General features: G+C 41.7%; 3 protein-coding genes across 3 annotated transcripts; 1 reads left to right on the plus strand and 2 right to left on the minus strand.

The window, feature by feature from the left end:
* Window positions 1-2,028: 2,028 nt before the first annotated feature.
* tub (TUB bipartite transcription factor) lies at window positions 2,029-55,237 on the plus strand (the record flags this gene model as incomplete). Its single annotated transcript, XM_080729985.1, has 12 exons — window positions 2,029-2,066; window positions 9,542-9,593; window positions 17,592-17,754; window positions 21,030-21,167; window positions 26,707-26,865; window positions 29,595-29,716; window positions 42,446-42,637; window positions 44,961-45,073; window positions 49,941-50,055; window positions 50,245-50,343; window positions 54,157-54,328; window positions 55,104-55,237. The coding sequence occupies 12 exons, from the start codon at window positions 2,029-2,031 to the stop codon at window positions 55,235-55,237; spliced, it is 1,497 nt and encodes a 498-aa protein (XP_080586111.1).
* A 3,792-nt stretch (window positions 55,238-59,029) lies between these two features.
* Window positions 59,030-65,426, minus strand: ric3a (RIC3 acetylcholine receptor chaperone a; the record flags this gene model as incomplete). The annotated part of the gene is made up of 7 exons (XM_080730204.1): window positions 59,030-59,698; window positions 59,741-59,937; window positions 60,662-60,819; window positions 61,962-62,049; window positions 63,562-63,640; window positions 64,670-64,884; window positions 65,309-65,426. 7 exons carry the CDS (start codon window positions 65,424-65,426, stop codon window positions 59,030-59,032), a joined length of 1,524 nt encoding a protein of 507 aa, XP_080586330.1.
* Window positions 65,427-105,969: 40,543 nt separating this feature from the next.
* lmo1 (LIM domain only 1) lies at window positions 105,970-126,187 on the minus strand (the record flags this gene model as incomplete). Its single annotated transcript, XM_080730761.1, has 3 exons — window positions 125,898-126,187; window positions 110,418-110,543; window positions 105,970-106,075 (listed from the first exon to the last, which is right to left on the minus strand). The coding sequence occupies exons 1-3, from the start codon at window positions 126,101-126,103 to the stop codon at window positions 105,970-105,972; spliced, it is 438 nt and encodes a 145-aa protein (XP_080586887.1). The 5' UTR covers window positions 126,104-126,187.
* Between the last annotated feature and the right edge of the window lie 17,992 nt (window positions 126,188-144,179).

Here is a 144,179-nt window from a genome sequence, read left to right on the forward strand (position 1 = left end):
ATTCCTGATCTCCATAAATGTCTATTGCTGACCCATGACATCACATTGTTGTGACATCACATCGTGACATCACATTCAGTCCTTGTCCCTTGTACCTGTATGCCCATATGGAGAATTGGAGATCCCTGTTGTCATCAATATTAAGCCCATAGCTTGGAATGCCCAATGCCCATATATGGACATATTGTGTGAGTCTCATGTGGTCTATAACATAATGAGACATCGAGGTGTGAGGGCCACGTAGACCTGCTGGAAACAGATCTCATCTCCCTCATGACCATATTTCACCATTATTGTACTATTTTCTACTATTCCATATAGTCATGATCTGATAACCCCATGTGAATCACGCTGCTACACAATCTGAAGTGGACATCTAATCCATGCTTCACACAGTGGCTTTAACCACGTAAACCCTAGACTTTGACCAATTTTCCAAGGGCTCTAAACTCGACGCGATACGAGATTGTAGATTTTTTTTGCCGAATGTTTAGGCCCAGAATAGGGAAACTATAGGGTTCAAGTGGCTCAGATCAATAACGTATTCAGTGTGGGTTTAACCGTCGGTAGATGGACTCTTAAATAACCCTGGGAACACACAGAGAGGTGTGTGTGCTTATGTGGCGGTAGCGTGGGGTGGGGGTGGGGGTGGGCTGGGGGCAGTTGGGTTTGGAAGAGGGCGGAAGCAGATGCGTGTGAGAGAGGGGGGGCTCAGAGAGCCGTGGCACTGTCACAGTGTGCCTTTGTCTGTGTGGTCTGCGTGTTTTAATGAAAGGCTCATATGCTGATGGGCGATTGCTTTGAAGGAATACATAAATTGTGGTTGAGAAAACACATCCGATTCCCTGCTTTACATGCATCTGAGTGTGAGGAGGACTGAGAGGGAGAGGGAAGAGAGAGAGAGGGAGGTGGGGTAGGGGGGAGAGAGAGAGAGATGGGGGGATGTTTAAAGCGTTTGCACCGTAGATTAGCAACGTAGCTGAAACATGAAAGAAGCAAGACAAAGGGGATTCTCCATTACCTGTTTCCTCCTCTTGAAGCCTGTGGTCTTCACTGTGTGATGATGAGAGATGGAGAGAGTGAGACTGGGCGAGGAGGAAGAGAGGGAAATTTAGATGTAGAAGGAAGGGGACGGGAGGGGGGATTTAAAGCAGGCACGTGCACACGTAGCCATCAAAGGGGGCTTGAGCCCCTGCCCTTTTATCCATCTGTAAAAAGTGCCCTCTCAAGACCATGAATGCAGTTTTTACTACAGTATGGTGAATGCCATACCCGAAGGCAGCATTCAAGAGAATTGCCTTGTCCAAATTCTCCCGAACTTGAATGCAGCATCTTATGTTGAAAGAATTTCCCTCTCTGTGTAGAAATCAAGTATCGAAAATAGCTGACCTCCAAGATCACAACGTTGTGAGCTTGGAGGTCGGCTATTTTCGATATTTTCATGAAAAGGCCCTTTTAGAAATGTCAGCCCCTGCCTCTCTAACATTCTCTGCACGTCCCTGATTTAAAGAGACACACGGAGTGGCAGAGCGTGCAGAGAGAGAGAGAGATAGAGACTAGGGAGCAAACGAGAGAGAGAGAGAGGGAGGGAGGGCAAGAGAGAAAGAGCGGGGGAAGATAACGCAGAAGAGGTGCCGAGAAAGAGGCAGGCGTGAGGAGAGAGGAATTGATGGGGCCGCGCACACGGGCGAGAGGACACAGACACACACGGGGGTTTATTCTGTGAGCTCGCTGCTGTGCATGGCTGGAGAGCGTGGCTTCTGCATCTGGACCATCGGTTATCTCCTCCAGACTGAGATCTGCCTTGAGACGTGCCGCTCAGCATCATCAGCGGGCATCGGAAAGGTACACAGAGAGAGAAGCTGGGGAATACGAGGGGCTGTGTGCAGAGGATGAACAGGCGATGTGGGCTCTGTTGCTGTGATCACTGTCACCAGACCCCACGGACACTCTCGTGCTGTCACCGTCGCAGGCCGTTGGCCTCACTCTGGGAAGGGACCAGCTGTCAGTCAGGGCGATAGATACATTATGAGCTCCAAGCACTCCTCCGATTGGATCCCTTACAGGTACTGTAGCTCTTTCAAGAGAAGGGACAAGACTGTGTTTTATGGTTCTCTCTCTCTCTCTCTTTCTCTCTGTGTGTGTGTGTGTGTGTGTGTGTGTGTGTGTGTGTGTGTGTGTGTGTGTGTGTGTGTGTGTGTGTGTGTGTGTGTGTGTGTGTGTGTGTGTGTGTGTGTGTGTGTGTGTGTGTGTGTGTGTGTGTGTGTGTGGATATATACACATATATATGTATTTATAATAGGTGTTTTATATAATATACAGTATAATATATATAGTTAGTGGGGCCTACATACACTATGCAATAGATCGACAGGTACTGTATTTATGATTAGTAGCTCATTATGTCAGCCTGTTTGTTTTGATTCAATTAGAAGGATTTCTTACTATCTTGTTGCCATTGCTATTCCCAAGGTATAGGAACACTGTACATAGCTCATTATGTATTATTTTAATTTTTTTAGAGAAACAGTGCAACAAATGAGATATGCTAAAATAGAGCAAACGCTCCTCAACTTCACAGTTAGATACTGTTGTTTGCATATAATTTAACTGAGCAGTCCATATTCACATTGGGAAGTTTGTGTGTGCACCTGTCTGTCCGTGAGTGTGTGCATGTGTTTATGCATGTGCATTTGTGCACATACACGTGTGAATATATAACATTTATCTCTTATTGGCAATTAGTCTGTTGCTGAGCCGTTTCCTCTGACTGAAACCTCATTGACTCCACAAGCTCTTGGTTGCTAATTGCTATAAGTGAACAAAATTGTTTTTACAATGGGGAGAAAAGTGGGACTGAGTTACTAGGGCCCAAGGTGGAGGACCCTTAATTATTTTATACTTTAGTTATTGAAAAGCTCACAGCACGGCACCGAGTAGTGCGCTGCAAGCTTGTAGATCTGCTATTTTTGAAAAGAGGAATGTGTGCAAATCTTTGAATATTATTTAAATGAACATTTGTAACTCAAATTTTCCACCTGCTGGGTGGTCCATGGAACTAAATATTTTGAGATGGGGGTCCGTGGCCAAATACATATCATTTTGGGGGTCCTTCACATGAAAAGGTTTGAGCACCACTGACACAAAAATAGCAAGTCTACAAGCTCGCAGCGCTGCACTCGGTGCCACACTGTGAGCTTGTATATCTTCTATTTTTCAATAGTTAAAGCACAAAATAATGCGTTCCCAGTCTAAATGGGTTAAACCCCCTCCCCCTATAAAGAACATTCATGGGGGGCCCGCAGTGAATCCTTGTACTCAGGGCCCAGAATTTGGTGCGACACCCCTAAGGATGGATCTCTCACTGAATGGAATTGCTTTATAGGACCATGTAATGCTGACATCACCTCATGTATTTATCTCAGGATCTTGTTTTCGTGTACCGATACATTTTTACTGTATCAGTACTTTTTCATATCCATGCCCTTGATCTTTCTTTACTTGTCTGTAGTGCATATTCATGTTTTTAATTTCTCCGCGTGGGAGTAAGCTAAGCAGCAAGCAGCAGCATAATTTATGACCTGATCATGCTACACTTTTTGAACCTGCTTCTTTGGGATTTTTTTTCTTTCTCATTTTTCATTCTAGACCCACAGCAAGGATAGTCTCCTAGAGCATTAAGCAGCTCTTCCCGTCCCATGGAAGCTGTAATGAAAAATGTATGGCCCTCTGTGCAAGGCTGTGAGTTAGAGACACAGCTGCACTGTGTAGCGGTAGCCCATCTCATTAAACACCCCCACCCCTGTTTCTCAGTCCCCCAACCTTATTGAGCCAGACCAGTCTATCATAATGACTGAGGTCACAGCCCTGTAAACACTGCAGTTAGTTACACATGGTGCATCCATTCTCCCTGATGATCCATTACATACACCTGCACACAGTAGAAGAGAGTACCTGGGAAAATGTCACTGAAGAGAGACCTACAGTATAGCACTGATGCACACAAAACAACACATGCTGGTGTATCAACCCAATGATCCCTCTCTCTCTCTCTCTCTCTCTCTCTCTCTCTCTCTCTCTCGCTCTCTCTCTCTCGCTCTCTCTCTCTTACAAACACATTTGATATGCACAACTTCATATTTTATGCAAACACATCTTAAAGGAGCAGTTCACAACCAAAATTCTTTTTTGTTATTTGTCGTGACAAATAACTTTAAAGAATTTTGATTACAACAAACTGACAGAGTTACACCTATTAAAACACTTCGGCAGCCGAAATAGAATGGCTTGTTGGTAGATTAGCCTTGAAATTTCTATTATTATATTATGATCTGAACAGCATTCATTTTACAAGACCAGCGCAATATCATGTAATCTCCATCCCCCCATCCCCATCACGGTCCCCCGTTGAAATCTCACCACAGTCACCAGCGAAATGGCTCAATCTGCATTGGCATAGCGTGGCGGTTTTAGCCGAGGCATCTTCTCCCTGTGCGTTTCGCGTGCGCGATCCGTTCACGTAAATGTGGGCGCATATAATCCAAGTATTACTGTACAGTCGATGTGAACATTTTCGCTAGCTTAGCCCCTAGCACTCCAGCTATGCTAATGCTAACGTCTAAACAGAAAATGGATGGGAGCTGGGAAGCTTTAGCAGGGAAAGGACTCAACGTCGCTTCCGGTTCATGTCAGAGGAGCCATGCGCTATCAATGGACGAGCGGTGACTATAGGGAAGGTTAGACGATCGACGATTTTCGGATAAAAATCATTTATTTCGTTTTTAATGACCCAGTACGGTAAATTACGGTCTGGCTGAGACTCCTTGGTCAGATGTCCGGTATATTACGGTTTTAATATGGGCATCTCCATACGGCTGTCAAAGTGTTAACTCTTTTAGTGCTAAAACCGAACAATTTCGGTTCTTTTTTTCAATCCAATCCAATATTTTTTTTGCTATTTTACTTACCCTGAGCTGCTTGTAGAGACGTGGGTGGTCCTGGCTCGTCCATCGCTTTCCAACAAGCCATTCTACGTGTAGCGACGATTTATTCCATTGAAAATGGTTTAGAATAAAGTTTAGAGCCCCCCCCAAAAAAAACTATTTTTGCGCGACGTATCCGAGGTACCAAAACCGAACAATTCCGGTTTCTTTAATAAAATGAATTAAATAATCGGAGGCCTCGACGAAGCCCCCGTCTAATATAAATTTTGATCCAGGCTGAAAACCGCGAGCTCTTTCCACCGGCCCGTAATCGGGTAACGCCGCCGAATCGCGCCGCCTAATCCAATACATTCTCACATCTTTAGAGACCGTTTTCTCTGAACTGTGTTCCTATGGCAGCGAAAAGGTTTTTTTTGCGGCTAAATAGCCTCAAATCGGGCTTCAAAAAAAAAAAAGCCGGTAGCTAACTGTTAGCTCTCTTCACCCGGTTCACGTTCATAACACTGTTCACAGTGAAATCCCAATGCACTTCTGCCTGGGTACCCGGATGTTATAGCGAAGGCCTATGGAGAAATGTCTGGCACTTAAGCGGCCTCTTGTGGCCCCTGGCAGTCATCATGTTAAGAGCGAGTTAAGAGCTACTATCTATTTAGGTTTGTTTCACTGGGGTTGCGTGACGTAACTTTCCTTAACCGCAGCACTTCCGCCACTTCAGTTATGCAGCCCACAGTGCATATTGTGGCCAGAGTGCATTCCAAGTGAGCGGGCACAGCCAGGTAGACCAGTGCACCATCAAGTGCATATACGAACACAATTGGCCCGTGTTCGGGAGGGTGTGTCTGCATGTTTCCTACGGGCTGTGGCGGGCTTCTGTCAGCAGGGAGTGTTGGGCCGGAAGAGTGGAAGGCTTTACGTCCTCCCGGTGGGGGCTCCTCACCGTCAGGTGAGTCAATAGGATACAACAGCAGTGACCACAAAAGTGTGTGGCGGGAGGAATTAATTGGGAATAATTGGAGAGAAAAAGGGGTGAAAAGCACAAAACTAAAAAATACGAATAGGCCTACGGTATGAGGAGGCTTAATAAATCAGTTCATAAGAATGCTGTGTTTTTTCCCACCCAGAATCACATTTACAGTATAATAACAAGTGTAAGGTAAACCCTCTTATCAGTATCGGTCGTTTTGATCGCCACGCAATTAATCGGTAACCCGATATCGGCCAATACTGTATTTCAATAACGGGAATTCCTACTGGGAGTTGTACCGTACCGAATATGAAGATATACAGTCATGGATTCATGCAAATATGGATTTTTACTATCACCAAACAATATACTGTATTTTTTAAGTTAATCAAATAATGATTCCTTGCAGCATTATTAAAAAGTAAAATAAAACAGATCACTTTGAATTAAATAGGACCGTGGCAATTGTATTACAAGATAAAGACAAAAAAAAAATCATATCATATTGTACATTTAGCTGTTATACCATCAATAGTCAGAAAAATATTGTGATATGATATGTTGGGCATATCGCCTGGTCCTAAAATGAGTCTCTTGACAATAATGAGGTGGTTGACCTCCAAGGCAACAGTTCTGTGTCACTACATTCCAGTCTGATGCTTATTCTCACCCTTGATTACACTGATTGAGGATGTCGAGTGCTTTGTTTTGCTGTGCGCTTTTGACTAAGAGTGGGAGGTAAAATGTGTTTTTTATTATGCCTATTAATCAGTTACAGTATGTCAAACTATTCTAAAATAGGCTCTGCAGAGATTCCAAGGTGGAGGCATCTAAGGATAGATACTTAGTGTAAATAGATTAGAGAAGCCATTCACCGATCTTCCATAATAACTGCAAATCTGAGTCACATCACCTGTGACACAGTTCCAAGAGGTGTGAAAGGATTGACGTCACGACGTGCCATGCATGTCAATCTCTTTTCATCAGTGGCGGACAAAGTACTCAACCCCAGTTGGTTTAATGTACAGCACCTTTATTCAAGGCGCTTTACAAAGATTCACGCAAGGGCCTTTCACACACAACATCACACACCGAAGGTGGAGGAAACCATGCAAGGCACCAACCTGCTCATCGGGAGCAATTAGGGGTTCAGTGTCTCGCTCAAGGATACTTCGGAGTGAACTCTGCCTAGGTTGCTCAGTCAAATTTATACTTGAGTTGCAGTCCTGGTGAGCAGTAGTATGTACTGTATAAATACTTAACTATTCAAAAGTACAAATTACAAGGTACTTTTTTCTTCTTAATATCAATGCTTTGCGGTATTGAAAATCATAACCTTTCCCCCCAAATGTCAAAGATTATATCCAGAAATGATCAACAAATATCAATGATAGTGAAAAAAGCAAATCTCGAATAGCTGACAATGTGCCATGACGCGGCATGTTGTGAGCTTTACATCTGCTATTTTCACCTCTGTAGAGTTACTACAGGCTGGCTGCCAAATCTTTGTGTGATAAGATCATTCTTTTAGATTAACAACTTGAACCCTTGCATTCCCTATTCTGAGGAGACCTTTGGCCTAAAATAGCAGATCTACAAGAGCTTGAAGATCGTCTATTTTCGGCAAATAGGTTGGGTGTAGAGTTAAAAAGAAAAAAGAGCAGACCAAGTACAGAGTGTTTACAATTTACAAAGTATCAACAATTTAAGTAAATGTCTTAAAAAACACATTAACACAAATCCAACATTGACTGAATCTCAATCTACCTATGAAATCTGTGAAAATCAGCAACACAGTTTTATACAACATGTAGAGGGGGTCCTTGCTTCATCTGTCTCGCAGCTAAGGGGTCCTTGGCCTGAAAACGTTGAAGACCCCTGGGCTAAAGTACAGATGAAAAAAGAATTATGTAGGTACAGCACTCAAGTAAATGTACTGTGTTGCTGTCCACAGGTTCCAAGAGGTATGAAAGGAACATTACCATGCATGTCAATCTCTCCACAGCAGCCTAATGAATCTGAAACCATTCATTAACCTTCTCTTACTGTGTGGATGCTTTATTACATCCAACTCATCTGGAGCAAACCTCTCTCTGCCTTTTAACTGGGAGATAATCTTAAGTGATGCCAATCCGTGGATGATAAATTGAAGAATCTTTGCCATTGTCGATGAAAAAGTGACATGATAAATTGATGCAATATTCCAACTCTCATAATGTTCTTTCAGCTTTCGTCTGCATCTCTCTGTCAATTGTTTTAAATGAGCTGAGCACAAGGCCTCCTAATTGTGTTCCATTGTATGCCAAAATCATTATTATTATTTTTCAGGATAGATTATGAAATAAAAAGGGTATTAGTATAAGACAAGGGGAGAATTTGATTTCTCCCACATTTCCATAACTTGATTAGAGCAGTCCAGTTTTCTGTGACATGATTATGTTCAAAGATTTTATCTCTTTGTTCTTACACTATAATGTTTCTCTGCTAAATGCTATAACAGTGTAAAGAAAGGACAATGGTAGTTCTACATATTATCATTATTATGGCTGAAAAGTACTTTTACTTTTTACTTTTACTACTGACCTGAAATTAGGAAACACTTTATTATTATTACAGTACCACTTAAACAGACATTTCAAAATAATTTCATAATGGCACCAAAGTATTACAGTATTTTCTGGACTATAAGGCGCACCTGACTATAAGGCGCACTGTCAATGAATGGTCTAGGCACTAACTGTTTTCATATATAAGGCGCACCTGACTATAAGGCGCACATAATAGACGCTACCGTTGCGTTATGCATCAAACAGATGGAGCTGTGCTAAAGGGAATGTCAATGTCAATGAATGATCCATATATAAGGCGCACTGGACTATAAGGCGCACTGTAGTTTTTTGAGAAAATTAAAGGCTTTTAAGTGCGCCTTATAGTCCGGAAAATACGGGTACTCAAAAAAGAGGCATAACATTGTGACACCTGATAAAGTGGAGCAATGCATCCCTAGGGAGCAGTCTTTTGTCTTAAAAACAAACAGAATAACCTGTTAGGTCAATAATTGAAATGAAGCAGACTGCTCATACCAAAGCCTTCCATATGAAAAGCTTTCCTCTGACATTGAACAATCAGTGAGCAAAGCTTAGTACGTTCATCAAGTCGTACGAAAGTAAGCATTTGCCGTTTCCCCCTAATAAAAAATAATAGTGATGAAGGAATATGTTATAAACAACACAAGCATGGCATCTCTTCTAAACAAGTGATCATCATAAATTGTCATTATAACCTGGTTGCACAGTGCATGCAGACTGAAGCTAGGTATGGAGGTGGTGGATCCTGCTAAAATGATTAATTGCAAGTCCAATCGTTGGAATTGGAGCCAAGACTATTTGCCATCAACTCAGTCTGCTAATGGATCTTGTTTGTGTCGACATGATTCTTCATTAACCACACCAGCAATAGGGAAGGGTATTGGTGATGTATATCGGACCAGTTACCCAATCTCAACAGTGCCTGTTGAGATTGGCATATGGGCATGAGGGCATTCCCAGATATGCCCTTAATAGGGTTAGGGTTAGATAGGGCTTAAAAGTGGTTATTTAACATGCTTCTTTGTTTTGTTTCCTTCTCTGTGTAGCACTTTAGACGATGAAGGCAGTAACCTCCGGCAGCAGAAACTGGACAGACAGGTGGGTGTCTCTGTCTCTGTCAACACTCTATCGCTCATTTCAGCAGCCAGCCAGCATATCTGATTGGATCGGTACAAGCACTGTTGTAAACGAGAGAGATGCTTATTTTAAAGACGAGAGAGTGAGAGTGCTGCTGCCGTGCCCAAGCCAAGCAGCATACACACGATAACAAATAAATTATATATACACACACGTCACGCAGAAATGGATACATGCACGGATGCACATATGCAAGCACGTGAGCACGCACACTCACAGAAGCACGTGAGCACACACGCACACGCGCGCACACACACACACACACACACACCTAACCAATCCACAACCTTATGTTGTGCAGTGTATAGTTGATATTCTAATTTTAATACTGTAGATCAGGGTTCCCCATTTAGTTTTCCCCAAGGGGCGAATTATGTCTAGCGTACCAAGCCGAGGGCCACAACATTGTATGTCCAAAACAGTTCGTTTTGCATTTATCATTTTAAAAATTATTTTAACTTGTGAAAACAGCCGATCTACAAGCACACAACGCCTTGTGGTGCGAGGCGTTGTGTGCTTGTAGATCGGCTGTTGTATGATTTGCGAAAGAACGTACAAATTTGGAGATACTGTACAAGATTTCCACCCGACAACGATGATATACTAGTGTTGTTGCTGCTCTTATACCACCATTATTACTGGGGTTGGTGTGGGCCAGACAGTAGCCCCCCGCGGGCCGCAAATGGCCCGCGGGCCACCTATTGGGGAACCCTGCTGTTAGTAGATGATTGCTTGAACCCATTGAACCCAAATCCTCTGTCTTGTGCTTAACGATAAAGAAGCTTCAATGACTTAAACAGCCTTGAACAAATGTGCAAAATCCATATCTATATTGGGCCTTTGAAAACCACTGCTTTTACAGTACAGTAAATATTGTACTGTATACAGTACAGTAGGGTACAGTACTCTATGTACAGTATCTGCAAAGAAATCATCAACAGATGGGTTTTCACCCCATCGCCCTAATGAACATGACTCAGGATTTGGCAGTGTATCATGTTACTCATTATATTCATAATGTACCATCACCATGTGTTCAATGAAATGTTCTCCAGCTCATCACATTACCTGCAATTTATAGAATGGGGAACGATTACCAAATAAAAGAGATTTAACCACTTTTAAGCCATCCTACAGCATAAAATGTGAAACAGATCACAAGCTTGCAATGCGTTGTAATGTGACAAGATCAAGCTTGTACTGTAGTTCTGCTTTTTAAGCTATTTTTGAAAAAGAGAAATATTTAAATATATATATATTTTTTTTTACTTTTTAAAAAAAACAAAAGATAGTCTACGGTAAGTTTCAGTCTATGATGCAGGAAACAAACTCAGATTTGAAATAAATAAATAATTATTATTCACACTGTACCAATTAAACACTATAAATGAGAGAATAATTACTGAGGATTTCTAAAGTGTATCCCATTTCCTAATTCATCCCATATCCACTTTCCTTCTTCAGTTTGATTAAAAATGTGGATGTCAGGATCAACATAGGAACAGCGTGTAGTGATGAACTGTCCTGATCACTTCAGGACAAAAAAATAAAATATATTTATTGAGAACAGAAAGTTTCTGTTCCCAATAAAAATATATGTTAACTGCAACTGAACACTGTCCCCTTCACTTGCAATTAAAACAATATTTATTGGGAACAGAAGGTGTCTCTTCCCAATAAATATATTTTAATTGCAAGCAAAGAGAACAGGAGTTCGTTCTTCTAGCTTCTTTCACGAGGCACGGCTTGACATCTATTATTATGATTTCTTATCTTATCACTGATGAATGCACAAAAGAAAACCAAGATGGAGAATTAATACATGCAGGCTTACTATTTATGAATAATTTCCAATTTGATTGATCGTTTTCGGAGCAGTTTAAAGGCAAGAGACAGGAGGAAGTGCTGCCTAGAGTGCATTGTCCTAGGAGGACACACCAGCAGTAATTCAAAACAATAAACACTTAGGGAACATTCCATATTTACAGTAGAATGAGGATGGAGGATTTTAAAGTGCTCTTACTGTAAATGAAAAGGTGTGACCCTCCCAGGACCATAAATATGTTTTTTCTTGAACCTCCCCGGCCAGTAATGTTTGATACATTATATGATTTGATACGTTGGATACATCCCACAGGATAAAGTTAACATTGCGACTGGACAAAGCAGGTTGTTTCAGCTGTCACTGTAGTGGGCACTTACGGTTATTATACAATGTCAAACTTGTGTTATTATGATTTGTCAACGCTGGTTTTATTTTTTCTGCCTAATAGAAGTCCAAGCCTCTCTTTCTTACTGTGGTTTAGGTGCGTTTAGGATCGGACTGAAACAGTGCCCAAATTTGGAGATGACTAGATAAACGTGTAAATCCCCATATAGGACGCCATAGACTGCCAAGACTCCTTATTTTGGCATGCCTGACACAGAACTCCATAAAATGGACACAGGCAGACAGATACAGCAATCTCCATATATGGGTGTGAAAGGGACACAGACAGATGGTTACAACGGGTATTGCTAATGCTAGGGCTCCACCAAAATGACGGCGTCGTGCCGGCGTTGGCCGGCGTAAAAAAATGAACCGGGGCGAATTTGAGCGTCCGATGCTGACGTTGACGTCGGCAGTGGAGCACCCTTCATTAATTAAAACGGGAGTGTTCCCAGCGTTGACACGACGCTCGACGCGCCCGATGGAGCCGGGGGGATAACTGGGTGCGGCATTCATTTCCCATTTGCATCGTTCCAGAGTAGGCCTGTGCTCAACGGGCACCGCTCTAGTATTTGTAATTGATTGATTAAAATGTGTATGACCCTCCCTTTGACTAAAATGTAAAAAGCTTGACCCTCCCTTGTTTTTCTCCTGTGGCACCCTCTCATAAATATTAAACAGTCCCTTATAGGGGAATAGAAGGCTTCTTAACTTTGTCTCTGTAGAGACAATTCTCAATGGCATTCATGCACTCAATTCTCATGTCTCTCTCATACACACAGCTTCCATTTAACATGATTTCCATGTTTCTCTGAAACATCCCGAGCAGAAACAGTTTCCTCCTTTTAAAGGTTCCCTGCTCATTCACTTATTGACATGAGTTACACAATGTATCAAAAGCGTCTGTCCTTCCGTCCGTCTATCAGCCCGTCAGTCAGTCTGTCCGTCACACCTCACACTTTTGCCCTACTCATATCTCTGCCACCGTTGCCCCTATCCATGCCAAACTTTGCACACACACACTCCTTGACTGCCAAACCTCCACCCCCAATTTCTCACATGGCCCTCTTCTAGCGCCACCTGAGGCCGATTCTTGCAAAACACATTTATGGACACTGCTCCTACAGATTTTGACCTAAAATCACGCAAAGCGGTACACAGTATGTCTAGAGTCATGTCATCAACATGGATCTGTCCCATTTCCCATATTCCCTCCTGATAGGCTACCATTGCCTTATAAAGTTTGCTGGATTGCTCCGTTTTCCGCAAATCATGAACACCACATGCCTTTTCTTTGCAATTAGCCACGCAAATTCCCTCAACACATACATGCCATTTAAAATCTTCACATCTACCTGCACATGGGCCTCTTCTAGTGCCACCATGAGGTGGCACACTCTTATCTCCGGCACTGTTGGCCCTATCCATGCCAAACTTTGCACACACACTCCTTGGCTGGCAAACCACAACCTCCGCCCCTGATTTCTCACATGCCCCATAGCGCCACCATGAGGTTACTTTTGGCAGACAACATTATGCGACCTGACGGTCGCTTATCTCCCAATTAGGGAGTCTTACTGGTTTATTCAATTATGAACACTAGACCTTACCCGTTCGAAGATATGTGCTCCAAAATATGTCAAACGCACCCGGTGAAAGTGTGTGTGTGTGAGAGAGAGAGAGAGAGAGAGAGAGAGAGAGAGAGAGAGAGAGAGAGAGAGAGAGAAACATTCCTAACTGTGAGAGAAAGGGGTGTGTGTGTGGGGCTACAGATCCCATGGCCTGGAGGAACGGACCGTAACCCTGGCAACAGACAGCAGAATTCAACAGAAGTGGTTAAGAAAACGCTAATTTAAACTGCTTTAATTTGGGAGAAATGAAATTCGGGCTCCGTCAGTGTTGATATAATGCTAATGGCCAATACCATGTGAACTTTGGGATCAGTTGCTGAAGCGAGTGAATAGATAAACGTAGATAAGCGTGAGCGTTAGAGCGTTAGAGCGTGAGTGTTAGAGCGTTAGAGCGTGAGTTTGCTCCTTTATTAGTAGGATAACGCTATATTAGTAACACTGAATAATGGTAATCAATTGAATATTTATATCATCATGATTTGTAATTAGACCTACTGTAGATCAAATGCTTATCCAGCTGTCTTTGCCTTATTTCTTGGAATAAACACCCAGGCGGCCTGTTCTAATTGAGCTGAGTGAAGGTCTGTTGTGCCCACGTTTTGGCTTAGATATGAGTTTGCTGGCAATGCGGAGGGATTAATGCACTGCACTTAGTAGAATTCTCTGCTGGCAGGAATTACATTTTTCATGAGCAGAATTCTATATTGGGAGATTTGTGTTGTTGTGTTTCAATCACAGGTGGTCCGGTGATAGTGCTAAGTATATCCAGCTTTTACCATTGGTAGTGATTTTAGCAAACCCTAAAACCAGGGGCGTCACAAGGGGTGGAAAGGTGGGACTGAGTTACTAGGGCCCAAGGTGGAGGGGGCCTTAATTATTTTATACTTTAGCTATTGAATAATAGCAGATATACAAGCTCACAGCGTGGCACCGAGTGCCGCGCTGCGAGCTTGTAGATCTGCTATTTGTTTTTTAAGTTGTGAAAATGTGCGCAAATCTTTGAATATATGTATTTTTTAAGCAAACATTTGTACCTCGAATTTTGCTTCTGGGGGGTCCCTCCCTGGAACTAAATATTTTGAGATGGGGGTCCGTGTCCAAATACATATAATTTTGGGGGTCCTTCACATGAACAAGTTTGAGCACCACTGACATAGAAAAAAACATAGGTTTTTAGCAGATAAACAAGATAAACAAGCTCGTGCGGCACTCGGTGCCGCACTGTGAGCTTGTATATCTGCTGTTTTTCAATAGTTAAAGATCAAAATAATGCGTAATAATGCGTTCCCAGTCTAAATGGGTTAAACCCCCTCCCCCTATGAAGAACATTCATGGAGGGCCCGCAGTGAATCCTTGTACCCAGGGCCCAGAATGTGGTGTGACACCCCTGCCTAAAACTGTACTGTATCACACAAGGCTGATTTTCAGGCATTGAGAAGTTGTAGTACCGGCTGTTGCCACCAGTCCTTTCTGTAATGTGAAAGCCACGCTCTGAGCTCTGTCTTAGTTCTTTGTCTGTCAAGGTAAAGGACAGGCTTAATAAAACGTCAAGCTAATTATCTTTTGGGAAATAGGATAATGAGTTTGCTCATTGTGGCCTAGATACAGAGCTGCTAGCAGTAGGGCTGTCACGATATGACATTTTACATGACGATTACTTGTCACTCAAATAATTGCGATTAACAATTTCATTGTGTTTTTGTCGTTGACAATTACATTTCTGTTTGGCTTGTAGGCTTTTAAGTTGCACATAGCAGATATGACACATAACCTAAATATACAAAGAAATTACTGACATATTTGAAAACTTGTGATAATTGTGACAGGCCTAGCTAGCAGCTATAACTTCCGTACAAGAAGAGGCACATTAAACAGAATTCAGCATCTGCGAAGATGGTTTAGTATTATGTGAATTAGATGATCTTAATCAGTCAACTCTCACACTTACATAATGGCTCTGTAAAGCAGTCTCTGACATGGGGGATCGTTATTGTGTCACCCAATAGTAGGCATTGTTCACAGGCCAGGAACTCAAAGTAAAATATGTCCCAGCATAATGGCAAGCATCCATGTATGGTCATGAATCAATCTTCACATGCACCACATGCACCTGATACTTAACATATTGAGATTGCACACACAAACATAGTGCATAGACTCCACAGAAGTGGCCCGGGCCGTAACGCGCTCCTCAGATCTCTACATTTGGTGCCAGAAACTGAGCTGGGATTGAACTACAACATGCACAGACAAATCTGCATATTATATACTGTGTGTGTGTGTGTGTGTGTGTGTGTGTGTGTGTGTGTGTGTGTGTGTGTGTGTGTGTGTGTGTGTGTGTGTGTGTGTGTGTGTGCGCGTGCGCTGCGTGCGTGCGCGCTGCGTGCGTGCGCGCTGCGTGCGTGCGCGCTGCGTGTATGTCTGTGTGTATACGCTGTAAACACATGCATACCGGTACATACGGTCCATGTGTATATAGACACACACACACACACACACACACACACACACACACACACACACACACACACACACACACACACACACACACACACACACACACACACACACACACACACACACTCACGTGTACTGTAGATACTGTAGACACTAGACAGATAAATGTGAAAAGTTGATTTTGGTACCTCTAGGCATGCTCAATTACTATTCAACCTATAAGCGGCTGGAGTTTCTGAGGAGGCGTGTGCAACAAGATGCTTCAGATGTTCTATCAATCTGTAGTGGCTAGCTCTCTCTTCTTTGTAATTGCTTTCTCAGGGTGTTACATTAATGCTGGGGACACAAGTAACCTGAATAGGTTGGTCAGGATAGCCGTCTCCCTCGAGGGGGGATTACTGTATCCTTATACAGTAAGATACAGACAAATTGATTATCCTGCAGGTTCCACACCCAGTTCATGGTATACATACTGTAGCCTCCAGACCATGATCTGGTACAGTAGTTTGCTGTTGGACAGTGAAGTTTTGTAGCAGATTCAGTTGGGGAGAGACGTTCAGGCTTTACAAGTGATCAAACTGAGAAAACCTTCTTGCTTGAAGTGTTATATTGCTTTGTTGTGAGGGAATCTGTGCACTTCCACTAAAGGTTATCAATCGCCTCTGTGCTCTGGTTTGGGACAGTGAAAGCTTTGGCAGAAGACCAAAGGACACGGTCTCCTTCTGGAAGCTTGTAAACAACACCGAAAATCTGAGATCAAAGTCATAACCATTCACAGCCATGGATGAATATCAACTGAGAACACATGTCATGTCCAAGGATTTCTTTTGACTGCCATTAGCTTTGGGCTTGTCTAATCTGACATAAAGGCCCTTACTATCTCCCTGTGCATAGTAATATAAGACAGTATCTTTTCCAATCATCATAGTGCTGCTGAGAAGAGATGCCGCCACTACAGCCTTTATTATGTTTAATTTCGTTTTGGCGTCCATCCCATCACCTTGGGACGGACGCCATCTTGAATTTGACAATAAATAATGAACAGATGGTGATTTCACTGCTTCAGTCACATTCCCTGACTCAGTGATTAGTTTGGCAAAACCACATCAACTGATGGTCAACCTTAAGGACCTTAAGGCCTCATCTCCGTCTCATCAAGTAAAGAATGTGCATTACGTTTTACTTCTGCGTAGGGCATTAACCAAAAGGTCGACAAGTCGACTCAGTCGACTTCATTACACAAGTTGACTCCCACCAGGGAAAGCCAAAAGTTTAAAAGAAAAATCCTTTGCACCAACTTTATCCTGTTGGATCCAACATTAAATCAGGAATCAGGATTATTATTATTCAATGTTGCGGCTTTGCAGTGGAATCTATAATATTAACATCAAAACAAAAGCCTTATTAAGAGAGAAAGGATCGCTTTAGGATATTCTATTAAGTCCAGGGGTAAGTCATTTTTCCCCCGTCAATGTGATGACGTCGTAAAACGATAAAGTCGACTACAACTCAACTTTTTGTCGAGTCGACTTGCAAAAATCTCAAGTCGTTAATGCTCTGCTTCTGCGTTGGTCAGTGCATGAAAACCACAATAACCGAGAGAGTGTTTGTGTGTTTGTGTGTGTTTCTCTATGTACGTGTTGGCTTGTGCCCTACGTTTAGCGAGCGCTGTTGGAGCAGAAGCAGAAGAAGAAGAGACAAGAGCCTCTGATGGTTCAGTCTAATGTGGACGCACGGTCTCGTGCACGACGCACCAAGCAGAGTGAGGAGCAGGCTCCACTGGTGGAATCCTACCTCAGTAGCAACAGCAGCACCATCTACCATGGTAAGCATGACCAGTGACATGTTCATGCAGGGGTGTCGCACCAAATTCTGGGCCCTGGGTACAAGGATTCACTGCGGGCCCCCCCATGAATGTTCTTCATAAGTGGAGGGGGTTTAACCCATTTAGACGGGAAACGCATCATTTTGTGCTTTAACTATTGAAAATCAGCAGATCTAGGTGCCACGCTGCGAGCTGTGAGCTTGTAGATCTGCTGTTTTTGAAAAATCCTTTTTCGTGTGAAGGACCCCCAAAATGATATGTATTTGGCCACCATCTCAAAATATGTCGTTCCAGAGAACTCCCAGAAGCAAAATTTGAGTTACAAATGTTCACTTAAAAAATACATATGATTTGCACAGATTTTCACGACTTTTCAAAAATAGCAGATCTACAAGCTCCGAGTGCCACGCTTTGAGCTTGTATATCTGCTATTTTTCAATAGTTACCGTAAAGTATAAAATAATTAAGGCCCCTACACCTTGGGCCCTAGTAACTCAGTCCCACTTTCCCCCCCCTTGTGACGCCCCTTTGTTGAGTGTGCCCCGAGTGTGTAGAATGTTTTTTTTTGTGTAGTCTTGATATTTGTCACAGTGTTGACATGTTTGTATTGGTCAATGCTGCTCAAACAGAAGGGAATATAATCCTTGTGGGGAAATTGGATACCACAGTTGCTCTCGTCAGTAAAATATGAACATGAAAAGGCAATACCAGTAAGCAATAAATATAGAATTAAAGACATTAAAATGAACTCAAATTAAAACCATAAAGGAAAATTGCCTATCTGTAAGCCTATAGTGCACATCAAATCAGTTAATGCCCACTAAGCGTAAAGAAACAGTTAATAGCCGCAAGCAGGAATAATCTCCTGTGCCGCTCAGTGGTGCATTTTGGCAGATGTTGTAAGGACTGTATTTGGTGCCAGGGACCACCAGAAGCTAAGACTTAAAAGAGTTAAAAATCGCTAAATATTGTATAAGTATTGAAAGATTTGCACATATGTACAAAAATAGCACATACACCGTACAAGCTCATGACCTTCTATATCTGTACTTAGAAAAGTGCTTTAAAAATGCGATCCCTTAATGCTTTCCTCTGTGGTAGAAAGCTTGGTGACTCGAGGTTCACATTTACAAATGCTAGCTCTGTTTCCCTATGGATACTGCAAAGACGGCTAAAAAAGACTTAGTGAGTGTATAGCAAACATGTTTTTGGTCATGTTAATAAATAAAATTGTGTGTCATTTTGTAGTTCCCACGGCCATTCTCAATGCATTTCTGTAGGGTTAAGCCAGGGTGAAGCCAGCTAGAATATATCTGTGACGCATTTCTTTTTGGCTCTGTCCTTTCCGAGGCAGTGGGAGGCATTTTCGGAATCGTGGCCAATAGGCAACTCCTTCAAACAGCACTGAACATAGGCTCCGCAAATATTTTCTCCACTATTAAACAATTCAATTATGATGACAAAGAAGAGGCCATCGTGTTGCTTGAACTTTAAAGTGCAGGGGCTGCTGTTGCTGGGGGTGCAGTAGGGGGGTGTCTGACTGCCACATTTTGAGTTCCATGTACTGTGCTGTGTGTAAAGCAGGGGTTTTCAAACCTTTTCATGTCACAGACCCCCAAATACAGTTTCATTCTGTAATAGAGAACCGTCTAAATGTAATAACTGTGCATGAGAGAAATAGGTTGTACTGTAATAATTTGAAGCTAATTGAATTGGTGCAAACAAAGCCCTTGACCCTGTTGCTGCTTGTACTGTGAAGATGCCTCTGTCAGATACAATAGCACATGAGCCGTGTTGTGGAGGAGATTAATTTAGCCTGATTGTAAACTCTGTTTATAATACTGTATAATAAAGAAGAAACTCTGTTTATAATACTGTAGAATAGAGAAGAAACTCTGTTTATAATACTGTAGAATAGAGAAGAAACTCTGTTTATAATACTGTAGAATAAAGAAGAAACTCAGAAAGGCAGGAAAGTTACGTTAACTCTTATACTGCTTTGGACGTTCCCGTTCGCCCCAATTCTCGAGGTCGCGCCGCGCCAATACGGCCGTTCGTTCGTTTACCTTGTTGATGTCCTTAAGCTGATGAGGGGTCGCGCCGCCGTGTACTGTAATCACATCGTCCGCAGTGATGGTCTTAAAAATCCATTATGCGTTAACATCAACAGAGACCAATTCTCTTCTGTGTTGATTTTCTCTGGCCCTGAGGCTCTGTGGCCATAGAGTGCTCTCAATGTATGGCAAGCGAGACCGGCCAAATTCACATTAATGGCATGACGCCGCCCTCTGCTGCCTGGTCTGCGAAAGTGCAGACCAGGCACTTAAAAAAAAAAAAGAATGTCTATCTAGCTACTATAACGTCGCAAAGGTAAGCCGCTTTTTGATGGCACCAGACCCAATAAATAAATAAATAATCTGGCAGGGAAAAAGTTAACATGATTAATACATGATCTATACTATTTCTTCAGCCTTCTTGTCCGGATCGTTAACCTTCTTGCTTTAAGTCAGTCTGGACAGTAAACCAGGAAGGGATCGGCTCGTCTAATACAATATTTCATTGGACTGCAGCCTGACATCAGTCGATGTGCATTCAGCAAGATGCTTCATCGGCTTATTGTGGTAGCAGAGAAACAATAACCCTCTTCCATAAAATCACATTACTTTCTGTTAAATGGTAGAGCACTGCTGTGTACAGTAAGGCTGAACGATTTGGGGAAAATATTGATTGAATTTCTTTTAAGTAAAGTTTAAATTCTATTTACTGTTTACAGTACATTTACCGCAAAATGTGATTCTGTCAGAGCTCCTCATGGGGTTCTGTCAGTATAAATTGATATTTAGAAGCCTATACTGATGTTGTTGCTTATTGTAGCCCACTACACGTCATGAATACTTAAAATTAATACAGTACCCACAATTTTCCAAAACGTATCCTTTTTAATGGGAGCTATGTTTATTGCGACCGTAGGTCGCTGTTAACTATGAACATTCCTAAGCCAATAATTAGTGTGGTTGCCCAACAAGGCAACACACTGTAGACCTGGGGAAACTTTATTTATTCTTCTAGATAAACTTTATTTGCATCTTTCTAATTTTATCACCTTGTGGGAGACTTGTTGAGTCTCCTACCAGAAACATAGCATCTTTCTGCCGTTTATTTTTTGGGTGAACTACTCCTTTAAACCTGCTTGCAGCTGCTTTTGTTCGTACACACACACATCACGCTTTTCTGTCTCATAATGTCTAAGTTCTTGTCTTCCTGTGTGTATGTAGTGCAAGAAGCTGAACAGGAGGAGGTGAAGGCCGTGGCAGACGTACAGGCGCCTCGCTCAGCCAAAAAGGGCAAGGCATCAGCCAGCTCCACTCCACAGACCGGCAGCGGCAGGAAGGAGAGGAAGGGGAGACACAAAGGTCAGCCTGCCGCCACTCAAATCCTTTATGGCAGTGGTTCTCAACCTGTGGGCAGAGGCCCACTTGTGGGCCGGGAGGATATTGCAAGTGCGCCCCCAAATAATTGGTTAAACACTAAGCCCCTTTTCGACTGCAGCTTTAACACCACACTACACACCGCACTGCACCACATAAAAATATCCACATTTTCCATAACACAAAAGTACCCGTATCGGTAAGAAACAAATGTACCCTTTTAACTGTGATTATAATACAATATAAATTTGTATTAAAACTATCCTAATTATAATTCACTATAATGGATTATAACTGTGATTATAATATACTATAAAGTATCAATGTATTACAATGATAACTATAATACACAATAATAGATTATAATAGTGGTTTTAACATCTATTATCATGTATTGCAACTATATCCTGGTGGTCTAAATGAAAAGTCAGTGAGTGATCAGTCATTATGAAGTGTTTGGCCCTGTTTGGCCTTCGTCAGACCTACTCTAGATTGGATACTTTTTAGTACCACGTTTAGTACCACTTTCACACCACTCTACCCAGGTCCTTGTAGTGGAAACCTGGCAGTGTGGAGTGGTGTGGTGTTGGGCCATGTCAGTGGAAAAGGGGCTTAAGATTGTATTGATAATATAACACATAAAAAAAGAACTTTCATTTTGATACTGATAGATAGGAACCTAAAGTATACTACGTTAGTAGAGGGTGGGCCCCATTCCATGTTGTTACCTTATGGAAACAAAACATTTCGCATAAATGCAGGAAAGGAAAACTCTAAATTATAAACATGTAATTTATTTTTTAAATATTCTTATAACATTGTAAAATGTAGTTGCTCACTGCCAATCCATTGGTGCACATTTAACTTACTAGTACTCGGGTATTCTACCACTTTTTCGAGTCACGTGTTCAAATACTGGATTCTGATTGGCTAAATTCCGGAGGTTATGAGAGGACAACTGCCGCAAAGTTGTGTGTCCGAGATCAATGCGCCTCAGTGTACATCCGGGGACTTCAGGAGGTAGTCCCCCAACCAACAAATGAAGGTCGCAGCGGTCCTATGTTTACTAACGTGCGTACTATCGTCGCCGATTTATTTGGATCCAATGCAATCCGCCAACTTTAAAGCCCCTTTTCTCTGAACCTATGCCTTTCTGGAAGCGAACAGCCTCTATTTACGGCCGGAACGGTGCTTTTAACTGACGTTAGCTTAGCTGTAAGCTAGACGCATGGATTAGTATGGAGTTGGCGCCATCTGTTGGTGAGTAGAAGATGTTGTTGGTGGAACTATCTGCTGTCTCGCGGAAGTTTTATAGGCAATAATGATTGTAACTTAAGATCCTTGCAAGTTACAACTATGTGTTTTCTTTCATGTATACGGGAAAAAGTGGTAGAAAAGCTATTTACCACTCGGGGTCGGACATTATGCTCTCATAATGTCCTGAGTGAGTGTGTTATCGGACTCGGCTGCGCCTCGTCCGATAACACCCTCACTGCGGACATTATGAGAGCATAATGTCCTCTCACTCGGGGTAAATTGCTTACTTATAGGTTGATCTGCTATTTTGGTATGGATCAGGTTTTACACTGGATTCAGTGACACAGATTTAGAGATTGTCATGCTGTTTCCACTCTTCAGCATGATGACATGATTAACAAAAAAATTAAATAAACAATCAATTTAGTCAATGATAAAAAAAAATTGTACTGAAAAATATTTAGAAACCAAATGCTTCTCAATCATTCGATTCGTCAAGAAGTAAATGATAGTAATTGCTTACGAAATAATCAATAGTAGCGCTCCTCCACCCTTGCAGCAATCGCACAGAAGCAAAAAGTAAGTAGAATATAATTGGCGTTTACCCCGTTGTCCCATCAGCCAAAAAACTAGGAGATTAAATCAGGTCATGGACTCTTCTCAGCACTGATTGAACTGTCACACCCTCCGTTTCTCTCTCTCTCTCTCTCTCTCTCTCTCTCTCTCTCTCTCTCTCTCTCTCTCTCTCTCTCTCTCTCTTTCTCTCTCTCTCTCTCTCTCTCTCTCTCTCTCTCTCTCTCTCTCTCTCTCTCCCACATACATGCACTGGCAAGCCCCACATGACAGCCTGGTGTCAGCCAACAACATCACCTAAACAAAAAGAGCACCCCTCACAGTGCACTATTGTGCACCAGTGTTTCTGGTAGTCGTCGACGTCAACTGTATAAAGTATAAAGCCTAATTTATAATCTGTTAATTATTGCAAACCTTAATTGCCTCGATTATGATTAATGAAGAATTATATAAAATAATTGGTAAAAATAGCTGATTTACACCTTAATTTCCCCTCTGTGATGAATAAAGTACCTACCTACAGCGTGTCACATTGTAATGCGTTGTAAGCTTGTAGATCCCCTATTTTTGGAAATGTTGTACAACAAAGTAGAATACAGGGTTAAATGGTATCCTACTTATCGATTTAGTCGTTAAAAATGTTTAGCGTGTCGATTCATTGATTTAAGAAAAAAAAATGTTCTTTTAGATTATTCGATTAGGTTATTGGTACTAAATATTGGTTTAAAAAAGAATACGTTAATTGCCCAGCCCTACTCTGTCGCTACTTAAATGACTTCCAGGCATTCAAGCATTCTCTCAGAAATTGTTATATACTGGACAGGTGCCCGTTGGGCTCCGGGCTACTCAGGAACGAGTTGGGAACGATGCAAATAGGGAATGCATGCCCTCTAGCCATTATACCCGTTGTCACTGTACCCATTGTAACCGTGCCCATATATGGAGATCATCTGATCTCTATGTCTGTCTGTCCTTGTCCCGTTTATGCTCATAATGAAGATTCTGATATTATCAGTATATACAGATGTGCCATTTAAAAACTTCACACGTCCTGCCATTAGCAAGACAGTAGATTTTCAGGGGATTTTCAGGACATTGAGCTTGTAGATCAGCTATTTTTGAAGCGGTGAAAGCCGCTTCCAAGGAGTGGCTTTGTGTGTCCCATGTCCATATATGGTCATTTCAGTCCAGAATGAACAGGTTTTATCAAAAACAAAATGTGTGTCCCATGTCCATATGGTCATTTCAGTCCAGAATGAACAGGTTTTATCAAAAACAAAATGTCTGTCACCTCATGTCCATATATGGTCATTTCAGTCCAGAATTAACAGGGTTTATCTGTCCCGTACGTCCAGAATATGTGTGTAGTGTCCGTCCCGGTCTGATGATTGGATACTTTGAGGATTGGTCAAGCTTCACATGACAATTCGGCCCTCCAGATAAAATCATTCATTCATTCAGAATATAAAGAAAGTATAGATCACAGAGTTCATAACTCTAGAACACATAGAATAAAAGTTCACCTCTTCACTTCGAACCGAGGTTTGATTTTTGCTATTTTTATGACCTTCTCTGACTTCAAAGTTCAAATCTACTAAGAAGGTGGATTCTGCTTTTCGATGGGAATGGAGTGGTTTCTTGCCATTTGCGAGTTTCTGTAAAAAAATACGCTTCATTCTCCATAAAAATTGTAAAGGCAAAACAGGTAAAGAAACCGGTGGTAAAAATGCAATTGCAGGATATTTTCAGGAAAAGAGCAGTAAATATTGAAGATTTGAAACGGCACATCTGTAGCAGCCATATATGGCCATATCACTGGGATCGATGGTTCTTGAAAATGTCAGCAGAGAAAACGTACATACGTACGTACGTTCAGAGATTACCTGCATTAAATTGTAAGATACGTTTGTGCTGGGCATGCACAAACAAGCACATCTGATTTAATACCATGTGTTTCTATTAGGAGAAGGTCTGCAGGGTGGCTTTGAAGTCGTAATGGCTTGACCACTTCAGTCCTATAGTAACGCTGTGCTTGAGTGCTTGATGCAGCGGCGGGGACATTATGTTCTTCCTTGTTACAACAGCTAATTGAATGACAAAGGAACAGAGGGTGCCAGAAGAACTATGAAAAAAATCCCAGAGCATAAATAACAGACATGAAACTGATGCTGTAACGCCGCAAATACACAGTGGACTACTGTGTATTATACAGTATATCACCTTGTGAGCATGTAATTCTATTTTTGAATAGCGAAGTATAAAATAGGGCAGGGGTCTTCAACGTTTTCAGGCCGAGGACCCCTTAGTTGAGTGAGAGATGAACCAACCTTCTCATAGATTCATTATTTGACAGCACGATCATCAATGTTTTTTGGATTCATGTCAATTTGTGTTTTCAGATATTTAACCACTTGAACCATCAATTAATAAACTTAATAAACTTGACCTTTCACTCTGTACTTAGTGTGTTCTTTTTCCCTATACACCAAACCTCTTTTCCAAAAATAGCCGATCTACAAGCTCAGAACGTTGTGAGCTTGTAGATCTGCTATTTTTGGAAAAGGTTCTCTGAATATGCTAGGGTTCGTGTGATTAATATAAAAAAGGAGAAAAAAGTTTCTATCGCACAAAGATTTGGAGGACCCCCTGTAGTAACTCTGAGGACCCCCCTGTTGAAGACCCTTGAAATAGGGCTTAAACATAGGTGGATTATGAGGCAATGGGCCCCTGGGCACAGACTTGTAAAAGGGCCCCCACTCCACCGGCAGATACACTGACTGGCTGGCAGACAGCATAGGCTACACGCAAAGGGCATACTCACCTGGCTTCATCTCAACCCATTTTCAGTGCATATACACACAACAATTGACATGAATGACTAAGCCCAGATAGCTCTTGGAACCATGGGCCTGGGCCTGGAGCCACCCTCTGAGATTTAATGTATGTTTTGTAATAATTATCTAAAGCGGTTAATGACTAAATCGAACTAGTTGGTGTCAAACAAGTAAAACAACTGTAGTGGAGTGAACAGTTACAATATTTGTCTTTGAGTTCTTGTGGAGTAGAAGTTCTAAAGAACGAAAAGTTTAAATACTCCTCTTTGTAAAATAAAAGTATGTATTAAATTCAAACATGTACTTAAAGGGGCCCCACCATGCTTTTCAAAATATATATTTTATATAAATATTGGTCCATAATGCGTTTTTATACCGGTTTTAGCCTAAACAACCACTCGGATATTGAAATGTCATGTTCTGTCTGTCTCTAATTCCAAGCCGTTTCAGATGCAATACCTAAATGCCCTTTGTTGGCAACGGGCGCTGTCTTTGGGCTAAAATTGGAACGATACAGAGAATAATAGAGAACCACGATGAGAACCATGTCAATCGTAATCTTCTCTGTATCGTTCCAATTTTAGTACCACTTAACCTCATGGTTCCACCTCACATATATATGTATATATATATATAGTCTCAATAGAATATAGCCTTCCAAAAAGTACCGCCCCTTTCCCGAGGGGGGCCAAAAGGTAATGAGCCCCCTGTGACATAGCATGGGGGGGGGGGAGAGACACCATGGGAAGACCAAAAAACAAGACAAAAATGAAAAATGTGAAATTCATGGTGGGGCCTCTTTAAGTACAGTAGTTGAGTAAATGTCCTTACTCTAGTTGCCTTCCACCCCTGTGTGTCAGCAGGGATGGATGGCTCCACGTCCCATCTGGAGGACAGTCACATCCAGATCCTCACCGTGGGCCATTCAACCACGTCGGACAGCGAGGGAGACTCTGTGGTGATGAGCTGCACTCAATCCCAGAGCAAACAGGACCTGCGAGTCACCATGCTGAAGAAAGGTAGCACGATCGTATAGCGTTGTTGTCGGGTGGAAACATTGTATGTCCAAAACCGTTCGTTTTGTATTTACCATTTTAAAAATGAACGAAACTAGTGAAAACAGCCGATCTACAAGCACACAACGCCTCGCATCGCTGTTTTCACTAGTTTTGTATCTCTTGTATGATGAGGCAGGGCTTTACTTTACGAAAAAACACACACATTTGAAACTTGGAGATACAAGGTTTCTGCCCGACAGTGACCATATAAATGTACATGTATCATCACTGTCAGGTGGAAACCTTGTACGTCCGAAAATGTTTCCTAAGAAACCCTAAGAAAATGCAAAAAGAACTAGTGTTCCGTTGATCCAATAGTTATTATTTAGTCACAAGCTCTTGTTTATTACTTTTTCAATATTTATAAAACCCACAGACTTTCACTTTCACTTAAAATAATAGCAGATCTACATGCTCACAACGTTGTGAGCTTGCATTAGATCAGCTATTTTTGGTATTTCTGACACTGAAGTATGACTAAGTATGGCATTTATGAAAGTTTTCTGCCCTGACGGCAACGATACGATGTAAAAGCAGGATATTCCAATTACACATCAGCATTAAAGGTGATACACCATGAAATTTCACTTTTCCTATTTTAAAACCTTTTTTTGGGGTCCCACTAGCACCTTCTATCCTCACAAAGTCCCATTTCTGACCGTTGTGTCTTTCTCTGGTTTTGAGAAGGCGAAGGTTAGAAGCATCCCACGGGTTCTCAAAACAGGCTATCCAGATTTGCTGCCGATGATGACGTCATCATCGGCCGTTTTTAAATGATTTTTTTTTTTCAAAAAAATATTTAAAAAAAAAAAAAAAAAATCAAAAAAAAAAAAAAAATGTTTTTCAAAAGGATTTTGGGGGGAGTGGCGCAGTTCAGGCCAAAGGTGGTACTGCAGCTGAAAATGCTCTGAGAGCCATTCAAAAATGAGAGAGGCTCTCTATTCAGGAGTGGTAATTTAGCCTCAAACCTTTTTGAAAAACGTTTTTGGGACATAAACAATATGACATAAATACTTTTTAAATGCATGGTGTATCACCTTTAAAGGTGTATTCAGTGATAATGAAAGTGGCCGGGGGTCATCTTGTCCCTTACTGGCCTTACAGCGTGGAAATGTTTCGTTTTTTATAGATTTTTACACCATTATAATGTTCTCGGTTTGATCATTAGACCCAAAGGCCTACGTCTCCAGCTTCAGGATATGTATGATACTGATTTACTACGAGACTGTGGCATTTTATGAGTTCAGTTTACAATCTAGACATTTAGCAGACGTTCTTAATTCAGAGTGACTGTGGTTCTCAAAACTTTTATTTTGACCATCATAACTAAACATCATATAACATAACTACTGCCATACTCTACCCTGATTGGTCGAGGACTGGCTGTCCACCTCTGAAAACCGAATCTTGCTATGCTCGTAAACACGGGCCATGGTGGTAGTCCTTATATGGTCAGCACACATTCTAGTGAGGAGAATGAATGAAAAATTTACCAATTATATTTTTATTTGAATGAAATACAATCACTGAATATACCTTTAACCAGACGGTCTGCAAAAAATATTTTAAATAGCCTAATATCCTACAAGCTAACAATAATAGCTTGGAGATCGCCTATTTTATAGCTGTTTTTGAACATTTTGGAAAATGTTTTTGAAAGTCTTCCTTTATAATAGCATGTCTAAAAGAGGGAAGCTAGGTTGAAAGTCCATAGTGCCTTGCACATTATTAGTCTCCTGAGCCAGACTGTTGGCTCACACAAATTTCTTCCTTCCGCCTTAACAGTTTAAACAGCTCTGAAAATTATACGGGGGTAAAGCACACTTCCGTTCCGTTTCTTCTTTGCAGTCACTTACATTTATTATGAATTAATATTTTTGTCCAAATGTAAATCATTTAGTTGAAACATATAGCTAGCTGAAATGGAAATTCAAAGATATATTTTAACAATTATGTATTTTTTTATTTTGTAATGGAAATGACGAACCGCTTCTGTGCTCTGCTTTTGGGAGGCGTAATTCCAGACTATGTACTGTAGCATTCAGAGATTGTGGAATAGTTTGCTAATTGCTCTCACATCAGAGAGTTTCCTATTCTGCAAGAATAATACATGACAAATTCAATCTGACAAGGAAGACAGTCATTACTAGAAAATAAATCGACAATATGTCAGATCCATAATATACGTAACATGCAACCTAGAAACATTCGTGTACACACTAACAACTAGCATACAGCAAACCTGATCATTGCTGTAGGCCTAATCTCTATTAGATTCTTACCATTATGTACAGTATGCCATAATTTGTGTCATAGTTCCAAATAGTAAGCTGTTATAACCAATTTATGAGGCACTATTAGATCATCTACTTACTATTCTAAAATGTACGTTATATATTATATATACATACACACACACACACACACACACACACACACGCACACGCACACACACACACACACACACACACACACACACACACATACACACACACACACAGTATATATAAGTACCGGTAGTATGTGAAGAGCGCAAGGTCCATAATATAGCAACTGGGGAATCAATAGAGTAAAGAAAAGTAAAAGTAATAAAAAAAATGCATTGACAATATATTTCAGGATGTATGCATGTACGTTTACAGTGTAATATTGATATTCCAATGGCAACTCTGTCCCTTTTGTTTCTGAAGGTATCTCTAGCAGTATGAATTTTGACGAGGAAGAGGATGATGAAGATGAAATGAGTTCCAGTTCCTCCCAGCTCAACAGCAACACCAGACCAGGCTCTGCCACCAGCAGGAAGTCCTGCAAGGTACTAGCTACACTACACACAGTCAGGGGCGTCACAAGGGGGGGGGAAAGTGGGGCTGAGTTACTAGGGCCCAAGGTGGAGGGGCCTTAATTATTTTATACTTTGGCTATTGAAACATAGCAGATATACAAGCTCACAGCGTGGCATCGAGTGCCGTGCTGTGAGCTTGTAGATCTGCTATTTTTGAAAAGTTGTGAAAATGTGTGCAAATCTTTGAATATATGTATTTTTTTTAGCGAACATTTGTAACTCAATTTTTGCTTCTGGGGGGTCCCTGGAACTGAATATTTTAGATGGGGGTCCGTGGCCAAATACATATAATTTTGGGGGTCCTTTACATGAAAAATTTTGAGCACCACTGACATAGAAACATAGCTTTTTCAAAAAACCTTAGAAGGATTTGAAATATTGTAAGACTTGCACACATTTTCACGATTTTTCAAAAATAGCAGATCTCCAAGCTTGCAGCATGGCACTCGGTGCTTTCAAGTCCAGGCTTGTCATGGTGAAGAAGTGGGCAGAGCTTACTGTACACCAGGGGTGTTCAACTAGATTAGGCAGGGGGCCACAATTGTACAATGACTTTAATTCGGGGGCCACACAACCGTGTTTGTGGTTAACTGTATGGATGTTTGTTGTGTATGCTATAAATCAAATCAAATCAAATGTATTTGTATAGCACATAAAAAAAAAAAAAACATTGTACCAACGTGCTTCACAGGTCAAAAATACATAATTACAAGCAATCATTAATAAAAAATAGACAACGTACAAACAGTACTTCACATTAAAACATTAAAAGTAGCAGGGTAAAAGGCCTCTTATCAATAAAGTGCACAGTTAAGGGGGATTCAAAGGCTTGTGAAAATAAAAGTGTTTTAAGTCTGGTTTTAAAGGATTCGAACCAGACTTGGGGTCCCCAAGATGATTAACTTAATGTGCAACATTGTTTTCTCACTCAACAGTAAACAAACCAACATAACCTTTTAGTGTATAGACAATTTAAGGACTTTTTAATGCCTTTTTAACGCCAAATTGTCAAATATTAGAGTCAGAAATTGTGAAAATAGCAGATCTACATGCTCACAACACCTCGCAACGTGAGGCGTTGTGAGCATGTAGATCGGCTATTTTCACATAGGCGGTATTGCGTTATAAGGAAAAGTCCTTTAAAAATGAATTTCGTTCCCACGTCTGGGCACTACTCATTCAATGCATTTTTGCATAGACAATACCCTTGTGGACTTTGGGTTAAAAGTTCTCCGCACGAAACCTGCACGACTTTTGTCACCAGCCAGAATTGTATATAAAAGTGAATAACAAAAAAAATGAAAATCTTGTGCTGCTGTTTTTGCTTGTAAAATGTACTATATTAATTTTGGCAACACAAAATCTTTCTCAAATGTCATAAATACATCTACTTAACATCTGAAACAAGTATTGGTGCCTTTGTATTCTCATATGTGAATTTAGATCGCGAAATATAGCAAATTTGTTGAAGAAAACGCCTCAATGTACAGTATGTGATTGGCACCCAGCAAAATTAAACATACACATAGTAAATTTAGCTAAAAGCTTATGTCTCATACATAACACATCTCACAGCCAACTGTGTAATGAAAGGTACCTTGGCCAGAAATGGATGAAAATCAATCAAACTGCTATCACACCCCCCTAAATTGGAAAAAATCCCAAAATGGACAAGACTATAATAAATGCACAAAAGGTCATGTCAGGTATAAAATGTGTATTTAAGTACCACAGAGTGTCCCAACATCTGTCATTTGCAGGCTACATCAAGACACCCCCCAACTAGTCTCGCGAGGCCAGACTGTTGCCTCCGCGATTTGGGCAAATGCTCCCGGCATACAGTCTGGCAAACGGAAATAGAAACGATGAGTGCGAGATAAAGCGGATGTGACGCAACCGCTCCCTTGGTGCAGCAGCAATAACATGTCCTACTCTGGAAGCGTTATGTCTCCTTTCAATATTACTGGGGGCGTTATTTCGTCTTTCTCTGGTGTTGTTGGTGTTACCTCCATGATGTTTTCAAACGTTTTCTTAAACTATACACCCATAACAAGAATAGGCCGCTCAAATGACTTTGTCTGAGCTAATGTGTTTCTGTTATGTTTCCAATGGGACTACAGTTCATTGCAGCACTGGCTACTTCTGATACTCGCCGTTCGGGAGCTGCCGTTCCAGACTCTATATAGCATTCGGAGATTGTGGAATAGTTGTCTGGCTACGCGAGACTACCCCCCAACCAAAACAAAAAACGCATACAAATGTTGGCAGCATAAGTAAACGTAAGGCTGTGCTGTGACAAAATACAGCAAATGTTAAGCTTTTTCCTCCCACATGTATGTATTGCATAAGCAAATCTTGAAATAAAACAAGTATTTAGCTAATTTCACGTGCTGACACGGTGCGTATATTACTCATCCCTATCACGTTCATCCAGGGGTCATCAATATGTCTGTACTAAGGACAAAATGTGTCAGTGGCTGATCTTATATCTTATAATGTCTTGTTTTTGATCATAAGACCCAATTAATGAATTCGAAGTCGACAGGTTTTCTTCAGAATATCTATGACATTGTGACATTTTGGCATTATTAGGAGTCCAACCAGTACTAGTACGCCCTTAACTCTGAGATTGTACAAATGGAACCAAATGGTTCTCAGAGTTACACACATGTTATGGTAATTCAGGGCTTGCTCTTCTATGTGTTTCTGATAGATATTATTGTCCACTCATTTAGTATGTCCGTGGCAAAAAATATATTTCGACATAAATCTCCACCAAAAGCCAGCATGGTGATGAATGGCCCTTGTTTAATCAGAGTCATCATCCCATAAAGCTTGTTTCTTTTGAAACATTCTCACAGTTCTGGCACTCCGTTTCCGACCTGTTCTGGCACTGAAATAAATCAGTACAAGACAGTCTTGCAGACATACTGTACAGGTTTGCTTGTCTTCAACTATAGTGAACAACATGCAAAACACTTGACTGTGGAATCAGCACACTGTCCTGTAGATATGTTGAGCAAGGATGATGTGGTGGGGTGGAGGTGGAGCATAGACTTGAGCTCTGCAGAGACAGGGCTGAGTGTAATGCCATCCAGAACGCTTGCTTCCTTGGCATCAGCATTATATGTCTGTTCCAGTAGCATGTCAAAAGAAACACTTCTGTTGTGGCTGCCATCTGCTCGTCAGCCAACAAATACACCTGCCATCAGTGCTTCATGTACCTCTGAAGCTGTTTCTGGTAATTTCTTCATCTAAGGCAAATACAAAGGTAAAGATTGCTGCCCGTACTTGTAGTGGCCTACTAAAGTGAGGTAGGGTAACATTCTTGCTGATTCACAGAGATGTCCTGTCCAGTCACCTTCCCGCTTGTAGTAGATAAACCTTTGGAGAATATCTGACACTCCAGGAAGTTTGCCCAGAGGACTGCAGTTGATTGCCCATTGAATGATTCCTGAAAAGTAGCAGCTGATCTCCTAGGACTGCCATCTCTGGATGCCTCGTCATTTTTAACTTCTGACAGTTATCTCTTTTTCAAACAGGACTTTGAGGGCATGTACAGTTTGGTAGTATTATGTCTTTTCAACAAACATCTTCTTGACAGTTCCTTCTCGACAAAGACTTGCTGCAACAAGCAGATCATCTGCCCCTGCATCCCTGATAATCTTGCAAATAGCCTTCATGTTCAGTAGTTGTGAGCTTGGTGGAAGGACTACATTGCCAAACTCATTTTGGTGATAATGGTGTACTTATGTAGTTAAGAGTCGTTTCATCTCTTTTCTGAGGACAGAAGGATCAGTTGGCGATGCTGGGATGAGTGGAAGGTAGCCAATAATGCTAGCATGTGGGTGAAAGTTTACACAGAATGCTGAAAAGCCAGGTAAACCAGCTTCTGCATCTGGAGGAGAATTCGGCAACTGTGATGTTGGAAGCTATTCTACCTACAGTAGGTGCCACACAAGTAAAAGGTCTTCAGCCAGGCCATCTGATGACGTCTCTAGAATCTCCAACTTCCCAGTGATCAGGAGACCTGGACTTCTGTCTGTCTTTGCTTGCTGACAAGAAACACTTGGGAATAGGTGGTTCAGCAATGTGATGAATTAAAAATGTCATCTTTAAGATACATTTAGCTGTATGTACGTTTTCTCTGATTTTTCTCCGCAATCATCCCCACAACTCTTGATAGAATCTGACCAAAATGTGTTCATATTGCTTTTGTCATAACAGCCAGCTGTCATTGTAAAAGTCATAGTAAAGCTCATTTTCGGGTGGCGTCCATCTTGGAAATATGTAAATTAAAGATCCAGACACACCCAATCATGATGATAAGTATTCCATTGAGTTTCTCTTGATGTGAAACCATGAAATAGACACCAAGTTTACTTACTTTACCAAGTCACTGACAATCACTTACATTGAAGCGTTTCCTTCAACAAATTTGCTACATTACATGATCTAAATTTGCATATGAGTATACTAAGGCACCAATACTTGTTTCAGATGTTAGGTAGATGTATTTATGACATTTGAGAAATATTTTGTGTTTCCAAAATCAATATAGCAAATTTTACAAGCAAAAACAGCAGCACAAGATTTTCGTTTTTTGTGTTATTCCCATTAAACACATTTCTGGCTGGTGACAAAGATTGTGCAAGTGACACGCGGAGAACTTTTTGTTTCTTACTTACTATCAATAGATCTTTCTAATGAAGCAAAGTTTATGTAGTGCCCATGGGGCGGGAACGAAACCGAACGATACCAGCCACGCAATACAGCCTAACAATAGAAGCGTGTAATACAAAATGTAATGCCTCAACTCTTGGCTGGGGGTCCCCAGTTAAAATATGATTATTTGGGGGGTCGCGGCCTGAAAAGGTTGAGCATTAGATGACAGGACGGCAAGTGTCCCCCTATCTGCTGACCTGGGATAAGACAGGAGTTCAGTGATGTAGGGAGGGGTCAGTCCGTTTAGGGCTTTGTAAACGAAGAGGAGGATCTTGAAATGTATTCTGTACCGCACAGGTAGCCAGTGGAGAGATGCCAGAATGGGAGTAATGTGGTCTCTCCTCCTGGTGCCAGTCAGGAGGCTGGCCACAGCATTTTGGACCAGTTGGAGACGGGACAGGGATGATTGGCTGATTCCAGTATGGAGGCAGTTGCAATAATCAAATCGGGATGATATAAGTGCATGAATGACTATTTCTAGGTGATGTGGAGAGAGAAATGGTTTGATTTTGGAGATGAAAGCGGAGTTGAAAGAAACTGGTTTTGACTATGGCATTTACTTGTTTGTCTAATTTAAAGGCGGAGGCGGAAAACACCCTGAGATTTTTGGCATGGGGCTTGACAAATGCAGAGAGCTTGCCCAGGTCATTCTTGATCTGTGTAATGGACTGGAGTGGACCGAAGCACTACCGAATTGGTGCCTGTTGAGATTGGCACATTTTCTAGGGCAACCTGCCAAGATCACACACGTCACAAGTGTCTTCTTCTTTTTGAGTTTTTGACTCTCAAAAAAGCACCTGCAATGTAGTGCATTTGAAACTACATTGCAGTGCACATCATGGGGTGATCACTGCTTGCCTCCTGTGAATTGTTTTCTTTTTGTTTTTTGTTTTTATTTCGTTGCTGAGTGAGGTCAGCAGACAAAGTGACGTGAGTGAGATGAAAAAACCTGGGTGAAATCTGCCAATCTCAACAGGCACCAACGGTAGCTAAATTTTCAGGTTGTTAGCTCACCGTGATTATCTGGATCTCCATTGGGATAGAGTGGCAGTTTTGGCCGAGGCATCGTCTCCCTGTGCGTTTCGCGTGCGCGATCCGTGCGCATATAATCCAAGAATGACTGAACAGTCGATGTGACCATTTTGGCTAGCTTAGCCCTTAGCACTCCAGCTATGCTAATGTTATCATCTAAACAGTAAACGGACGGCTGCTGGGAGCCTCTAGAAGGAATGGACCTGACGTCACTTCTGCTTCATGTCAGACGAGCCATGCGCTATCGATGGACGAGTGGTGACTAGGGAAGGTTAGACGATCGCCGATTTTCGGATAAAAATCATTTATTTCGTTTTTTAATGACCCAGTACGGTAAAAGACGGCGCGGCTGAGACTCCTTGCTCAGATGTCCGGTATATTCCGGTTTTAATATTAAGGGGCTCCCCGTGGCTTGCAAAGTGTTAATTGGAGAACATTTTGTGCCTTCCAACATCTGATGTCAGCAAGGCAGTTATTTAGGTTGGCTAATGTGAAATGGTCATTGGGTTTCAGGGGAGGTATAATTGTGTATAGGACACAACAATGGACATACTCTTCGTTAAGGTAACTTATTAGGGCCTGCGTCATACTGCATTCATGCCTTTTGATGTTTGATAGAATCATTTCTGTGCCAGTCCTTCATAATGCACAGGCTTTGATTTGGATATTGAGGAAAATATAGTGGAGAGCTAGACCATCATTAAGCCCAGGGTTGAGGTCTTGAGGATGAATGAATCTTGATGGGGATGTAAAAGTTGTAACAAGGGAACAATTGATTGATCTGAAAGCCACTCAAATCTAAGAAATAGTGGGCCCTGAGTACCACAATCTTATTGGTTGGTTAACCATTAAAGGAGAATTTCTGGGAAAAGCGTCTTTCCTACTTTTTAAAAGTATCTTTTCGGACATCAAAATGATGGTCCAGCAGTTGATTTCTCAAAAGAAGCAATATAACCGGTTATTTATCTTGCTCGAAAGTGCATTCTTCACTACACGCTTGTGGCATATAATGCCTAGAGCCTGTATCCATTGTTTGCTTACATCCAGCTCCGCCATTATTTCCGTAAAGCTGTGAACTCCCGTTGAAATCTCGTCTCTGGTGGGACTTACGGAGCCCTTTCGCTTGCATTACAACGGAAGTCCCGCGAGAGGCGAGATTTCAACGGGAGTTCAAAGTTCAAGGCCTTACGGCAATAATGGCGGAGCTGGATGTAAACAAACAATGGCTACAGGCTCTAGGCATTGACAAACGCTGACGAAGACTAAGGTCGAAACCCGTATGTTTGCTCCTGTCCATAGAGGTAAATAAAACATTTGAAAAGGAAATTCCTTGAGTGCTTGCAACTTCTTCTGTGTCTCTAGGCATTGTATGCCACAGGCATGTAGTGAAAAATGTACTTTCAAGCGAGATAAATAACTGGATTAACAATTCAACGCAGCGGTCCTGTATGGAGACCTGGTCAGGTAGAACATGCGATCCAAAATGGAATATACCGTAAATCCTCTTATAGAAACCTGGGCTTTTATTTGTCTCAAGAGTAGCGGGCACCAGGCTTTTATTGAAAGGAGGCTTGTATAAGAAGGAATAAGGCCTATATTCCTATTTTTCAAAAATATCAGAATGAATAAATCAACATTTTGTCAGTTTGAATCCAGTAAAATGTACTGGGTGCATTTATTGAAATCAAGTAGCCTACTGTATGAAATTAACTGTGCAGTTACAGGTGAACACTGGTTATTTTCCAGCTGCAAATAACAAAAAGATGTAGGCCTATTGGTATTTCCCACAATAACATTATTGCAGCTTGGGCTTACATGAAAACAAATGAACAGTGCAAATTAAGCAGATATGACTTAATGCTGCCCTCAGAACACATTCTAATGACTACAAGTCACAACTGTGCAATTGCAAAGCATAACGACAGACAGACACGAAAATGTATCGTCCTATTGCCTCAATCACAGGGTTGTGTTCCCGTCACGCATTAAATGCGGGGATCCACAGGGGTCCACGACGGTCCACAGGGGGTCCGCGGGGTTCCTGGACCCCTGTAATCTATCTGAACATTGTGGCTACATCTCCTAGCAGCTAAGCGTCTATTCTCTGTGATGTTGCTGTCATACAGTGCACACAGAAGTACTTTGAGGTCACTTGCAGGTCAGGAGTCAGGACCGCTATCATAGTGAACATCGCCCTCTAGAGGCTAATATTTGAACCCCAGCTTTTAATGGCTTTTTCATTGACAAACCCAGAAATTAAACGGGGCTAGGTTTTTAATTGAGTACAGGATATTATTTGAGGATTTACGGTATTGCTTCTTTTGAAAAAAGAACATCATTTTGATGACCAAAAACATACTTTTTAGGTCGTTTTCCCCCGAAATTCTCCTTTAACAAGCTTTGGTTAACGGTTATGAAAAATATTCACACGTCATTCTGTTCAACCAACCATGTAATCATAATTTTTGTTAATTTATGTTCACATTGTACTATGGAATGTGTTCCAGGGGCCACAAGAAAGCTCAGCTGGGGCCGGATCTGGCCCGCTGGCCGCCAGTTGAATATCACTGCTGTACACAAACAGTTTTGATTGACGCATACAATATTATTAGTGTTCTGGACAAAAGTCAAGCTTGACAATTTGTTCGCAATGAACACAGTCAATACCAGTCCAAAGACAGAAACAAGACGTTGTTTGTACAGTATGATGAAAAGGTACAGGCTGACAGAATTGGATTAGATACATGCTGCTAAATCTGGTACAGAAGATGTAACTGTCACTTATGGGGATTCTGTTGTCATGGTTCTCTGTTTGGTGTTCCAAAAAGATATCCCTTGTCCTATTATCTATCAAAAGTGTGGTACACAAAGCAGCATGCGATTCAAGGACACACATGCTTTGGGATTAAAGGAGTAGTTCACCCCCAAAATGACTTTTTTTTCTCCTAATGATTACTCACCCCATGGAAAAAATTTGTGTTGCATTCCTAAGCCAATAATTTGATTATAATAAATACCCCCATTGATTCCAGATGGAAGTCTCCATGGGATAAGTAATCAATAGAAAAGTATCACACCAGTGTGAACTGAGCGGTCAATTTCAAGGCTGTGTGTGTGTGTGTGTGTGTGTGTGTGTGTGTGTTCGTGTGTGTGTGTGTGTGTGTGTGTGTGTGTGTGTGTGTGTGTGTGTGTGTGTGTGTGTGTGTGTGTGTGTGTGTGCGTGCGTGCGTGCGTGCGTGCGTGCGTGCGTGCGTGCGTGCGTGCGTGCGTGCGTGCGTGCGTGTGTGCGTGTGTGTGTGCATGCACAATTCAAGGCTGCTCAACAGCACCTCTCTGGTCACCCAGCGGTTCTCAGGCTACTATACAGACACACACGCATACACAGAGTCACGGACGGATACACGCAATGGAGACGGTGTGACTGACCACCTCTCTAGTGTGGGCAATTAGTTTAGTTATGGGTTTTGGTAGGTCATTCCACATTTTGGTGGCAGCATAGTAGAATGCATTTTCCCCCGTGTTTGAGCCGAATTTTGGAGGAACGGAGCGTCAGAAGCGCTCCTTCTGGTGTTATGCCCATGGGCTGCACTCACTCTAGAGAAGTAGTTTGATCTGGCCACTGATCCTCTTGAGTACCTTAAAGATCAGACCCATTGAGAGGTGTTGCAATCTGTCTTCTACCTTGAACCCAGACTAGCAAATTGAGCTGGGAGATTGGGAGAAGGCGCATCCTGGGGGAGAGACCTAGTAGTAGTCGTATCAATTTGTTTTGAGAAGTACTCTGTAGTTTGATTTGAGTGATATTGAGATGTAAGTGAACCATGAGGTGCAAGCATAGTTGAAATGACATTGAATGAGACAACTGGAATTGTCTCAGCAATGGGTTGAGCTGTACAAATCCTATGCATATTCCAGCAAACTGTGCATGATATTATTATGTATTTATTTATTTTTGGCTTATTTGTTGTTTGTTGGCTACAAAATAAGTATTATTGGGGGCAAGGTCAACATCAAATTCATATAGCCAAGAGTATGCCCTTTCTATTGAGTCAACTTCAATTTTACAATACTACCATACAAATTCATAAACTACAGTACATACATGTAGCAGTCTCTCTCTCTATATATATAATGGTACCAATAACAAACAACTGCTGGCCTGGCACAATTTGAGTGTGTAATGTATCGACATTTCCAGTAAACTACCTGTATGGACAGCAAGGAAAGACTGTATTTTACTGTGAGACTTAAATAACTTGAGAGTAAGGGAGTAAATGATTGCACTGCATGAAAAGTCCTGACCTTTAGCATTCTAAATTCATTCTTCATAAGACCAAGGAGTCAAGGACCACAATGGAAATGGACCTGAATAGTATTGTATCTTTATTTCCATGGATGGATGGCAAAGGCAAGTAAATGGCATTTAAAAAGTTATTTAAATGGAGCTCCATAGTTTTGCTTCCAAGTTGGACAGCTGAAAAAGCTCACTCCTTTAGTGAGCCGTTTGTTATTCCGGTAGTGAAAATGGATATGGCAGTTGATAACACAGCAAGACTGTGCCATTGTTGGGTAACAATAAGATAGAACGTTGTATAAGAAGATAAACACCGCCGCAATGTCCACAGTACGTCCTACCAACTGTGGTTACTCTGCAACTGGAATGTCATAGTGTGAATGCCACTACATGCCGCTGTTGCTGCCATCAGGATGCTCTTTGACAGTATGACTGTGGTTTGAAAATAAGTGTAAAGCCTTGACGGCCGGACTACACCAGAAAACGCGCACGTATGCGTGCGCTGTCTGTGCGTGTGCGAAAAGCCCCTGGCTACACCAAGGAGGGAGTATGTGCGGGAGACCATTGGAGTTTGTGTACAAAAAACGCATACGCGCACGCACAATATAGAACCGATCCTATTTTTAGGGAATGTGTATCCGTGTTTTGCGCTATCCATGTGCCGGTTGAATTTATATATATTGGATCTTTCCAAAATGCGCATACGCGCGCCGCGCATGCCCCGCATACGCACTGACGCGCATGCCCCGCATACGCACTGACGCGCGTAAAAAGGCTTGGTGTAGCCCGGCCGTAAAGGGATATTTCACTTTCAAAAAAACATTTTATTGTCTAATCAGGCTTTTGTGAACACCCTGAATACCGGTAGTTTTTAATAGGCCTATGCTTGATTAAATATTTCGATATTTGATGTAAATGTTACCAGGCCCTCCTCCTGCAGGACGCCTCCCCATACACACCCATTGTAACTTCAAACTCCATTTTAAACATGATAGATTCATTAAAAACACTAATTTCATTCATTTTTAATAATTATTTTTAAATTTTAAATACAATAAAGATGTATTTAAAAAAAAGAAAGAAGTTATAAAAATAAAAAAACACGGCCTGCTCAGGAGGGTATTATGAGTCACCAGAAAAAGATAATGGGTGTTTTTAATCTATCTATCATGGTTAAAATGGAGTCTGAAGTTACAATGAGTGTGTATGGGGCCCCCTTCCTGGAGGAGGAAGACTGATGTCATTTACATCAAATATCTAAATATTGAATCAAGCAAATTAAAAACTGTTCAGGGTATTCATATAAGCCTGATTAGACGATAAAATGACCAAAAGTTTTTTTGAAAGTGAAAAATCCCTTTAAGGCTGATATTAAAATATAGTCACAAAAACCTTTCGACAAGAGTCACTTTTTATTTAAAAAAATCCCCCTTCCCAATTTAGTGGTTCTGCCAGTTCCCGTGCCAAACTGCCTAATGAGGTAGTTCTGTGTGCCCACCGGGATAGTGTTTCATCATCAGCCAGGGGGGAGTGTTTGCTGCTGCAAATCTTCCCTTCACACTTTTTGGCACCGATTTAGCACTACTTTCAGCAGCCCCCGGACAGTAATTCGCTGCTGTTACTTAGTTTTAATTGTCCAGTCGTCTTTTACACAAATCTTCTCTTCTGGGCAGTCCCCGTCCTTGGCACAAAAAAAAACATTTTCGGATGGGGGTCCGTTGCCAAATATCTATCAATTTGGGGGTCCTTGACATGAAAAAGTTTGAGAACCACTGCCCTAAAGCCTGTGAATTAAGCTGGACCTGAGTAGCACCACACATTATATTACATCATAAGTCTTTGTGTCCAAATACACTTCTAGAGGCAACTGTGTATTGCAGATGTTGTGAATGTTTATCAGGCTAACAAACTGCTTATCTGTATGGTAACCTAGTTCACCATCATAACCAAAACACTTTTTGGTTATGATCCTAGGCCAGGCCAGTGAGGCCACATCATAATGCAAACTTGACAACATCCTTGAAAGTGAATCAACTTTTGGTTTCCCAATATGGTCACATTCTTTTCACGAAATCTGACAGTGAAAAAGTGATGACACCTTCACGTGGCGTGTGTTCATTGCGACCATCCGCAAGTTACTATGAAAACCTCCACCGGCTGTCTGTCCCTCCGTCTGTCCGTCACGTCACGCCATGTCACACTTTTGTCTCTACTCTTATCTCCGGAACCATTGCCCCTCACTAGCGCCACCATTTTAGCAAAACACATTTTTGGACACTGCTACTACAGATTTTCCCCTAAAATCACACAAAGCGCTACACAGTATCTCTAAAGTCATGTCATCAACATGGATCTGTCCCATTTCCCATATTCCCTCCTGTTTGGTAAATTAAAGTTTGTGTACGCGACCTGACGGTCGCTTATCTCCCGATTAGGGAGTCTTACTGGTTCCTCCAATCTTCTCTCTTATGGCGTGTCCCCATTTAAGACGGCGTGCTTAGCCTATTTCAGTCCCGGTGGATGCTCCCTACTTCAGCCCATTTCCCATATCTAAAGAAAGTTAGAATCTGACATGTCACACAAAGACAGAGTCTTCCATCTCATGAAGTGAGTCTTGTCTTGTGTGATTGGCTCATCTCGTACCACAGGAGGCGGCTTCCGCGTCCACGCCGCCGGCCGGTGAACCAGCCATTGATGTAGACGACCTGGAAGAATTCTCACTGCGTCCGGCGCCCCAGGGGATTCGAGTGAAGTGCAGAATCACTCGGGACAAGAAGGGCATGGACAGAGGCATCTACCCCACCTACTACCTCCACCTGGAGAGAGAGGATGGAAAGAAGGTGAGAGCAGGGTTAATAATGGTAGCAGTGTCAGAAAGTAACTAAGTACATTTACTTAGAGCGGCACCATGTAACTTTTTTATAATTGTATACCATATTATATCCTCCCACAAAGTTCAATTTGGAAGCAATAACAAACACCGTTTCACAACTTTATAGACTCAGGGGGTTCCCTGCTGGGGTCTTGACTGTATTACTATGTACTGTATAGGGGAGACAATCAGGCTCATGCTGGCAGAGGGCAGCAAGTGCGCCAAAAATAGCACTGCGATGCATTGTGAGCTTGTAGATCTTATACCTGCTTGTTATCCTGACTACTAATTGAAGCCGAGGCCGAATTGGCCCGAATCGTATGAAAGAGGCCTCACAGCACATGGTTGGTTCTACAGACTCCAACTTTCGCACGCAGATAGCTCAGATCTTTGCCTACGTTCTTAGCTAGGCCTCAACCCAACCCGATACGCGGTTTTACGGAACCGATTGCGAAAGGTTTGGAATCTCCATATGCGGAGCCATGAGTCAACCGTAAGCGCTGACTCATTGTGACATCACTTCTGCTGACTCATTCTGACATCACTCCTGTGCAAATAGACGATTCTTCCACACTTTCACTTTGCACTCTAGGTCAAGTATACAGAGCTGATGTCTGACATCAGGGTGTTCCGGAACCGGCACAAAAGGCTCTGACATGAGTCAACGACCTCGACCCGACCCGATATGCAGTTTTCCGGAACCAGCGCGAAAGTTTCGGAATCTGCGTATACGGAGCTGATGTCTCTGACATCAGGGTTTTCCGGAACCGGCACTGTGTCTGCAACACAGTCAGAGGCACAGACTGATACAAAGATCTCCATAATGGGCATAAAGGGACACAGACGAGATCTCCATATACGGGCATAAAAGGGACACAGACAGACAGATACAGAGATCTCCATATATGGGCATAAAATGCATGCAGAGGCACAGATACAGATATCTCCATATATGGGCATAAATGGACACAGGCAAACAGATGGTCAAAACAGGTCCTATGACAACAGGTTTAATGGGACCTTTCGTCCCACCGGCCTCAAATCCGGCACACGCGTTCCCCGACCCGATACGCGGTTATCTGGAACCAGCGCGAAAGGTTCGGAATTTCCGTATGCGGAGCTGATGTCTGACATCAGGGATTTCCGGAACCGGCACATACACAGGCATAAAAGGGACACAAACAGACAGATACAGAGATCTCCATATATGGACATAAAATGGACGCAGACAGATACAGATACATCCATATATGGGCATAAATGGACACTGGCAAACAGACATCATTCCCAAGTAGGCCGGTCCCCGACTAGCTGCTCGGCCGCCCGTCAGGCAGATACATACTGTAGATCTCCATACCGGTATATGGGCATAAAATTGACGCAATGGTCAAAACAGGTCCTATGACAACAGGCATAATGGGTTTAGCATTAAAGGGCGGGCATTCATTCCCTATTTACATCGTTCCCGAGTAGGCTGGTCCCCATTTTGACTATTATGACCCCCAAAATGAACGCAAGGTTGAAGGTGGTTTAGTCTGTCTGTGGGTTTTAAATAACTGCATTGGAACACAGGTTCTTATTCCGTTTCCTGGAAAGCAGCCGTTTTGGACAAGGTTTCTGTCTGACAGTGACAGTCAGTGTACACATTTGTGTGCATGCGTGTGTGTGCGTGTGTGTGTGTGTGTGCGTGTGTGTGTGTGTGTGCGTGTGTGTGTGTGTGTGTGTGTGTGTGTGTGTGTGTGTGTGTGTGTGTGTGTGTGTGTGTGTGTGTGTGTGTGTGTGTGCGCGTGCGCGTGCGTATGTTTGTTTGTTCCTGGCCCTGTAACATGAATGAACTATTATTTAGTAACCCTGTCCCTATAAATAGCCAGGACACAGGTGTGTGGTGCAGTTTGCCAAAATGTTTCTACTTTTGCTTTGTATAGCACCATGCATACACATTTTTCCTAGTAATACCAGTACCAGTTCACAAGCATGTCTCTCTCTTCTATATGTCTTGCTTACACAACTGGCTGGTATTCGTGATCGCTTGGACTTTTTAGAGTGCAAACATTGTATTCTCTAAATAATTCTCAGATTTCTTGATAATGATTATGAATAGTTAACAGAAATCAGATACTTCTGACTGTAGTTAAGTCACATATTTCTGACAAGACATCGTAAGTGGTTTGTCAAGCTGTGTGCAGCTGCCTGAAACAACATTGCTCAGGCTTACATTTGGTGCCTGCCTGGGGCTTATTGGTGATGCTGATTTGTTGTTCTATACTAATTGGATTCCTGGATTGCCATAGGTGTTCCTGTTGGCTGGGAGGAAGAGAAAAAAGAGTAAAACATCTAATTATCTCATCTCCATCGATCCTACGGATCTGTCTCGAGGTGGAGAGAGCTTCATCGGCAAGCTGAGGTAATGCCGCGTGACAGACTTCTGATCTCATTTGATGACATTTGAGGACAAGCTTTGCTGTCTAGCAAGATAAACAGAAAGCAACTGAATTATTTATTATATTATTTATATTTCCTTTGTTTTCCATGTGGTATCCCTGGATGAATGTTGTTTTGCACTAGTAGAAGGCATGCACACGGCAAAATCCTGAGTGTTATGTATGTTATTGTAAAACAATTTACAATTTAGGCATTTAGCCGACGCTCTTAATCCAGAGTGACACTTTACTTCACACTTTACATTTAACTTTACTATACTATGCTTACTTTACTATACTATGCCCATATATGTTATCAATGTGACATCATAGAACTGGTACTGCACTGAGTAGTGAGTACTGAGACAAAACAGTTGCTGACGTCATAGTTTAACAACGTCGAATTGCACAGACATCCCTTCCACCTCTCTCTCTCTCTCTCTCTCTCTCTCTCTCTCTCTCTCTTGCTGCTTCTCTCGCTATTTGAGCTCTCACAACTTGAACTTTATATAACTAATATATTATTATATTTTGTTTCAGACACTGCATATATTGTTCCATTAAGTTCCTGTAATGGACCATTTTTCACTCTCACTCCTCCCACCTCTTCATTTTAGAACATGCTATGAGATCTGGAGAGCTGCTTGTAAAGGTCTTTTCCATTAGACCCCCACCGGTCTCATGTGAATAGAGCTAGAGACAGAAATAACCTCTGTGTCCGCTTAGGAAGAAGAATGGTTTTTGCATTCTCTGTGACTTTTGGTTATCACACCATTTTGGCATTGATTACAAGAGGGTATTTAGTTTAATCACGTCTGACCCATTGTTGAGGAAGGAGCACCTGAAATTACAATTACAACTGTTGAGAGTCTGTGTAACTCACTGAAAATGTGCTACGGTATATTTGTTGAGTGACGTCATTGTCGTTGTGCAGAAAATGAATTAGCTTAGGCTTGGGAGAAGAACAGGGCAAAACAGAAGGGGCAGTGGCAGCAAGATCTGTATCTACACATTTGAATTACATTTGTTAAATGTGTGTCTAAGTAGCGCTGGGAATTAACAGTTCCCAATGCTACTTACGGTGGGTTCTACTTAACATGTCAGTATCCTCTTGTTTCCTAAATGTTAGGCAGCTTGATATAAAAGTACACGTGCATGTGTGCTTGTGCATGTGTGCGTGTGCATGCGTCCGTGCTTGTGTGCAGAACTTTAAGTACCTGATGTACTCAAAGCTTACATAGTGTCAGCGCAGTTGAGTGGTTAATGGAACCTGCCTAATGAATTTAAAACTACATGTCATTGTAAATATGCATTAGTTATTTTGCAGAATCAAAACATTGGTATTAGTGGTCTAGGAATCTTCAAAATTGGAATCGGCATCAGACCCAAAAATCTAGCATAGGTCGGGCTCGAAATAGTGCTTATCAAGGTGAAGGACAAACATTAACCTGGTAAACTGCAGCCATGCTAAATGAAAATCTTGAATGGAAACGAAAAAAGCCACTATTGTGATTATTATTATTAGTAGGGCATTAATTATTTCCAAAAATGTTACTTTTTCACAATTCAAATAAAAAATAGCAAACGTAGCAGATCTACAAGCTCAAAACGAGTTGCTTCGCGACACGTTTCACTCTTGCAGATCTGCTACTTTTGATACTTTTGTGTGACAATGTATTATGATCGAGTATGGCAGGAAAAAGAAATCCCAGAAAAGGTTATAACATGGAGATAAGAGGTTTCTTCCTGACAGCAACGTCATGTACCTACAGTTACATGAAGTTGCTGTCAGGAAGAAACTAGGGCTGTCACAATTATTACATAATCGTCTAATCGTGATTATTTGACATAATCGTGATTATTTTTCATAATCGTCATAATCGTTTCCATGTTGAAAAATCTTCATATATATTTTTAAAAGTAAATAATAGTGGAAATAGCAGATCTACAAGCTCACAACGCGTCGCATCGCGACGCGTTGTGAGCTTGTAGATCGGCTATTTCCACTATCAATGTTCTTTTTAAAGTATAAAGTTGTCAAATATGTCAGTAATTTCTTTGTATATTTAGGTTATGTGTCATATCTGCCATGTGCAACTTCAAAGCATAAAAGCCAAACAGAAATGTAATTGTCAACGACAAAAACACAATTAAATCGATAATCGCCAATTATTTGAATGACAATTAATCGTCATGTAAAATGTCATATCGTGACAGCCCTAGAAGAAACAAAAGTGTGTTCATAATCACAGATGTGAGGTAGGAAGAAAGTGACAACATTGATCTCATTGATGGAATCTAGACTGTCTGAAGCCTTATTCAGATCAGTGGCCTGAATGACCCCTCAGTGGCTCCACGGACGGACGGGCATCTTTGCTTGGGCTTTTAATCAAACGTGACTGTGTGTGCAGTCATCATTCATCTGCTGAGCTGACCATAAGTCCATTGCTCGATTATCTGCTCAGCTCAAGCCTTCCCCATCAACCTCCTGTTTGAGTGATGGAGAGGAAAATTGCAATTAACTATAACCTTTCAGCTGGTGCTTATCAGAACACTGATGAAGGGCTGTCCAAATTGAAGTCCTGTCCAACTGTAAGACCATTATCCAATCAGCTGTATATTGCTGCCATGGGTTTGATTGAAGTAGTAAGTGGAAAAACTAAAGTAAAACCATGAACATTGGCCAGTCTGGCAGTGCATAGTGTCCCATACTGCCTCTGTGCACAGCATTTTAGAGAATATGTCCAATGCTGTTATTTTGCAAGAATGCATTGCTACGCACTTTACAGTTTACAGTTTACAGTTTAGGCCAGGGGTCTTCAACAGGGGGTCCTCCAAATCTTCCAACCCTTTTTATATTAACAACTTGAACCCTAGTGTCCATATTCTGAGAACTGTAGCCAAAAATAGCAGATCTACAAGCTCACGCTGCGAGGCGTTGTGAGCTTGTAGATCAGCTATTTTCGGCAAAGAGGTTTGGTGTAGAGGGGAAAAAGAGCAGAATAAGTACAGAGTAAAAGTTCAAGTTTATTAGGTAATGACGGCTCAAGTGGTTAAATATCTGAAAACACAGGGGGCATGGTGGCACAGTGGTTAGCGCTTCACCTCACAGCTAGAAGGTCCTGGGTTTGATTCCCGCCGGGGGACGCTGTGGACACTGGCGGTGTGTTCCTCCCTCCGCGTCATCAGCGCCCACACCCTAGGTGGGGTTGGCGATAGGGCCTTTCTATGTGGAGTTTGCATGTTCTCCCCGTGCCTCCTAGGGTGGATACCCTCACAAAAACATGCAAGTAATCCTGGTCTCTATAATGCCTCCCCCTGGCCAGCCAGGGCGCCTGATGGAGGGGAAAGGAACTGGTTGGAATAACGTGTTCCTTCCACGCGCTACATCCAAACTAGGGAAATGCCCAGATTGCCCACTGTCAGGTGGAAAGAAGCAACTTGGACTCCTCATGCATAGAAGGAAGCATGAGGTCAATCCGTTGTCTCCCCAGGCGCGGCAGAGGGAAAGCAGAGCCCAGGATTACATAGGCAATTGGCACTGGGTGAAAAAAGGGTTACAAAATCGTGGGATAAAAGTTTAGAAATAAATATCTGAAAACACAAATTGACATGAATCCAAAATACACTGATGATTGTGCTGTCAGCGATAAAACTATATGGAATCTATGAAAAGGTTGTGGGGGTCCCTGCTTCATCTCTCACTCATCTAAGGCCTAAGGGGTCCTTGGCCTGAAAACATTGAAGACCCCTGGTTTAGGCATTTAGCAGACGCTCTTAATCCAGAGCGACTTATAATAAGCAAGGCGATACATACATCAATACAATAAGCAAGGTAACAACAATATATCAACGTAAAAAAATATCAATTGCATAGTAATATCATTCGGGAAAAAAAAAACTTACTGTAGGTAGACCAAGTATCTAATCAGTAAAAAACATTATATATACCTAAAAATGCTATCTAGCTTTCATGTATAGTCGTTTACTTTGAGCTTGTAGATCTGATATTTTTTTGGTTGCCAGTAGCATTCATTTGATTCAATTCTGTTATTTCTGGACCGACTATAGAAAGATGTCGGATTTGAAATAGCTGAAAAATAGGCTTTTTTTTTGGTCTGTAGAAACCAATGATGTGACGCTGTCCATTCATTTTACAGTCTATGGTAGGACTGCAGTTGTTGTAATAAGTGGAGCCATGTTCCCTACTAGACTGATTGAAGTACTGTATGCAATTCACTATTCAAGGTTAGGAGTTGAGGGTCTCTCTCCCTGTGTTTCTCTCTCTCATTAACCACTCAACCCAACCTGGCATCCCTATTTGTGGTCATTATAGGTGAATATTAAAGATAAAATAAAAACAAATTACAGTCCAAATGTTTTAAATGGATTGTTTATTTTCGCTATTCGTATTACAAAGTATTTAAAGATGGGGTGCCCCCCCCCCCCCCCCCCGAGTGTACAGAAAGAGTTAAAATTAGGTTTTTATGTGGCCACACCCACCAATTCATTAAGTATGCCTGGTTGTCATGGTGGGTGGTGACCCAGCTGAATTAGCTACACCCAGTGTTGGGTGAATGGTAAAAGGGAAGGGGATGATTATATGATGTCACTCTATCTGTGTTTTTGGATCGGCACTTTTGACCCACAAGGTGGCAGCCTCGAGGAAGAAACCCAAAATACAAAGGGAATACATAATTGCTCATAACAACCACACTAGGGGGTCTAATGAAGTACTGTCAACCTCCTAGACACATGAAAACCAGAAAAAGTACAAAACTATGGCACCACCTCTTTAAGGCTTAAGCAGTTAATCACTGGTCCTTGTTGGTCCATTATGTTTCACCACAGGTCTAACCTCATGGGGACCAAATTCACCGTCTACGACAGTGGCCTCAATCCTGTGAAGAGCACGACCGGCCTCGAAGCTAGCGACCTACGTCAAGAACTCGCAGCTATTTGCTATGTGAGTGTTGATTTAACCCTGAGATTGTACAAAGGTACACATCTCTCTCTCTTACACTCTTTTGTACACTGCTAAATCTTTTGAAATTCTCCGTTATATTTAGAATCATGATTATACAGTGTACTGCTGCCTGCTGAGTGTGTCATATGGACACCGTTTCCAACATGACTCATTGTCTCTTTACTGTAGGAGACTAATGTCTTAGGCTTCAAGGGACCTCGCAAGATGAGCGTCATCATTCCTGGAATGAACATGGACCATGAGAGAGTGTCCATCCGGCCTCGAAATGTGAGCGTCATTAACTCAATCAATCAATCAACTTTATTGTCACAACACAATTACTGGTAACAGTGAGGTGAAACTCTTGTTTATGCAGGCTTCCATTTGCAGCTCAAGCAAGAAGAAAAATAAAAGATAAACAGTAGGGAATGTAAGGAAAGCCTAGTACAGTATGTTAAAATCAGTATTTTGTACGAAGAGAGGTCAGTTTACAGTTTACAGTTTAGGCATTTAGCAGACGCTTTTAATCCAAAGCGACTTACAATAAGCAGATAAAACATCACAATAATAAACAAGGTTAAATATCAGTACATCAACAGCAATATAACAAATGCAAATGAATATATATATCTAGAAAAACAATATAATCCATAAAGACAAAAAGGTTTCTAAAAAAAAACTAAAAGCAAATGCTAACTAGCTTCATGTATGGTCATTGATTTTTCCAGTAGTGCTAAAGGTTTAGGTGGAGTCTGAAAAGGTGAGTCTTCAGTCCACGGCGAAAGCTAGCGAGTGAGTCCGTTGTTCTAAGTGCGACAGGGAGTTTATTCCACAACTTGGGGGCCAGGAGGGCAAACTGTCTCGGACGAGTGGATTTTTGCCCTGGGGTTTTTAGCGAGGGTTCTGTCAGCATCCCAGTGTTGGTTGATCTAAGTGCACGGGTGGGGTGTAGGGGTTGATCAGGTTTTGGAGGTATGGAGGTCCTAAATAAATAAGTGCAATCAGTATAATGTGAGTCAGTATGTCATTAAAAAGTCAATTAAAGGTGCGTCAGTAAGATGCAATTCAAGTTCTACATAAAAACTCTGCCACAGTCTTTTATTATGGCTCATGATACTCCGGTATCTCTTGCCGGGTCGGGGGCGTGGCATTGGGTCGAACAGTCTGTGGCTGGGATGATGTCTGTCCCTGATGATAGTTTCAGCTTTAGCTGTGCATCGCCTATCGTGGAGATCCTGGAGGGAGGGAAGCTCACCTCCTACAACTCGCTGAGCTGACCGCACCACTCGCTGCAGAGCCATGCGTTCAAGGACAGTACAGTTCCCATACCATGCAGTAAAACCGCTCGTCAGGACACTCTCTATAGTGCTACTATAGAAAAGCCCTTAGAATGCGAGGGCTCACCCAAAAGGCGCCGGAGACAATAGAGCCGCTGCTGTGCTTTCTTCACCACGTGTGTAGCATGCGTGGACCATTTCAGATCCTCTGAAATGTACATTCCAAGGAATTTAAAATCAGTGACCCGCTCTACCTCAACACCACTGATGTGAATAGGGGTGTGCTCTCTCTTTGGCCTTCTAAAGTCCACTATCAGCTCCTTGGTTTTTGAGACGTTGAGAGAGAGGTTATTTTCCCCACACCAGCGTGTGAGAGTACTGACCTCATCTCTGTAAGCTGTCTCATCATCGCCGTCGATCAAGCCCACCACTGTTGTATCATCAGCATACTTGATGACAACGTTTGAGCCGTGTGTGGCCACGCAGTCATGCGTGTACAGGGAGTACAGGAGAGGGCTCATCACACAGCCCTGTGGGGTTCCTGTATTGAGGGTCAGGGGGTCTGACTTAATGTTGCCCATTCTGACCACTTGCTGGCGGTCTGACAGAAAGTTCAATATCCAGCTGCACATAGACGGGTGCAGACCAAGATTCCTGAGCTTCATGTCCAGCTTAGCAGGCACAATGGTGTTGAATTCTGAACTGTAGTCGACAAACAGCATGCGCACACACCTGTTCTTCCTCAGATCTAGTTGCGTGAGGGCAGTGTGTAGGGCCAAGGCAACTGCGTCGTCCGTAGATCGATTTTGCCGGTACGCAAACTGCCACGGGTCCAGAGTTGCAGGCAGAACAGAGCAGATGTAGTCCCTCACAAACCTCTCAAAGCACTTGCTGATGACTGGAGTCAGGGCCACTGGTCTCCAGTCATTTAGACACGTCACTTTGACGGCCCCACAAAACACCCACAAAACTGTGAAAAGTGATGACTCATCACTAAACCATCGTTTTGTGGGGCCATTTGTAGCCCAAGGAATGTGTTTTGTGCAAAACAAATGCTTGCAATGGATTCAGAATCATGACAAACCCCTAGTTAGACCCCTCACATCCTACTTAAAGCAGATTTTTTTTTCTGTCTATTTCCTCCTGTATCCACCTGTTTCCGCAAGACTTTACTGTAGCATTATCTGCGGGACCAGTTAACAGCAGACATACAAGCTCACGTCGCGTCGCAGATGCAACCGTTGTGAGCTTGTAGATCACACTCGGCTGCGACGCCGGAAATGCCGCTCGCCTTCTGCGCAATGCACGATGGGATGTTGGAAAGTTGTGGATAGAAAGTCGATGGGAGCCCAACTTGATTTGGCCGCTGTGGCGACCCCAAAGGTCGCCGACTCGGGCGCCCTAGTTAAATCATTAGAGCAAGCCCTGGGCTACATCTGTGCAAAATTTGGTGCTTTTAGACTGATTTGCACAAAATGAGCATTTTCTCCCCTTAACGCCCCGCACTACTGTATATCTTATATATACATTCCTCCTATTGCCGCATCCCACTTCCAAGCCCATTAACGCCCCCTTTACATCGACTTCAACTCATAGGTAGTCGTTGTCTAGGACGTAAGGAATACAGCCCCTAACCCTATGCCGTCCGCTCATTCGCTAAGCACGAGAGAGAGGAGGCAACAGGGGAGGGGGGGCCGGCAAGCGAGAGAGAGAGAGAGTGAAATTTGACACCACTGTGTTTGCATGTGCAGCTGCTGCTGCTGCCTCCACAAGTGAGTGCAGAGCACGGCAGCAGAGTCCCCGCTACAAGACAAGCATCAATGATCAAATATAGAGCAGTCCTGCCTGAGCGCCCGGAGGGCGTGAAGTCCTAGGAATGGAGCGGCGGCGCAGCCGCCGCGAATTTCTAGTTTACATACATATGTGCATGTCTTTGCATATCGCCGCTGTCTGGCAGAAACCTTGTATCTCCATATTTCAACTTTTAGTTTGTTTGTTTTTTCACAAATTAAAGTTACAGTGTCAAACTAGCAAAAAATATCAGATCTACAAGATCAAAATGAGTAGCAATGCATTCTTGCAAAAATGACAGTATTGGACATATGAGGTTTGCACCCCGACAACAACGACTGGTTTGTCTCCTTGTATGGCCAGCCCTGCATCTGAAGAGCGTGCATTACACCATTTAGAACGGGTACACATTTTGTGTTTCATTATTTTATGCTTTAACCATTGAAAAATAGCAGATATACAAGCTCACAGCGCGGCACCGAGTGCCGCGCTGCGAGCTTGTAGATCTGCCATTTTTGAAAAATCGTGAAAATTAGAATTTTGACCCGATTCTATAAGTGTCTTTTGAATCCTTCCAAGATTTTTTTTAAAAACCCATGTTTCAATGACAGCAATCTGGCCAGCCATCGTCAAAGAAAAGGTCCTTTTCACTTAAATGGAGCTCAGTTAGTCTGTTCTTGAGAGACTACTGTGTCAGTGGTGCTCAAACCTTTTCATGTGAAGGACCCCCAAAATGATATTTATTTGGCCACGGACCCCCATCTCAAAATATCTAGTTCCAGGGACCACCCGGAAGCAAAATCTGAGTTACAAACGTTCGCTTTGAAAATACATATATTCAAAGATTTGCCCACATTTTCACAACGTTTTCAAAAATAGCAGATCTACAAGCTCGCAGCGCGGCACTCGGTGCCGCGCTGTGAGCTTGTATATCTGCTATTTTTCAATAGTTAAAGCATAAAATATTAGCGTCATAATGTGTTCAGGCCTAAATGCGTTAAATGAAATTCTTTCATGTGCCCTTATCACACAGGACCACGAGTCATTGCTGGCGCGGTGGCAGAACAAGAGCACAGAGAGTGTCATCGAACTCCACAATAAGACCCCTGTGTGGAACGACGACACACAGTCTTATGTGCTCAACTTCCATGGCAGGGTCACGCAGGCGTCCGTCAAGAATTTCCAGATCATTCACGACAATGACCGTGAGTTCCATTGTCCACCTTTTCTGTTAAATCTAATTAAGGCCTAACCTAAGTTAGGCCTAAATCAGAAATGAGCCTACAAAAAACAAATATGTTGCTACATACTGTACATGTACTGTAAGCCCCTCCCATACACTAAAATGTGTTCCCGGCCTGAATGGGTTAAATCATTTTTTCCCTTTTTCTTAATAGAGTAACGAAGTCATGACGTCACTCGTTCCTCCCCCGGGTTGCGAAAGTAATTTCTCTATGGAGAATAACATTGAGTCATCTTAAAATCATCTCATATAAGCATTGTGGTCCAAAAATAAACAAGCGGTCTCCGCGATATTGTCAGGGAGGTGGCTCTGTATGGTTTATGATAGTCAGTCACTAATATTTGATACAGTCTGTTTCTGGCGAATATTTAAATAATTCGGCGATAGTAACATTAGTGTTTTCTCACCATCAGTTGATTCTTCATATCCATATGAGTCAAACTGCTGAGATCATTTGTTTATGTTTGGAACACAGTTCTTATATGACACGATATGAAAAAGGTCTATGGGAATTCAGAATTGGCAGGGGGGGGGGGGGGGACCAGGTATGATGTGTAAATTACGTCAAACTTTGGTGCTCTATAGCCATATACTATATACAGTATATTCTGTTCTTTACAATGTTACATAAGAAATAAAAGCTAATTCCCAGAACTCATAGCAATTAGGTTGACTGGTCAGTGATTCAAATGTTCTTTGCTGTTTGTTCCTCATATGGTTCTTGTCTCCCTTTGTAGCTGACTACATTGTGATGCAGTTTGGCCGCGTGGCAGAAGATGTCTTCACCATGGACTATAACTACCCTATGTGTGCCCTGCAAGCCTTTGCCATTGCTCTCTCTAGCTTTGACAGCAAGTTAGCTTGTGAGTAGCATCACCACATCCTCAATCTATCAGATTCAATACTTGATCCCAGCATGATGGCCTCTGGAGTACTTGTCCATTTTGTCCTCTTGACAAGGGCTGCAGACCTCAGACCCACAAACCAAGATACACCTGGAATGAAACTTTGTCACGCGACAGTGTCGCACCACGGTGTCACGTGCCAAGAACGGCAGAGAATAGCCGACCTAAAAGCTCACAACGTGAGCTTTTAGGTCTGCTATTCTCGTGCAACAGAGCATAAATTAGGCTTTAGAATGCTTATGTTTGTGGGTGGATGTGGGTATCTCTAATTATTGTGGGAGATAGGCTTGGTCAGTGTAACACAAGCACAAAAGGTAATCCACTCAAAATGAAGTTAATTTGTTTAGCTATTCTGTTTTGTTTTTACTTGAAAATATAAAAAACACAATTCATCTATAAATTATTTGTTGAACTCTTAACATTTCTTTATCCATCATTTAAAAACACTAACAATTGCCCAACTTGAGGTTTAAAGACTACGTAGTGTTCTCGACAACAACAAAAACAAAAAGCATGGACATTACTCATGCATTTTATGACTGACTTCTGGGGGCGAAATGACATACATGTCACACCATAATATGTATTTATATTTTCTTATTTATGTATTTATGACATGTTGCTTTTCATTTCTGTCCTGTATCACTTGCCCCCATTTTGTATTAGTGTTGGTCCCTTGGAGCCTGAAGCACATAAACAAATCTCACCTAAACAGGTCAAAAGCATGCCACTAGCTGTATGCTGTGTATCTGTAACATATTGTATTAGCGAACATGAGAATGTACAGTAGAGGCTGATTGATTGAAGACTTTATTAGAAGTTTGCATAGAAAAAGGTACAGTTTCATGACGGTACAGTTCACTGGTACAAGGTCTACTAAAAGGAGATCCTAGAAAAGACTACGCTTATTTCCACAGGAAACCATTAAAGTATCTCATATAACATGATGGTGCACTTTACTTTAAAGTCTACGGGATGAGATATAGCTGTACATACTTTATTGTGCCTTTGAAGACTATGCTTCAACTGTCAATTGAACTGAGATTGAATTTTTCTTTGCTCTTCCTGCTGTACTATTAGAGATATTCCCCTACATGTGATATGATTGATTGGTCAATTCAGTTCTCAAATCCTCCTAATATCCTCAATACATATCCATTTGATTTGCTTCCATGAGATTAAAAACTACTGCTACATTATTTGTTATATGATTTGGAAGTATTTAGTTGATAGCACAGATATATTCAAATCGCCCCCATTTCACATGATCTAAGTCAGTGTTTTCTTACAGTGTATACAGTCAGTGTTTAATTTATCTACGTATTTGTAAAGAGTGTGTACAAATGTAACCTAATGATTCCAGTTGGTTACATTTGTGTACTCAAAGGACGACTACACCCATTTTCTAAGAAATCTTTAAGCAAGGTTTGGTCCTTTCAAAACAATTATAAGAACATAAGGTTGAAAATGGGTGACGTGCTCCTATAGGCTGCAACCCTGCTTAATGCAATATAACTGAGACCGCTGCGGTTGGAGGTGGTCTTCCTTATCTTCTATTAATAGATTTTGACCCTGTGGGTGTAGGATCATGCACTACTGGTTAACAAGAGGTATTGCCTGACGCTCAAAGTGCAATATCTCTACTGCCCATGTGGGAGTTCTGTGTTAGATCAGTGGTAAATCTCGGGTAGGACATATACATTTGTATGGATCAGTGTAGTGGTAAGGGACAGCAAAGCACTCACCCACCATTTTTTTTCTTTTTTTTCGTAGAGAATTCTTAGTTTTTTGTCACATTCCTTATCCAATATTCCAATATTTGACGAATTGAAGTAAATAGGGGGCCAAGCTTAAATAGAATACAATGCATACTTAAATATAAATATATAAAAAACCTATGATTTTTTTTTTCTCATGTAGTTTTGTGTTGTTAAGCTTGTCCCCCTATTTATTTACTTTAATTCATCAAATATTGGAATATTACATGTAACAAAAACTAAAAAGGCTCCATGAATTTGAAGGCTTCATGGAGTGAGTAATTGATTTAATTGAATTAACGACTGGATGAACTGGTTCCCACATTCTCTGAATTGCCCAACTGTGTGACAGCATTCAAGCCAGAAGAATCAAGTTTAACACAGCCTGATTATAACCCTCAAAGAATACACAGTAATTGTGTCCATCTGCCACTTCTTTCACTCTATTATACTAACTACTTATTCCACCCATAACTGATTTCATACTTCACTGATCTTTAGTACATTATTATTCATAATACCAGCAGCAGGTTTCTGTACAATGTGGTGTAGGTCTATTGCTGCTCATGTTTTTACTCAACATGTTTTTTTCTCTTCTTACTTGCTTCTTATGGGGCAAAAAAATCCTTTCTCTATGATACTATTTTGTATTTTATGATTATTAAATGTTAAGAATTTGTTAATGAAGGCAAAGAGCAAAGAACAATCTCCGATATTGCTAATTGTTACTGTGGGTAATGAAGAATTCTTTAATCAAATGTGCTATTCTTGTACTTGATTGTCTTCTAACTATTTTACATTTCCAAGCAAGTTGACCCTCTTACAGAGAAAGACTGCTTTTTTCATACACGTGTCTGGGAGCACGATGTCCCTTCATTTCATATGTGTTTATAGTGCTTTCATTGTAATGTAAAATGTGTACAATATGTAGTGTTTGTTTACACACAGTGATTAAATAATTTAAGTGAGTCCAACAAAGCCTCACTTTCATAAAAAAGAATATATCACTATAAATGTATCCATTAACTCTGAACCAATGTTATGACATATTCTATATTCATATTCAAAATCTATTGCAAAAAAAAGTAAAGTTCTGGAGATACAAATGGTGAACAGCATTCTGTTTATTTGTATTGATTTGCTGTATAGTTAAGCTGCATCTGCATTAGAATCATAGATGGTATTCTTCACTGACACTGTATTTTGATTTCAGTAACTCAGCACAAAGGACACCAGCGCCCCTGTGTGGTCAGATATATTATTATCCAAAACATTATATCATTATGGACCATAGATATAAAGCCATTCTTATACACACACACACACACACACACACACACACACACACACACACACACACACACACACATTTCCACAATTGATTATTTTGGAATATTTTGTTTAACAGTATTTTGTTCAACAAATGATGTATGGTTCGACAATTTAGTCAGATATCATTAAGCAACCTGCATTGGTCCAGAACTATCTGATTCAAAATGTCCAATGTTTGGGTTCCTCTGGTATTGGCCACTTCTAAAATGATGACAACAACTCACAGACGGCCTTCTGGAAGGGTCTAAACCTACAGAATTGGGTGCATTTACAAAACAGATGGAATTAAAGTTGTACACTTTGATTCACACTTTTTCCTTCTACGCATTTTCTCATAAAAAGAAAAGGACATGTATATGTATATGGTATTATATATATTACTGTATGAACTCAATTAAAGTATAGATCCTCAGAGAAACTACTTAGGTACTGTAACAAACACTTAGAACAGGATGCCCAAAAGAATGAAAATAGTCATCGGGTCTTTATTATGTGAAAAGTGCAAAAGGAGAGTTGCATCTACAGTACATTATACAGAGATGGTGCTCAAAAATAAAATAAAAATACATAACTCCTCAGCAGAGGAGTTTCCATAATTGTACACATGTGATAAGAGGGGACACATGGGGACTGTAATAAGGTTAATAAGGTTAGTGTGTTGTGACGTCGTCAGGAGTCTCTTAAGTCTCTCCTATTACGCATCCTCAGCCCACTCCTCCCTGGCTCTGTAGTGGGCTCTGAAAGGGCAGTGCTGTCACCTTCCACTGGCAGCGACACTAACAAATACTCCTCGCTTTCCTCCTCCGCTTCAGCTTCTGGATTGAAACCCATGTCCCAGTTGAAAGTCAAGCTCTCGGCCTCCGTCACTGGATCCTCTTCATCGATCCCCTCCTCTCGCGTCACATCATCCACCGTCTGATTACTCTCTTCCTCCTCTACTTCCTCTTCCTCCTCCTCTTCCTCCTCTTCCTCTTCTTCCTCTTCTTCCTCTTCTTCATCTTCCTCCTCCTCCTCTTCTTGCTGCTGCTCCTCCTCATACACATCTTCTTTTGGGTAGTGGAACACATCTTTGTGTTCACTGAAGCTGATATGTTTCTTCCCCACATTGGGACTCTCTCTCTGCAGCTCTTTGCTCACATCCAAACCCAGCCACTCTTCACGCCTTTCTGTAGCATGTCTGGCTGGACTGGGACTGAGCAGCAGCCTCTTCTCTTCCTCCAACTGATCTTCATCTTCCTCCAGCTCCTCATCCTCTTCTTCTTCTTCCTCCTCCTCCTCTTCTTCCTTTTCTTCTTCCGTTTCTTCTCTCTCCTCTTCTTCCGTTTCTTCTCTCTCCTCTTCTTCAGTTTCTTCTCTCTCCCCTTCTCCTCTTTCCCGTTCTAGTTCTTCTTCATCTTCTTCTTGTACTACTTCCAACTTGCGTTCCATGTCCTCCTCCTCCTCTTGCTCCATCCTCTCTGCCAAGAACTCGGCAGTGGCCAGCCGAGGGCTCGGCACCGCCAAGACAACAACGTCGTTGTAACCGCGGCTTTCGTAGGGTTCCTCCTCATAGACAGGGTAGGTCTCCTCGGGGTAGCCTGAATGGACACACAAGAAGAGTCTGAATTTATAACAACAACAACAATAACCATAATGAAATGCGTATGGGCGTGGCTTGAAACCCAACGGTAGGGTAGGTAAGAGTAAGAGACCCTAATGAAGTTCTGAGAGTCGTCACGCATTGGTCATGTTGGTTACCTAGCTCGAAATAATTAAAAAATGTAAAACATTTTTTTTTCACCCTATCCTATCCCATCAAAAACAGGAAAGCATCATGTCATTTTAGATTTTAGCGTTACTCAAAAATAGATGTCACATGCCGTACATCAGCTATTAAGTGTTTAATAATTTTTCAAATTTTAACACAAATGTTCTCTTCTCAGTGTCCCTGGCACAAGATATATTCAGATGCGGGTCCGCCGCCAAATACATTTGATTTTGTGGGTCCTTAATTGCCATGAAAAAGTTTGAGAACTACTAATTCTGAAGGCATTTGTAGAATCGGCCTCAGGTCTCGATGGGTTAAAACGGAGTGCTTTGGTGTGTTTTTCTTTTTCTTTTTTGTACGTGCTCTGTGGATTCAGTAAATATTTTTAAGCACAATTTAAATGTTCTTCCTCTTCTTCTTTCGTGTATCATCGTCCTTGATGATTGGTTGGTGACATTTGTTTCACAAGATTTTCTTGTTACTTGTTACTTGCAGGGGTAAAAATGTGTGCTTAAATGGTGATATTGAGGACAGAGAATTCAGTATTAGTTTACCGTCCCAATCCTCTGCATAAGGCACCTCCTCAGCCTCCATCTCCGGGGAGGCGCCCTCTATGCGGCCTTCTTGCATGAAGTGGGTGATCTGTCTCAGCTGCTTGAGTAGTTTCTCCTCCTTCTTTGATTGTCCCCTTTTACTCTTCTTCCTTTTGGAGCTGGAAAGCACCAAAGATATGGGAATGGAGTCAAGAACCACGGCAGACTCATTGACTAACATTGATTACATTCACTTCTGCAGGGGTGCTGGAAATAGTACTATAATATCTTCTCAAGTAGAAGTCTCTGACCTACTAATAAGGAATTTAGATAAACGTGCGTTACTATTTCATATTTAGAATATGGTTTGCCACAGTATATCAGTAAAATCTTTCACAATGAAACATTGACCTGATAACTGACAACTGAACAAATTATTGTGAAGAAGATTCACATTGTTTGTGAAGATATTGTTGGAACACGAAGAAAATAGAAGATGAAGACAACATGAAATGGTACTTGAGCATGAATGAAAAATGTTTCTGTACAAAGATACAGGGCTTATCCATATTAATTCCATGATAATGTAATTCATCTCATTCTTCTCTGCTGGGGCCAGTCTCTAGGCTCATGTACATGTAATAAGAAATATGAGCAATTGGGGTGTGTTAGGTGGCACAGGGGTAAGGTTTCCCAGTGGAGACTGGGGTTCGAATCTTCCTACAGGCAGGCCTATTCAGCATGGAGCGTGTTCCTCCGCCAGGGGCGTCACAAGGGGGGGAAAAGTGGGACTGAGTTACTAGGGCCCAAGGTGGAGGGGCCTTAATTGTTTTATACTTTAGCTATTGAAGATATTCAATAGAAGATATACAAGCTCACAAGTGCCGCGCTGCAAGCTTGTAGATCTGCTATTTTTGAAAAGTCGTGAAAATGTGTGCAAATCTTTGAATAATGTATTTTTTAAGCGAACATTTGTAACTCAAATTTTGCTTCTGGGGGGTCCCTGGAACTAAATATTTTGAGATGGGGGTCCGTGGCCAAATACATATAATTTTGGGGGTCCTTCACATGAAAAAGTTTGAGCACCACAAACATATTGTAGGTTTTTCAAAAGAAGGATTTGAAATATTCAAAGACATTTTCACGATTTTTCAAAAATAGCAGATCTACAAGCTCGCAGAGCGGTGTGAGCTTGTATATCTGCTATTTTTCAATAGTTAAAGCACAAAAGCGTAATAATGCGTTCCCAATGGGGGGCCCGCAGTGAATCCTTGTACCCAGGGCCCAGAATTTGGTGCGACACCCCTGAGTATAGGCCTACCTGCTAGAACGACGGCCCTTGATGATCCTCTCCATCATGCTCTCTGTCTCCACCAGCTTCTGCTGAACCCTGGCCACTTCATAATCAGCTGAGGGATTCAACAAGAAAAAACTAAAAGTTACATTGCAGTATCTCCAGTGTTATTTGCAGTGGTGGACAGTACTGTGTGTGTGTGTGTGTGTGTGTGTGTGTGTGTGTGTGTGTGTGTGTGTGTGTGTGTGTGTGTGTGTGTGTGTGTGTGTGTGTGTGTGTGTGTGTGTGTGTGTGTGTGTGTGTGTGTGTGTGTGTGTGTGTGTGTGTGTGTGTGTGTGTGGTATTTATTTCCTTTTTATTTTTTTTCACTCCGCAACATTTCAAATAGAAATAGTGTACCAGTACTTTTGACTCCATCTCATTTCTAGGAAAGTTCTCTTGTGACCTAAACGTACAAAAATATATTATGAATGAACCACTTAGTCCTAGTATAGTGAAAATAGACGATCTACAAGCTAACAACACGCCTTACCTCAACGTGTTATGAGCTTGTAGATCTGCTATTTCAACGAGTACTTTTGAATTCTTGACTATCTACTTGAGTATATACCGGTAGGCGTACTGTGTCGATCACTGGCGGTTATTTGGAGTTTTGGAACTTTCATCATGAGGTACTGAATGGATTCCACAAATTGCTTAAAAAGCATTACAATTATTATGATGCAAATAGGTCAGATATTGTGGAACATGCCTCAGTGTTCAGCATGAATGATTTACCATGAGCGATGAGATGAGGGTGACTGATCCATACTGAGTAAGCCATAACGACTTTTCTTCTTATCTCTGACACATTACAACCCTTGCTGACATCTGCAGTTCATGAACCAACTAGACTAGTCCTGTACCCGGGGGTGTGCAGTATATGAGTGCGCTTCTTCCGTTTCTTCAGTCATCTCCAAATTTGGTCACTTGTTTCATCATGTCAGACAGACATTATTTGGGCATTGTTTCAGCATGTGGCTGTTACCATGGTGGCCTCACTGTTTAATATCAGTGATCAGCATGCAGATTGTTTCACCTGTTTATGCCCCTATATGTGTTCCGTGATGTCAGTCAGTGATGTCGGGCATTGTTTCAGCATGCGGCTGTTACCATAGCGGGGACACTGTTTAGTATCAGTGATTTCAGCATGCGGACAGAAGGCAGAAAGACATTCCGTAAATTAATAGTTAGATGAATAGGACACAAGGTGTTATGCTGATGAAAATGATCGTTTAATTGATACGTCCACAAGGGCTCAGGTCTGTCCTTCTGTGAAATCAACTTGTGCATGAGGGCTCTTGCACAGATGATCGCTATGGTTGGAAAGATAGGAAAATGAGATCCAGGTCGAATTTGGAAGGAATTCCTTTTTGCGCTGGAAAAAAAGCTGAAGAGGTTTTATTTCTGTCTTTTGCAGAAACATTACGTGTTTAGCTGTTAAATTGCCCAAATTGGTTTTGCCATCATTTGGAAACTGTCGCCTACATTATTCACACGTAATGTCTAAACATTGAAAGCGCCATGCCATTATATGATGGAAAAGGCTACATGTGTGAAAGCACATTTGATGATCAAACATACTTACTGATATTACTCCCCACATTCTCATTTTGTAGTGTTGTATAGTGGTATTCTGGTTTGGAGGTCTTTCCTTTACATGTCAGCTGTGAAGAAAGAAACCATTATGATGATCAATTCAACCATTAGCATACTAAGAAGACACTACTACTATAAAACATCCCACTGAGCGGAAATTGCTTTACACATGAGGAAAATGCTTGGCGACAGTGTTTGCATTATTTGTGTCTTTTTTGTGTGTGAATTATCCTTCTTATGAATTGTCTGTCCTTTGTGACATTTTTATGGTATTCCCCCAAGAAGTATAAAAGTCAGTACTGTTACTTTGAAATATAACCTTTCCTCTCTGTTTTGTAAGTGCTACCGGATTGGTGGAGTTTGTGGCTGAATTGAGGATCTGTTGAGCTTTTTGCTGGGTTGAGTATTTAAGTTAAAACTTCTAAACCAACCCATGCCACTTCTTTGGGCTAATTTTACTTTGTGTGGCTGCGTCACAAGCCGAAATAACTGGCATTCATTTGTGCATCAAAGCATGAATTAGGGTTCATATAAATGCCTCCATATTCTCTTTCATAGTCTGCTATGCTTGCCCAGGCATTGACACTAAGGGTTGCCCACCTGCCCCCGGCAGGTAAATAAAACCTTCGGGCAGGTGGAGTTTCAGGTTGCACGACCGGGTAAGTGCTCATTTGAGAGGGGACGCAACCGTCTATAAACACAACACAAGATATCTGTCTAAACATCTGAACGTGGGCAGCGCGCTCTGTCTTCTGGCCTGTGGAATGAAAAATAAGAGCATGATTTACCTATAATGTGCTGTTTTTACTTTTGCTACACTTAAAAATATATCATAGCTATGTAGGTATTTGGATTTGGAGGTATGTTTTTTTTTATCCCATAGTATAATAACACACTAAACACAGTATACATAAATACTGTACGTGTTAAGCGGTAATTAAAATCGTACCTATCATTTTATAATTAACGATTTACTTTTCGGGCAAGTGGGCATGACCTTTGGGCAAGTAGAACATGACCTACTTGCCCGGCGGGCAGGTGCCTCTGAGACCTTAGTGTCAAACCCTGTTGCCTAACCATTGGTATACTGTACTTACCTTATAAATGATGTATACGATATAAAGGAGGATTCCAAAGCCATATATAGGGATGACTTGACCAATCAGGCTGTTGGTTCTTCCCTGGCCTTTGATCTTGGTTATGGCCTCAACACTATGTGCCCAGGTGTGAGAGGGGTCCTGGTCCCCCCACTGCTCCTGGTCCCCGGGCAGTGACAGACGATGCATCATAGGGGGATAGAACCCTGGCCCAACTATGAAGACAAGAGGAGAGCCATCAACTGGCTGTGTAGTGATAAAAAAATCATGTACTGTATACATTGTAAGTGAAACATGATAGGTTGAAGATATAGTTTTTAAACTGTATACTTTAACACTTGAAAAGGTGTTTCTCTCTCACACACACACACACACACACACACACACACACACACACACACACACACACACACACACACACACACACACACACACACACACACACACACATAATGCAGGCTTCAGAACAACACGAGGACAATGATTCTAGTTTATTACAAGTTAGTAACTAGCCTATCATACACTGTATTCTTTGAACTGAATAACAGCAGCCTGCAGCAGCAGTGACAAAACAACAACATCATGTGGAGATGGAGGATGATGATGATTGACAGATGATGATCTGTTAAGCTGCCTTACCCTCGGGTTTCCCCATATCCTTTTTCCCTCTGGATAAAAGCATTTTAGGAAGGAACAGAGACACGCAGAGAACGGAGCATGATATCAGAGTAACCTTCTGGCAAGTTGTCAAAGACATTTTGTCTTAAAAAAATTAACAAAACAATACAAAACTAAACTAAAACTAAACGGCCAACACGTATTTATATCCCATATGGTGCCTGCAGCATCATCCATCCATCTGTCTCCCTGGTGACGCTAAGCGGCTTGTGGACCGTTCTGACTGTTCATCCCCTGCTCTAGTGGTGCTTCACGTCCGTGGCCAGAAGATGGCACTATAGACTCAGGTAGGCCTTGCCGCACGTTCATATCATGTTGAATGATTTATTTACACATTTTACTTAGGCCTAGGCTATGTGTTGTTCCTCGGGTTTTGTTTTCAGTCTCTGTAACTTATTATATGGCTAGTAGTAGGCCATAACATGGTTAATCTGAAAGGCAGATTAATGGAAAATAAAGGAGTGGAAAAAATGGGGAAAGAAATAAAGAAAGAAATTACATTTGAACTGGATTTGTAGGGCACAGCTGTTTTTTTCCCCAAACAGCAATCTGGCTAGGCTAGCCATCGTCAAAGAAAAGGGGAAAACAGCGCCCTCTCTGTGCATCAGTGAATCTGTTCTTGAGAGATTACCCAAACAGTGGGTCGGGACCCATTTGTGGGTCACGGACGGTCCAATTTTTATTGGTCACGACTCGAGTAAAATGTCCATTTTCTTTTCTTTTCTTCAAAAGATTCCCCTCCCCAAAAGATCTATAGGCCTATATAGGCCTATATATTTATTTTTAGAAATAACTAAGAATTGTAGGCCTATACTTTTTCAAAATATACAGGTGAAAATAAGAATCTGCAAGCTCACAACAGCGTGAATCAATGTTGTGAGCTTGTAGATCTGCTGTTTTGTTTTCACTAGTTTGGGTCCCGGACGGTTCCCGGACGTCTGATTTCTGTCTGATTTCTTTTTTGGATAACGAGCTGGTTCCTGTGGAAATAAGCCTCGGCTTTCTAGGATCTCCTTTTAGTTGACCTTGTAGGCCTACTAGTGATTTGTACTGTCATGAAACTGTACTTTTTTCTATTGCAAACTTCTAATAAATTCTTCAATCAAAAACAAAAAGCTATAGGCTAATTACGTTTGGGAACCACGTGCACTGCAATCTTTCCCTCAGAAAGCCTGGTGGGCGAGGTTACTGCAATCTGAGTTCCCAGAGGTATTTTTTCCCGCCACTAGGGGGCGAAAAACGTGCACTGTTGTAGTGTGTGTCAAGTAACCTCGCGTCACCAGGCTTTCTCGGAGGAAAATGTGTCAAGTAGGGACACAGCACCTCCCAGGCGGCGAGGCCCAGACCCAAACAAAATAAACATGAGACGAAATGGGATTAGGCCGATTAAGCCACATTTGCTGTTAGTCAATTATTAATTACAGCTAAAACTCCAGGAAAGGCGGCCTACACCAATCTCCCAAACTAGGTGAGTAGGCCCAGACTTTACGCGAGCTACCTCTACTAGCCTCTACCTATATAGGCCTATAGACGAGTTTATTGGCCTTTAAACACTACTAGCTTTGTTTCTAATCCAAGTTAAAGAGTAGGAATAAGAGCACATTTGTGGAAAAAGTAGACTTGGTCAATGGTAGCCCAAGAAACAATTAAGCTATAGCAGCTAAGGCATCAAATGGGCTGCTTTTTTCCATCTAGGCTACATCAAATCTCTTCACCAAAAATATGCCTGACACTTTGTAAGCTAAGGAAGCTTGTAGATCTGCTATCTCTGGCGAATTAAAAAGGACCCTAGTTTAAACATGAAGCCCCAAAAAAGATGTTTATCCTTTTAGTTGACCGTGTACCAGTGAACTATACTGCCCTGTCTGTACCTTTTCCTATGCAAACCTATAATAAAGTCTTCTATAAATCACCCACTAAGCACGCCGTCTAAAAGTGGTCTAATAGTGGTATAGATTTGAAAGTTTTTTAGTTGTCTAAACTTAGACTAGACGACTAATAGACTTCTAATAGTCGTCTAAATGTAGACGGTCTATATTTAGACGACTATTAGAAGTCTATTAGTCGTCTAGTCTAAGTTTAGACAACTAAAAAACTTTCAAATCTATACCACTATTAGACCACTTTTAGACGGCGTGCTCAGTGGGCAATCAATGCCAAAACCCGACACAAAGTAGCTACGTAATGCCAGTGGAAAGGGGGCTTTAGTGCTGGGCCTAGGGCCTTCACAAGCAAGGACAGCATCAATATGCCATCATGGTGTCTATAGACCAGTAAGACGCCATAAGGGCGAGAAGCGGCCAAGGTAATTATAGTCTACTAGAGGGATGCAACACCATTGACACCAAAGAAAAACATCCTCAAAACTCATTCTGCGCAGACGGTCCAACATCTCTCATACTGTAGGTGTTTCAATGGGTGGGGGCATTGTCATCCTGATGAGACTACACCAGAATAGCTTTTGCTGAGCCTGTGACCTAAGGGAAAAAGTGGACCCAAACCATGCAAGGAAAATGCCCCAGCATAACAGACCCCCTCACTGAAGGGGTCAGTCAGACATCAAGAAACGTACTGTTCTCTCATGCACTTGCCCTCTCATGAACTGACCATAGTATCAATTTTTGCACAATCTGTAGACCCATTGCCTATAATTTTTACACCACCGAACTCTCAAATGTACTGTAATGAGGGGTTTCTGCACTGCAAGTAACCCTACTATAACATCCTTCTCTGTGTTGATGGACTGTTCTTGTTTAGTCCGATCACGTCTTGCATTGACATTCTCAGTCACCTGAGGAAGAGTTGGTCTTCTGTTGGTGTTTTCCCTTACATACATATTTCATTAAATGTGCACTTTTGACCACACTCTCCAATCCTACAGTATATTTACTGATGTCTTTCCCATACATTGAAATACAGATGACACATGTTTGCTATTGAAGCCAATTAAGCAGTCATTAGGACTGAACTGAAGCTTCTGTCGTCCATTCCCCACAGCACCCTCTTCCATAGTCACCTATAGAAGACCATAGACCTTTTTTCTCTTGCCATCTTTATCCAAAACTGGGCATCCTCAGAATATTTATACATGACACAGAGCACGATACAGTATACATTCCTTTAACTGTACCATGCAGTTCACCTGTATGGACGCCTCTCCATTTGTTATGTTTCTTCACCCATTTATCCAAGTTTTCCATACATTGTGTCACCTGTCCATAGCTACAGTAGATATATACTCAAACATGGTATAGGCTTAACTGTTGTAAATTGTAATAATGTCTGCGACGTGACCTCAGATGGAGTTAGACTGAATACCACTTCCGATTTCACAATAATATGATTTGTCTTATTCCAAGTAAAGGCCAAAAATTATAAACAATAATTAATCTCTACTGTCTCTGTGATAGGGACAGTTGGGAGGAGGCCAGGCGGTGTCTGGGGCCCCATATATTTCATAAAGGGACAACTACTGACATAATGAGATACAGAGATCTCCATATATGCCCATGAAAGGGACAAGGACTGACATTTAGAGATCTCTATATATGGTCATATCAGTTGGATCACTGGTGCAACATAGCTGAGATCTCTAGATGTGAGCCGCGCAAACCTCTAGTATATGTTTACATCTCTGTTTGTTTATTGCTTGCCTGTGGGTGAATACCTGCCCCATTGGGAAGTTGTCTCACATTAGGCCGAGAGAAAAGTTCTACTTGTCTTTAAGTTCCTAATTCTCATCTTTTTTGCAGTGTTTCTGTACCATCACAAAAGTGGCGAGCAAAGACGAAAGAGAGCACAGGGGTCATCTCTTTACACAGCAGGCTCTAGCAAGGAAACTGAAGCTGAAGGCCAACAGGTGAATCATAAGGAGTGAAATATTTATCAACCAGTTAATACGTATTTTCCCTGGTAACAACTTTTTCCCCAATAAAACGAGTTTTATCGAATGTAAAACGAATGTTATATAAATTATGTGCCACTTTAACATAATCTATCTATAAATGCGAGAAGTCTCTGCGTGTGTGTTTGTAATCCGCGTATCTCGAGAACCGTTCGTCCCACCGGCTTCAGATTCGGCACGCGCGCTCCCCGCCGCGGCACGGAGTGCAGTGCCGGGCCTCGACCCGACCCGACGCGCGGTTTTCCCTATCGGCGCGAAACGTTCGGAATCTCCTTATGCGGAAATCGGCGCAAAATCGGCGCAAGCGCTGACTCATTGTGACATCACTGCAGTGCCGGGCGCAAGCACTGAGTCATTGTGACATCACTGCAGGCAGATACAGGGGCCTAGCCTCGACCCGACAGACTGAGATCTCCATATATGGGCATATGGGCAGATACAGAGATCTCCATATATGGGCAATACAGGGGCCTTGCCTCGACCCGACAGATATCTCCGTATATGGGCATAAAAGGGACACAGACAGATATATCTCCGTATATGGGCATAAAAGGGACACAGACAGATATATGGGCATAAAAGGGACACAGACTGAGATCTCCATGACAGATATCTCCGTATATGGGCATAAAAGGGACACAGACTGATACAGAGAATGGGCATATGGGCAGATACAGAGATCTCCATATATGGGCATATGGGCATAAAAGATGGACACAGATAGAGTATATGGGAATAAAAGGGACACAGACAGATACAGAGATCTCCATATAATGGGGTTTGCATCCGTATATGGGCATAAAAGGGACACAGACAGATATATGGGCATAAAAGGGACACAGACTGAGATCTCCATGACAGATATCTCCGTATATGGGCATAAAAGGGACCCAGACTGATACAGAGAATGGGCATATGGGCAGATACAGAGATCTCCATATATGGGCATATGGGCATAAAATGGACGCAGATATATGGGCATAAAAGGGACACAGACTGAGATCTCCATATATGGGCATATGGGCAGATACAGAGATCTCCATATATGGGCATATGGGCATAAAAGATGGACACAGATAGAGTATATGGGCATAAAAGGGACACAGACAGATAAAGAGATCTCCATATAATGGGGTTTGCATTAAAGGGTGGGGCATTCATTCCCTATTTACATCGTTCCCGAGTTGGCCAGGTCGCAAACTCCATATATGGGCATAAATGGGCACAGGCAAACAGATGGTCAAACCAGGTCCTACAGAGATCTCCATATATGGGCAGAAAATGGACGTAGACAGACATATCTCTCCATATATGGGCATAAATGGACACACGCAAACAGATGGTCAAAACGGATCCTATGACAACAGGTATAATGGGGTTTGCATTAAAGGGCGGGGCATTCATTCCCTATTTACATTGTTCCCGAGTTGGCCAGGTCGCCGACTAGACGCTCGGCCGCCCGAAGGGCGGCCGAGCTTCTAGTATTTTAAATAAGTAATAACTGGACAGTGGTGATGAGTGGACCTTTCTATGTATTATGTTCAATATCACACACCACGACTTATGTCAATAAATCCTTTTATAATGGCATTTTATTCGAAGGAGAAAGGCTCCGGTTCAGAAGTGGAGAATAAGGAAGAGTCTGGAGGTGAAGGAAAGGAGAATTATCCAAGCTGGCCAGCGTCAGACAGCAGCAGGTGAGAGGTTAATGGAGGAGGGTCATGTGATTGAGGGGGGGATTATGCTGAATGTGACAATGAGAACACAGCCCCGTTATTGAAAGGGATGCTCAGCAGAGAGCCTACTGTACCTCTCCGCCAGACTGGCCTGTCTAGGCTCTGTTAGTCATGGCTTGCAGTTGCCAGAAGGTGAGGGAAGCAGCATCTCTACGACATAATGGTGCAACTCTATAGAAGCGCTCTAATAGAGGCTCCTCAACATGCGATTACAATTTGGGGTTGATTGGATGTTCATTATATGGCATTTTTTAAATATGAAATAGGCCCGTCCAACAAACCTTTGTATCCAATTCCAGGCAAACGGTATTGGATATCCAAACCCAGTTTGACAATCATTGTCAAATGACTCGTAAGATGATTTGTATCTGATTAGGTGAAAACATGGTTCTGCAAAAACCTGTAATATTTATAGCCAGGGGTGAGATGACGGTGGAGCTGTGTGGAGCGCCATTCCACTATCTTTCAAGCTGCACGCTGTCAAGATGTGTTGACGGCGTGGTCAACACTTCAATCCCCCTACCTGGCTGTTTTGCTTAACAATACTCAGGCATGCCTCACCTACGTCCTCAGTTACACTAGACGGCCAGCAGGACGTTCGCCTAGTATTCTCTGCTGTGTTTACTGCCTGCCTGCTATCTACAATGCCGACCGCCGTGCCACGGAAAAAGAAGTCCAAGCCAAGCGTTTTTATTGAAACTAAATAAAAACAATAAATTAACAATGTAACTAAATAATAAGAAATATAATTTACATTATCATTTCCATCACGTGTGTTGAATACAGTATTTCAACTAGCAACGAGCGGCAAGATTACAGTAGCTGTGCACACAGACAGACACTATGTCATGTTAGCTTTTCTGGATACACACCACGTAATAGTCAAGAGTCTGATGGAATTTGAGTGTTTGAGTTAAGGGTGGGTACAGGGTTCATACGTCTTTTTGGCAGATCACGTTTTATGAAAGAAATAAGATGACATCTATTATCTTGAAATAAAGTTATACATAAGTTGAATCCATGGCTTATACAGTAGTTTAAAGGAATTTTAAAATTCTCCTGGAAGTCAACTCGGTTTCAACAAATAAAGTGCACTCCTCGGTGCGCATCGCTCCGCCAGGCCTGGTTGCCAACAGAGCCCAGGAACTTTGGAAGGCAGTTACAAACAATTGTAAAGGAATTTTAACAATCTGAGTGATACAGCCTGATCACACATGACTTCATAGATAATGTGTATAGATTTGTGTGAGGTTTGGACAAAAATCTGGAGGTGTTACAGAAAGTAGCCTATGTTTTAATGACAAAATGGCTGGAAATTTAATTATTTGTTTACAAACATTGAGTCTGCACAAGTAGGTGCCGGTTGCATGTAATCAAATCCCAACAGATACTCAAAGCTGTTGTTTTGTGGAGTGCTGGTTTCGTTTCATTCAATGTCCTGTGTGTTGAATGGTGAGGCGCTCCCGAGGGAGACACATTCATGCTTCGGTGCGTGACGGTGTCGCTATAGGCTATTCTGCTGCTACACGCAGCACCACCGCGTGACGAACATAAATTAGGCTTGAGTGTCCGCTGGGTGAGTAGTACCCTGGTCAGGTATTTGAGGACAAATGGTTTGAGAATCCCTACATCACTTACATATTGAATGTTAACCTATATGTGGCCAATATTGTAAATTCCTATTAAAATATACCTTTTATGTGTGGATTTTGCACTGAAATTACAATGCAATGGTACTCAAAAGGCTGCTTTTTAAACAAATAACTCTTACTATATTTAACACGATTTGACTGACATTAAGTGAACTACTGTGACATCAGTCATATTTGGCTAGGTTTCATCTCGATCCAAGCCCCATTGACTTCTGTTCTAAAATTAAAGTTAGTATTTCAAAAGGTATCAACCATTTTGCGGGAAAATTAATAGTGGATGCACTATGAGCTTAATCTGGTAATGTTACCGCCTAGTCCTGCATAATCCTGTAATACAGGAATTTCTATTGGCACCAAAAAATAAAAATGCGAGAGAGGCAGAGATATGGCCACTACAGCACCACGGACAGCGACACAGTGGGCTCGGCTGACTTAACAGTTTGACAGTAGGTTATTAAGTAGATGCATTATGCTGCACATACCTATCGGGAACAACTATTCAAAATGATGCTCTCATCTGCATTTAGCCATAACATGAATTTTTTATTGAAAGTAAAGCATGACCACACATGCTTCAGATACATCAGCTACATTCGGTGTATTGGGAGCGGTGCAGGATTTAACTAGAAGCTGTGCTCTTCCGAGCAAAGGTCTCCGCCAGGTCAGGTATGTTATTGGTTCCTCCTGGTGGCGCTATAATAGACCAATGTGAAAAGGTTGCCATGTCTACTTCTGCCTGTAACGGCTATGGGACACTGCATTCATGAGACATTTTGTTCCACAATGTGTTTTGCTAAAGTCGACTTGCTGGTGGCGCCATAGACATTAGAACGGTAGACGTAGACGCCTCCTTCGGCTCTGGGGCATATGCATCGCGGGACTCTGCGACCGGTCGTTTCCCACTTCCACGTGCGTCACACATACAGAAGTTGGTAGGCCAATCAGAGGCAGGTGGGGGCGGGTCTTTTCGTGCACAACCTCTAAGAACAGCTGAGTCGGGGGCACAAGTGGCGCCTCACAGCTAGAAGGTCCTGGGTTCGATTCCTGCCGGGGACGCTGTGGGCGCTGGGGGTGTGTCATCAGTGCCCATACCCTACAGTAGGTGGGGTTGGCAAAAGGGCCTTTCTGTGTGGAGTTTGCATGTTCTCCCCTAGGGTAGATACCCTCACAAAAAAACATGCAGTAATCCTGGTCTCTATACTGCCTGATGGAGGGGAAAGGAACTGGTTGTAATAACGTGTTCCTTCAACGTGCTCCGTCCAACCGGGGAATCTCCCCCCTGTCAGGTGAAAAGAAGCGACTTGGACACCTCATGCATAGAAGGAAGCATGAGTTCAGTCCGTTTTCTCCCCAGGTTGGCAGAGGATTACATTAGATAATTGACACCGGGTGAAAAATGGGTTACAAAATTGTGAGATAAAAAAGTAGTCACTTTGACTGGCAGGGTGGTCTCCTGCACTCCCGGACATCCGGCCTCCAGTTGTTGCACGCCGCTCCAATGAACTGCAGCGGCGGATGAGGCATTTAGCTTTTTATATCTATGGGTGGCGCTATAACAGGTCAATGTGTTCCTCGGCCTAGTGGGAATGTGCATGCAAAATGCCAAAATTGCATGTGTTCGTGATTTGAGGCAATTTGTTGAAAACGGACCAATCCTGCAAGCTTTGGAAGCCAATCTTAACCAATCAGAATGGAATATGGAAAATTGGAAAGATCCATGTCGATCACATGACTGTGGAGATACTATCTACCGATCCGCCTGATTTTTGGACAAAATCTGTAGGAGTACTGCAGTTTTTGCAACAGTCAGCCTCATGGTGGCCCTAGAACAGGCCCATGTGAAAAGGTTCTGTGCAGATGTTATGAATTGGCATCCATGGAGTGTGTGTGCAAAGTTTGGCAGGCCCAGTGGCCAACGGTGCCAGACATTAGCTGGTAACGGACGGACGGACGGACGGACGGACGGACGGACGGACGGACGGACGGACGGACGGACGGACGGACGGACACATGGACGGACAGGGTGCAAAACATAGTGCCTTTGGCCTGGCCAAGACAAAAAACAACCGCTCCTGCAACATTTGCGCTGGGTCCCGTGGAACCCACTGGCAGTGGTGTAAAGTAACTAAGTACATTTAATTAAGTATTGTACTTAAGTACAATGTAGAGGTATTTGTACTTTATTTGAGTATTTCCAATACTTTTACTTCTACTCCACTACATCTCGGATCCAAATATTGTACTTTTACCCAACTACATTTATTTGAAAACCTACTTGTAGTTACTTTGCAGATATACATTATAATATTATAAAACGTACATAAACCATTTTAGCACTATTTTATACCGTGGCTATTTGAAAATAGACGATCTGCTATTTTCAAACATTTTGTACTTTTACTTTTGGTACTTTGAGTAAATTTTTATACCGATACCTTTGTACTTTTACTCAAGTACATTTTGTGTTCCAATCTTTTACTTGTAAAGGAGTATTTCTATATTGCGGTATTGATACTTTTACTTAGGTAAGGAACACCAGGAGTACTTTTTCCACCACTGCCCACTGGATCCAATGCAGCGCTCTAGTCCAGTGGTTTGCACCATTAGCACCATTAGCACACACAGGTAGCCTCCCTTTAACAGAGCCATGCTGTAAAAACATCACCTCAGAAACATACAGTATACAGTTACAGGTACACACATTTCAATAAGAGTACTATTATAGAAGCAGAATGTTTGCTGTTGACATTTTACAAAATTACTGGGAAATGAAAGTGTATATATGTTTATATTTAAAATGTAAGTGCATGGCCTTGTGAGTGAAGCAACATCAACAGAGTAACCAATTTCTCTGTAATAGTTGGTACAACTGTATATTATTGGCCATGCTATACTCCCACTATAAGCTTTTAATCCTGGGAAACAAATATGCATTTGTGTACCCTCTCTTGGATGAATGGATTATAAATTATCACTGCCAACCAGCATATGATGCCAACAGAGATTATGCCTGCTGTATGTTGAATAAAGCAGATAGCAGTGTTTGTGAATTTTTGGCACAATGAACTACTTCAAGTAGTGTGGCCATGCTACAGTATTTTAGACCTTCAGGGTATTTCATGGAAGAGCTTTCTTTCTCCCAATGCAGTGGTTTTCAACCCTTTTCATATCAAGGTCCATTATTTATTGGGAATTTGAGCCACGGACCACCATTTGATGAGATTTAGCCTCTCAGACCCAATACTAGAATATTTCCTTACACTCTGTTAAGTTAAAGATATATAAGGGTCCATTTGGTTAACAACTCTCCATCATTTAGCTGGGGACCTCCTGGAATCCCTTCAAGGACCACTGGTGGTCTCCGGACCACTGGTTGAAAAGCACTGTCCTAATGGGATGGTATTTGAAGGAAAATAGAGTTTAGAACTTCCACTATCACCCTTCTTCCCTGTTTCCTATTCCCATTATTCCAGTCAACTCAGCTGTGAACTGGCTCAAAATGTATTTCCATATTTCCCCATAATTTCAACATTATTAAAATAAGACCCTTTCATCGTTCTCATGGAAACCCCTAAGTACACATCAAGCTGTGCAATTACTCAAAAAATAAAACCTGCTAATGTCAGAGTGGTGAAAAATATCACAGTGCAGTCCCATTTCCAAAATCCAACTGGGAAGTATTACATTTTGAATCTGACCACAATGCATATTCGCAGACACATGGAAAAGCTGTTTAAAATGGGGAATACAAAGGACTGTTGGGGCCGTTTTGGACAGTGCCTTTGGTCCTTTGCCTAGTTCCAGTGATGCCATGCTGGAGGAATGTAGAAGAGCATGTCCAATTCACACTGCAGTGCAGCATTATATATTGTTAATACCAGCACTTGTCCTTTATCTGTTTACTGCGCCTCTCCCTTATCAAGTCTTTAATTACTTAATTATTCTTCATTAGGCTCAATTAAAATACAATGGACTCTGCTGCTGCAAAAGTCAAACTATTTCTGCTCCTGCACAGCAGTACACAAAGCACTAGAGAGAGATAGGCTTTTGCAGTTGCCCTTCTATTATGTACTTGGAGAAATGAGTTTTTGTTATACTCTGGATGAAAGTCTGGGCTTTCTTATTATTATGCTAACAGCAAAATATAACATTGACTTTTATGAAATGTTCATGCTTCTCTATGTCGAATGAGGAATAGATTCACACACGTGGCAATCAACGCACCTTCACAAACAAAATTACTTTTTAGAAATGGAAATCGTTTTCTTTCTCTAGTCATGCAAGTGATTTGTTGCACAATGTCACCTAACTCAATGCTAGCGGACCTGGTTTACATCACATCATTTGTTTCTCCCTCCCCTCTCTGCTCTCTGTCTAAATCAGTCAATTTATTTCCAAATTGCATGTCGAGTGTGGGTGCAAGGGCTTTTCTATGGTCGCAGTATATTAAATCAATGCACTCCTATATATTTTGAGAAGGTTTAATTTTTTTATATGATATTGATGGGGATGCACCTGGCTTTGAGTGTCATGAAGGACATACTGTTACAAATCCCAAGTCTTTATATTCATAGAACAAAGACAGTTGTGAAAAGTGAATGAGGTGGATTAATGGAGTCGAAACATGCTTTACAATACCGGCTGGTCCTTGAGTGGCTTTTACTGCTGTGGTTGACAGACTCCATGCTTTTATTTATTAGCATCAGAAGGACAGTCACCACAAGGCTCAGAATACACTGGTCACAAATTACCATGGATCAAATCTGAGTTTCTGCCACCTTTGTGATCATCTCTACCAAAAATGTATTGTAAAAGTAATAGAATCAAAGTAGTTATGCAGGTACTGTACTGTGCTGTTCCTTAATCACTTTTATCTAACGCTGGCTTCGCTATTTTGGTCATGTCAATGTCGGTGAAATGTAAAAAAAAAGGTTATACGTCGACAATTTGTTATAATTTTTGAGCGGTGGTTACACCGTCTCCTATACGTGGCGTGTGTGTATGCGTGTCTGTCTGTCTGTATGTAGCCTGTAGTAGCTTTTCTGACCACACATGTTAAGGGAGGGGCGCTGTTGTTCAGGCCAGCCGGCCAGGCACACTCACATTCACACATACACACACATACACACACACACATACATGCATGCACGCACGCACGCACACACACACACGCAGCCTCCACCGCTCAGTTCACACGAGTGTGATTTTTTTAAATTAAAAAGACAGTTCCCAAACTTGACATTTTGAGATCCAAAAGATAAATCTCCCTGGGAGCCAAAATTACAAATATCAATGTATAACTTAATATCAATTTATAACTTATATTTTGTTTAAAAATAGTGAAAATAGCCGATCTACAAGTTTGTGTCGCATCGTGACGTGTCGTGTAGATCTCCTATTTTCGCTATTTCTGAAAAGTTATATGCGGCCCTCACATCTAGAGTTCGGGCCGCTATGCAGCCCTCACACCTACGTTGCACCGCCTATCTGTTCGCCCATATGCACTACTGACCGACCTCAAACTCGGCGTATGCATCTGCATGGATTCAAGGGAGTGCTGTGCCGACCGTCAATTAGTCAGATAGGTGGTTGTCCAGAAGCACCGATCCAACCATAAACAGGCATACTGTATATACTGTAGATATTCAGCTCTTTAAAAACAGAGTATAATGTTCAGGTGTGATACCAATTTCATCCAATCAGGAGAGAGAACATGGTTTCAATTGTATAGTGTTTTTGTCTGCTCACTTTTTTTGTGTCATCATTTCCAATTTCACTTGTTTATCGTTTGAGTTTGCTCTCCTGATTGGATGAAATTGGTACCCCAATCGGGAAATGTATTTTGTGTTTATTAAAGAGTTGGAGAGACAGGGAGATCCCTGTTACTGAACAAACACTCAATTGGAATAATATAGAGCTATTTAAGGCATGCTAATGAGCTATTTAACATTTATTTTAACACCAAATATCAGTTACATCCCCTTTTGATTTTAATATATTTAAATGTAATAAATGTATTAATATATATATATATATATATATATATATATATATATTTTATACTTTTTACTTTATACTCTTAGTCACTCACAATTAGCCATGGTTAATTGTGTTAACCATCAAAATGGTTTGTACTCATTGTGTCCACTGTAAAATATTGAATATTTGTACTTATTAGGGTTAGTTTAGTTTAGTCTAGTTTGAATTAAAAGCACGAAGGAATACAGAGCTGCAGAACTGCCTACTGTTCAGCGGTTTACAAGGTCTACAGTGTCTGCATTTTGCAACTGAAATTAAGAGACAGTCAATTGTTTTCTTGTCTCCATATTCGTATGGATGATGGATACTAAAGTGTTCTCTGTGTGTTTTTCTGGCACCTTGGATGCCCTTTACCACTACACTACTAATAGGAGATAATGATTGGTGCACTGCAAAAAGAGATTCTTTTTGAATTATTAACAAGTTAACTTTGTAGTGGAGGCTCTTTATCCCCGAGGACAAACAACCCAAATGTTTGCGAAATATAATTAAGCCGAGGCATCTTTAAATGTCATTGCTGCCTGTGCCATGTTTCAAATTGTTCTGCATCAACAGAATTTAACGAGATGGCTAAGGAATCCATTTCCTGCAAGCATGTGATAAGCCACACATACAGTGGAGCACTTTCATTGATTGCCAAAATAACGCATTTTGTATGCAAATGGGGGAGTGGAGTGGCTAAGCTGATTCAGCCTCATGGACACCAAATAATGGCCTTTACAATTAATACTTTTACATGCTATCCATTGAAAATTTCATCTTCTATTTAATGGCTCTAAAGCATTTACACATGCCCAGAAAAGAGTGTTCCAATGGATTAATATGAAAGCCAACAAACAAATAAAGCCACGCTTCCCTCCCGCCCTCCCTCCCCCCACTTGTATATTGGTCCCTTTCCCGTTGTCTCATGCTCCTGCACATTTTGGATTAACTGATAATCTTTGAACATGAAGGAAGGTCTACTAACCCCTAGGGGGGGCGGTGGGTTGTTGTGAGGGAAAGAGAGCAGAGGATTGGAGGCAGAGTTGCATTGTTTGAATGAATGAAATGTGCTTGTCTTTTTCTTGTAAACATGCTTTTTTTCTTTCTTCCTGTGGTGAAAAAGACTCACATATGCCTCCTTCCCTCTTGCAGGTTTTTATTGAATGAGTCCTAACAGCTCTGTGGAGATAACAACCGTACAGCAGATCCACAGGACTATTACAAGGGTGAATCAGTGGTAATAATGAGTCAAAAAGAAAAGTCAAATATAAATCCACCAACTGAAGGTTTATGGGTTTGTAGTGGCTCTACCACCACTTGTGCTCCATTAGCATCATTAGTACACATCCATGGAGCCCGCTGTTGACCCGTTGCCCTCATAGCGTTGCCAGTTGCGTTATGTTTGAGGCCTCTCTCTCCATGAAACAGAGCAGTACATCTGTATAGACATGCCAGGCTTTTATAATTGACTTGCTCACATCTGCGTTACTCCTCCACTACCTCTTCTATCTAATTGGGACATCAACGCTATTATGCCTTTGAATAATCATTTGATTCAGTAGCTGTGGTGGTGGGTTGCTCTTGGATAGATGATTTCTGCATTTAAACAATTATGGACCTGTTGATATTAATATATCCTAACCTTCCCTTTTATACAGACTTTTTCAAACTGATAATTACAGTTAACAGTGAACATTCCAAGTCTTCCCACCCTTTTGAACTGTCAATACCCATGTTTTTATCCCCCTGGATACCACATTTTAAGCCATGGTGGTTGGTTGTAGCTACCTAGCTGGTTAGATATATTCTTTATATATACTATATATTTTTTCCCCTCAATGTACAATCTGTCACCAGTGAAACTATGCACAAATATCCATCTATCAACAATTAATATTTGAATAGATTATGTACAGACTATCAACTGTGAATATGACACTGATATATGTACAGTGTCAGCCCTTCAACACTGGGTATCTGGGTAATATATGGGTCTGGGGCTTAATCTCACCCCCACTAGCACATCATAGATCCTCCACTCCGCAGCCACCTCCAGATTTTTCCTCACCACCTTGATTCATCTCTTGTATTGATGTTACACTTCCCCCAACACCAACAAAACCTGGCAAACGAGATGACATACATTGGCTACTGCAGACTGGTAGAATACCTTCTGCAGCAGCCTGAGGTACACATTGAAGGACCTGAGCTTCCTTAGGAAGAACAGCTTATTGTTCATGTGTACTCTCAGGTACTGATCCACAATGAGAGTTGGGGTCTTCTTTGAGCTGGAGGTGATTGTTATCACCATCATCGCCATTCTACATCTGTGCCGTTTCACGTCTGCAGACTTTACTGCTCTTTTCCAGAAAATGCATTTTTTGGTTTCTTTCTCTGTCAGAGAAGGTCATAAAAATAGCAAAAATAGCTGATCTACAAGCTCAATGTTCTGCCAATCCACTGGAAATCTACTGTCTTGCTGGACGTGTGAAGTTTTGAAATGGCACATCTATACGTACTGTAACTCTCCACCTTGTTGTCATGCTAGATGGTTGATAATGGAGAAGTCATCAGAGTCAAGTAGAAGTAGTTGGCACATACCGGATTTGAAGTGGATCTTGTAGAGGGTGAACAGGAATGGCGATCCACCTGCATCAGTGGCATCACTAATAGCTGCTCGGCTCGGCTGGATGGCTGCTTGGCCTCTCCAGGCTCTGTGGAAGGTAGATGATGGCATCTTCAACACTCCTTTGTTCATCTGTTATGCAAACTGCTGGGGGTGCAGGTTATCTCACCAGGAGATCATGAACGCAGCTTGCGCGTACTGTGAAACTTTTGCAAAACCATTTTTTGGAACAAAATCATGCATGCAGCATCAGATTCTTGTGAAGTGTCCGTTTATAACATTGGCCTATTATACCGCCGTCGCCACCAGGAGGACAGAATAACCTTCCTGACCTGTTGGAGAGACTGGAGACCTGTGCTCGGAAGAGCTGTTTCTAGTTCCTAGTGCATTCTGACACTGGACATAACTGTCTTTTTATGTACATAATACAAGCCATCATAAATATACAAGTTTCTTTCTCTCTTTTAACACTTCCCGTTGACCACAAAATGATGAATGAATGAATTAATTAATGAATGTATTAATGTATTTGATGATAAAAGGAAAGAGCACATTTCCATTGCGGTCCGTCATGAAGGCTTTGGCCCCTGTTTTGTGGGTGGTAAAGGTTTTTTTCTGGCTGCACAATTAATGGGTTCACTGGTTTGACACACAGCAGTGGAATATGTACTGTACTTCTGGTGCTAAAGGACTGAAAAGGAGGTCCTAATGAAAAGGAACAACACACCTCAAGTACAGCTAGCTTTTATTGTACCCAAATGTGGGGGTATATTGTATGGTTCTCCAAATAAAGGGGTATACATATTTGTTTGTTAGATATGGCGGTCATTAGGCATTAGTGACATACATTACCCACACCAGGAACACACCACATCCACGCACAGTGACAGTTTTAGCTCACAGTAGTCTACTTCCAGTGATATTTTGTAAACTCTTGCATGAAACTCAGAGCAAATATTGTGCTGCATAGTTATTGCCTTAAATACAGGCCTCAATCTTAAATTAACATTGAATGAAAATAATTAATTAAAGAGTATTGATTAAATGTATACCGCAGGTATTTGAAAGTCATTTTGACAGACTGAATAATAAGTGTGAATAATAAGTGTGAGTATGACGTTCACGTTGACAGGATGGTTTTTCTTCCCCTGTTTGTTGTTTTAAGTTATTCTGAAGGCAAATCCCCACCTCGCCTTCTCATTCATTAACTCTAATACCTTATCCCCTCTTCCCCATAACTTAATTTGCCCTTTGCCCTTCTGTGAACCTTGTGGTGCTTTACAGTCAAGACGGCACCAAAACTGTTGACAGCAGCATTTGAATTAAATGAGAGTTGAGTCCTTCTACTGAAGGCAGGGAGAGCAAAGGCTGGCCAAGAAGCAGGATGAAGATGATGGGACTGACCTTCTGATCAGGGGAGTGGGAAGCCTGGGGGGAGAATCCCCTCTCTGCTGCCCAGGCTGGAATTTTGTGCTTGAAAAGTGTTTAACTTTCTCAAATCCCAATTGCACTCAGCAGGGAGTGTCCTCTCTCCCTTTGCCCGCAGTTTTGTGACTGCCCTTATGCCTGGGCCTGGGCATTTGGAAGAGTGGGGGATCAATAGGATGGCAGCTTTGCTGTCAGACAGAGGTGAAGTTAAGCTCAGAAAGAGAGAGAGAAAGGAGAGAGATGGAGAAGGCCATAGATATGTGAGTAGGAATTATCCATGACACCTGGGCTCTCAAGCTGCAACCTTTAAGCCCATGATGTGGGGATCACCTCTGTTTGTGAAGGAGCCATCGCACATTCAGCAAATTCAATCGTAGCCATTGTGCTCCAGTGGTTTCCACTGTTGAAAGTCATTGTATTACACTATTGGTTATTATTTCAAAGATGATATCATTGTTAAATCTTATTTCCAATATTGATTCATCCAGGGATATTTTATTTCATTCGTACTTTGTTTCATGTAGTTGGGAGGAAGGTGGGGGTAAAAGCCTCTCAGTCCATCCCTGCATCTTTTCTGCACTGATGAATTGAAGCAGAATAGATTTAGCTCGACAGATAAAAATAATATACCATTTGGAGTAATCTTCCCTTGAACGGTGTCAATAAACAGACATGTTAAAAACAAATGCAACAGCTTTTTATCTCGGTAAGAATCCAATGTCTTTTCTTCAAACGGAGACGGAAAAAGTAACTTTTATGTTTTGCTTTATTTTCTGAGGCCAGACCCTGCATGTGATTGAAAATGCTGGCTTTCAAAAGGTTGACATTTAACTATTGAAGATGTATTGACAGATACAGGAGATGGAGTAGGTTAATGGAAAATGACGATGTTGTGGTTCATCTTTCAAATCGAGGCACATTAATCCACAGTGTTGCAGACAATTTTGATAAAATAAATACACTGAATATTTGTAACAAGTGACTTGTGTTTCCCGTTTGATTGTCAGAGAATGAAGATCGCTACGCAGATTGCATTATATATCCAGCCGTGAAAATCACAGGACTGTAAAATCCTCACTGCCATTTTTCTTGGTGTTCTTGCCTAACTCTGAGAAAGACCCCACCAAAGGCTACGTATATATCATTGGTTTAAAATGTCCCCAAAGTGACAACCTCTGTTTTAATCTTCATACCTACATTAATTAAACTTGTCTTTGCCATAGTCTTTGACCCAACCAATTCCTGGCCAATTGTGTATGCATGAATGATTCTGTTTCAATCTGCTCTCTCTGATGAAAAGCGGATGCCTTATGGTACTTGAAATGGCTTGAAGTAATAAGAGCCTTTGAGAAGCTTAATAAGTGGAGTAACGAATCCAAGGTCTCAGTAAGTTCACTAAACCTCTGACACACCAAGTGAGGCTTCATTTCACCCAGTTTTGGGTGAAACGATTTCTTTCAGCATGTGTTTTATTTTGGATATCATTTCTGTCATGACAGTGAGAGAGAGGATAATATGCAGCAAAGAGCCTTTTAAAAATCAAAATCAAAACATCTACAAGCTCACAACGCGAATAATTTAGAATTTGTTTTTGTTAAGTTGTTAAAATACTCCATATGTTGTGCCCCCACCACCAAACAACATGATCTTAGTCAGTATAGTAAATGGCATTATCTTGGATCTGTAAGCTGAAAAATGACCCTGAGAACCTAACAGAGGAGGGATGCAAAAGGCTTTGCTCGGACATCTCCCCATCCCTTGCACTTGTTGAATAAAACATCTGTCTCAAAGCACTAGGTAATGGCAGGCAGAGGGCTTGTGTTTGCGGAGATGAAACTCCCCTATCTTCCAATATGCCCGAGAGAGTTTAGCCTTGATGCATTTTACACTGGTCCAAAAACCTGCGTTGACAAGTTATCTGTGACCTGCGGTGAGAGCAGGGACGGCTGCGGTGAAAATCAATCTTCGCCTCTCCTCTCGCCTTGAATACCAGCAGAGCAAACAAACAGGCCTAAACAATACGATATATACCACATATCAATTACACTAAATGCCTCAGTATCTATACTTCACTGTCCCAGGCACACACCGGTTACAAGGCACACACGCTGCTGTAAGACGATAATGGCCCTGCATTGTTCCTCACCATCTGGAGGACTGATAAGGCTTGCCTGTGCATAGTTGATAATAAGAACAGGCAGAGGAAAAACTGAGTGTTAAACATTTCCTTGGCCCATGAAAAAGGTTCCATTAAGTCCACTGACCCCAATTGAATATTAATGAGCTAATTAACGGATTTATTGTTATACGCAATTTCTGGAGGGGCAATTTTTTCAAGTGCTATTATTTTTTCTAATTATTTTCTGCACTTTTTATAATTGAATCTTTGTAGCTGCCAGCATCCTGTGTGTGCCTTGGCACCAAGAAAAATAATTTGGCATCTGTTTTCTCTTCTTTTACGGTTTGCTGTAAACAACAACAAAAGCAAAGCATTGCTCTCCTCGATAGTAATGTGTTTTTCATCAGGACCTCTCCCCAACACCTTCACCCACACAGCCACACCCAGACCCCAAATATCCTTTCAAATGACAATCTTGCATATGTGTTTTAGAGAAATAGGCAGGGGGTGAGTGATGTTAAGGTGTTGGATTACAAAACCGTAATTAGTTGGGTTTCTGCTGGCTGCGTTACACCGAGGACTTGACAAAGGTTTAAATGGGCAGTGACAGCTGGGGTTGATAGATAGCATAATCAGCTGATGTGGAGGATGAACTGAAGCAGGCCTCTGTGGACAAAGAGAGAGATGGTAACCTTGAGGGGAATGACTATTGATGTTGACTATTCATACAATGAATGCAGGGGGGATAGCATCCACTTCATGTTAATTGTACCAGTAACTTCTGTACTAGTACATCCATACTATTGTAGTCACTAACTTGAGCTTTTATTTATCTAGACACAAACCTCACTACTGTATGTTTACACTACACCGTTAAATAAAGTTTAAACACAAATTAAGCCCTCAATGGTTTTAATGTTAAGTTCAAAATATTGTATATTATCTGGTTATGTTTATTGAGTCACTTAAGACTTTATTGAGAACAGCTGGAAACAAAGCAGGTCTTTCCTCCTGCATTTTTATTACAGTGTAGTGGGCAACTGTCAGTTAGGACATGCAACTGAATTTCAATCAGCTTGCTAAAGCCTCGTAACTGGAATCATCTCAAGGCCGGAAATTGCACCTCTGTTTGAAAGAGGTGATTAAGACGCAGCATGGGGCTTTGTGATAACCTTTTTGATAACTTTGATGTAATTATTATTACATTTTGCTGTCCGTGTGTTTGCCTAATTCTATTTATGCCTGAAATTCAATTATAGACAAATAAAAGCATCAATTTCTTTTGGTTACTTCACCAATATAACTTGGAGTAATGAACTCATTTTGCTGTTGTATGGAAATTTTGTCTCATTACAATAATTTTGCCTGATCCACCAGCCAGCTAATATTAAGAGCAAGGCCCCACAGTCATAGTCTGGGTTATTATGCTATACATCACAAAGTACATTAGGCTCATAAAACCTGTCAACAATGAGGCTGGAAAGTTTCAGTATGTGGCCCACCAGGTTAATACATTTTCTCCAAAGGCTGACTAAAAATGTCCCGGCTATATTGCTGCTGTATGGAAAGCAATTTTCTGGATTCCAGATTCCTTTTCTCTTCCCACATTCATATACACATTACTTATCCTTAATCAACAGATGTGTTTCCTGTCCAATCAGCTATTTTGGTCTGTAATCTCTATACAGAATGTATATAGTCTTTCTATTTGTAAAGTTGAATTCTATATATAGGCAATTAGAGAAACCTCATGAGAGAATGCAGACCCTCTGTTACTGGAGATCTTTTCATAAACATACACAAAAGAGAATGGAATTAAATCAATTGCAGGCACGGCAATGTTCTGTCTTCATAAGCAACATCAGTGGCTCCCTGAAAAGACTATCCTCTCTATTACGGTGGTGACTTTTGACTCTAGCCACTCCTACTGTGCAACTGCATCCTCCCTACATTTTAAGGATTGTGAGAATGATATCAAACAGTATGCCAATTTTTCAATACCATCGTTGTTTACTGCTATTTTCATTGAATCGTTTTTTGTTGTGCAATCTGCTCTCTTTGACAGTTGATCATACATCTTTAGGTAATGTTCTGTACATTTGCTATTTACTGTATGGAAGATCCCTTGATGGAAGTCATAATAGCTGAATGACTCATGGCTTGCCTTGCCAGTGAGTTGTGCTCACGCTTAAAAGACCAAAGTAGAAACTCAGTCAAGCTGTAAGACAAAGCAGCAAAGTGTAATTGTTTTGCAAACTGCGAATGTTTGATGCTGGAAGACACTTCTTATTTGGAGAACTTTTAACCATCAAATGCAATTCTCATATAGCTTGATGCTTCTTGAGGAGGATAATCTTTTGTAACAATCAATTACTATACATTTCCTCTTCTCTGGGGCTTAATAGTCCCTCTCTGATCACAATGTGAGGCCTGTGTGGTAAATATACACTATCCTTTAAAATGCTTAGAATATGCATGGGGAACAGAGAAACACTATGATGGAGGGGTTGAGCATCAAAGACCATGAAGCAATTCAGATGAGTTTCTCAGTCAGAGAAATGAGAATGGAGCAGTTTGTGGCTTGCCTCCCATTATCCAGATTGAATTACTATGTTTTACTTTTAAGACCATCTGTTCTGATTTAAGTCATATTTCTAAGTCTATGGTGTTTAGTTTGTGGAAAGGGCGTCTTTGATGGGTGGAGGGAGGCAGACTTTTGCTGAAAACAATAATGTGTAAAGACTCTTGTGTTTTTCTACAATTTGCCATAGACAAGAGATTAAAATACAGAGGCCTATACCATATTATTATGCCAAGACAGGTACTAGTCTTCATCTGATCCCTCACATGAAATTAATTTTAATTAATCACGTTAAGTATGTTCCTTGCACTACCCTGAAATTGACTAAAAGATTAAATTTGATTGATTAAAAACATCACATTTGAATTCTGATCTATATACCTGTAGTAATTAAATACTTCAGTGGATTTGTCACTGTTGCAATGGGTTGCATACGTGGAGAGAGAGAGAGAGACTGTGGGACACAACACACATGTACTGTAACGTGAATATATTTGATTTTGTATGCTTTTTTAATTGCAGATAGATACAGTGAACAGAGAGACAGGAAATGCGGGAGAAAGGGGGACGACATGCTCTAAAGTGCCTGGGATCAGGTCATCTGCAGGAAGGACAAGCGTTATTTATGTGGTATGCACTTGTAATAATGCCCGGGATTCGAACACAGGTTTCCTGCGGGGAATGCCAACATCTTATCCACTAGCCTAAAGGGGAAATCCCCTTTGGAAGGGGAATTGGTCATCAGGCAGAGGCCTCTTAACCACTACTGCTACACTCTCTTACAGCCACCAGGGCACCACCAACATGAATAACAGTATTTTCAATGTTTTTCTACACTCTTTATTAAATTCCATTATTCTGGGGATCTTGTCCTAAGCCAGGTAAACTATTTTAGGAGTGAAATCTCTTGATGTGGAGATGAAGTGAGAGATGTGGCTTGCTCAGCGGCACTAGCATTGGAAGCAACATATTAGATTGCATTATGACAGTTACAATTATTCAAATGACACAGAGTAGTTATCATGTATTCATGTTGTTGATCTGGCCTGTATGACTCAGATCAATTGAATTGATGTCTGCTTAGTTGGATTAAACACATTCTGAATATTCTGATGGTACCTACTGGAGAGATTGACTAAGGATTTGCAGGGCATGAATAGCAGCTGTCCATATTTGTCACGCCAGAGGTTTGTGCTAGTAAAATGAGAGAAATGCAGCATAGCTAGAAAATGGCCTTCTGATGTTGTAGAGAATGAAAATGCAGACATATTGTCTACTAACGCTGACTTATCAGGCCTGGTGTCCACTCCTGCTTATGCAATTGCTTCTGTAATTTAACATTTGGGTAAGCCAGGTGTTTTGCTGCACTACATGGTATGGATTTCAGGATCCATTATTATTACAGTAAGTACTGAGATGGGTGAACTGTCTCGCTGATGTACCATCATTTATTTTTAATTGTAGTACAGTAGATGCACAGTTGCACCTAACATTTTCTATGTTTTGGAATGCATTCATTAATGAAGTTAGAATTGTTAAGTAAGCAGCTGAAATGAATGGTTACTTTGCAGTTTTTTACCTGAATACTATTGTTCTCCAGTAAGGACCTGTGAAAATCCCATTGCTTTATGAGAGCTCGCGCTCAAAGGCGCTGGAAGGCCACCGCCATCCTACAGTAGGCTATGTAGGTGTAGCAGTATAGTGGCTCAGATCATCTGCCTGATGATCAAAACCCTAATCCCAGACCAAGTGGGAATTCCCCTTAGTGGTCAAATGTTGGCTTTCCATGCGGAAGACTCGGGTTCGAATCCCAGGCTTTACATAGGCCGGCTGAAGATTTACAGTGCCTTTTATCCTCTCTCCATACCGGTATATAGTACTAGAAAAAAACGCCCTTCGGGTGTGTGTACTGTAGCAATGACAAATGTGTATGAATGCATATTGCATAAGGGTAGGTGTAGGTGACTATCAGGGGCGTAACTAGCGTGGCGCAGACATCACAATTGCGTTGGGGCCCAGAGTCATTGCGGAGGGTCGTTACGCCACTGGTGACTATGGAAATGAGGTAGCATTTGGTGTTAGAGTAGAGGGTTTATTCTATTGTATATAAGGTAAGCAACTTATGCTGAAAAAAATGCTTGATTGTAATGTTGTGGTCGCTGGTATATAAGGGACAGTGCTCACACAGTTTTTGGTAGGGTGACCAAATATTCACCCCATAAACGTTCATGCATGCGCACATGTATACACATCATAGGTGTTGCATTCAGGCAACGATGGCCGACACAATCCATAGAATGTGCGTGTGTGCGTACGCAAGCATAGATCCAGTCCTGTTTTAAAGCCTGCGTATGCAGGGCTTGCGTTTCCACCCGCCTGATGTAGCCGGTATCATTGACATTGATATCAATTGGATCGTGGTGTAGTCTGGGCGACACGCTTGTTTGTAATAAACAACAAAACAAGAGAGAGAGACAGAGAGATTCAGCACACTGTATTTGTCGGCATGTAGAAAGTTGCGGTCATGATGTTTTTTTGTGGTTCTCTCTCTCCGTCTCTCTCACACACACATACAGTACACACAGACAGTAGAAAGATGCGGTAAAGAATATGTTTTCCGTGGTCTATTGTTTGCAATATACAACAAGTTGATATCATGCCAGTATGTGTACACAAAACGACGACTGGCTTTCCTTGCATATCTTCTGTACTTAAATTGTGTGAGTGCAATTGTGTATCTCGAAATCTGACCGTCAGATCGACTTCAAACTTGAACTTCCAATGACCCGAAAGAGCTTGGCTTCAAGTCAGTCGAATAGTTTGGTTGTCCAGAGCCGCTGATCCGACTGATATGGGCATATCCAACCCTGATCCAACCCTACAACCTCTCCCGCCCATATATGAGCATACTGAGGACAAATCAGAGTACAAAACAGATACAGAGATCTCCAAATTACAAATTACAAAATATATTTCTGGCAACAATTGATAACTGTTGTGGTTGAGCATGTCATCTATATAATATTGTTTAATAACAGTATGGCTACTTGTACAGTGTACAGAATGTTTGAGTTGAAGCTTGAATTTTAGGCATACTTTTTACCGTGTCTCTTTCCAAGTTGAAATTCCGACACCATTCTGAGCAATTTAGGCCTGGAAGAGCCTCCAAAATGTCAGTGATCTAGAGTGCCGTTGCAGATATGGAGGTGCATGGCTTTAGGGGACAAACCATTTCCCTGCTAGCAGAAAGACTCTCCCGAACAACCTCTCCGCACCCCAGCAGCCTTTGCACTGTCACTGAGTCCCACTATTGAATTGAATGGTCCACAGATTACTCAATTATTTCTATATACCAGCCTTCCATGGCAGACTAAAGGCCCATTATTGGAGGGACTGAGACCATAGGAACTTATTACATGTGTGACCTTTTAAAGCCTTTCACCGTGATGGATCTCAGGTGAGAATTTACTGGAATCAATTTTTATCTGAAAGCTCGATGCTTGCTCACCGGGCCCAGCCCTGTGTGAAACATTCACTTTATAAAAAAAAAGAGAGAGAGAGAGAAAGAGAGAGAGAGAGAGAGAGAGGGGGTGGGGGGGGAAGAAACTCAGACTACTGGAGATGGGCAGGATTTTAAAGCACCCCAAATGCCTTTGTGTCCTTCCCTCACAAATTAAAGAGACTTTGAAATGGAGGGCTTGAGGAAGTGCCGGAGTATTGTGCTTAATCAAGGTAGAAATACAAAGACTGAGCCAGTTCCCTAAAGGTTCACATCAAAAGGTGCATCCCACTTTGTGAGCTATTTAATCAGTTAAAACACAGATGGCAGGCTGCCGCAATTAATTAATCATATATGAGGCATCCTGTACCTGCTAGCAGAAAGTGTGTCAGTGCTGCAGAGATCTCATTTGGTTTTCACTGTACCTGCCACCGGAATAAGCAAGCACTGAATATGAACTTGCTTTAAACAGCTGCTGGACATAATGCCCTAAACTTTGAACTCTGAAGTCAAGGTGTCTAACTATGATTGGCCTGAGTGAGCATATATCCAATATGCTTTAAAGTGAGGTAATTTTGAATGACCACTTAACTTTCACCAAAGGCAAGGATTCAGTACCACCTCCCTTTTGGCACACGTACTGTAGTTTGGCAATACGTTCTTTCACAAGAGCTGTTTACACACAAAGCACTTTCTTTATAGTAATTATCTTCACAAATAAAATCTTGCAATTCAGTGAAGTTTTTCTTTGATCTTTGAGCACACAATTCTCTGTCACACCATTAGTAATTTCAATACCAAAGGAGTAGCTATGCTGAATCCATACAGGCATACAGTATGTCTATAGGGATTTCTTGAACAAGCCTTTAGACTGGAATCTGTATTGCAAGTGTGTGCTGGTGTATGTTCAGTTCACATGATCATAGAACTTAAAGAAAGTTTTGCCACCTTGTAAACATAATGACATTTCCAGAACAATGTGGCACATGTTAAAAGGTTTTTTAATAAAGTAGGGTATCCGTGTTCTGTAGGGAATGGGGGAAGGTGTGTGCAGGGGTGTCGCACCAAATTCTGGGCCCTGGGTACAAGGATTCACTCACGTTTTGTGCTTCAACTATTGAAAAATAGCAGATATACAAGCTCACAGCGCGGCACCGAGTGCCGCGTTGTGAGCTTGTACATCTGCTATTTTTGAAAAATGGTGAAAATTCTTTGAATATTTTATTTTAAGGTTTTTTGAAAAACCTATGTTTCTATGTCAGTGGTCCTCAATCCTTTTCACGTGAAGGACCCCCAAAATTATATCTATTTGGCCACGGACCCCCATCTCAAAATATGTAGTTCCAGGGACCCCCCAGAAGCAAAATTTTAGTTACAAATGTTCGCTTGAAAAATACATATATTCAAAGATGTGCACACATTTTCACGACTATTAAAAAAAAGCAGATCTACAAGCTCGCGCTGTGAGCTTGTATATCTGCTATTTTTCAATAGCTAAAGTATAAAATAACTAAGCCCCCTCCACCCTTGGGCCCTGGTAACTCAGTCCCACTTTTCCCCCGCTTGTGACGCCCCTGTGTGTGAGGCATTGGCTCTTTATGAGGCATTTAACCTCCCAGATCTTCTCTGTCTCTGGCTGGCTTCATGTCATGGCCTTTCCTGGGTGGGCTCAGTATTTCAGCATTGTTCTTCATTATTTCACACATTTCTCACTCAGAGTTCTCTCCACAGTTACTCTAAACGTACTCAATGCATTTCCATAGAGAGGTCAGTTACACTTTCTTTTAACAAGGATGGATACATTAGCTACGGGGATAGAACCGGTGACGTTCCAGTTACGAGACATCGCCTCTAACCATATGGCACTGTGCTGCCTCATTTATCATGCAATTATGCAGCCATTCAAAAACCATAAGTATGCAGGCCAACGTAACACAAACCCACACTTTATCTGCTTTGCACCTTAGTGATATACACACACCAACACACACAAATGATCCAACAAGTAGAATGTTTTGTGGGATTTGGGGGGATTTATAAAATAATATACACAATGTCCATGCTAAAATAATAATCATGTATGTACTGTTCAGCTGGATGATGCTATGTGTGCGTATGTAGATATCTTTGAGTTTAGTCTATACATGTTACTATTTAGAAATGCTCAATATTTAAAATTTGTCAGATACCGATATGTTATATTTATATTGAGCTCATTGCTGTTTTTTTCAGAGTCTTTCTTTTTCAAAGCCATTAACAGTCACATCATTATTGTGTTAATATCCATCATTATTGTGTCAATATCGGTGAAAGAATATTGGTAAATATCGGTGAAAAATAACATTTTTAACTCATTGTTTGCCAAGGCCTGAGTTTGCAGATTTTTTCCCGATGTCTCTGCGTGCCGAGGCCAGAGTTTCCAGAGTTTAGATTAATTAGATTTGATTAAAAACAACCAAAATTGGATTTCCGATCCGCGGGGCCTAAGTGTCCCGGTTTGGGACAGGATTTTTTTTTTTTTTGCTGGGCCAACGCATTTCTCTGTGACCACTTCCTGCTCCGTTTACTTCCTTTGTAAACAACACTGCTCTTGGCTCAGCAATGGTAGTATGGATTAAGATGTCTTTTGTAATCGCGAACGGACCACGGCGTGCACGCGGATTGTGCGTGAAAAACCTGCACGCGCAGAGTTGCGCATGCACGCACCCACGTTTTTTCTTAGCAATCAATGAGTTAATGGTATATCGGCTGATATCGATATCCAACCGATAATATCGTGCATCACTAGTGTATTTACTGTTTGATTTATTTTCGCCTTGCTCCTCCTGCGTCCCCTCCCTTATTTTTCTCTTCCTGAATACGACAGAGCTTGCACAAAAACACATTTCACCCACTTCTTTACAACTAAACCTGTGATGTGAGAGTTACGTTTATTCTGAACTGATTACGTTTATTCTGAACTGATTATTAAGATTATTAATGCAAACGAGCTCTCACGAGCCTTGAGATGTTGATAGTGTGTACACACAGTATGTACTGCATGGGATGGTGGTGTTTCTACGTTATTACTATTCTACTTTATTTATTACTATTCCATAAGGTAAACCTTATCAGGACTGGGATGATTTTGAAGTTTGTGGGTCATTTCTTGAATTTAAAGGGAAATACACCAGAACAGCATGTGGGAGACCGGGGTTTAAGGGGAGACAGAACCCTTTGGGACAGCCGTAGTGCTAGTGAAACATAAAGATGTCAGTTCGCCACCTGGCTATGTGTCAGTGTCCTTGAGCAATACACTTAACCCCTTACTGCTCCCAGGATGCTATGTTAATTGCAGTCACTCCTAATAGTTAGGATGGGTAAATGCAGAGGTCAGATTTCATGTGCAAACGGACAATGGAAAATAGCCCAACACCAACAATATTTATGATACAACTCATATTGAAAGGAAATAATTACCCTCTCCTGTCTATTTCAGCCCTTCTCTGTGTTCCTACGATTCCCATGATGCATTTTGCTTCGACTGTCTATGGCCACCATCAACCTGATTAGAGATACACTCATTTTATTTCAAAATACGGACTAATACATTAAACAAGGCTTCCGCAGAAGTCGCATAAATCTTGCAGAACTTCTGCGGTGTGCTATATTTCGCATTTGTGCATGTGTAGAGCCGCAATTGCAGTTTTGCCGACCATGCCCCCGACCTGTCTGACAAGTCGGTAAGACGCTCCTGCAGCCGTCCCACGTCACAATGCGGAAGTCACTGCAGGAGCGTCTTAATGTAAGGCTAGGAATTAGCTGAAAGAAGATGATTCAAAAGTACAAATTGAAAGTACTTTTTTTTTAACATGTTTATGTCAATGCATTGCTGTAAATTTGGAAATTTCCAACAAATATCAATAATAATGAAGACCTACAAGTTCACGACGCTTCGCATCATGATGCGTTATGAGCTTGTAGATCTGCTATTTGAAATAAATGCAGTATTTGTCTTGTAAATGTAGAGGAGTGAAAGTACAGTTCTCAAGTAAATACTTATTAATTACTGTTACTGTGCTGCAGTTTTGTGTTGCTTCTCAGTTTCTCAGTCTCAGTTAAGCCATGCCGTAAATGAAAAATAACATAATGAAATCAGGAAGCAACCAAGGGAATAATTCGAATATTGCCTCCCTCTGGCTGTTAATGTTAATAGTAATATTACCTTACTGGTGTATTTCTAGGAATGTGGAGCAACGCATTCCACCACAAAACAAGTGGAGTGTTAAGAGGAAAAGTCAGATTTGTTTTCTATGTACTTTATACTGCAATGCCCATTTATTGTTTTAATTTTGAAGGGCATTTCGGGTGTACAACTGCGGCCCTTGGGGTCCCCCTAGTTAAGTGTTAGTTTATTTTATTGTAATATTGATTAGTCAGGGTCAAGATTCAAGGTCACAAAAATAGGAGATCTACAAGCTCACAACGCGTCGCATCATTGCAACCAATTGTGAGCTTGCAGATCTGCTTTTCTGTGGCAAAACTAGTAAAAATTAAGGACATTTCTGTATGATTTTACTTAGTTTTAGTTAGATTGGAAACACACAAAACCACTTCAATTAGTTGACTCATTTTTATTTTTATTTCAGCAAACTAAAATGTTTTTCCAATTCTAGTTTTAGTTAGTTATTTAGTTTTAGTTAACTACAGTATAACCAGTAAGACACCTAAGGGCAAAAAGCGACCTCGCCCTAAAGGGCAAGGTCGCACCATCTGTCTTGGCCATTAATGGATTCTGTTAGTGTGGTTTTCCTAACAGTGCAAATACCTTTTATGCCCATATATGGAGATCCCTAAAAGAATCCCTTTTATGCCCATATATGGAGATCCCTGCTTTGAGTATCTGTCATCACTGTGATGTCACCTGTTTATGCCCATATTTGGAGATCCCTGCTCTGAGTATCAGACATCACTATGATGTCACCTGTGATGTCACAGTGATGTGTCAGGGGAACCACAGTGTCAGGTGTTACCCGTCTGGACGGACGGACGGATACGGTCAAGCTGTGACGGTTCTGATAGTAAACTGCGACCTACGGTCGCAATAACTGTGATGTGGCAGCATGTCCTTGCCACTAGTCCCTAAACTGCATGCATCAAGGTAAGGCCCAGACTATTCAGAATGAACTCGAAATCGAATGAACTGGGTCAATGGAATGCTGGCATCAGTAGACAAAGTATTTGTGGTAAATGGATCTAAGAGTATGCTGTGGGGTTGATCTGCCGCACAACATTTATTTTTGCACTCCTGATCATGGTACTTGGTGGCCAGTCTATGATGTCAGTACAATGCCATCATATTGATGCCATCAGGGATCTCCATATATGGGCATAAAAGGGACACAGACAGACAGATACAGAGATTTGTGGATGTGGATTTTGGTTGTGGACAACCGCTGATCCGACCAACACCCGCGAGTCCTAGGGGATACAGTACATACATCAGGTTTGAAGTTGATCCGTCAGATGCTTCTTGAGTTATGCGAGTCAGGTTGGTAGGACAGAGGCTTTGGACCACTTTGTTGCAGCTGGTGGTCCGTTGATGAACTCTTTCAGCACTAATCGCTAGGGGAAGGGTCTGCTATATGGCGGAGAAGTAGAGCCCCTTGTACCATCCCTGATAGCCCTCCAGGGTCAGTCATGGTTCCCAGCCAGGATATATAGCTCTGCTGATGATGGTGTAGTTAGTGTGCAGTGTCCCCGGCAGGCTGTGTGCCGCTAGCCGGGCTTCCCCCGTTAGCAGAGGGAGGAGGGGTAGGGTCCACTTTTAACATGGCCAAGCGCAGGCCTGCGCTATCCCCTCGAATGTCACCAGGAACACCATTATCTTGAGATCGATACACAGACGACCCAGAGGAGTGACCTGCTTGGTCTCAGATGTTGTAGCTTTTGGCTTTGGCCCCTCCAATTACTGACGCCCCCCTCCCCCCACCTCCTGGTGCTGCATGATCTTCAGCGAAAGCTGCCTGGTTCTCCACTATGGCAGTGTTACTTGTTAATGTCATTCTTCTACTGTAGTTCCCGGTCAATGCATTACATTACTAAAAAGCTGTATGTGTAAATGGATGGCAGTGGCAACCATGCAACATATTAACAGACACAGTCCAGAGAACATACTGTAGTATTTCAGCTGTGTGTCTTTCTCTGCTTACAGTATACGCAGTCACATTTCAGTAGTGCTTTAAAATGTATTGATGATAAGTCCATGTGGCATGACCCCTGTCTCTCTGTAAGACAAAAGACAACAAAGCCTGACAGCTCATGAGCCCAATTACAGGTGTGTCTGCTGCAGACAGTGCACTACCCCATGGCTCACTGCTTGCAGCCAACCACAACACCTCCCTCCACTGCCACAGTAGGATTGATAAGAGGGATTAACTACAACTTGCTAGACATGAGTCAAACCAAGACATGGCAAAAGAAAGATGTTAATTGTGCCCTTTGTGGAGAACATATCGTCACATCCAGATCTGAGACCTCACACAGTGGCTTGTAGAGAGGGAGCACTGTTGCCGAGGCAGACTTCCTATGCCCACTTCCTATGGAACAGGTGAACTATTACAAAATTGTAATGAGGGGAATAATAATATTAATAATAACTAGTAAGATGCCTCAGGGCGACATGCGACCTCGCCCTAAAGAGAGAGGTCATGCCAATTCTTGGCTATCTAGCCAGTGATGTATATCGGACCAGTTACCCATATATGGTGACCCCTGGTACCCATATATATGGAGATCCATGTACTGGATATGGTACATCCCTTTTATGCCCATACATGGAGATCCCTGTCTGAACCAGCCACACAGATATGGGCCTGTCTTCCTCCATATATGGGCATTCCCATATGAAGTCCTGTTAGATATGGGCTTAATATTGATGACATCAGGGATCTCCATATATGGGCATAAAAGGGATTCTGTGGAATACCCATATGTGGACTTTTAAATAGGTGATGTCACCTGTGATATCACCTGTGATGTCACAGTGATGTGTCAGGGGAACCACAGTGTCAGGCGTTATAGACAGACAGACAGACAGACAGACAGACAGACAGACAGAGATACCAAAAGATGTGCCGGTTTTCATAGTTAACTTGCGACCTACGGTTGCAATAATAATAAGGGTAACAATAATAATAATGAACAGCAGCTGCAGAATCAAAGAGCATTATATGATGCATATGCCTTTGGGGTTGGACAGAACTTACACTGATATATAAAGTTCTTATTATCCCTTTAGGGGTTACCATAGTGTCAAATTAACTCAAAATCGTTTTTTTTTAAATAGCCTAAACAAGCTGGCCATATTTTCAGCAATACTCTTATTATGTTTTGCTTTATACTTTCTAATGATTTGGTGCAAACCACACTGTATGATATGATTGATCACATGGTTTGTGCATTAGGTAACTAAATATGGTTGCAGTTAAATGAATGGTGTATGTGAGGCTTGTGAGCAGTGCTGACATTGCTTTGTACACAGTATATGAGACTGATATACTCATATCTTGAGCTTGTGTTGGTTTTCTGTCTAGTCTATAAACTGTACCTTTCATTACTAAGCTCATTTCACTGTTTCTGTAAGAACATAAGTACACTGCATCAAAACAGAGATAATCAACAATAATATATACAACCTGCCTGGATTCATCCTTTTTACGCAATATAGGGTGAGGTGCTCTCTTTTTCTCTTCCCTTTATGAGAAGTGAAAATTGCACATCTAATGAAATCCAATTTTAGATTTCATTCTGAGAACCACAATAAACAGAACAAGCAGTAAATACGCTTTTCAAAAACCTGATTACCAAAGCAATTTATTCCCCAGTCCAGGACTGTGTTAAAGCAGAATAGTGTGGGGAGTTGAGGGGGGGCACATTCCAAATCGTCTCTCTTTTTCTTGCCATGTTATTAGCTGGGTTGCTTGGTGAGGAGCCAATCTGATCAACGCATTTTACTATATAATACTCCATCTCCCACAGAAAACGGTTAAAAAAGGATTGTGATTGAGGTCATCCTTGCATCCATTACTGTGGTAAATGAAGTGGAATTCAAGGCTGCTCTATTACCAAGGACTGTTTTCATTCTTGGGGTCTCCTTTCCATACAGCCGAGGTTTGGACCCCAAGGTTGATTACAGTAATGACTTTTTCCATCAACAAAAGAAGTGATTTAGTGAACTCTAATACATAGGGACTCCAGTGACTATCCATATAATAATACTCACCTGTCCCTTTGTCCCATACCCTACAGAGTTTGGACATATAGCTGAAAAAGGACCACATTATCCACTTACAAGCTAGCATCCCTATTTTGGGCACGCCGAGCAAAAGATTTCCAAAATGTGCGAACATTTTACAGGAATAGCAGATCTACAAGCTCGCGACATGTCGCAATGCAACACATTGTGAGCTTTTAAATCAGCTAATGTAGCTATTTTCGCGCCACCATCATACAATGAAGTATAGAATAGGGCTTTAGTGGTTGATGTGCAATTTCTCTTCCTATTATTTTTGACAGTTTAGTCTATTTGTAAACATGAGCAAGTCTCAATGATGGTTGATGGCAAAATGACTTTGTTGCCGTGTGATAATACCAAGGGACGTGCTGTTTCAGAACTGTTGTAATACTATGACATTAGACTTGAGTAAAAGAAAATAAGTTTTCGTATGTCACGATTATGACATTTTACATGACGATTAATTGTCACTAAAATAATTGCGATTAACGATTTAATTGTGTTTCTGTCGTTGACAATTACATTCCTGTTTGGCTTGTAGGCATTGAAGTTGCACATGGCAGATATGACACACAACCTAAATATACAAAGAAATTACTTACATAGAACAAAGAACATTGATAGTGGAAATAGCCGATCTACAAGCTCACAACGTGTCGCATCGCGACACGTTGTGAGCTTGTAGATCTGCTATTTCCACTATTTTTGAAAATGTTTGAAAATATGAACATCTTTCAACCTGTAAACGATTATGACGATTATGACAAAATAATTGCAATTATGTCAAATAATTGTGACCCTACATGTATAGTTTACAGAAATATGTTTATGTTCATGAATACTGATTGAACAATTTAAAATCACATGAATAATGTGAGTTTCATTTTCAGGATGGGTTTTCCTCTCTTTATTTAGAGTAAGAGGACCGTATTATATTAAATATAAATTAAGTTGGTGATGGCATGGCAGAAAATGCTACGTGGGGATTATTCACAGTTATATAATGTGGAGGAGAAAACCAGGCGCTTCTCATTTTGGTCACTTATCCCTCATTGTAAAGGTCTGTATATTTCATTGCTGGTGCAGCAGCTTAGGGGATACATTTCAAAGCAGCAAATAAAAATTGGCTAAACTTCCAAAATTAGCACTTCAAAGTCAAACATGATTTGCAGCAAGGGAATGGGTGGAAGTAGTGTGACTGAAAGTGTGTGTGTGTGTGTGTGTGTGTGTGTGTGTGTGTGTGTGTGTGTGTGTGTGTGTGTGTGTGTGTGTGTGTGTGTGTGTGTGTGTGTGTGTGTGTGTGTGTGTGTGTGTGCGTGCGTGCGTGTGCGTGCGTGCATGTGCGTGCGTGCTTGTATGCACATGTATATGTGTAGGCGTGTGCACACAGCTGATGTAAAGAGTTATGCATTTAGGCCTTAGAACCAATTTCTAGGCAAATTGGTTTCATTTAAGAGTGAGATCACAGAGTAAGCAAACCTCTTTCAGGGCAAGTATATGCATCTGTAGCCATTTATTCCAGTTTTATATGCATTTCTTGGCACAGGCTGTTTGTTTGTAGAATATGCATAATGTTAGCCATGGGTACTGATATTGTAGTTCACATTTAACTTTATTTATAGCTATAAAAGTAAATAATTTCCTCCATTGTGTTATGATCTGTCAGTAGTAGCTCCTTTATATTAACTTATATTTAGTATTTTGTTTTCTATGATCCTCTGGCCAGGGGTGTCGCACCAGATTCTGGGCCCTGCAGGGTACAAGGATTCACTGCGGGGCCCCCCATGAATGTTCTTCATAGGGGGAAGGGGTTTAACCTATTTAAACTGGCAACGCATTATTGTGTGCTTTAACTATTGAAAAATAGCAGCTCACACACACACACACACACACGCACCGAGAGCCACGCTGCGAGCTTGTAGATCTGCTGAATATTCTTTGAATATTTCAAATTCTTCTACGTTTTCTTTTTTTTTTTTTTTACTGTTTCTATGTCAGTGGTGCTCAGTTCTTTTTCATGTGAAGGACCCCCAAAATGATATGTATTTGGCCACGGACCCCCATCTCAAAATATTTAGTTCCAGGGACCCCCCAGAAGCAAAATTTGAGTTACAAATGTTCGCTTAAATACATATATTCAAAGATTTAGACACATTTTCACAACGTTTAAAAAATACAAGCTCATAGCGCGGCACTCAGTGCCGCGCTATGAGCTTCTATATTTGCTATTTTTCAATAGCTAAAGTATAAAATAATGAAGGCCCCTCCACCTTGGGCCCTGGTAACTCAGTCCCACTTTCCCCCCCTTGTGACGCCCCTGCCTGGCTGGACCAGGTCACCCAGGGAATAATCTCTCAAGATAACAGCAGAATAGACAGCAGCACCACTGCCCTAAACATGTAATGTTGTTGTTAATGTAGGAATAAACACAGAGGAAATGGACTAAGAAAGGGGAGGAGCTAAGGATAGGAAAACAAAATATTCGTTCCATTTTTTTTTTACCGAATGGGTTCCCAAATTTTCCGGCGAATATAGTAAGGCGTGCTTGTCCTTAGCTATTTTCATCACTTTAGTTGGTGGCGGCACACCCAGATAAACCCCTTTTATATGTGGTTCTTTTTCTGTTTCACTTTGGTATGAATCCCTCAAGCTGGAAAAAAATATATGAGCATGCTTTATGCATTCTAACCCACACGTGACAATGGTTAAGTGCTTGTATCCAACAAAACTGTTGTGCGTCACGATGCACAGAGAGCATATTGAAGGCATAATATCCATTTACTGTATGTTTTTCCTTCATAGAAGGTGTACTTATTGAAGAACTAGATAGATTATTAGCCATGCTGCCAGACAGGTTCTGTTTGGCTCATCGCCGGTCATCATTGGACTGTTTCTTAAGGTGTTGTTGTAATATAGTGTTTAAAACAGGGAGCAGACACTTACATGGATTGAGAGTCCAGAGGACTGTGTGCCGTCATTTGCCTCATTAGAGGTTTGGGCCATGTCAGTCACATCTACATCACACCGATCCGACCGATGGAGAATGTCAGACCAATCGACTTCAAACTCGGTGTGCGTATTGCTTAGGATCCAAGGGAGTGAGTGATATGCTGAGTGGAAGTCAGTAGTTTTGGTGGTTGTAGTAAATAAATCTGCAAATGCCCATATCAGCGTTGTTAGGCAACGGTTTCTGTTGTGGCTAACCAGCGGTGTTGCACCAAATTCTGGGCCCTGGGTGCAAGGATTCACTGCGGGCCCCCATGAATGTTCTTCATAGGGAGAGGGGGTTTAAGTACCCATTTAGACTTGGAACGCATTATTACGCATTATTTTGTGCTTTGACTATTGAAAAATAGCAGATACAAGCACACAGCGTGCCACTGAGTGCCGCGCTGCGAGCTTGTAGAGCTGCTATTTTTTAAGAATCGTGAACATTTTGTGCTAGTCTTTGAATATTTGAAATCCTTTTTGAAAAACCTATGTTTCTATGTAAGTGGTTCTCAAACGTTTTCATGTCAAGGACCCCCAAAATGATATGTATTTGGCCACGGACCCCCATCTTAAAATATTTAGTTCCAGGGACCCCCAGAAGCTGAATTTGAGTTACAAATGTTCACTTTAAAAATAGATTATATTCAAAGATTTGCACACATGTTCACGACTTTTCAAAAATAGCATGGAAAAAAATAGGATGGACAGGTCACACCGACAGGTTTGATTGGTCATGGCTGTCACTCACAACAGAAACCATTACCTAACAACAGTGTTGTGGAGTCGTAACTACACAAAGCAAACCTCTACCAAAGTGTCATTGCACTTCCACATACTAGACTGGCTGGACCAGGGGGAGAACTTCTGATTTCCAGATGGCCTCTCTACCCATTCAGCTATGGCCGTAGTTTTGCTGCTAGACTGTCAAGTAGTCTGGTGTGCCTTCTCGTTCGTGCCCTGGATAGTATTGGTTTAACATTTGAGTGTACAAATTCCTTGTATGTAGGTGGTGCGGTTTTCATCCATTTGGTGTGGTGTATAGCATCATATAGCCTGAACATGTACTACATATTGCCAATGATTTATACATTATTAAACCCTGGAATAAGGTGTCATTCATAATTATACACATTTCTAATTAGGTCTATATTGCCTCATAAAATGCTATAGCATGTAATGATTGTGCTCATGGTGCATTACAGACACAGCTTTCACTGATATAGTTCCAAAAAAGTTTTGTCATTCATTCCACTACTTTGTTGTGTTTGTCATTCTGCGTGAAGTCAGTATAAGCGCCCTCCAGACAGATGTCCTATATGTCTATATGAATGTCTGTCAAGAGAGATTATACATCACATGAATCGAGGCAGATAATGAGCACGAGGGAAGGGCACTTTTTAACACCCCCTCGTGTGCAACATATGACACAAGCCAAGCTAATTAAGCAGATGCCATAATGCAGTAATCAGGAACACAGCGGAGGCTAGAGAATTCTGAAACTTGAGTCATAACGGCTCAACATTTGGTGCTTAAGAACTTCTCCACCGACACAGGCAGATGGGAATGCCAAGCTGCCATGTATGTGTATTTATGTCTGTGTGTGCGCGTGTTTACTATATGGTTCTTGGAGGTCTGTGTCGCAGTGTTATAAATGTGTTCATGTGCATGTATGTTGTGCATACACGCCTTGCGCACACACACACACACACACACACACACACACACACACACACACACACACACACACACACACACACACACCCATAAGGGCACATGAAACTCTGTAGCAGTATGTGTTTATGAGTCTGCAGCTGGGGACATGGTGTTGCCTAGTGAGGTCTTTTCCTCATTATTTTTTCTAGAAAATGAGCAATCAGCCATATTGCAGGGAGCCTGATTGTCTCCCTCTGTAAATCAATCCAAGAACTGCAATTAAAAAGTACTCTTATGTGGTGTAATTGATGTCTACCTAATCCTTTATTTGCACACCTGCTGGTGAGTCTGAATTTTTAATGAATTTATAATTAATGCTCTTTCACACTTGATTTATTTGTTAGCGAATTATTACTGTTCTTTTGCCTGCCTGTAAAAAAACCTCAGTTTCACTAAAGATTATGTCAAGATTGTGGTGATTAAAGTTGTCCCTTATAAAACAATGTGAAATTATCAATGGTATAGCAATGTAGTGTTAGGAAAATGTTGAACGTTTATGGTTATTTTGCAGTTGTTCCATTCCCTTGACAGACACATGAAGTACCTTCATGCAACAGCCATCAGCACCAAGTTCTCACTGTGTGCACCTTTGTGAACATGTGACCAGCTCTAGATCATCTATTTTATTACAATTACACTGTCTAACTTTGGTTTTTTGCACTACACATACAAATGTATTTGAGTTTGACGTTAGCATAATGCACTTATATTTGACACACACACACACACACACACACACACACACACACACACACACACACACACACACACACACACACACACACACACACACACACACACAAAAACACGTGTTCTAGCATGTTTCGTATAAACTATATGTGCATGTTGTCATTTGATTTCAGAGACTTCTAGTAAGTCACTATTAGACAAAGATTAGTGTGTAATTTTTGTAGTGTCAACAGCACTTTCTCGCCATAGCACAAGGCTTAAGGGAATAGGTAAAACTTGATCAATGGATGTCTGTCCAATGGCCATATTCAAATACTAAGAAAAATAATGCTCACACCTCCCTTTGAACCCAATCCAGTCTCAATAATGTTGAGACTGGATTCATAAAAGCGCCTTTTTGGGGCTTTTTGCCTATTTTGGTAAACCATTCTCCACTGTTTCCCTCAGACTGGAAATTAAATATTTACTTTCTTAAAGGCTTTTCCTCTCTAATTACTTACTGGTGCTTCAACAAAGTTATACGTTTGACTTTTTATTTTTCTAATTTGTTTTGTTACTTTTGTATGACAAAGCTGAAGGACTTTGCCATAATATGCACTGTTCATAATGAATAGAATTGCAGTCTGTTATTTCTTACCGAGGCTTAATTCACCCTCATGGCAAATCATGAGAGAGCTGCTCTTCTCATCTCAGTCTTTCACGACTCCTCCTTTTTCACAACAACACAGTTTAGAGAAGCATTCTTTTATTCCAAATGAAATCTTATTTTTTAAACAGCATTTCTAATTCCATCAGAACTCTGCGAAATGTAATAAAATGTGATTTGTTCCATCATGTTTTAAAAAGGACTTCAAATATAGTTTCCTTTGCATGGCTTTTTACAGCACTGTGGTTTTAGAGATGATTACATTTCAGCACATGGGCCAGCCTCCTTCAACAACTTTGGTTTTGGTACAAGAGAGGGGGGAAAAAAAACTCACTATGAACATTTAAGAATCTTTAATTCACACTAGTAATAAAATTGCATTACATTTCATAAAATAAATGTTCCAGTTTATATATACAGAGAAAACATACTGTACATACCCTCCAAGGAACCATTTCCAAAAGGAAAGAAATAAAATATAATAAACCCAAAACAAATTTCACAAAAACATACAAGCAATACAGTGCTCAGCTAAGCAGGCACAGCTGTACATCAAAACTTGTAACTGCTCAGTGTTGGGGTGTGGGAGGGGCAAAAAGTAGTACATTTACAATAGAGTCCTTAGGGACTGATAAAGGGGTATTTAAAAAGTATTGCAGACAGATGCTTGTCTCTTTCCAAGTGCAGCAGAACATCCATCTTGTGTGTGTGGAGCCGGGGGGTCGCTGCCACGGGGTCCCACTATTGAACCTGTGTCTCAAAGCTTCCATTCAGCTGCCCTTCCTCATAGTCCATTTGACACAGAATCATGTTGTTTTTTAGGAAAAACTTGTCCCCCACGCAAAACCTGTCAGCAGAAAAATATAAACAGGAAAGAAAATGTGTTACAAAAAGACAAATTAAAATTGGCATCATGACAAGGGTGTTGTGCACTGACTGATTAGAATGGCTCTCTTCTGGCAGTCACAAGACCTGGTCACCATTGCTGCACCCCTTGCTTTCTCAGGGGTTTTTCGCCCAATGCTAAGTGACATCGTCCTTTGTCGGGAGATTCAAAGCCTGTTTTGATGGTCAACGTGTAGGCGTGGCTTCAAATAAAACTAGATTATAACCCCTTCATTTCAAAGCAGGCATGCAAGAGGTCTGGCGCCCGCTGAAAGCAGGGTCCACCTTCCCAGGCCTGGCAAAAAAAATGCACCACCACCACCACCACAACGGTTTCCAAGGAAACCCTGCCACAGGGTAAGCCTGTCACACACACGGTTTCGGTGCCAGTACTCATGAATGTTTTCCCTCTAAAGTCTCAGAGTCAGTTGAAAAGGGAAAATAACACATAGCAGCAGCCTGCCCGACTGATGTTGTCCTCCATGTAGACGGCTGTTTGTTTATGTGACACTGTGTAGATGCAGCTAATGTGCCGGGGTGGCTGAAGGATCGCAGTCATGGTATTACTGTACCGGTTTAAACATTTGGCACCGTTTCTTCCAGCTAAGGAGAGAGAGAGCCTGCAATTTCATTTTCTTACATCCAGCGCTCACTATGGCAACCGAATTTGTTCTGTAGAAGGTTAATGGTCTTTAGGCTGTGTGGAGGAACAGGGTCACAAAAACCTCTCAAGACATGAAGAGTAAGCTCTGCTCTCAGGGCTGTTCTTTATGCACAATGTATTGATGGGAAAATGCAATATTGGGAAGAGTCGTATTATATGAAACCGTTGCTGTTTGGGTGGAAACCTTGCATGTCCAAAACCAGTGGTATAAAGTAACTTACATTTACTCAAGTACTGTACTTAAAGGAGTAGTTCACCCCCAAAATGACATTTTTTTCTATTGATTACTCATGCCATGGAGACTAGAGTTCAATAATATTTTTGGTTATTGTCGCATTCATAAGACAAAAATGTGATAACAATAAATTGACCCCCATTCGTTTCCGGATGGGGACCCGTTTCGAAACGGGTCCCCATCCGGAATCAATGGGGGTAAATTTACTAGAATAAAATTTTTGTCTTTAGTCTCCATGGCATGAGTAATCAATAGAAAAAAGTTCATTTTGGGGGTGAACTACTCCTTTAAGTACACTTTTGAGTTATTTGTACTTTATTTAAGTATTTCCAATTTCCAATAGTTTTACTTTCTCTGAACCAACATTGTACTTTTACTCCACAACATTTATTTGAAAACGTTAGTTACACGTTACTTTGTAGATTGATTATTTATCATTACAAAACATACATTAACCACCCTATACATTTCCGCCATTTGAAAATAGCCGATCTACAAGCTCACAGTGCATCACGATGATTCGCATTGTGAGCTTGTAGATTTGCTATTTTCAAAAGATTTTTATACATTTGAAAACTTGAAATAGGACATTCTGCATAATGAGTACTTTTACTTTTGGTACTTTAAGTACATTTTGATGCCAATACTTTGCCAATATCAATTGCAGTATTGATTCTTTTACTTAAGTAAAACATTTGAGTACTTTTTCCCACCACTGTCCAAAGCCATCCCTTTTTGACTGAGGGGACCGCAGTCTTTACAATCATTTGTTTAAAAATTGGCGTTTCTTTGCGAAATAAGGGCATGCTCTTCAAATCTGGGCATTTAAAAAAAGCAGTTTCTGTACTACTTTTGTATGACACTCTTGTATGATGTAGGGCAGGGGTTCTCAAACCTTTTTAGGCTGTGACCCCTAAAATAAACATATACGTATGAACTTGGAACCCCCACCCTGACAAGCACTTGGAATTGTAGGTATTACATTTAATGTGACTCGTTTCTACAGATAAATATTGTGAAAATAGCCGATCTACGTCTCACAGTTCGCCTCTTGCTTACTTTATATTTTACAGTTTGGCCAGTTTGGTATTAAAACGGTCTTGAAAGTCCATAAATTGTCACTTTATAAATGTAAAGATACCCTGTATACACTTATACTGTGTGTTGGTTTGTTTACTGTTGGGTGAGAAAAAAATTACATTAAGCTAATCCTGTGCACCCCACAAAATAATTTGGGGACCCCACTTGGGGTCCCGACCCCAAGTTTGAGAACCAGTGATTTATAGCATTAATTTACAAAAAGAAATATAAGAAGTTGAAATATGGAGATATACAAGGTTTCTGCCTGACAGCAACGCCTCGCAACGCAATTTTCACGATTTCTGCCTCCAATATTTGACAATTTGGCCAATGTTTCTTTTGTCATTTTAGAGGTATTAAAAGTCCTTAAATTGTCACTTTAGAAATGTGCAGATACCCTCTATAGTCCATACACGTAAACATTATGTTGGGAAAACAATGTTGCACATTAAGTTAATCATCTGGGCACCCCCAAAATAATTGTGGGGTCCCGACCCACAGGTTGAGAACCACTGCTCTATGTGGAGATGCCTCTTTGTATAGTTTATTGTCAACCCTCTAAATAAAGAATTCAGAACAATTCCATGTGGCCTGACACGGCTCTAAGAGCTGTACCACTTCAGATACAGTGCATGGGTTCATCTGGTAAACCTCAAGTTTATAATCACAGTTCCTGTTACAAAGGGACAAATGGCTGGCAGGCCAAAATTCAGATTTATCCAGACTTCTAGAGTCTGGTTGAAAACAATGTCATCACACAGTGGTGCAAGTAGTACTCAGAAGTAAAATTAGCAATACCACAACAATAATAAAAAAATACTCTTACAAGTAAAAAGGCTTGTATTCCTAATCTTACTTTCGTAAAAAAGGATTGGCATCTTAAAAAAAAAATAGCTGATCTACAAGCTAACAGTGTGGTGTGATGTGACGCGTTGTGAGCTTGTAGATTGGTTATTTTCGAATAGCTGAAGTATATAATTGGGTTTAGGTGGTTAATTAATAAGTAACTAGTAACTAAATTGGAGTAAACGGTGACAAAAAAGTACAATATTTGGAGTAGAAGTTTAAAAGTATCAAAAGACAACATATTCTCACTCTCTCTGGAGTAGTAACATCTGACCATACTTCAACATTTGACGTATGACAGGTACCCACGTTTTGTCATTTTACAACATCCCGAGAATCCCACCCACACCGGAATGCCGAAGTGCCGTTTCCCGAACGCAAACCCGTACAGAGGGTGACCACTCCGCAAAAAAACCTGTTAAAACGGAGGTGTGCCGCTCGCCCAGGCCACTCGCCCAGGGGTACCGCTTGTGGTTCAAGTCTGTTCGAGTTGCGTAACGAACGATAGACAAAATTGTAAATCACCCCTCATGTCACATGTTGCAGTATGGTCAAATCCCAGTCGTCAACCGTTTGACAGTCAAATTTTTACTTACAGTACTTTCCACCACTGTCAGACCACCCGTTTCGGATGTTATCATGCAATACAATGGCAGATTAGCACATATTATCAGCCGATTGTAATGGGCCAATATGACCAGGCAGTGCCAACTCAGTCTGTCAGTTGGCTGTCATCAGCCGATTATATCGACATGCTCTGCAGACTGAAGCGCTGCGCTTCATACGTAATGCAATTGCACCTTCTAGTGGTCAAAGAAGAAAAGGGAATCCAGAGTAGGATTTGAAACCAATACCTTGTGTTTCCCAGCCACCCGACGCTACTGCTCACGCCACAGGATCCACGACGGAGGCACGCTGTCTCAGGCGACGATGAGCCCCGCGAGACACCGCCGAGCGAGCGGTAGTGAGCGAGTCGCTGTGTCGAGCGAGTCGCCGTGTCGAGCGGTGCGAACGTCGCATGAGCCGTCTCAGCGCCGTTATCGAGTGATGTGCCCTTATGGACAGAATAGTAAATATTTATCCCCCAGTATCCACGTTGTCAAAGATAACACAAAAAAGGGGGTTTGGCCAGCCGCTCTGTAGCTCAGTGAGTAGAGAAAGGTGGCTACTATCACTATGGTCCGGGTTCGCCTCCCACTCAGGGGAGATAACTATTCGAGTCGCATGCGCACTAACACTCTGACCGACTCAGTCGGCCGGGCATAGCCCTACTAGCTCCATAATATCGGCTGATAAGAAGTGATAATCGCCAAGGATATCTGATGATAACGTCCAAAGCGGGTGGTCAGACAGAGCTAATCTTTTTCATCCTAAATCTTAGGAAGACTGTTGGATTCTACTATCAATAACCATTTCAGCATTCCATTGGACATTTAGAATGCCATTCACACAGCTCAGTTATGATCTCTATAGCCTTACCTCTGGTTGCAAAGCTGACAGGCAAAACAGTCCAAATGGTAAACATTATCTCTGGCTCTCATCACCATTTCAAAGGCTGGGATCAGTTTACTGCAGGCAGCGCAGTTCCCCGTTGTACCGAAGAGCCTGGAAGACAGAGAACACAGGCTGACATTAACCTACCTTCCCTTTGCCTTGATGCAAACCAAGAGCAAACAAAACAACACGAATGTCATAAAGCAGGGGTCTTCAACGTTTTCAGGTCAAGGACCCCTTAACTGAGAGAGAGATGAAGCAGGGACCCCCACAAACAGACCTGCATATAGCTTCATCGTTTGACAGCACAATCATCAGTGTATTTTGAATTTATGTCAATTTGTGTTTTCAGATATTTAACCACTTGAGCTATCATTACCTAAAAGTAAGACTCCCTTGAGCCGACATTACCTATATAAACTTGACCTTTCACTCTGTACTTGGTCTGCTCTTTTTCCCCTCTACACCAAACATCTTTGCCAAAAATAGCCGATCAACAAGCATCTGCTATATTTTTGGCGACAGTTCTCAGAATATGGACGTTAGGGTTCAAGTGGGTAATATAAAAAAGGAAGAAAAAAAACATTCTATTACACAAAGATTTGGAGGACCCCCTGTAGCAACTCTGAGGACCCCCTAGGGGTCCCGGACCCCCTGTTGAAGACCCCTGTCATAAAGATCCAGTGAAGGAATTCTGGAGAAAAAATAAGGAAGAAAAACCTGAATGTATCGGATGTAATACATAAATCTATCTTGGCACACACTGGGTATTTTTTGTTAATGAGGGGTTACAAACATAGATGTTAATTCTTGGCTAATGATCTAATTAAAATGATCACATGGTTTTAATCTCCTTCTTCAAAGGCCTTCTCTTAGCACATTGCGAAAGCAGTGAATGCAGGTCTGAGGCAAACCAATTGAACTGTTGAAAGTTTTCTTTAAAAACTGCAGGGCCTAATAAGTCTAGCTCCAACCAAAGCCAGCTGGATTTTACACAAGAGCCTAAATTCTATAATGTAGTCAAAAGTTGAAAAGAATTTGGTTACAAGTACAGACTTTTTCTTCTCTCTCTCTCTCTCTCTCTCTCTCTCTCCATTTCCCTTGTTCACGGGAGATACTGAGAGAACGAAAGAAGATAACCTGGATGTTCGGCAGCGAACAGAACAACAGACACCGATGAACCATTGCTGCTGTTAGTTTAAGCTTATTAGGTAGAGCCAAACGATGAAGGTCACAAACAGAGCAAAGAGGCGCTGGCATAGAATTCTTTCTCCTAAAAGCACGGGGAGCTCAAATGCTTCCCACAGTCAGATTTACATTTTCATTTTCCAAGCCCCTACCCCTACGTTTAATTTGGAGATTCTGAATCTCAGATAGACTTAAGCATTCTGCAGCAGGAACAGGACCACTGCACAGCTTTGCAAGGCGGGATGAGTTGGCAGCATGGTGTTGACGGTACATGTGCATTTTAAACACAAAGGTTATACTGTAGGTCTCAGACAGAAGAGGCAGAAACCTGATTATTTAGTCCCTTTTAGTCTCCTATTTGGATTCACAGGGTTTAAACGGGAACATTGGTACTTAATGTTTCAGCAAAGGTGTATATACTGTACAAAGGTGTATTTACACCATATACCAACTCGCAAAACCCATGATGGGATGGTACAGAGAGTTCCCTGCATGCAAAGATCCTCACCAGTTCATAGAGTAAACATCAAAAAGACTTTACCATCATCTCCTCTGCTGCTGATCACAAATCAAATCTGTATACTCTACAGTCCAATGAACCAGACATTGTTTGGGTGGAGACTGACCTTTTTCACATGTTTCAAAACACACGAGTTGCTTAGAGCATCTCAGCTTTGCAGAGCCATTTGCATGCAGTACACGCAAGAAGCCCAGACTGGGTGTGGCATACTGATGTTACTCTGTTACAGTGCAAAAGGAACAGTAAGTAGTAGGCATACAGTATAGGTGACCAGCTCAGTGGCCTTGTGGTTAGTGCCCTGATATTGGGAGGTCGGCAGGTCAGGGTTCGATACCCGACCGGGTCACACCAAAGACTATACTGAAGCAGATAAAGGTGTGAATGAGAAACAACTTTCTGCAGCGAAACGGTTCCAAAACTTAAGTGGCATCCCATACCAGATAAAAACATCCCCCATTTCTCCTCTCACTGGTTGTCATTGTCACTAACCTGGGAGTAAAATAGGACCCCCACCTGACATTTGAGGCCCACATCAAACATATGTGCAAAACATCCTTCTTCCACCTCAGAAACATTTCAAAACTCCACCCCACACTCACACTGGCAGATTCCGAAAAACGTGTCCACGCCTTCGTCTCCTCCAGGTTTGACTATTGTAATGCACTTCTCATCGGGATTCCTAGCAAGAGCCTCCAAAGGCTTCAGTATATCCAGAACAGCGCTGCAAGGATCCTGATGAGAGTGCAGACGAGAACACATCACACCCAACCTCCATTCACTCCACTTGCTTCCCGTCTCTTTCCGGACCGAATACAAGATATCCCTGTTTACTCATCAGTGCATCCATGCTGGCAACGCTCCTTCCTACCTCAACCCCACAAACCACCACCCACAACCTCTGCTCTTCAAACACTAACGTAATCAAAACACCCAAGGCCAACCTACGTACAATGGGCGACCGGACCTTCTGCTCTGCTGCCCCCGAACTGTGGAACATCCTCCCTGCCCAACTGAGAGTAACACAGTCGGTTGACTCTTTTAAGGCTGCCTCATGCAACAGAAACAAGAGATATATGCTCTTGCCCTGTGGGCCACATGGCTCTGCTACGCTTACCTAAGTAGGCATACAAGAACCTTCTAAGCAGATCATGAGCATTTATTTTTGAACGGTGCTCCTGGGAGGAGCTAAGCTCCAACATCTGGCTTTGTCCAGGCTCTGAAGCGTGGCCTTCATCTGGCCTACATTTTGTCACAAAGCGCTCACAGTTCGTTGTAGTGTCATCGGAACAGACTAACGTATGCGGAGGGACATACTATCGGAGTCACTACTGCAGCAACATAGATCACCCTCCTCCTCCCAACTTCCCACCCGCAAACACGGTCAATTGTGCTCGTAGGACGCACCGCAGAGGAATCAAACCACAGTCTCCACAGTGGTGGGCAGGAACTTTAATACTGTGCCACCCGGACGCCCACAACACTGTGTGCTTCTATGTCACAACATCTATTCCTAACAGAGGCAATTTGGTCTGAAGCCCACAGGTAGTACGTGGACCCTGAGAGAGATCTATTTGTCCTTGGCTGACCTGATTCTTTTGCACTGCCATCAGACTGGGATGCCACTCCTTTGGAATAGGTTGGCCTTTGTCGGCAGATCTGCTCTGTGATTCACTCTCACAGGCAGGTGGAACGAGAGAGAGAGAGAGACAGAGAGAGAGAGAGAGAGACGGAGAGATAACATGCCATCAGCAAACTGCCTAATTGGCCTCCTTGTGCAAAACACACATAGAGATTTCTCACTCTCCCATTCTTGTTCCTGTGAAGGTGAAAGTCTTGAGAAACGGCCCCAGAGGAACTATAGTTATTAACTAATGTTGGTTAATTTTAGCTTGTGTACTGCAGCTCACTGAAAAGGCAAACAACACTCTGTCTTGGTCTTTAGCTTATCTGAATGGGAACTACGCCTGAATAACAGATATTACAATGAAAGTGAGTGGCCAACAAATGCACAATCATAACAGATCATATTGGCGGAACGGTGGCGCAGTGTTTAGCCCTTTAGTTAGTTGCCTCATAGCAAGAAGGTCCTAGGTTTCTTTCTATGCGCTCCCCGTGTCTGAATGGATTTCCACCGGGTGGTTTCCTCCCACACCGAGAGTCATGCATGCTAGCTACATACTGCTGCCATCCCCTTGACCAAGATACTGGCATTACAACTGGAGTTGATCCCGGGGCTCTGCACTGTGGCTGCTCAGTTGCTGCTCCTAACATGTTAGAAATGGAAGAATGGAGAGGACCCATGTCCCTAAGGTGTTTATAATACGTATATAACTACATATTTGTCTTCAACCACACGGCACGAGAACAGTGTGGAGCATGAAAGTGTGTTTCTGAGCCACAGGCTGAATTTTCCACACAACACCAAACGATGCATTTTTATTTATTCATTTAGTTAAATAATATGTTGTATCCTAATTAAGATTCACATGGTGGAAATGAGGAAGCAGGCAGACCAGGGTCACCAGACAGCCTATTAAGACACTTTGTGTTGGTGTTTCCTCTATTTTGGTAATTACTTGTACGTGCTCATGTTACTGCATGTAGTGTCATGTTTACAAAGAACAGGCCCTGGTGGTGGGCAGCTTAGGGAAATGAAAGTCTTATGGAGTTTAGGTTTCTTTGTTACGCTGTCTGTTGATGCACTTTAACTTGTGTGGACCATGGATGATGTTGTCACTTTCAGTAATGGGCTAAGATGCATTGCATGTAAACCATCTGCACTGTAAAATTCTGAGTGTTAATTTAACTCTGAGAGCGTACAAATGACCATCACCATAGAGTTATATACTATCTAGAGTACCGACCGGAAATCCCCGCCCATTCTTTTCAACGAAATTGCTCACCCAGCTCGTACACCCCTCCTTTCGGGTTTGGGCGCTCTGGTTTGATGACATCATGGGGCCCTTTCGCACGCGCAGTAGTGTCCTTTATGCATCCACATCACAAACTACCTCAGTGCTCAAGCCTGTGAGTCAAGCCCATTGTTGGTCGAAACCCTTTTCACCCGTTGGTGTAGTGTAGAGGGCCCCAACCAGCCAAAACCTGCAATACCAAATGTGGCCACTTGGAAAGCTGTGCCTCAGAAATCCCCTGTTCCTAGGGGCTTGACCGCCACGGGTCCATATGGTTAACGTTTTACTGTGTAGACTCAGAGAATGTAGAAGTATTGATTTAACACAATGGACCAGCGTTCACAACATAGGCTACCTGGGACCATTAATGACAGGAACAACACACAGGACATGAAAGCTTTACTGTATATTTTGTGATACTGTAGCTCTCAAATGAGAGAGGTAACAGATTGGGTGGTACTGAATGAAGGCTAAATAAGACCTAGTAGGCATAGATCAGAGTAAAGGCCCATTCCGACTGGGCCAGATAACAGATAAAAAAATCTGTTTCCCCAGATATTTTTCCATTCAAGTGGATGGTAGATACAGATAAAAAAAATATCTGTCACAGATATGTTTTTATCTGTATCTACCATCCACTTGAATGGAAAGATATCTGGAGAAAGAGATTTTTTATCTGTTATCTGGCCCAGTGGGAATGGGCCTTAAAAGAGAACCGGTTCCGTGTACAGCTTTGTTGCTAGAGTGGGTCATCTATGCCTTTTATACCGTACATGCTTCACAGCACCCAGAAAGCATTTTTTTCTGAGACTAGATGTGGATTGTGTTCTAACAACATTTTTTCTTTTCATTTAGAATGAATACTCATGTATTGTAATGACACATGGCTGTCATTGTAAGAGTGCAGTGGCTCATGCAGTTTAATTTCCCTGTTCATTTGGATTAAATGAATCAACTAAAAAGAAAGAAAAAGAAAAAAATCACCAGGAATGCATTTTCTTTTCTCTCCATCATTTCTGTTCAAATGGTATGAATGGCAGGTTAGTGAAACATATAAGGCTATTCCACATCATAGCTCCACATCAACTGTATATGGCAGCCCATCGTGTTCCTCTTAAGTAGTCATCAGTTTTATAACAGGGTTTGAGGCGCAGAAAGTCTTAGTTTAAAATACAGGCATCAGTGGTTAATTTAAAGGGATTAGAGGGTTATAAATACTCATTTGGAAGGTCACCCACAAGCTGTGAGACACTACAACTTGGATTTCCAAGCACTAGATAAAGTGAAACCATGCGTGGCCATTTAGTGGGTGACTTTCTGGCGAGCATGTTCAAGGACTTTCACATTTGAAAATCTGTATCGAGATACAACCTAATAATGGTCAAACAGGTCAGACCAGCATAGAATACTGAAATACAGGGTTTTCAATAAAAAACAGAAGAAATAAGACCTTCACAAAAATTGTGAGGGTCTCTTCGAAATCAACAACTCTAACCTGAGAGGAATCAAATGAGTGTTGGAGGAGTTGCTGCGGCTTCAAAAGAAACAGCCAAAACCGTGTAGGTAGGTCGTTCGATTTTAACTTTGGATTGAAGTTGTTTTCTTCTTATTTTGAGCGACAACACACAGTCACAGTAACTGCAGAAATTCACATTACCATCTCCCTGCTCGTATTCATCGAGCAGGGATAAACATCCCATTCAGTGCAGATCAGGCACCTAAGGTACTTGGGTTCTGTACCTCTCCTCACACCCTGCTTGTCCTTCATTACTTCACTTAATTTGTGATAATGGTATGGCTAGAACGCAAATGATGACAAAACAAATAGGCCAGAATTATACATTTTAAATATTCTGTCATTATTTGTTGGGGGAAGGTCAATCTTTTTTCCATTGCTTGTAGAGGGTCAAGGAAAAATATATTTCTGTCAGAGGTAGGGTTGGGTATCGTTGACGATACTTTTAATGGTATCGATTCACTGAACCGATACTATCGAGTATCGGTTCACGTAAAAACGAACGATACCTTGTTTCGATACTTTTGAATGCACCCCTTGCCGGTCGCATCTGTAACAGTTGGGCTACTGAAAGTTTAATGACTGCTTTAGTAGGCTACACTCGTTACTGTGAAAATAGCAGAGAATTTAAAGAGTTTATTATTATGATAATGATCCAACGTCTATAAAATAGCCCATAGAAAAAGGGAAATAATAATTATAATAATAATAATAAATAAAAAGTATCGAAAATGGTATCGAAAAAGGTATCGTATCGATTCCCAGGTATCGAAAAAGGTATCGTATCGATTAAAAGGTGAACGATACCCATCCCTAGTCAGAGGTAGAGTCACATCTTTTTACTTAAGAGCATTCTAAAATCCTCCATTGACCCCCTCATTCTAAATAATGAACAGTCCCTAACTAACATGAGCTGAAACAGAATTGACTATGATAAAAGGAAATGGCTTGCCTCTACTATTCTATGGCTTTCTCACTGTGTTATTTCTGTCGGCATCTTTGAGTAGCCTACATCAGCTGTGTGAAGTTGCTGCTTTGGTAACTTCATCTGCTTGTCTTTATTGCTTCCCGCCCAGCTTTATATTTTCTACCTATTCCCTAAACTCTTTGAGGTTTTCTTCTCAGCCCGGGTTTTGTCCGATTTCATAAAGGGAAGAGCTGCTAATGCATGCGTGGCATGTTCTGACCTTCCCCAACATTTGGTGTTTTTGAAAGTATAAAGCTTCCTGTTTAGATCATAGAAATGTTCCCAGGGACGCGGAGCAACTGCTGTTGTGGAAGGACAACAACTGTTTTAGTTCACAAAGCAAATTGAAAAGGATAGATTTAAAGCCCATTTGCCCAAATTGAACTGGCATCTTAACTCCTGCTGTTTCTCTAGATGGTCATTATTTCAAACGTGCATCAATTTGTTAAGATTAATTATGCTTCATTTTTTAAGTAGATAGAAGATGAAATGATTTCAGGCTTGAAGTCGCAGTGATCAAAATCATGACTGGTATGTGAACCTTTTTGGTGAGGTCAACAGATCGCCCCAGATATGAATGAAGTGTCTAATTGAACTATTGTTCCCCTTTATAATTAAAGCGTGCTGCCAAATTGCTAACAAAGCCCAGGCTTTCTGAATGGAGGAAAGTTATTATCAAGTAGATTAACAAGAGTATAGTCCCAGTAGCATCTCCTAGTGTCTGTGCTGTTATTTACACCAAACACGACCAAGTGCTTTGAACTCACTTGCCATCTAGAGCCTCACACTCGCAAGTGGGGCTAAAAAGTCAATCAATCAATAAACAAAACAATCAATTGATCATCAAACCTTATGTATAGCACATTTCATGAATCGGGTGCAACTTAATGTGCTTCATAGACAAGGATTACAATGAAAGGAAATGTTATACTGGGAAATGAAAATACATTAAAAGCAATTAAAACCAATTAAATAATAACCTTGGTAAAAGCAATGCTAAGCCTATAAACTACAGTTGAGATGAAATTCAGGGAGATGTTTATGACTAAGGTACAGCTAACGTGTGTGCGTGCGTGCGTGCGTGTGTGCAGGGGTGTCGCACTAAATTCTGGGCCATGGGTGCTTTAACTATTGAAAAATAGCAGATCTACAAGCTCACAGCGCGGCACCGAGTGCCGCGCTGTGAGCATGTAGATCTGCTATTTTTGAAAAATCTTGAACAAGTCTTTGAATATTTCAAATCCTAAGGTTTTTTGAAAAACATATGTTTCAATGTCAGTGGTGCTCAAACCTTTTCCTGTGAAGGACCCCCACCCCCAAAATAATATGTATTTGGCCACGGACCCCCATCTCAAAATATTTAGTTCCAGGGACCCCCCAGAAGCAAAATCAGAGTACTTTTCAAAAATAGCAGATCTATAAGCTCGCATCGGGCCACTCGGTGCCGCGCTGTGAGCTTGTATATCTGCTATTTTTAAATAGCTAAAGTATAAAATAATCAAGGCCCTTCCACCTTGGCCCTAGTAACTCAGTCCCACCCCCCCCCCCCCCACCCCACCCCCTCCTTGTGACGCCCCTGCATGCGTGCACACGTGTGCGTGCGCATTAGAGAGAGAGAGAGAGAGAGAGAGAGAGAGAGAGAGAGAGAGAGAGAGAGAGAGTAGTGAGTTCAAGAGAGTAGAAGTGCATTCATGATGGTGCTAATGCTACTGAAGGACATACACAGATGGAGCTCCCCTCCTATCATAATTAATGTGCACATGGCAGAACTCCAAACCCACGGAAATAAAGGAAGTGTGTTTCATCCACCCTCTTGTCTTTAATTAACTGCAGCTCTGTGCAGGAGGCTAATTCAATGCAAGGATTCAACTTCATTACTGCAGGTTAGGAGAGCCGTCATCTCACCACACACCAAGGAAGGGAGAGTGGAGATTGCATCAGCTACTTTTAAAACTTTGAGCTAAAACTCTTGGTTCTGTGTGCAATGCAAGATTTTCTTTTCTTCTCTTCTGGATAACAGAATTTGTCCCAAGCATCTCTTTAGCCATTAGCCCAAATGCTACGCATATGTGTCTAAAGCAGAGGTCTTCAACAGGGGGTCCGGGACCCCTAGGGGGTCCTCAGAGTTACTACAGGGGCTCTTTTTTCTCTTTTTTTATATTAACCACTTGCACCCTAGTGTTCACATTCTGAGAACTTTAGCCAAAAATAGCAGATCTACAAGCAGATCTACAAGCTCACAACGCGTTGTGAGCTTGTAGATCGGCTATTTCCGGCCACAAGCTTTGGTGTAGAGGGGAAAAAGAGCAGACTAAGGAGTGAAAGGTCAAGTTTTAAATGTATTGACGGTTCAAGTGGTTAAATACCTGAAAACACAAATTGACATGAATCCAAAATACACTGATTGTGCTGTCAAACAATGAAACTATATGGAATCTATGATAAAGTTGTGGGGGTCCCTGCTTCATCTCTCTCTCAACTAAGGGGTCCTTGGCCTGAAAACGTTGAAGACCCCTGGTCTAAAGGCTGAAGAGCAGATGAGCACATTTCATTGGGCCGACCAAAGCAAAACACAGCACTTTTCCCACTCTCTTATTTATTCTTGTTTTAGTATTTTCATCGCTTCACTTACTTCTCCTTCCACATCTCACCCTGGTTTCCACTCTCCTTTGCCCACTCTCTGCATGTCATTGTTGGGACTTACTGGGGGGAAAAGCAGCTTCTGTCCTATTCTTTACTCCTTGTTTTCTCCTTATTTATCTGGGCCTCCCTGCCTTAAAGCTGATTTATCCTTCAGCGACAAATTCGTTTTTTTTTTTTTTGTATTTTCAACTGAAAAAAAAATGTCATTATGTTTTTTGTTGTTGTTTTCAGTTGTGTCGAGCCATACATTGTATGACCATTAGACGCCATGGCATATATCAGGCTTTTACCCTGGTTCCAGTTTGTTCTTTGCATCTTTTGCCATGACATGGCTCCACCTCACTAATGGTACTAGGAACATCAATCACCCTGGAGTAGAGCCCATCTTCGAAAGCCTAATTTATGCGCCATCGTATGACGGTGTGTTGTGCCAAAAAAAGCAGACCCTACAAGCTCACCACGTTGTCAGTTTGTACAGTAGTTCGTCATTTTCAACGCACGACACAACCAGGCAACGGAGCATAAATTTTATTGGGATCGTATTTTACAAAGTCGCAACTCTTGAGGTTCAATCATTTGTTGCCCTCTGTTGTCATTTGTCCATTTATTATTACCTCATCTGCACCATCTGCCCCTTCTGGAGGCAACAGCGAGTCTTAGCGGGCCCTCCCTCACCGCATCTTAACTGCATTAACTGTGGGTGGTAGCTGATGGATGGTGATGGTCTATCTCAACATCATGTGCCTAAGCCCCTCTTGGGTGGACCGCAGGCTGCATGGCTAGACCTGGGTGGGGTGGGGTGGGGAGGGGGTGGATTTATATGACGTCCAGGCACTTGCAGAGAATTTTAGAGATGCAGGAGCTCACATTTCTAAAAGGGCCTTTTGGTGAAAATATTGAAAATAGCAGACCTCCAAGCTCACAACGCGTCGCTCTGCTTGATACCACATTCAACTAAGCGTTCAACTAAGTATAATCAAGCCGTAACTGGAGATGTGGTGTACAGCATGGATTTGTACACAGAGAGGGCAGTTATTTCAACATAAGATGCTGCGTTGAAGTTCAGGAGAGTCTGGACAAGGCAATTCTCTTGAATGCTGCCTTCAGGTATGGCATGGAAAGAGGGTATTTGCATTTCTTTCACCAAGAGTAAAAACTGCATTCATGGTCTGAAGAGGGCACTTTTTACAGGTGGATAAAAGGGCAGGGGCTCAAGCCCCCTTTGATGTCTATGTGTGCACGTGCCTGATAACGTCCATTTATATGAGATCCATGGGCGAGGGAGGTACGGTAGAGAACTGGGGTTGGCACTTTTCAGTTAGAATTTTGAGACTAAGTGTTACTCGCTCACTTCCTCTAGGCCTCCTCATTGCACAATTATCTTATGAATTATTTATTTTTAATCTACATCTCCTTTTGATCTCATGACGTCCCTTTTGCATTGTCATCACAAGTCCACGGTATGCCATTAACCACATAAGCCTGATTTATAGTTTTGTCGTGCGAGCTGAGCTACAAGCTCACAATGCGATGCATCGTGCCGTTTTATAAGCTTGTAGATCTTCAACCCCCTCACCCCTCCCCCCCAAAAAAAGAAAAGTATAATGACTATAACGACGTTCCCAAAATAGGGACGCCAGCCAGATTGAAAGTGGTTGATCCAGCATATTAACATACAACTGCCTCCATTTCTGACATTAAATTAGAACCAGGAGGACTGGTTGAATTAACGCTTCACATTCCTACTGAGCCAAGTCAACCCTGGTGGACAGCAGTGTGCCAGAGGTAGCAGCAGGGGTGTCGCACCAAATTCTGGGCCCTGGGTACAAGGATTCACTGCGGGCCCCCCATGAATGTTCTTCATGGGGGGAGGGGTTTTAAGCCATTTAGACTGGAGAAGCATTATTACGCATTACTTGAACTATTGAAAAATAGCAGATATACAAGCTCACAGCGCGGCACTCGGTGCTTGTAGAGCTGCTATTTTTGAAAATTATTGAAAATTTGAATATTTCAAAGTTTTTTTTTTTTTTAATTGTTTTTGAAAAAACCTTTGTTTCTATGTCAGTGGTGCTCAAACTTTTTCATTTGAAGAACCGCCAAAATGATATGTATTTGGCCCACGGACCCCCATCTCAAAATATTTAGTTCCAGGGACCCCCCAGAAGCAAAATTTGAGTTACAAATGTTTGCTTTAAAAATACAAGCTTGCAGCTTGTATATCTGCTATTTTTCAATAGCTAAAGTATAAAATAATTAAGGCCCCTCCCTCCACCTTGGGCCCTAGGAACTCAGTCCCACGTTTCCCCCACCTTGTGACGCCCCTGGGTAGCGGAGAGAAGAAGAGAGATGATAGGAGTCGATAGGTGAGGTGAGCGGGAGGGAGGCAGGGTGAGCACAGTGCAGGGTGCAGAGATTCAGGAGGAGGCCCCGGGCAGCCAGCAGGGTCTCTAAGCTGGTCCCAAGGGGCCTCCCTCTAGGATAAATGGTGGGATCTCATTGGGTAAGCCCCAGGGAATGTGACTTAACGCCAAGGAAATGATCATGTTTAATTTAGCAAGCAGATGGCAGGGGGAAGTGAGGGGGGGGGCATGGTGGAGCCACAGACACAAGGCTGCCTGGAGGTTTCCCACAGCCTACAGCTCTGGTGCCACAGAGACCCGGCTTTTACACCATGACAAGAGTTTCTATGTACGTGTAAACAGAACACAGAGGAGAAGATGGAAATATGGATGGGACGATATGAAAATGTCATATCACGATTATTGTGACAAAAGAAATCGCGATTTACGATATTATCGCGATAATCAAAATCCATTATCCATGGGCGGAACATTTGCCAAAAAATTGTCGATCTACAAGCTCCAACTTGTTGAGCTAGTAGATCGGCTATTTTTCAGCAGAGACATTTGATAGAGTGGAAAAAAAGACTGTATCAAGTACGTATATTATAAGTACCTTTTACCAATTCTAGAGGGTTTAAATGGTACCGGATATACGATTATCGTGAGTGTTTTTTATCATGATATGCGATAATATCGCTTATCGTCCCATCCCTAGATGGAAATATGACAAAAATCACGTCACAAAAACACACAGCAAACATTAAAACACGCATAGATTTTTTTGTCTTTACAAGATTTGAGATCAGTGCCTGAGAATAATTGGCACACCAGGGTTTTCTGGCTTAACCATAGAGTGTATATATATATATATATATATATATATATATATATATAATAGAGAGCGGATAGCCCCGCCCCCAGCTATTCATTTCAATGCAAGTTGCTCAGTGGTGTTTTGAAGCACCCGGAAGAAGCTGAATCCAGGTGCATTGTGGGGGAAATTGGCACATCTGAATGTGCCAAATGTTGTTACGTCGAGATGTAATTACTTCACGACCATCACGAATGTCGAACGACGTCCATTGAACCCCATAACAGACCCCAGCAGCGCACTCTTATGCTTGTGCATGTATTTTTCCCCCCCGCCTGCAGTTTTGGCCAGTAGGGCAGTAGCTTAAATATTTACAAGCCGTTCTGGGGGCTTGGGCTTAACCGCCAATGCTCTGATTTAACCACCTATGTCCAAATATAGGTCGAAAATGATGTTTTACTGCATTTAAAAAATTGCCGAAATAGGGACGCCAGTTTGAAAGTGATGAATTGGCATACATTTTACAAACTCTAAATCAGAACAGTCTCTTCATATTCTGTACCACAACAGCCTAGCAGAAAATAACTAATAAAAGCTCTGGGAATATGCCTATTGCCTATTCCTAATCTTAACCTTAACGTCACAACAACACTATGCCTGAACCTAATCTCAAAGCCACGACCAACCGAGGCAAAACGCCCAGAAAAGAGGGATAAGTCTTGGACATGTGCCGCCATCTTTATTGTGGTTTGGACATAATTACAATTACCTCTCTCCATCGTGAGAGGGAGACAATGGACATAAAAGTGATGAATTGTAGCTTTAAAACATTTAATTTGTATATGTTATTTATCATTGTGAATTTGTGATAGTCCACTGCCCGTGAATAGAATATTGCAAAACTTTGAATAATAGGTCTGGTGTTTATTTGTTTCAACCACCACAATAACCAGAGATTTATAAGGTACAGGCAGTTGGAGGAAAGCTTTTATTTAATTTAACTGAGATGCCACCATCCAATAACATGTGCTCAGAAAGTGAACCTATTGTGAAATATTCTGCTAATTAAGTCTCCAAAGACCTGCAATGAATTTGCCTGTAGCCATGGTACGTCAACATCATGGTATCACGATCCACACATTCTAGTCACAGTAACACGAAGAACCCACTGACCATGCAATTACCATATTTAAAACAGGTGAACGTGTATAAAATTAAGCAATCATTTTAAGATTAGCATATGTTGATTGGCAGTTGCATGCGAGTAGAGACTGAACCCTGTTCCACAGTGATAGGTGTGAAGTTCTGTGAACAGAATGTTGTACCAGGTAGGCCTGTCACAATTATTTGAGGTAATCGCAATTATTTTGCATAATCGTCATAATCGCTTCTATGTTGAGAAATGTTCATATAGTTTCAAACACTTTCAAAAAGTAGTGGAAATAGCAGATCTACAAGCTCGTAGATCAGCTATTTCCACTATAAATGTATAAACAATAAAGTTATTAAATATGCCTGTCATTCCTTTGTATATGTTATTTGTCATACTGTATCTGCCCTGCGCAACTTCAAAGTCAAACAGAAATGACATTTTCAGTCATATGCTCCAGTGTTCAGCGACAAAAACACAATTAAATCGTTAATCACAATTATTTGTGTGACAATTAATCGTCACGTCACGTAAAATATAATATAATATAATCGTGACATAATCGTGACAGCCCTACCAGGATGTTGTAACAGACCATAAAGCGAAATCTTCAGTGTTCATTTAAGTCTTGAGATCCTCCCGCCATGGGTCCATTGGTTCACATTTACACTGTACTGTATGTTTTGTGTCCTGACCGGGATTCGGAACACATGTCCTCTGCTTGGAAGACCAAAGTTCTACTGCTCTTCCAAGATGGATTCCCTGCTTGTCCAAGGGAGATGTTGCGCTCATGAGCTTCAGACAGTACTATTTTGTCAACCAGTAGTTGTCCTACCCGACAACCAGGGTCTTACGTTAATATTGACGACATCGGGACAGGGATCTCCATATATGGGCATAAAACGGACAAGGACGTAATTCATTTGCAAGTGTGACTCGTGATGACATCAGCGATCTCCACATATGGGCATAAAAGGGAGCGATCTCCATATGGGCATAAAAGGGATTCTGTTAGCATACGTCTGACATTATACAAACAATCCCTTGTATGCTCATATATGGAGATCCCTCCTCTGAGTATCTGACATCACTGTGATGTCACCTGTGATGTGTCACGGTGATGTCAACTGTGATGTCACAGGGATGTGTCAGGGGAACAACAGTGTCAGGCGTGACTGACAGAGATACGGAAAGATGTGCCGACCTACTGATTATGATCCCTTAATGTCACACAGACCCACTGTGCTGTAAAATCCTGAGTGTTATTTTAAACAAAAAAATGAGCAAATGGAACCAAATTGACCCGAAGGGTTCCATTTTTACACTCTGAGTGAATTAACACGGTGGCGTTGACATGACCTTTATGGTGTTCTGTTTTGAGGGCAGAGGTGCTTGTATGTGTGTGTCTCTTACCTCAGGTAGTCCCTGCGACAGAGGATGAGGTTGGCTTTAGTGTAGAGGGTGGAGCCCACCTCCCCCAGGCGGCAGTCGCAGCAGGCACATTTCAGACAGTCCTCGTGCCAGTATTTGTCCAAGGCCTTGAGCAGGTAGCGGTCTTTAATCTTCCGATTGCAGCCTGCACACCCCTTCTGTTTCCCTTTGGGCTGGACGGAGAGCATCGGCACACCTGTAGCGATAAGGAGACAAACGGCCACGCGTGATTTACTGCCCAGGAACACCGGTGACTTTTCCTGTTCTCTCTCTCTCTCTCTCTCTCTCTCTCTCTCTCTCTCTCTCTCTCTCTCTCTCTCTTTTTTTTTTTCCTTCGATAAGCCGGCTGCTTTCTGGGGGCGTCAGTCGGGAGCCTGGCCTCGCGGACGGCCACAGCACACTGCCTTCCCCTGCTTCATATGCATTAAAGAAAACATTCTTCCATGTAGATAGGCACACAGGTCACATTGGACTACACACCAACCCCTCGCTTGTTAAACAAGAACATGCTGTAGTACATGGGAACAAAAGTTGCACGATAGCTCACAGTGGGCTTTCAGAGCAAAAGGACACAGGCACAGAGGGTTTTTTATAGAACACACAGTGTTCGTTTTGCTTACTATGGTATTTACAGCATGCTGTATAGTATGTTAGTCACCTAGCATTTCATCAAAGCTCATTTCACTCAACTGTCCACAGCTGTAAAAGCTTCTCATGGGCTTTGTTTGGTATAGATTAACATTAACCTTTTAAAAAGCCTCTGACCACAAAAACGCTGCTACCAGACCCCAGTGAGATATGTTATGGCCTAAGTGCCTTTCAGTGCGCACTCACTCTCTTTCATACATGCACACAAATGTCTCTCTCTCGGATACACACATGCACACACGTACACACACACACACACATGCACACACGTACACATGCACACGCACACAGACTTGCCTGCTCGCAACATTACAGCCTTTCCTCCTTTTACACTTATCTGTGCTCATGTGTCGGCAACAAGCGAGCCTAAGTAACCAAACCCGCAAATTGCCCCGCTGTCACGCAGGTCCCCTTTAAGTGTGCCTTTTAGCCTCCTAAAGGACAAATAAAGTCCATTTAATAACGGCACTAAACACTAATAGTGTATGTGTGGCTGACATTTGTGTTTGGACTAAAAGCCCCCCTCAGGCCACGGCTGGTACAGAGGCAGGGGCACGCAGCTCCCCTCTGTAGCACTAACAGGTCTGCCACAGCTGAAAGCACAAGACAACAGCTCTTAAGACACTCTCACACACTGAGCTATTGATCTGTCTAACAGAACACACAGTGGACGCCACTCGCCACTCTATACTTCCAAAGCACATTTCTCTATGAAAAAAAAAGGATTACATTTTGTATATTGGGGTGTCTGTGAAAGCCCCATCGAGAGAAACCTACTGTTTATACCGGTAGGTACGATAGTTTCATTTACACGATAGGTCACAGTCTTGGTTCCGTTGTTCCATTGCGCAAGTACGCTTGTACTTACAAATCGTCACTGTCGGGCAGAAACCTTGTATCTCCAAGTTTCAAATGTGTATGTTTTTTCGCAAAGTAAAGTCCTACTTTATACAAGATTGTCGCGCAAAACTAGACGAAAATAGCAGATCTACAAGCACACGAGGCTTTTTGTGCTTGTAGATCGGCTATTTTCACTACTTTAAATCCTTTTTAAAATGATCAATACAAAACAAATTTCGGACATACAGGGTTTCCACCCGACAACGACGAAATGTTGTTTTGGTATCAGGCTTGTCTAGACCTAATATATGGTAGGTAATAATATAGTCAAGTAATGATGCTCTGCAGTTGTATGAGGGAGAGTGTGAATGGGGTCAGCTTGTGCAGTAGCATGTGTGGTTCACTCAGTGATAAACAGAGCCTCTGGTGGTAATAAGGGGGTTCTTCTCTATGCACTCTCCCCATTTTTCCTCTGAGCCTGTCAAGTATTTTCACTTAAAAAAGAAAAGAAAAAAGAAACATACCACTTTTCTCATAGTAGTTCTTTGGAAGAGCAGAGCACGTTTAACCCCAACGCCCCCGCCCCTGCCGTTCTTTTTTTTTTTTCTCCCACTCGCGTGCTGGCCATGTGCACAGATGGACTCACAGAAAGTACCTTATTGGAACCAGATTTGCTCTGCGAATTTTTGGGCCATCCACACATCAGTAATGCTATGAATGTAATATAATTAGCATTTCCCCTTTTAAAGCGAAGGAGAAAGAGAGAAGAGAGCTTGTTAGTCAAATTTATGGCTTTGGTTTGTGTGCGAGTTAGTGCTCTGGTGGTGTTGAGCCGTCCTATTTCTTTATCAGAAGTGGGAAGGGGAGGCTAATTGGTCCAGCGCTGGTGATGGGAGCCATCAATTAGTGTTCCGCCTGCCCTCCAACTCCCTCACCTCCTCCCTCCCCAAAACAGGCCCCTTGAAGCTGGCACATTAGGATCACAAAACCCGCTATAAATACCAATGTTCGGTGTAAATGAAGCTAAAAAGCTTCAAATTCAAGCCACACTAGCTGAGGGCGGTCTCCCTCTTTCTCTACCTGCATTTCATGGCTTGTTAGGGGAGCTCTCTGCAGGTATGCCAACAGTGCTCGCCTGTCAGGCTTCTACAGAACTAAAAACAGTCTTAATGAGCAGAGAGAAAATACCTGTGTGTGTGTGTGTGTGTGTGTGTGTGTGTGTGTGTGTGTGTGTGTGTGTGTGTGTGTGTGTGTGTGTGTGTGTGTGTGTGTGTGTGTGTGTGTGTGTGTGTGTGTGTGTGTGATGTTTGAGAACATGTGCGACGCAAAAGAATCAGGTTTCTGCAATTCCCTTGGGGATCACACAAAACCTTTAATTTGCCTTTTATGACAGCTAATTAGTTATTCTACTCAAAATCTTTGCTTTAAATAAGAGAACTAATTATACACAAAGGTCGTTCCCCCACCTCCACCAGAACAACTCCTAATTGGTTTAGACCACCATCCGCCCATATACCCCTTAAACACATCTCGTGTAATGTGTTTTTTTTTACATTTACTGTACAAAGGCCATAGCTTTAACCCTTTTCAGAATGACTGTATGTACTGTAGAGCTCCCCCCCCCCCCCCTCCCCCCCGGTTGGACTCGCACACCTTTTGTTCCAAAACCTGCACAGTGCCATTAAAGTGACAACGCTCCACTCCTTAGCATAACCCAGATTTTCAGATTGCAGTTAGTTTGACACCCCTTTCTTCTGCAGCGCATACCTGTACACTACACCGTGGTCCTGTGGGCCCTACTGAGAAGAGACGGCTCAACAGAGGAAACAGTCTAACTGGGTAACTAGTATGCACGTTGATCTGATCCTTGTGTCTGTCGCACGGAACAAACAAAAAGCTTGATGTCTTATTGTACCAAAAACCAGCTTCTGGAAAAGAGCTTTAATAGCAGTGTAGCAGGCAGCGACTCAAAACTTTCTAAACAAAGACTAGTGACAGAAGAAAACGATTGTGTGAGGAAAATGTCTTGTCAATTCCCTTAATGCCACGAGACATCTTCTCGCACCTGTCACTGCTCTGGATAAAAACGTGAAATCATGGAGTGTTGGAACAGAACCTCCCAGGCTCACTACCATCTAGAATGAAAGGTTGCATTATGAAAGGAGGGAGCACTTAATCCAATCCATTTAACTGATACAAGTGCCGCTGACCTTCCAGTGTCATTCTTTAGTCACCAAAATGCATACCTCTCCACGTCATGATTCATATTCCAACAGAAGATGCTTTTTCTTTTCTTTTTTTTTATCCTTGAAGTGGAAAGAAGGCACTTGCCTTGCCAAAGTATCCTTTCTGGGAAATAATTTAATTTGCCATTAGCACCGACTGTTAGGGGCTTGTCATCTCTTTTATTCCACCCCTCACAAGACGTTATCTCAAAAAAATATGTACAGTGAGGGTTTTTTCCTACCCAAGGAATCTGTCAGTACCATGTACTTTCCATTATAGAGATAGCATCCGATTTCTGTTACCCCATTTCAACTTCCGTCTTTAAAGCTATCTAAAAATCAAATCAGTGTGCTAACCTTTTTGATATATTTAAGGTTTATAAGGAAAATAAGCCGTTTGGAGCACTCAAAGAAGCATTTGAAAGCACTGAAATGCAATTATCACATATGCATGGTTAAAGCCTACATTTCCTCAGATTAGGCAAGGGGGACAACGAGAATGGACAGGATGACATCCCCTCTGTCTATTTTCTTTCTTAATGCTATGGACTGTCTAATATTTTATCTCTAAAATTAGCAGGTGGGGGTTAGAAATATGTTCCAGTGGTGGAACGTAACTAAGTACACTTATAAAAATGATAATACACTTATAAAAGTTTATAATTTTATATAAACTAATTTTGCTGGGGAACCCCCTCAAGGACCACTGTGGGTACCCGGACCCCACTTTGAGAACCACTGATATATGACATATCAATGACGTATGATTCTAAATTTGGACAAGCTTTGAGCCCGATCAGACCCCACTACCTACTGGCAGCATAAATAAAGTACTTTGATGCTGTTTGATCCAGCGGTTTGTGAGATTAGCATGGAAACACAGACAGGCCAATACACGGATCGACCCTCTTATAGACGGCTAGACTCCAGCAAAGTACTTCTTCCAAAATACTATTTTGTACCATACAGTCATGGCTCTAGTTCAAATGATATTTAACTTGCTATAATGTGCAGGTTTCAGTGAGTATTTATTACACAGTATAAGAGAGAACCATTTTTCTCTTTTCAACCTGGCGACCCTATTTTGGGCATGTCAATTTTATAGGCACAAATGTTCACTTTTTATGTTGAATGAAAATAGATCTACCAGTTCAAGCCTGTAGATCGTCCATTTTCGCCAGTTTTCATACAACTAAGTATACACGTATAACGTGGTATATAATAAGGGGTTGCGACCGTCAGGTCGCAGTTACTATGAGAACCTCGAGCTCTGTCCGTGAGTTCGTCACACATCATTTCGTTACCTCCAACAGATGGCAACAGAGCGCCACTGGAGGAGAGGCACGGGTGGCCAAGATGGCAGCGCCCACAGGCAGCATTGCTGAAGCAGGTTTTTTTTTCATGCTCCTGTAACTTTGGAACCGTTTGTCCAAATGACAATTTTCTAACTAAGTACTAAGTAGTAGTAACAAAGTACATTTACTTAAATATTGTACTTAACCCTATAAGTGCCTATCCCGAACAAGTTCGGCTTTATTTCAATCCAATCCAATATTTTATTTGCTATTTTACTTACCCCGAGCTGCTTGGAGCAACGTGGGTGGTCCTTGCTCGTCCAGCGCTCACCAACGAGAGACGCTAGATGGTCCGACGATTTATTCCATTGAAAATGGTTTAAAATAAAGTTTAGAGCCCCCCAAAAAAACCTTAATCTATACTGTCTAGTCCGGGATATTTAATAAAATGAATTATTTAATCGGAGGCCTCAACGAAGCCCCGGTCTAAACGCCATCCATGGTCCGGGCCAACACTCGGCCATACACGGGCCGTAGTCGCGCTAACGGCCGTATCGCGCCGCCCACTCCAATAATAAATCACATCTTTAGACAGGATTTTCTCCGGATTGTGTTCCCAGACCCAAAGAGAATGTTTTTTGCGACTGAAATAGCTTTAGATCGGGCTTCTAAATGGGTTAGCATTTTGGCTACGTGTCAGCTAGCTTCCTCCTCTAGTCACCCATAGCATTGGCTGGAGTGAAATCCCAAGGCACTTGGGACAGTGTCGACGGAAGCTAGAGCGAAGGTCTATAGAGAAATTTCTGGCACTCTAGCGCCCCTTGTGGCCGGCGGCACTGTATGAGTTAAGTACAATGTTGAGGTATTTTGTACTTTACTTGTGTATTTCCGATTTCCAATACTTTTACTTCTACTCCACTACATCTCCAAATATTGTACTTTAACTCCACAACAATTATTTGAAAACTTTAGTTACTAGTTACTTTGCAGATATTGAATTATAATATTATAAAACATACATTAACCAATTTAGCCCTATTTTACACTTAGGCTATTTGAAAATAGCCGATCGACAAGCTCACAATGCAGCGCGTCTCGTTGTGAGCTTGAAGAACAGCTATTTTCAAACATTTTTTACTTTTACTTTTGATACTTTTAAGTACATTTTAATGCCAAAGGTTTTGTACTTTTACTCAAGTACATCTTGAATTCCTGGACGTTTACTTGTAACAGAGTATTTCTACATTGCAGTATTGATACTTTGACTTAAGTGAAAGTGAGTACCTTTTCCACCCCAGTGTATTGACACCATGGTCTGGTCCTGTGGGTACAGTATAAAGGAGCCTGGTGAGAAGCGGCCATCTTGGCACGTGGGTTGGGAATGGGAGGTCGGCAGGCAGGCAGGCATTCAGCAAGGCTGTGTGGGCCTCATGTCTGGGGGCCATATAATTACTACTCTCAGCTGCAGTAAATAAAACAGTGGTAGCCACCGCCATGACACTGAGAGGGACGCTCAGTGGAAATTACATGCAACATTACCAGCTGACTGCGTTCGCCTGAAACTATTGTAACAATTATTATTATTATCATGTCTTGAGTCGCTGCGCTCCTGCCTGCGACATCAACCAGACATTAATGAGACAGGATGGATCTATTAAGTGATTGGAGTACAGTACAGGCTTACGAATCCATCGCGAATCATATTTGCATAAGAACATGAATTATGAGTTCAATATTCATAATTATAAATAATATAGATTAATATTATTTTACAGTGAATTCTAGCGTTAATGTAACTCCGAAGAGATTACAAACCATTTGTGCGAAGTAATGTAACTTAAAAGTCACAATAACACTGAGGATTTTTACTGTATATCTTTAGGTGATGATAAGAAAACAAATCTGTCCAAGGTTACAGTAAACAGAAGTAGAGCAGAGCAGGAGAACACTGTGGTGGTGTGTGAACTCACGCCGCTTAGAAGTTACGAGAGCTGTTTTAAGACCACCACACTCTTCTGCCTTTCAGCCTCTGTTTAAACACTGTGACCATGGCAATCCCAAACAGAATTTGTCCCAGGACTGAGGTGTCTGCTGCTAAGGTTAATAGGGATCTCAGGCAGATGTCCCACCATTGTCTGCATGAATCAGCCCCTCTCATTCAGCTCCCGTCATTACTGTAATTGAGCCCGCAGACACGTCTCTCTATTGCCAAGACAAAAAAAAAGAAAACACAAGACATCTGGTAATAATCTCAGCTGGAACACATACAGCAGCTGAAAAGCAGACCCAACGAGTGTATTCAAAGTGATAAGCACAATCAAGACGACTGAAGCACTAGTGTGATTCATGGTCACATCCTACACTGGAGCATATCGCATGGGCAAACCGTAAAGATATGTTCGCAAGTGTATATTCACGCCGCGGCACGCACACTACACACACACACACACACACACACACACACACACACACACACACACACACACACACGCACGCACAACTTTGTAGTTCCTCGTCACAGGGGAGCGAGTTGATATATTACATTTCATGTAATGTTTTTCTTCGTATGAGCCTTCTATGGCACCGTACTGTACACACTATGTGCCACATTTCCAGATGGTTGTATATGAATGCTGGGGTCTGTGAGAGAGAGAGAGGTGCTTTCTGAGGTTGTTTGCATGCTATGATTATGACATAATTAACACCCGCAGTAAGTGGTAGAGAGAGAGGGGGCGAGGGGGATGGGGGAGAAGGGTACACAGTAAAAATCCTCAGTGTTACTTTATTAATTTGTGACTAAGGAGTGTACAAATGTTACAGTTGTGCACTCCCTTTAAATGTGTTAAATCAGGGGTTCTCAAACCTTTTTAGGCCGTGACCCCCAAAATAAACATATTTGAACTGGGGACCCCCACACTGACCAGCACTCGGAATTGTAGGTAGGCTATTACATTTATGTGACTCGGTTCCACAGATAAATATTGTGAAAATAGCATATCTACATGCTCACAACGCCTCGCAACACTGCTATTTTCACAATGTTCGCCTCTTGTTTACTTAATATTTGACAGTTTGGCCAGTTTGGTATTAAAACGGCCTTGAAAGTCCTTAAATTGTCACTTTATAAATGTGCAGATACCCTGTATACACTTATACTGTATGCTGGTTTGTTTACAGTTGAGTGAGAAAAATAAATGATATTAAGCTAATCATCTGGGGACCCCACAAAATAATTTGGGGACCCCACTTGGGGTCCCGACCCCACGTTTGAGAACCACTGAGTTAAATGAACACTGAGGATTTTCCTGTATAGGTGAGGTGCAGATGAGGAAGGGACTGTTCATTAACAAGATGCACTCTCTCTCTCAAACATTCGCAGCTTGCTGTGGTGGCTAATAAGCCCCGGTGAAAGGTAGCCCAGTCGTCTCTTTACAGTGACCCTGGCACTGCCCGGGATAAGGGAGGGTTTTGTCTTCTGGAATAATTGCTCTTTTCACATGTTACAAGTGTCCTGACCCCCGCGGTCGACCAGCCACTTTCCCCACCATAATTACTCCTGATCCGCTCCAAATGAGCCAGCCGCATTAGGGCTGCAATAACACTGGCCCGGCTTCAAGCGCGGCGCGGGGAGTCTCAGCAGCACGGCCTGGAACAGGGGCTGCCTTTTCTCCCAAAAACCCACGGTCATTTCCATCACGTCAGAGGTGCATTTCTTTAACTTGAAGTCAGCAGCGAGCCCTGGAGCCGCTTTTCTGAGGAGGCAAAGAAGCTTTTACAGAAGGCATTGTTAGCTCCTGGTGCTCACTGCTCACTGCTCACTGCGGTTTGGCTGCACATGCCGTCCCAATTAACGGATAACTTCATTAGGGTGTTCCTTCCCACATTTTCCAGCCCCTATTATTTTTAATTTATTCACATGGGGTTAATTAAAAGAAATGTATCACAGAGATATGCAACAGCTTTCTAATTAAATTCATTACTGCTTATTCTGAGACACGAAACTGGCATAGTTTCAAAATGACTACAGAAGACGACTTGTTCGTTCGCTCGCTCACAACTATGGTGGGACCACAGCTGCAGAAGGTGAGCTGTCAACAGAGTAGAGAGAGAGAGAGAGAGAGAGAGAGAGAGAGAGAGAGAGAGAGAGAGAGAGAGAGAGAGAGAGAGAGAGAGAGAGGGGAATAAATGAGGGAAGTAAAGAAGACATTGGATGAATATGATGAATGAGGAGGGGGGGAATAATAACCAAGAAAACAACAACATCCCTGGTTTCTAATATTCATCCTATAGGATTACCGCTAAGTCCCTGAAGGAACCTGAAGAGGGAAATGCAAGGAACCGTCTGAGGCATCGAAGGAATAAAAGGAGGCTTCTGCATTGCATCCAACCAGTCAGCTGTGGGCCTCCTGCTGGGCCTTGTCTCTAGTGCTGAGGGTCTATCTATTATTTGTTGGAATCCTCCTTTAAACCAGACACTTTTTCACCACACACACACACACACACACACACACACACACACACACACACACACACACACACACACACACACACCACATTTGGTAGCCTCGAAGACGAACGCACCTTCATAGTTAGTTTGTGAATTCAATTGCAATTTCAAAATTACATTTTCAATAAGGGTTTAAATCCAAACTAAATATGATCAAACTCTTGCAGTATCCACCAACTTCAGGATTCCCGGTGAAAAAATACATAAATAGAACCAATGGCCCCGTCACTCACAATGTTAGGAAGTGATGTTCACCCCCACCACCGCCCCAACAATTACCGCACACTTATTATTTGAAAGGATAGGCCAGCAGACAGGTGTGCCATTCAGGGTCCTCTGTCTGCTGAAACTGGAAGGGAGGAAGGCGCACTATGTGAGCCTGTTTAATCTTGAATGATGTAAATTCCCCACAGGGGGCAGTTAGTTGGCCGTACAAGCCTCCAATGTCATTCAAGCCTCTACTCCCACTCTCCTTATGGGGTAAATAATGAGTGTGCTTGGATACAGAGGTAGAAAAAAGCTTCAGTGAACTGTGGATGTGATGTTGCATGGGGTGTTAATCCTAGGTGGTCTGCCATTGACTGCAATTGACCGGGTTCACCTGCTGTGGCCCAGCAGTCCACATGGAAGGAATTGGACTGAACCACACTTGCCATGGTTAACAGTTGGCATCAGCTGATGATGGAGATTTTTATTTTGTTTTACCAAATACTTAGGCTATATATAATACCTGCGAGCCGCAGTTGTGCAGGTGAAGCAGATGGTCACTACTGATTAAATTAACAACTTCACTACGATAAATAACCCTCTATAATCAAAGACTTGAATTAGCAATTCAAGATCTCACTTATTCACTTGCATATGCCTATTCTGGGGGATGGACATTCGGTGAAAACAACAGATCTACAAGCTCGAACTGTAACGCATTATGGGGGAAGACATTTGAAACATGTCTAGAGGGTGTCTAATTTAGAGCCCTCTGGGATGCCGACGTACAAAGTAGCCTACTGTATATAGGGTTCAAGTGGTTTTAAGAGAAGGCCTGGCCTTGGCTTATCTTGTTTACCAACAAACTAGTTGTAATGCTGTATTAAGGTCCACTACCTCCATATTATATTGGAATTGGCTACAATGATCTTCATCCGAGCAAAAGGTAATTGATAAAATGTACTTGATATGACAACAATACTGAAACGGTATGTCTGTAGTTTGTCCCACTTGTTTGACATAGCTGTGTGTGTGTGTGTGTGTGTGTGTGTGTGTGTGTGTGTGTGTGTGTGTGTGTGTGTGTGTGTGTGTGTGTGTGTGTGTGTGTGTGTGTGTGTGTGTGTGTGTGTGTGTGTGTGTGTGTGTGTGTGTGTGTGTGTGTGTGTGTACGTACGTGTGTGTACGTACGTGTGTGTACTTGTGTGTGTGAAGTTATTTCACAGAAGAGCCTAACAGTGGCCTATTATTGTAATTCCCCTCGTTTGTCAGTAGGCGTCACGTATCACCCAATGGAGCTTTAATTGGCCCACAGACACAGTACTGTTTGTCTTTTCTCTGTGTTTTATGTTCTTTGATTCTAAAGCACTTTGGTACAACTCTGTTGTATTTCAAGCGATATATAAATAAGCTTGACTTGACATATTAAAGGAGTAGTTCACCCCCCAAATGACTTTTTTTCTATTGATTACTCAAACCATGGAGACTTGAGTTCAATAATATTTTTAGGTTTTTGTTGCATTCTTAAGACAAAAAAAATATGTTGTCCCCTTTGATTCTGGATGGGGACCCAAATGCATTTTTGTCCCCATCCGGAATCAAAGGGGGTACATTTACTATAATCAAATTTTTGTCTTAGGAAAGGAATTCGACAAATACTGTACAAAAAATATTATTGAACTCAAGTCTCCATGGGGTGAGTAATCAATAGGAAAAAGTCATTTTGGGGGTGGACTACTCCTTTGACGTACATTCACAAATGTCCGAGCTGTTAAGACTGTATAAATACCTTTGGTTTAATGTATAATCACTTTCACTGAAACAAAACATGAGACTCTTTGTATATTATATAATTATAATGTTTATAATCATTATATAAAATAATGTTTCAGTAAATTAGTGACATATTTTGTAAATAATCATGTTGCTTAAGCATCAGTAAAACATGATTTCTGACTGGTTAATACAACTTTACAACAACACATTTATTCTGGTCCAAAAAGACATTGCTACATATTGGCCAGGCTATTAGCATTAGCATCACAGAAACACAAAACGTTGGGTATTGATTCCGGCAGGGACCCTCCTACTACAAATATGCAAATTCTCTGTGTCTGCACATATTGTTCACGTATCTTGAGAACCATCGGACCGACTGACTTCAACCTCGGTGCGCCGCGCGCATGATGCAGAGTGATATGCCCACCTGTATATAGGTATATATGGAGATCTGGTTGCCCCTGTCTTTAAAGGGACACAGCTGGATGGGAATGCATATAGGGATGGGACGATATGAAAATGTCATATCACGATTATTGTGACAAAAGAAATCGTGATTTACGATATTATCGTGATAATCAAAATCCATTATCCTGGGGCCGAACATTTGCCAAAAAATAGCGTTGGATGATCGCGTTGGACGATATCACGATAAATTAAATCTCCACTATACGATTATCGTGTTTTTTATAACGATAAACAATAATATCGCGTATCGTCCCATCCCTAGATGCATACCCAACTTGCCTCATTCCCGAGTGGAGAATTACAAAAGTATGAACTCTCAGTATTGTACTGTATGGTGCTTTAGGTGAAAGCATCTTAATGATGCCATTTGGTGCCAATTATTTACATTTTTTGCTAAACAAAAAGGCCTATTCTGGAATCTGGACATCCCGCAGCTCGGTATAGGCTAACGTACAATATTTTGTGACAGGTGTCAAAAGCTCTCTTTCCTCGTGACCTTTGTTGCATGTCATTCTTCTCTTGTATCTTTTTTCCAGTCTGTTCACTCTATAGATACCTGTATAACAGTGAAAAGACATTAACATTCTAAAAGTGCCTTCCCCAGAAAACATGAAGATGCTGTACAGAGAGAGACTCTTACAGAGTGAAGGCAGTGAAGACAGTATGTCAACGGGTGAATAACCAGTAAGACTCCCTAATCGGGAGATAAACGACCGGCAGGTCGCATGTATACACTGCAAAAAGCAAACTCATGGTGGCGCTAGACGAGCAGCATGTGAGAAATCATTGGCGGAGGTTGTGGTTTGCCAGGCAAGGAGTGTGTGTGCAAAGTTTGGCATGGATGGCAACGTTGCCGGAGATAAGAGTCTGCAAAAAGCAACCTCATGGTGGCGCTAGAAGAGGGGCACGTGAGAAATCAGGGGCGGAGGTTGTGGTTTGCCAAAGGGAATATTTAACACATTCATCGCCAGGTATTAATTAATTCATCGATCCGCCTCTGCCAGGGTCTTTCATTGATTTTACCTTATTTTGAAGACCCACGTAAGTCACGGTGTGTAAACGCGCTGTTTGTAACATGAAACAATCTTTTCTTCTTTCACCCGGAAAAGAAACGTTTTAACCTCGACGATCCATTCTTTAGTTATGGTCTGTAGAAAAAGGATTCTTTTGACGAAAACACAATCTGGTAGAGTAGAAACAGAGTTATATCAATGTTTCTGGATTTGCTATCAAACAGTAGGTCTGATAAGGTCATTCTCCTGATAGATCATAGGAAACTGAGTCCCTGCGTCAATCCCGGGTGTGGGACACCGCAGTCTAAAATAAAACAATGAAAAGACCAATTGACACGCTATAGCGTCAATGGCGGCAAAGCGGTGGATATCAAATTACGCGTTATAGCGCCAATGGCGGCCAATGTGTGTTTAAAAGACCACCAATATGAAAGTTATTTCTATCAGTCAACATAGCATATCCATGGATAATTAGTTCAGGATGTGTATGTGTGGGACCAACTCCACAACTTAAGGACACTGGACTACCTGGGGCTGACATTGTAACATTGTTACATCTGTCTGACAACATACACGTAGCCACATACAGTAGTGTTAAGCACTTAATATCCACCAAAGCCGTAATAAGTCATTGTATGACAAATAGCAAAAATGGATGATCTACAAGCTCACGTGTTGCATTGCAACTCATGAGCTTGAAAGTCTGCTATTTTAACTATTACAAAATAAGCTTCTTGATGCTATGCCCAAAATAGGGACACCAGGTTTAGAGGGATGAATTGTAACTCTGTCCGTGGCCCATTTGGTCGTATTTGCACTCTCAAACATAAATTATCACTAAGGATTGACTGTGTAGGACAGGTGATGCAGAGTAGTAGCATTAATGTATGATTCAAAGGTCATCAATGTTCAATGATTGGAGTCAACCGCTCAAGTCAATAGAGGCAATAATATAACTGTGTGCAACAACATCTGTATTACAGGAGCAGCTCTGCATTTGTCTTAGTACTGAAGGTGAGAGATAAGGTTGCTCCAAAGTGGTTTAAAAAGTGGTCTAAAATGACAGTTCATCTCACTGTGTAAGCATATCTGTGGATTTTGTAAAAGGTTTTATGTGTAACATTTCAAATGAAGAGTGTGGTGTACTATGACCTTGTGGCTCAGAGTTTCTTATTTATAAGTCTGCATGTGTAAAGGCCCCCCCCGCCCCCAACACACACACACACACACACACACACACACACACACACACACACACACACACACACACACACACGCACAAACTCAGACACACACACACACACACACACACACACACACACACACACGCCACATTCCAACTGCAGAGAGATTATGGAGTACAATCTAATGACAGACGTCCATTTCCTTTGATGCATTTTCAGCAAAGTAGATCTTGTGAGAAACTGTAAGATAGTGTGCTGAGCATGTGGCCTCCAGCTATAATAAAAAGGGATGCTCTTACAGCTCAAGAGTACATAATTGAGTTTGTGTGGCACCCTGATGAGTGCAGCCATTTACACCAGAGGCAGGTGGGCACACTTGCTAACGTGTCTCTCAAGTCTCCCCGTGCAGTCCTTTTAAATTCCAATAAGATGATGGAAGATGATATGCATCTCCCACACTACACACACGGATGTAAAACGATCAGGAACGATAGAGATCTAGAGGTTTGGCGGTGGTGGGAGAAAGAATTGAGTCTGGTGAGAATTCTGTGCTTTACTAGATCAGTGGCAGATAAAACTGAATTAAGCTCTCACTGATCAAAGTTGCAAAAAATATTATTTAGTCTTTTGTACATCTTTACTTTTTGTCATGTCTATCAGTAACATAATCCATGAGAACAGATTTAGTGCAGTGCCATTTGTGTTCATAATAATGTTATTGTTATCTATGTATTAATATATCATCACTGTCAGGCAGAAACCTCGTATCTCCAAGCTTCAAAAAGTAAAGCCCTGCTTCACCATACAAGGCCATTGCACAAAAGTAGTGAAAACAGCTGATCTACAAGTACACAACGCCTCGCAGTGCGAGGCGTTGTGTGCTTGTAGATCGGCTATTTTCACTAGTTTAAATCATTTCTAAAATGATAAATACAAAACAAACGGTTTTGGACATACAAGGTTTCCACCGGACAACGACGATATACTGTATGTAATAATCAATGTTATTTATTCATATTAATGAAGATAACACAGTGTCCCTAAGCAGTTGTTACTGTTACTGCAGTTGCTAACAGCATAAAGCGTCCCCAACAAGCTTTGTTAAAGACAACACAGCACAGCACACTATTGTAAACATGATGCAGCCATGCAGGTGCTAGGATAAAGATTCATAATAACTAGTGCTGAAATATAAAACACCGCAATACGTTTGCAATATTGTTTAGCGCCCAGGGATGTAATTTCAATATTTGAAATGGGGAACTTTAATTTTGAGTAAGAGCAAACCAATAAGCTGAGAAAATGGCAAATACAAGAGAGCAAATTACATTCCTGTGGAAAAGTGAAAAGACTTAAGGAATGTATAAAAGTAATCTCCAACTGGAAATTAGAAATCAACCCTCAGAAAATGAATAACAGAAAAGAAATATTACTGTCCACTTTCTAAATCAATATAACACGGCTACAAGACAGTATTACCATGGTAACTGGTAAAGAATGAAGCAGTTCTTATTATTTCAAAATAAAAATCGGAGCCTGAAGCCCAAGTTTTATTACACCCGCCGACAGATCACCGGTCGGTATTCATTTGAAACATTGCTTTTCAATCACATGGCTTATGAATGTACAAATTTCATTGGACAGGGTGCTTGCGGGGTCATAAATTAAAAAGTAAAGGTAGACACAAATTTATCATCAGGTATGAGAACTGGAGGCTTCCTCGTCTAACCAGGTTGCACAGTTGTTCAAATTATCAGCCAAAGACACATCTACAATGAAGACCCAATTATGTGTTACATCTGTTAGTGCCTATAATTCTTTGTATTAGAGAAAGTGAGGAATTGCCTGTCACATTTTGAATTATAAGTTAACTAGAAACTTTATGTTGCAAGCTAAAATGAAACGCCCACCTGAGATGTTTGGCGACATGTTTGTCCCATTTGTCACTGAATACGACATGTATATTAGGCCATTCATTTTACATGCCAGATACTGTGCATATTCCAATCTGCTCCCGCCTTCTCAGAGCCATTCTTTTTTCATATACAGGGGATCTATATACTATATACAGACATGGATAGATATCTAAACTAAATAACCACATCATTTCATAGTGCAGTGATTAGTTTAAAATACACATAACTTATAGCAGCTGTCCAGCTGTGTTGTGTTGGTCAACTGAACAAGCTGTCCATATTCAGGATTAGATACACAGAATTCAATGCATTCTCATGGCGCAGCAGACAGACAGACAGACGCAAATACTGTACATTGTGCTTTTAGAGTTTCACTCCAGCACATTTAAAGAGAGGGAGGGAGTGTAACGGATGGTGGATAATGATGAATGGAGACATTTTCTTGTTCAGAAAATTATTACGTTTCCGAGCGTTTAAAGCCAGAAAGAGTGGGAATTGCTTCGTATCATTATTGATTTTCTCTTGAAGGAATTTTCATGATGGCAGAAAGGTTATTTTCCGGGGTACTTTTTATCCCCAAGATTGCTGCGAACTTTTCCTCAGGGAGAGTTCAATAAAACTGTCTGTCAAACAACCACTGTGTGTTGTCACCTAGCTAATGTTTGCACCTACTCGAGTACAGGTTCAAAAAACACCAAAACACTTACACTGCATTGTATTATTTTCATTTGAAACGTAAAATGAAAATATTAACAGTGAACACTACACGCACACGCACGCACGCGCACACACACGCACGCACGCACGGCACGCACGCACACACACACACACACACACACACACACACACACACGCACACACACACACGCACGCAGCGTGGCTAAAGACAAGAAAGTTGAACTGACAAGCCTATAAATTCAGAGCTAATAAACACTAAGAGCCACGGCAATGAAAGAGCCCATATCCAAGCAACTCCCTCCACATCCTGGCCAAAATACCAGAGATGTTGGTCGGCTCCAGCAAGTAAAGGGTGAAGCTTTTAGGCAATGAGCAGCAGGTGATCTCAGCTTTTCTGCAAGTCCTAATGCTCCTAAAAGCCACTCTCCCTGGTTCTGTAATTGGGCATCAGTAGTTAATGTAGTATTGACTGCATTACATGCTCCCGTGCATCCTTTCCCACTAATGCCATTTGCATCACCTTGTACATTTACCATATTGCTTAGCCAATAACTGTTAAAAGCAATCTGAATCATGAATCATATGGGGGAACGTTTAGTAAGACAGACATCCAAAGGAGACAATTTACAGTTGAGTTAATTTGGGTACATTAGCAGCACAACATGGATTCAGCCAGACAGACCAATTTATGTTTCTGCGGCAATCCCTTTATTGGTTTTTAGATGGGTAAGTGAAAGGATGCTCTGCTAAGAGATATGAAATATCCATTTTCCAACATAAATAATGGGTTGCAAATGCATCCATTACTTTGGGGGGAAAGCCCCGGCTAAAACCAAATATGCAACAGCTAACGTACATCCTTTGAAAGATGACAAGAAATTACTATTAAGGTTAGTGGAGGCTTTCAGAGTTGATGCTACCAAGAGAGCTGTATTGTCAGCATCACATGCACTCACTAAAGCGGTATAGAAAAGTGCACTTTTCGTAGCCTATATACTATACAATAATGGTAGTGTACAGTCTTTGAAAATTGCCATGCTTTACTATTCATATGCCCAGCCATTTAAACCTATGTGATGAACAGACTGACATCTGAACATCATTTCCAACCGAAATGGGACGTCATTAGAGGCGACTTTGATTTAAATTGAGATTAATTAGATTGCCTTACCCATTAACCTAAATACATTAAAATAGATAGGCCTAAGTAATGCAAAGTAGGCCTATTTGGATGGAAACTGACTGCACGTTCCGCGGCGCTATCCATAATTTGCAATCAAGTTAAAAGCACTCGGCTGTCATCTCCCATCCCGTGGAGATGTCAAAGGCGGCTCGGTAACTTCAGAGACGCAAAAAGCACTTAGGGCTTAGAGGGAAAGAGCACCGTGGCTGAGTCGAGGCTAGACAAGGGATGTTGAACTCTAGTCTAAAGTTATATATTGTGAATTACTAAATACTAAATTAGCTATATGTTAACTACAACCAAAATGATCTATCAGCAATCCAC

This window comes from Nannobrachium achirus, assembly GCF_963921795.1.
Source record: "Nannobrachium achirus genome assembly, chromosome: 7".
Lineage (NCBI taxonomy): Eukaryota > Metazoa > Chordata > Actinopteri > Myctophiformes > Myctophidae > Nannobrachium > Nannobrachium achirus.